The following is a 121,896-nucleotide window of genomic DNA, read 5'->3' as shown; positions in this document are numbered from 1 at the left end:
GAAGGAGCGGGAAGTGGAGGAGATGCGGTGGAGAGCATCGTCAACCACGTCTGAGGGGAAATTGCGGTCTTTGAAGAAGGAGGCCATCTGGGTTGTTCGGTATTGGAATTGGTCCTCCTGGGAGCAGATGCTGTGGAGGCGAAGGAAATTAGAATATGGGATGGTGTTTTTACAGGGGGCAGGATGGGAGGAGGTGTAATCTAGGTAGCTGTGGGAGTCGGTCGATTTATAGTAAATGTCCGTGTTGAGTCGGTCGCCCGAGATAGAAATGGAACGGTCTAGGAAGGGGAGAGAGGAGTCTGAGACGGTCCAGGTAAATTTGAGGTTGGGGTGGAAGGTTTTAGTAAAGTGGATGAACTGTTCAAACTCCTCATGGGAGCACGAGGTAGCGCTGATACGGTCATCGATGTAGTGGAGGAAAAGGTGGGGGTGGTGCCAGTGTAGCTGCGGAAGATGGACTGTTCCACATATCCGACGAAGAGGCAGGCATAGCTGGGGTCCATGCAGGTGCCCATGGCTACTCCTTTGGTTTGGAGGAAGTGGGAGGATTGGAAAGAGAGGTTGTTCAGAGTGAGGACCAGTTCAGTCAGTCAAAGGAGGGTGTCAGTGGAAGGGTGAAACTTTATTGCTGGAACAGCACAGCAGGTCAGGCAGCATCTAGGGAACAGAAGATTCGACGTTTCGGGCACATGCCCTTCTTCAGGAATGAGCCAAGATGCTGCCTGACCTGCTGTGCTGTTCCAGCAATAAAGTTTCAGCTTTGATCTCCAGCGTCTGCAGACCTCACTTTCTCCTGTCAGTGGAAGGGTACTGATTGGGTCAGTGGGAAAGGAAGAAGCGGAGGGCTTTGAGGCCTTCATGATGGGGGATGGATGTGTGTAGGGACTGATGTCCATGGTGAAGATAAGGTGTTGGGGGCCGTGGAAGTGAAAATCATGGAAGAGGTGGAGGGCGTGGGTGGTGTCCCAGACGTAGGTGGGGTGTTCTTGGACTAAGGAGGACAGGACCGTGTCGAGGTATGCAGAGGTGAGTTCAGTGGGGCAGGAGCAGGCTGAGACAATGGGTCGGCTGGGGCAGTCAGGTTTGTGAATTTTTGGCAGGAGGTAGAAACGGGCGGTGCGGGATGGTGGGACTATGAGGTTGGAGGTGGTGGATGGGAGATCCCCTGAGGTGATGAGGTTATGGATGGTCTGGGATGCAGTAAATGATGTGTATGGAGGTGCAGGTGAATTTGTGACGGATATGGAAGGATTGCAGTAAATGATGCGGAACGTTTCAGAGACTCACCTTAATCTCCTTCCACCTATCGCATTCCCAATGCCCCTTCCCCCAAGTCCCTCCTCTCTACTTTTTATCTTAGCCTGCTTGGCACACCTTCCTCATTCTTGAAGAAGGGCTTATGCCCGAAAAGTCGATTCTCCTGCTCCTTGGATGTTGCCTGACCTGCTGCGCTTTTCCAGCAACTAATTTAAAACTGACCTTATATCAATTGGTATTTGCAGGGGCGTTCCAAACTTTTCAAACTTTCTTTTGACCAGCTCTTATTTCCACCATCAGGTAGCTCTTTCTTTAGACGCTATTAGGTCAAGGACACTCTAGAACTGCAATTTTTGTTGCAAACTTTGGAATTTTAAGCCATTACAACCTTCAGTTGCACTTGTATTGATGAACTTCAATATTACCATATTCCAGAGATTTATTTCCATTCCTGCAGCCCTTGAAGATTGTCTTACAAGTTGCACTATGATAATGCTTTACCTCTAGGACAATTCCATATTCAAGTACAGGGATCGGGCAAGAGTGAAGTGTTTACTTCCCCAGCGTCTTAGGCTATGGCTTGACACTGGGAGATTTTCCTCTGCTGTTCTGACAATCCAACACAATTTGCTTGAATTAAATTGCTCTCCATCCAATTTTGAAAGTCTAAAATGACAAATGTTCAAAATTATGCTCTTTCTCATTGCTAGCATAACATTTAATAAATTAATAAAAATAAAGCAATAAATTTACTTAAGAAAACAATTTTTCCCACAGTAATGAATAACCACTTGTGTAATAGTTAAACTAAAGGAAGTAAAACAGGTTTTTTTTTTAACATTGCCGTTAAGAGACAGTGACAATCCATTTTTTATTTTCTCCCCAGAAAAAGAAGAAATGCAGAGTAAGACAGTTCAACTTCCCAGCTGTACATTTTGCAAATTGAAAAATATTTATTTTATAATGTATTACTAATTTCAAAGGTCTGTAACTCAAATTCATTAATTGCAGTTCCACTCCCTTGCACAATAATCATGAATTCCAAGTCTTTGCAGCATTTACAAACCTTCAGTTTCTTCCATCTGCATCTGCTGTTGTTTCCCAGTATCACCCTATTACATACCGATACAGTCACATACGTATTCTCACACCTAGAAGAGCTGAATCTGTTACTGGAAAAATTAGATTTGATCCAAACGAAGGCAAGTTGACTTGTATGAATGTATTTTATTTGAATAATGCAAACCATTTGCAGTTCCAAAACAAATTTTGAATTCCTTTCCAATAGGTCATAATGACTAAACAACTCTGCAGCCTCCAAGAAGAAAGAATCTAGACAACTGTTCAAGCAGTCTAGACTAACTCTCTCCAAACCTTAATAAAGCAACTAGTTAGCTTGGAATATACCTCTGTTCCAACACAGGTTCACTCAGGTGGCTGCTGAGTTTCCAGAATCAAAATTATGAAATGGTCTTTTTTTAAATGCTTAACCCAGGGGAGGCAATTAGGAATCTAATGATAACCATTGCTGATTGTTGGAAAAAACTCATCTGGTTCACTAATGTTCTTTCAGGAAGGAAACTGCCATCTTTACTGGTCTGACCTACATCTGACTCCAGACCTTCAGCAATGTGGTTGACTCTTAATTGCCCTCTGGGCATTTAAGGATGCGTAACAAATGCTGGCCTAGCCAGTGATGCCTTAATGCCATGAATGATTTTTTAAAAAAGAAATTCTGATTAGAACAGTACAGCACAGGAACAGGCTCTTTAACTCACCATGTCTATGTCAAACCATAATGCCTATGTATTGGCTTATCAAAATTTCCTGATATTATCTGAATTACTTAATTGCCATCTTATTCATTTCTATTCATGTGCCCAAAATGATGAGTCAGGGGTTTTGGTCTTTTTTTTTTCTCCATCACCAGTTCGATAATGTCATTAGTGACTTGCTTTTCCTTTCAAGACTGGCATTATTTTGCAGAAAATATAACATACTAATCATATTTCAAATGCTACAAATAAATGGTCAGTTGTGTTTTGCAAATAGCAAGTGCAACAATATGAAACTCTATAACCAAATAAGTATTGATTACAATGTAGTGACATTTTCACACCAGATTCAAATTGAAATGTAATTTTGTTTGAAATTTTGACATTTTATTTATGAAAGAAGTTTTAACATTTGTGACCATGCATTAAAAAAGAATGCATATCATACATAGAGATACTAATTTCCAATCAATTTACAGATTCGAAAATTTAAAGTGACTTATTGAATATGAAGTGTAAAGTGATTCATTCTGGTAAGAAGAAACTAGAAATGGTAATATAAAATAGAATGTACATTCTAAAGTCGGTACTGCTGCAGAGGGAGAGTAAATAGCACAGTTTTTTAAAAAGATGGCAGGGAAGGTTGAGGAAGTGCTTAATAAAATCACACGGATTCCAGGGCTTTATGAATTACAATGTAAAATACAAATGCAAGGAACTTGTGGCAAACCTGTATTTGGCTTTGACTGGTGTATTGCATCCAGGTCTGGACACCACACTTTATGAGTGATATACAGGTATAAGAGAGGGTGCAGAAAAAAATTCACAAAAGTGGTTCGAGGGGCTTAAACTGATGGTATTTTAGAGATGTTAAGGCCAGGATTACAAGGAGATTTGATAGAAATATTCTAAATCATGAGGTGTCTGGAAAGGGTAGACTGGAAGAAACGATTCTCCTTAATGAAGAGATCAAGAACCAGGAGGCACTGACTTAATTGGTAGAAGGTAAAATATTTTCTTTCAGTGAGTTTTTTGGATCCAAAATGCATTACTTGAGATTATTGTGGTGGAAGGTTCAATTATGGATCTCAAAAGTGAATTAGATGACTACTTGAGAGAGAAAAGATTGTAGGTCTACATTGAAAAAAAAGCAGGGGAGTGAGAATAGGTGAGTCATAGTTGGACAGCATAGATACAATTGGCTGAATGGCCTCCTCTGAGCCATAATTATTTCACGATTCTACAAAAAATATTCTGGATTACAAAAATTGTTGAGACTAAAGTTATTTGAGATTATCTGCTTAATCCACTGTCAATGTAAAGAAGTACATTTAATCTCAAAAGGCACAAACATGAATATTAATTTTAAAAAATTGAACATTAAATTGCAATAAATTTCAGTATAGTGTTTTTCCATCTACTTACTATCACTGAATATGGTGCTAATGTACAAGGACAATTACGACAATTAGTTATAATGAATCAACTAAATGTACACTATGTCTAAATAGATCAGTTTTTCATATTCATTTGATAAAAATAGTAAAAGGCTTCTCACTTAACACTTTCTATTGAAAAATAGGCACTATGCAAGCTGGCTTCGATCTGAAGGACAGAGTCTATTTAAGATGCAGAGCATCCATCTCATCTTTTTAATGACTATTAACTTACATAGAAACAGGAGAAGTAGACTATTCAGTTCATCAGTCACACTTGACAGTCAATATGATTATTGCTGATCCTTTATCTGAACAACATACTTGGTCTCTTCCCATATCCTTCATACTTCTAGTCTCCAGAAATCTATTTTTAAAATATATTTAGTAACCTCACCCCACAGCCTTCTGTGGTAAAGAACTCCATAGATTCATCACACTCTGGGTGAAGAAATGTCTCATCTCAGACCAAAATGGCCGATCCTGTATTGTGAGATCGAGATATTTTTCTGGATGCCTCCGCCACCAGGGAAACATCATCCCAGCATCCAGTTTGGCTACATCTGGGAGAAACTGAGGACTAAGTAAAAACAATGACTGCAGATGCTGGAAACCATAGTGTAGATTAGAGTGGTGCTGGAAAAGCACAGCAGTTCAGGCAGCATCCAAGGAGCAGTAAAATCGACATTTCGGGCAAAAGCATTTTTAAAATGACTTTTGCCCGAAACGTCGATTTTACTGCTCCTAGGATGCTGCCTGAACTGCTGCGCTTTTCCAGCACCACTCTAATCTAGAAAGTTAGGACTGCAGATCCTGGAGATCAGAGTCAAAAAGCGTGGTGCTGGAAAAGCACAGCAGGTCAGGCAGTACCCGAGGAGCAGGAGAAGCGATGCTTCGGGCATTTACCCTTCACAGGAATGTTTTCTGATACTTTCTGATCAACCTGTTCAGAGATGTTATTACACAACTCTGATGCTGGTGGGACTTGAACTCAGGCCTCTTGGCAATGATGCAGGGACACTACCACTGCACCCCTATCCAATTTATCAAGCAGTTTTCAAGTTAAAACCTAATTCATACTCTTTATCCAAAATGAAATCTGTGACATATTCATACTGGACTGAACTCTGGTTTGATTAGCCTGCAAACTGCTAAATAGAATCTATTAGATTCTTCTGTGAACTAAAGTATTTTTCATTTTGTCCCCTCCCTTTATTCATCCCTGTCTTTAGAGCTTTCAAGTTGGAAGGAAATCTGATACTGTCTTTTCAATTGACCATGTCTGATATACCTGTTTGTTTTAAAACAAAGTTTATGCTATCCCTAGCATTTTCCTCCTATGACTAATATTTTACTATGTTTAAACAAGCACCCTCCCATAGATAAATTATCCAAAGCATTACTGATATTTATAACAATGTTCTCAATCTGCAAATTCAAAACAAGTAAGTGCTTTGTTTTAGATTTCTTTTCTCTCTACTAAGAAACTTGCCCTTCAATTCTAGAAAGCACAATTAACAATTATACTTCAGGGACTAGTTGTCCTAATTTAAAGTGGTTAAGATCATTGGAGAGGTTTTACCTAATGAAGCAGTGATATGGTGATGCTCTAAAGACATAGGTTCAAATCAAACCATAGTCATAGGTGGAATTTAAATTCAATTAATTAAAATCTGGTGTAAAACTAGTCGAAATAATGGTGACCACAAAAGCACCAATAATTGTTGTAAAATCCTAACTGCTCCACTAATACCCTTTAGGAAAGGAACTCTGCTATCCCTACCAAGTCTGATTTACATGTGACTCCAGACACCAGCATAGTGGTCGACTTTTAGCTGCCCTCAAAAATAGTAGTTAAGGAGTAAGTTATCCAGTTCAAGGACATTTAAGGATGACCAACAAATGCTGGTCAAGTCAGCAATTCCCACACCCAATCAAATATATTAAAAGCCTGTTAGGTGTTGTTGCTAATGCAAGCAAAGTATTAACAAGGAATATTAATCCTCAACTGCACCTTTACAATGCCTCCATTAATCCTTCATCAGGGTCTGTTGCTGTCTCTTGGATTCCTGCTGAGCAGTGAACAGAACAAAATTAGTGAAACAAAGAGCAACTATAAACTCCCAGTATTGATGCAGTAAAGTGGAAAACATCCAAAAAGCAATTTAAAGAGATACACATTAATAAAAAAGACATGGGAGTTTACAAAGTCTAGATTATCGTGTTCTTCACAGAAAGATGATACTGCCCGATTAAACCAGTAAATTTGAGGCGTCTTTCTAAAACTTTAACCTCATACTAAAAAATAAGTCATTTTTTATTGTATTCTTCCAACAATGAGAATGGACACAGTATATTTAAACTTGGAGAATTTTATTGAAAAGTTTGTAGTGAACACAGATTGAAGCACCGCAAATTTATTCGTAACAAACTCACTATTGTAGGAAAATGTATATACTTTGAAAAATACAATCATTCTGCAGCAGTGTTAAGTAATACAAACTTTTGCAGTTATGCTGCATAAATCAGTGATAAATTGATGACATTTAAATCTATGTAACAATCCAGATTATGATCAGAGAAAGTATCCGATCTTATAATAATTCACTTATACGATACCCTATATCTGAGGTGAGCATCAGTTTGGTATTGACTCATTTCTGTCTTCAACTGATACAGCACGCTTAACAGCTTTAACTAAGACAGTTGTTTTTTACATAAACCTAAATTAGAAACTGCTCAGTGCTTGATAATGGGTGAAGATGCAGGGCTAGATGCATTAAAGTCAGTAAAATTCCCTTCTTTACAACAAAAAGTGAATCTTACCTCCATTTTCTCTTCTTAACACAACAGTTCTGTAGTTATAGTGTCTGAGGAATTAGCTTTCTCATTGTTCTTTCCAGCCATGAAAACTAGCCTGGGAATCAGTTGACGATGTTTTGTTGTTCATGCACCCTTGTATTTATAGTGGGCAAATCTTTAATTGTGATACATATGCTTAATTATTATTCCATTTCAAGCAACTGGGAGTTCTGCCCTCATCTGCTTATTAGTTAAGGCTTCCTCCAAATACCAGAGACTTGAACAATTCAAATGTGTCCCCTTTTTTTGTAAGGAATTATGGTGATATTTAAAGGCTATTGTACATTGTGCCATTTATTCTGTGCTTTCACGTTCAGGGAGTACTTCATTCCTCTCCATCATCCTCACTTGGATCTCGTAATCCATCACTCATTCTTATTTTTCCAATCATGTGCAGCAAGGCCTGTGCTTCAGGTTCCGAATCTAGTACACTCTTGGGCTGAGACTGAAAGTAAAAAGCACAACATTGTAGAATTTTAATTCAAGTGTAAGAGCTAACGGCCACTTTACTTTTGGTTAACATTTAGCCTCCTGTGTGTCTAGTATACATAGCTCGAACTTTCTTTATATTAGAGATCTTTATTTAAAATTAGAAGACAGTGCAACAGTTATCAGAGGAACATTGCAAGATTTTTATCTGCACGTGAGGCAGCTGAAACATGCATCAGCTTTCCCTTTGAAATGGTTTGAAGTGCTTTTAAATAAGCTATTACTCCAATACTAATGATGGGGTGTACTTGATACAACCCAATAACCCCTCTTCAATTAGCAACATTGGATAAATAAGCAGCCATGTTTCCCAATAAACCAAAACATTTAATTAAACTGAAATTACATCTTTGTCTTGTATTTTTCGCAGTGTTCTTTTTAAACAGAAAAATAATCTCAATTTACTTTCAATCAAAAAAATCAAAACTCATCACTATTCAGATAACTCTGCAGAATGTCCCGAGGTACATTTTGACGGCTGCTGCTATGTTTCGCTTATGTTGATTTAAAACTCGCAAGTCCATGTAGAGAGAAAAGGTATTCCCAACCTTACCCTGATGTGAAGTAATGACTACCAATTAGTGATAATTTAAGTAGTAAAGAATGAGATTATTATTAAATATTGGAAATATAAAGTGAGGGATGGTGATGGATGGAGTGCTGTAATAAGGGTATCTGCTAAGAAGAACCATGCAACTTGCCCCAAACCTTGCAAGTATGACTCAAACAAAACTACTCATACAGCACTGCAAACCAAAAGAGAATGTGTCTCCTAAGATTTTTTTAAAGGTGGAAGGTGGCATTTTTCTCAACTATCTCCAATATTTCTTCTCCAGAACGTTGATATTAGAAAAAAGTGAGTGACTTTAATCACTTTAATAACATGCTCTTCGATGCAAAGCGTGCAACACTGGTGACCCTACTTTTGCTGCATGTTCATCAAACTAACTATATCTAACCACATGGCATAATTGCTTACATGTTCAAGAAATATCAATTTGTAACTGGCTCATGCATCTGATCATTTATCAGCAAGACATCTGAAAACAAATGGTCAGATTTTCTTGCCAGCACATAAATAAAGACTAAATTCTTCATAAAATGAGAATGTGATACTTCAATCACTTATTTCATGACATTGGGTAAAACATCATAGATTTTCTACAAAGAAAACTTGCAGTGGCTCTCCTTAATAACTATTACAAACAGAACACTCAACTCCTACGTAGGTCAAAATCTCATTGTTTCATTTATTGTTGTATGGGTTCAAAACAGTTCTAAGAATGTGGTTAAAGATACACATGTTAAAATATCTGAACTGCTGTTCAGCTTCTGATCAGACTACACCAGAAGGACTACAGCAGTAGATGCACGGGATCACCACCAGTTCCAGGTTCTTCTCCCAGCCACATCCATCCTGACTTGGAATTATATCACCATTCCTTCATTGGTGCTGGGTCAAAATCCTGGAATTCCCTCCCTAACAACATTGCAGTGCACCATCATCAACATGGACTGCAACAGTTCAAAAAGTAACCTCATTACCACATTCTCCAGGACATTTAGGCATGGGCAATAAATGTTGGTCTAACCAGTGATGCCCTTGAATCATGAAAGAGTAAAAACACACATTAAAAGGCTCTACAAAGTAGTGAATGACTTCGTTAATACGTACATTACAAACTAATGACTCTTGATCAATGTACTTCCTGGTTCATAAAAAAAATCAGATGAAGTAGAAAGATTTAAGGGAGATTTCCAGCATGGAAGGAGACAGGTTTGCAATTCCATTTGCTGTTCCCTCAAGGAGATGTGGCATTTATTCTGAACAGGTGTTGCTATATAAAGGGATCGTAAAGTGACTGAAATAATGTCCACTAGAACACCAGCTGCCTGGCTTCAGTTGATCTTTTTGCTTTCCAGCTGAGTTAATCATTTTTAAAACTGCAAGTCCTGAAGAAATCAGTAATAATATTACTTGACACCAGACATTAATGTGTGGATTTCCTGTCTTAGAACAAGGGTTAGAACTCACCAGTTGATCATCAGGTGGATTCCCGACACTCCATACCTCCAAAGTGTCAATCACGAAATGTTCTTGGGCAGACAACTGTGGACTATTGTAAGTTGTACACTTGGGTTTTGCTTTGCTGTGTCCTTCGCCATAATTGCTATCAATCCACAATCCAAAGTAATAAAGCTGCCCTCCCATACCCTGTATAAGAAATCCAAAAAGTCAGTTTTACAATCATCACCTTTGCTTCACATTTATTATTTCAAGATGTATAGTTTCTAGTTAGTTATGATTTAAAGATGCCGGTGTTGGACTGAGGTGTACAAAGTTAAAAATCACACAACACCAGGTTATAGTCCAAACAGGTTTAATTGGAATCACTAGCTTTCGGAGCGCCGCTCCTTCATCAGGTGGAAGTATAAGATCGTAAGACTCAGAATTTATCGCAAAAGTTCACAGTGTGATGTAACTGAAATTATATATTGAAAAAAACCTGGATTGTTTGTTAAGCCTCTCATCTTTTAGAATTGTTAAAATTCACTTGAGAATGTAACTTTAAAAATGTTCTGCGATTTACTGATGAAAGAACTGAAACCAACATGGTCATTCTAAAAGATGAGAGACTTGAAATATCCAGGTCTTTTTCAATATATTTTTCAGTTACATCACACTGTAAACTTTTGCTATAAATTTTGTGTCTTACGATGTTACACTCCACAACCACCTGATGAAGGAGCAGCACTCCGAAAGCTAATGCTTCCAAATAAACCTGTTGGACTATAACCTGGTGTTGTGTGCTTTTTTAACCTTCAAGTTAGTTGGTAGCTTTTGTTTAGATTGTGTTTTAACTCACAAACAGTTCATTACATCCAATCTGCCACAGACGTGGACACTGACCACACATTTGAATTTGAGATACTGCATTTATATAGCAACTATCTCTCTGCTCAGATACTTTCCAATTTACTCCAAATAGGAATAGAGCTGTGTGGCAGGCATAACAAACAAAAACAGAAATTGCTGGAAAGACTAAGAAGGTCTGGCAGCATCTGTGGACAGAAAACAGAATTAATGTTTTGGGTCCAGTGACTCTTCCTCAGAACTCTTTCAGAAAAATAACTCATTGATATTTCCTTGGTATTTGGTCAGCGGTTCTATCGCCAATGCAAAATTTTATGGACATCAAACAAAGTTCCAATCCCTCAATGCATAGGTGTAACAGCTTACTCAGCAAACCTTTTACAACAAGAAAGTCCTAAATTCATTTAGTTGCATTTCTCACGACCTTAGGGCATCTTAAACTGCTTCACTGCCAATTAACTGATTAACCTTTAGCCACAATTGTAAGGTAGGCAATGTGACAGCCAATTTTCACATTACTGTATTGCTGGTTATGGGAACTTGCAATCAGATTGTAGTGTCATAAAATCCTACAGCACGGAGACAGGCCCTTTGACCCAAACTCCCTCCATTCTGATATTCCACTTCATCACCTCAGCATTTGTATCTTGTTTCTTTTTGCTGTCAGTAACAGCTGTTCCATATTCTGTTCTTTACACCTACTATTAAAACCTAGTCTGGATCAATGCCTTGTTTATTCACTATGACCATTAACACTGCCTTTGCCTTTTGTTCTGTGATACTTTTATTCTCTAACCTTGCCCTGATCTTTCCTTTTGGTCCACATGCTCCTAATCACGTCTCCATCTTATTCAATTCCAAAACAGTCATGCTGGACATGAAATATTATTTTATTCTGAAAATTGATGATATTTCTTTTAGAGCTGGACGATAGGACTAGCTGGGTAGCTCTTTCAGGAGCGGGTACAGGTACAAATTTCCCCCTCCTGTACTGTAGATTTCTATGAATCTATTAACATTGTTTCCCTCTCTACAGATGCTGAAAGACCAGCTGAGTTTCTTCAGCGTTGTGTTTTGATCTCAGATTTGCAACATCTGCCATGTTTTCATTTTGCCGTATGTTTAAGGTGAGGTTTGAGGAATAAGTGTTGGCTAGTTCAGCAGGAAACTTTATTTACTCTCCTTCAAATCATAGCTTACATCCACCACAAAGGACTAACAGGGCCTCAGTTTAGCAATTCATCTGAAAGGTGTCATTTCCAAACATGTAGCGATCACTCAGTATTTCCACAAAGCGTCAGCCTAAATTTTACCCTGGTTTTTGGATTAGGAATACAGCCTTTGGACTCAGAGGCTACCCCCAGAGCCAAAACTGACACAAACCTGGAAATTCAATTATACTTTAGAATTCAGCTTACAATAATAAGTTAATAACGAGAAACAGAAAATACCAGAGACACTAGACAAGCAAAGTACACATTGTCCAACATCACAGGAGTAAACCCTTTGTCAGGACAATGTTCTCAATCAAAACATTGCCTCATCCATTTCTTTCATATCAAGTGCAACAAACAGACTTTGACCCAGGTTTGCACCATACCAGGCAGGTTTTCCAATATAGTGAAAATTGCAAGAAACACAAATCCTACCCTCAGACAGGGCACTTCCCATTTCTGTGGGAGTGGGAATGGCTCAGAGTACACACACATTTCCCACAGGCAGATGGCTACTTAACAGATGAGTTGTCTCAATTTAAATCCTACTTTGTTAGCCCTGCTACATGGAACACAATGTGTATAGCAGTCAAGCTCAGGCAGATGGTCAGTGGTTATCCCTGCTGCCTCACAGGGATTTAGGTTCAATTCCAGCCTTGGGCAACTATCTGTGTGGAGTTTGCACATTCTCCCTGTGCCCTGTGTGGGTTTCCTCCCACAGTCCAAAGATGTGCAGGTTAGGTAAACTGGCTATGCTAAATTGCCCACTGTGTTCTTGAATATGTAGGTTAGGTTCCTTAGTCAGGGGTAAATATAGGGTGGGGAATGGATCTGGGTGGGTTGCTCTTCGGAGGGTCAGTGTGGACTTGTTGGGCTAAAGGGCCTGTTTCCACACAGTAGGGATTCTGTGATTCTAAGTCTATTTTCTATGTGTTTTTTCTGAGTTCTGAAGTAGCCTGGGATTATGGTCCCCAGCCACATTAGGATTGGAAGTAGAGTTCCTGTGCGGTAGGGATGCAGTTAGATTTACTGCAAGAGTGATATTCAGGGGTCCTTTAGTATGTTGGGGAGGGATTAAGTACCCTGAGTAATTGTTAACTGTTCAGATAATTACAGGTCGTTCTGCTATACAGCACATTTCGTTAACGCTAATTCCCTGTAATATGATTGACAAACTGGGGACACTGTTTCAAAAGTGCAAACTTTTAAACCATGCATTGGTTGTAACACAATTACATCGCCAACATTTTAAGCGCTGTATCTAAAGTTTGATTCTCTATAACACGGGATTGCACAACCCAACCATCACATTATAGAAGAACTACCTATTATTCCTTTTGCGCTCAAGCTCCTTGGAACTGGTAAAGCTGTAAAGAACCTGTCAAGAATTATCAAGACAAGTCAAGAGGTGTCAAAGCTGTTAAGAGCTTCAAAATGTGTTTTTATGAAAGGGAGTACTTTTGTGAACAGAGTATATTATGTAGTATAGAATTTTAGATGATATAGCCTTGTTTGTTACCCTGAACTTTGAGAGCTTGAATGGTAGATGAAAGGGGAATGGACGGTTCATGAAAGGAAGTACAATGTTGCTGTGGGGTTTGAGGGTCATGCTGAATGCATAGAGGGGCACAGGGTTACACAGGACCATGCAAATGGGTAGAAGGACATAGGAAGTATGAAAAGTTTCCAAGAGCCTTTGCATACATGACCCTTTGTTACAATGCCCTCTGTGTTGAAGAGGTGGAAGTAAAATTAGTTGACTAACAGCTGCCTGCTGTGAATCCATTTCTGGACCAATATATATCAAAAATATCAGAAAGGTGACGATGAGGATTGGATAGATTAGATATGGATTCCCTACAGTGTGAAAACAGGCCCTTCGGCCCAACAAGTCCACACCGACCCGCAACCCACCCCTGCCCCTAACACTACGGGCAATTTAGCATGGCCAATTTACCTAACCTGCCCATTTTTGGACTGTGGGAGGAAACCAGAGCACCCAGAGGAAACCCACGCAGACACAGGGAGAATGTGCAAACTCCACACAGTCAGTCACCTGAGGTGGGAATTGAACCAGGTCTCTGGCACTGTGAGGCAGTAGTGCTAACCATTGTGCCACCGTGCCACCCACAAAGATAGAATCCTTTTTTGAACATTTAAGCCTGGAAGAATATTGCTATAAATTTTCAGAATCTCTAAATTTGATTCTGAAGAATTTTGAGCAATGTGAAAGGGTTCTCAATTGCACATCATATTAAGGAACACAGTGAGTCAGCGCAGTATGTAACGATGCTGAAGGCATTTTCGTAGTCAATGGAGGTATTAAATTCGAAGAAAGAGAGATTTGTGCAATTACAAATAAAGATTATATATTAGTCTGAAATCAAATAAATTAGGAGATAATGCATAAAATAGATAGTTCCCTCACCATGGAGACGTCAGATGTTTCTGATGTAGTGTTTGAACAGGAAATATCAAGAAACCTAAGTGTGATGGAGTATTCTGAAATTAATGAGGTTCTGATGCATGCTACAGCACCAGTAGAAATGAGAATCACATTGTGTGAAATAAGGCATTTAGCAAAACAGACTGTTGCAGATTATATTCTTGAGTTAAAGAAACTCTCTCTTCACTATGGGTTTGACACAAACTTAGAAATTTACCATCAAGACAAGTTTGTAATCCGGCCAAGCTTGTCAAACAGCCAGGCCAAGTCATGGAAGGAGCTCAGTGATGAGGTGAGTTGCAGTAAGGGACAGTTTCAAATTACAAGCTACATTCCTGCAAATTGTTCCTCCCAGTGCACGGACGTCTGAGGTCCATGTGTGGTAGCAGCTTCTGGAAATGCAATTCAACGAACCCGCGTTTCAACCTGCAGTCATGCAACCTTGATTACAAGGGAGTTTTTGTTTTTTGCTTATCCAGCAGTGGAGGCTCCCTGAGATTCAGAGAGATCCACGTTAATAGTCCAAGAGTCAGAAATGTGGATGCTACGTTGCTATGGTAGCTACCAACCATCTAAATGCCTCCACTCCCAGTTGAAGTACTATGTACATGAGAAAGTCACTCAGAGGCAGATGGCATGCAGGAATAGGGGAAACAGTGGTGCTCCAGGTTGTATCAAAGATCCAAGTCAATGATACGCACCATTGAGGTCATGGTAGATCTAAGTCTACTTCAGGAGTCTGGAAATCCCCAAATATGCACACGGTAAATTCGGATAGAAAAAGTGATGGTCGCAAGCAAAGAGTGTTGTACTTCATCAGACAGCAACGAAACAGACCATGGGATTTGAGAGTGATAGGGTTGAAGATAAATTCCAGCAAACACAAATCTTGGGGACTCAACCTACTTGCAGCTTTAATACAGGTGTAGCCATATCTGTTATTTCAGAAGGAGAGTACATGGAGTTCCCTAAGTCACATTTCCGAGTGCAAAACTAGTGTGAAACTGAACAGATATTCTAATAATTATATTCTAAAGGTAGGTGAAGTTAATGTTAGAATGGAATATTATGAAATGTCCTATTGCTTGCTATTGGTGGTAGCAGCCGAGAACAAAGTCTCCCTGGTTGGAAGAACTTGACATATGAAAATGCAGTTAGACACCACAAGTTAAATACAGTAGGAATCAACCTGTCTGAGGAATTACTGAGACAGCAAAAAGTGGTCTTTGAACAAGAAGAACCATATGGTAAAATTAGACATCACAATGCTGAAAATCAAGAAACAGGACAATGTATAACCAATATTTTGCAAAGCTATGCCAGTGTTTTGTGCACAGTTAGAAGCAGTAAAGAGATGGTGCAAAGTTGTGAAGTGTGTCTCAAAGTGGGTCATGATCCAATCAAAGTTCCTTTCATTCCACAGCCAAACACAAGAAAACTGTGACAATGGCTACATGTTGAATTCTTTGAAGTGGAAAGGCAAAAAGAGTACCTTGTTTAGATTAACAGTTATATCAAGTCATTAAACATTGAGTCGAAACACTCTGGGCCAGAGAGTTCAGCGCTGGCTACAAGGTCATGCAGAAAAACTAGTGGCATGTGGAGAACTGGTTGATTGAAGTTGTTATGAAGTACTAGGTCCTATTTGCATATCTAGTGAAAATAGTGCTGTGGTATCTTTTACATCCACATGAGTCAGTGCCTCAGTTGAAGGTCTGAACCAAAATAAGCACTCCCCTTACTGGGGTAGGAACACAGATCCATGTGATGCAGAAGCATGTGTACTACCAGCTGATCCATCACTAACAAACACCCTTCTAAACTGTAAGGAAGAACAAAGATCAGATTTTCTCTCTGACTTTGCTTTTTAAAATTTACTGCAGAATTTATAAAAAATAATTTGTCAAATTGTTGAAATTTATTTTAATTTAAATTGCATCTTTGTTGACATGCTTCACTTCCAGTAGAATCTTTATTGATACTTAGACTGTGTCACAGACAGGAGATTCATTTGTAAATGGTCATTATTTACAGCCTTTGCAAACTTTACAATCGCTTCCACTGGCACACATGAGCACCTTCCCAGAAAAGCTGCTACATTGACTAAGCAATAAAAAAAGCTGAAAATGTGTTGCTGGAAAAGCGCAGCAGTTCAGGCAGCATACAGGGAATTGGAGAATCGACGTTTCGGGCATAAGCCCTTCTTCAGGATTCCTGAAGAAGGGCTTATGCCCGAAACGTCGATTCTCCTGTTCCCTGGATGCTGCCTGACCTGCTGCGCTTTTCCAGCAACACATTTTCAGCTCTGATCTCCAGCATCTGCAGACCTCACTTTCTCCTAAGCAATAAAAAACAATGACAGCAAAACTGGTTGCTGCCAAACGCGAGTTTAAGGCAAGCAGGACTTTAACTCCCAATTGTTTGGCCAAAACACCAGTCAGTGGTGCTGAGTGGAGTACCAAAGGGTTAGTGTTAGGAGCATTGAAATATGGCATGCAATTCTAATCGTAATATTTACAACAATATACACGAGCTGAGAAAATAACTCGAGTCCTGAGACTATAGAGATGAACTGTTTGGGAAGGCTGGAGAACTTTAGCCCAAGGCACAATAAGCTAAGAGGTGACCTCAAGGACATGAAAGTATTAAGTATCATTCTAAATTGCTTATCAAAAGACAAATGGTGTGATTGTCCCAGTTTTTTTTCCAAAGTGACAGTATATATAGGTGATAAGTAAGCATCACCCCTGCTGCAGGGAAATCTCATTGTTTTGCCACCAATCAGTTCATTAATTGAAGATCGGCAGCTTCTGGGTTCTAAGGACAATTGTTTGAAGCCTAATCCTCATGGAATCTAGCAGAGAAGGGTCTTTCTCTTTACTCTTCCTGCAAGGTTGAAGTCATGGGTGGATGGGGGAAAGAGAGGGTAGGTGTTACAGGCCACCCCTTTGTCTCCAGTTTGATGTAAGTGGAGGCCACAACATAGCCCTCTCCCCTTCCCTTTCCCCTTCCCTTTCCCCTGTTCTTCTCTCTTTCTTTTCTCCCCCACCAGCCAGCAGGCAACTCACACAGGCTTCCCAGTTGAGAAGCTAGCCAGTGCTAGCTTCAGTGGCAGATAATCAGGGAGTTGAGGCCTTAAGTGGCCATTAATTGACTTCATTGGTGAAGGGAATGAGTCAAGAAGATTGCCCGTGGACAGTCTCACTCAGAAACTGATTAGTCAGATGGTGACAGGGGAGTCAGTTTCTCGCAAGGATGAACTTACCGAATTATGTTCCCTTCTCACCCCCTCCAAAAAGCTCCCAGGCTAGTGATCACACAGCCAAGTTGAAATGGAGAACAGGCTTCAACAAGACACTGAGCTCAAAATACAGACAGCTCTATGCTCACACATTACTGAAAAGATTTTACACTGAAGGTTTACTCACCAGTCCATTTGGCATTGTCTGTTGGCCATGATTTAGATACATATAATGGTCATTGTAACCTGTACAAGTATAGATACCTAATCGTGGATTCAGTGTAAACAAAAAACATTTATTGTCCCCTGTGAAAAAAGTTACAAAAGAACAAAAAAGTATTATTTTATGTCCCAAAGAAGATAAATAACTTACTGGTATAGAAAACACATCGTATTTTCAGGTTAACCTATGGCTGATGGTTTGCTTTTGAAGTATACTCACTGGTGCCATGTAAGAAAAACACAGCTATTCTATACATCAAATTCTAAAAATAGCCAGTACATGAATGATGCAAATTGTTTTTATTAAAACAAAATTAAAATACAGAACTTCAAAAAGATACTTACCTCTGGCTTGTTACCTTAGTCACATGCCAATTCACACAGGATCAAGAAAGTTAGGGAATTGAGTACATGGGTCAAAGAGTAGTTTGGGAGCAAAGTGCTTCAATTCATGGGGCACTGGTACCAGTACTGGGGATAGAGGGGAGCTGTTCCATCAGAACAGATTCCACTTAAACTGGGTTGGGATTGATGTCCTAGTGAAATGTAGGACTTTTGGATTGGGTTTTAAATTAAAAGAGGATGAGGGCAGGTGGGATCAAGTGGAGATCTAGAAATCTAAGGAAAAAGGTTAAAGGAAATAGAATGGTTCAGCAATGTCGTTACAAACAACTAGAGTGAAAGTAAGAAGGAACAATCAATAATGTATCAGCGATTAAGGACCAAACAATAAAAACTAAAGTGAAAAACTACATTTTAAGGCTTGCAAAGCATTTGCAAAATGGACAGGTGAACTAGTGACGCAAGTAAAGGCATGATTCAGAGATGCCGGTGTTGGACTGGGGTGTACAAAGTTAAAAATCACACAACACCAGGTTATAGTCCAACAGATTTAATTGGAAGCACACTAGCTTTCAGAGCAACGCTCCTTCATCAGGTGAGGTGACATAATCACCTGATGAAGGAGCGTCGCTCCAAAAGCTAGTGTGCTTCCAATTAAACCTGTTGGACTATAACCTGGTGTTGTGTGATTTTTAACCAAGTAAACCGCCTCAGGCGACTGACTGTGTGGAGTTTGCACGTTCTCCCCGTGTCTGCGTGGGTTTCCTCCGGGTGCTCCGGTTTCCTCCCACAGTCCAAAGATGTGCAGGTTAGGTGAATTGGCCATGCTAAATTGCCCGTAGTGTTAGGTAAGGGGTAAATGTAGGGGTATGGGTGGGTTGCGCTTCGGCGGGGCGGTGTGGACTTGTTGGGCCGAAGGGCCTGTTTCCACACTGTAAGTAATCTAATCTAATCTAATCTAAAGGCAAGTGGTTTCGATCTAAGCGACATTACAGATATGGACTTGCATTTCAATTTGGGATCTGGATAATTATGAATCCTTACCCTACACTACATAAATATCACTCTTGTAAACCCATCTCCAAATGTAAATATCTAATTGGGCCAAAAGGTGACCCCCAACATCCAATCAGTGTGATCAAACATTACCAGGAGGCAGAACTGTCAGCACAATACAAGTAATAAAATCAATGGCAACCACTGCAGAGCGTATCGCTGCCTTGCAAAAAATTGCAGGCAGCAACTCACATGGACGGCAGACTTCAGTACACAAAAGAAAGCCAACTGAAAGCTAAAGTGCACAATTATGCGCACACGATACCCCAGCTCTCAAAAGGTTTTCAGCATCACACAAACAAAACTACCCAACTCCTGCCTGCATTGAACCCAATGGTGGCTGTGCACTTGTGCAGACTATTCTGATTTGGCAACTGACAAATTGAAAATAGCATTCTCACTTCCCCCCACAAGTCAGTTAACAAGCTCAAGGACTTAACAGGTCATTAGTTGGAAGTAGGTGGGTTCCCTATTTTTTTATCCCCATCCTCTTCACTGTGAAACATCAAATGTGCCCTGAGGGCAAAGTTCCAGAAATCCCCTTTATCAATACAACTTTTAATAGGGTGAGCAAGTCTTATGAAACAAAATAAGGGACAGCTTAATCGTGAGAGCAGAAGGGGAATTACATAGGTGTGAGGGGAGAGTTGGCTGACTCAGGTACATAATTTAGCAAGTATAATGATAATTAACAAGGTGATACATTTGAAGAAACAAATTAAAATGTTACACACATGAAACATCCATTAACAAAAAATCTAAACAAGAACTTCTTTAGCAAGTCACAGATAGATTAAAATAGTATTTGATCAAAAGACATATCTTATGTTGCAAAAATAAAAACAGTAAACCCAATGATTTGAAAAGTTTTAGAAACAAGTAAAGGGCAACCAAACTGTTTAGAGGAAATGGAAACAAATAGACAGAGAATAAACTTCCCAGAAATAGAAAAACAAATAGCATGAGCTTTTACAACAAGATAAAAAGTAGTGTAGCTAAAGGAAACATTTGGTTCCGAAGAGGTAGAGGAAGGAGAAAGAAATGTCAGAGACATGAAATCAATTTTGGGTTGTCTGTCTAGTCAAAGACATAAATTAAACACCAGAACTAGAGAGTAACCAAAGAGCTAAAGAGAGTGAGGATTTTAAGATAATTAAATCAGGTATGAAAAAGTCCTGCAGAAACTTAAGGGACTTTAAAATACAACAAATCTTTAGAATGTGATGGCTCAAGCAGTCCCACACTGTTGGTAATCCTACTGCAAATACTGGGACAAGATCAGAAGCTGCAGTTAAGTTCAGCATCAAAAAACAATCTGCTTTAGATAAATGTCATGTCATCAATGCTACGTTACCTTGGAACTGTGGTCTTGCATCCCAGCTGTGGGAAGCATACCCACCAAAGACGTAATTATCCGAATCCTTTACAATCAATAATGTCGGTCCTTTGTGTAGAGTCAGACTGCAAAAGCGAGTGAAACTTGCTCCATGGAACTGAGAGGAGAACAGTAGCTGCCATTTGTGTTGATGTTCTGAAGGTAGGTAGGCGTTGAGGAACATGATTGATGGAATGTCAAATACAGTAAACACCCCAGTATATTTTATACCTACACACTTTGGCAGCAGATGTTTTGTGCTAAAGACTTCACCTTGGGACTCTGAATTTGTAATACGAAGGCCCATTGCTACAAATATATGGAGAAAAGTAGAAATGAGAGAGACTGTGTACATCCAGTCCTTTAGTTCATGCTGTCCACATTCTTCATTCTGCAAATCATCTGCCACCAGATGTTGTCCATCTATCAATAAAGACGGGAAAAACAAACCAAAGCACTAGGTTCACTTTGCAGGTCTTACATTCTGGATATTACTAACAAACAAAAATAAAATTAATATCATGTCTGGCAAATGGCTATGCTCCCCACTAAGTGTTTCAACAGAGGCTTTCCTATTGCTATGAAAACTACTGAAACAATTCAAGCAAATGCTTCAGTGCAGTAATTAGGGACTGTAACTGTGCACAGAAAAATACATTACATACAGAGTAGGTCAAGTGGTATACAAAATCATGAACTGTTTTTGTGTGCTGATTGGTTAGGAAGTTTATTCTGATTAGTCGAGATACTGCATGTACAATGCACAGTTAAATGATGACTGACCATTAATTTTCAGCTTTGTTTATATTCCAAACCAGTCAGGATGAGTCTGATTGGTAAAGGCATTCACTAAATCTGACCAAAGAAAACTACAAAAGGTCCGAAGGATGAGCTGAATGCAATGGATGAAAAGGTATAACCGCGGATAATCAATGGTTACTATTTAAGAAATTAACACATGCGTTGCAGTGACTATACAATCTTTTCAGATAAAGTGGCAACATAGTTAACAAAAGACATTAAGAACAGTATTAGATTCAAAGATGAGACATATGAAATTGCTCGAAAAAGTAGCAAGCTTGATGACTGGGAGCAATTTAGAATTCAGCAAAGGAGATTGATTAAGGAGGGAATTGTGGGAGTAAACCTGCAAGAAACAGAAAAGCCTACTCTAAGAGCTTCTATAACGATGTAAAAAGAAAATGATTAATGAAGCCAAACATAGGACCTATACAATCTGAAACAGGAAAAAGGGAAAAATGGAGAACAAGGAAATGGACGAACAATTAAACAACTACTTTAAGACACACAAATTACTTGCTAGGTGTGCTAAAGAAGCATGAATTTTTGGGGAAGGAGAAATTGGAGGAATTAGTATCAGTTAAAAAAAAAAGTACAGGACAAGTTAATGGGATGAAAAGCTGATAAATCGCCAATGCCTGATAATCTACATGCCAGGGTAGTAAAGAAAGTAGCCATTGTAATAGTAGATGCATTAGTTATCATCTTCCAAAATTCAATAGGTCCTAGAAATTGGAGGGTGGAAAATATAATCCCACTTTTCGAAAAAGGAGGGAGAGAATAAAAACTGAGAAGATAGTCAAAAATTAGTACTTGGGAAAATGCTGGAATCTTACTATAGATATATAACAAAAGGACACTTAGAAACAATATGGATTTAGGAAAGGAAAATCTGGTCAACAAACCTACTGGAGTTTTATTTTATGACATAGATTAGATTAGATTACTTACAGAATGGAAACAGGCCCCTCAGCCCAACAAGTCCACACCGACCCTCCGAAGAGCAACCCACCCAGACCCATTCCCCTACATTTACCCCTTCACCTAACACGACAGGCAATTTAGCATGACCAATTCACCTAACCTGCACATCTTTCGACTGTGGGAGGAAATTAGAGCACCCGGAGGAAACCCATGCAGACACGGGGAGAATGTGCACATGCCACACAGACAGTTGCCCAAGGTGGGAATTGAACCCGGGTCTCTGGCACAGTGAGGCAGCAGTGCTAACCACTGTGCCACCGTGTCATACACTGATGTTAGGATATAGATGAGGAAAAACTAATGGATTGGTGTATTTGGATTTTCACCAGGGCTTTAATAAGGTCCCACACAGATGTTATTATGCAAAATCAAAGGACATGGCTTGGTGGTACTTTATTGACAGGGCCTTGAGAACTGGTTAGCAAGCGTGAAACAGAGAGCAGGAATAAATGAGTCTTTTCAGAGTGAAAAGCAGGATAGGGTAGACAACTGTGTTTGGTCCAAGCTATTCATAACATAGAAATTTGTTAGCAACATAAAACTAGATGGGAGTGTGAATGATGAAAAGGACCTAAAGAGGTTTCTGGGTGATTTAGACAAGTTGAGTGAGTGGGGAAAGACATGGCAGATGCAATACAATGTGGACAAATGTGAAGCAAAAATAGAATGGCAGATGTACTTAATATAGTCACAGGTGATAAATTGAGAATGGTTTATATACAAAAACAATCTGGATATCTTGGTAAACCAGTCATTGACAGAAAGCATGCAACCTGTTAGTTAGGCAAATTATATGCAAATTCATTGCAAAAAAGTTCAGATGCTAGATTACAGGGCCTTGGTGAGACCATACCTAGAGTATGGTGTGCAGGTTTCATCTCCTTATCCAAGAGAGGATACACTTGACAGAGAGGAAGTACTGCCAAGATTGCCCAGACTGATTCCTGGCTTGGCAGGTTAGTCATATGAGAGGGTCTGGGTTGACTAGGACTGCATTCACTGGAGTTTAGAAGGAGAATGGTTCACTTTTAAACAAATAAACTTTTGACAGGCTTGGAAATATTTAGTGATGATGTTTCCCCTAGTCAGGGAGAGTCCAGAATAAAAGATTTTGCCAGTCTGAAAATCCAGAGGAGAAGTTGTTAGCCAAACATTTTTGGTAGGGAAAGTGCTGGGGTCTTATTATAAATATATGACAAAAGGACACTTAGAGAATACCAAGAATGTTACACAGAGACACCATGGATTTCAGAGGGGAAAATCATGTCTGACAAACCTACCCTCTGTTTCACACCTGCAATTCCCTACCAAAGGCTTTATCAAAGCCTTTCTGAAAATCCAAATTAGCCATATGCATTAGTTATTTTCACACTAAAAGAAGAGAAATTTCCTCACTCAAAGAGTAATGAACCAATAGAATTTCTGCCACCGAATACAGTCACTGAATATATTTTAAAAAAGACATAAGATTTCTATAAGATAAATAGTATCAGTGGGCATAGGAAGAAAGCAGGACATAGCGTTGAGATAGAGGGTCAGCCATGATAATGTTGGGGTTCACAGTCGGCTTTGTGAGCTGAGTGCCCTACTCATGCTCCTACGAATCAGACGATGGCCGTCACCTTTTATGTTAAAATAGGCGCAATTCGTACACATGTTCTTTGCAAATAGTGTACTAATATAGGCAGCTTCCAGTGAATGTCAGCACAATTCTTACCACACTCAAGATACTTTAGCAGGTGCTGTCCAATTGCAGAATCACAATTTTGGACACTGCTTTAAATATAATAAGCATGTGTTAGTTGGTTAGGGTCAGCACCTTGCCATTTTACAGGCAGGTGAAGGAATATTTTGTTTTGATATAATTCACCAGTTTTTGGGTCATAAGGAACATATACTCAACATCACACCACTGCTGAAATTCACATACCACATTACTCATTTGTGTAACAGGTACAATGTCTTTTTATTTTAACGGCAACATCCAGATAGCAGTCAACACCATTTATGCTGCCATTGCACCTGCTCTCAAATTTCTCAAATTTTAATTTCTCATATTTTGCACAAACTCATGAAGGCCATAGCCATGACTTCCTGAAAAGTGCTCAGCTAAAAGCCATAAGAAATCTGAAAAATTGTGCCTATTCCTATCAGAATCCTATTTTACTATTTGTTCATGGGATATGGGCGTTACTGGCTAGACCAGCATTTACTGCCAATTCCTAAAAGACAGAGGGCTATTAAGAATCAAGCACATTGTTGTGGGTCTGGAGTCACAACTAGGCGAGACCAGGTAAGGATTGCAAATTTCCTTCCCTAAAAGGACATTAGTGGACCAGGTGGGTTTATACAATTGACAATTGTTTCGTGTTCACCATTAGGCCAGCTTTATAATCCATGTCCAATTCCAACAATCAGCATTCCCTTCTCATACAATATAAAATTACTGTCCCTCTTTATATTGGTATTCTTACAACTGTCCCGATGAAAGCAAGACAAAACACTTCAACAACATGTGTCTTTTTTCAGCAATCCTCAAGTACCATCGTATGAAACTAGGACATAGAGCATTTACTTGGATACAACAGGGTACAGGGATATGAGGATAAACCAGCAGACTTGGCACTAGGTAATAGAACTGGTGTAGGTGCAATGGGCTGAATGGCCTCTTTCTGTACCGTAATAAACCTGCGATCCTACCAAATGACTATATATTCACTTGCTTTTATAACAGATTGACAGCTTGAGGAGATTTAACTTTTCTGAATGATTTTATGAATGAGGATTTTCAGCATTATCTACACGTGAATGAGAGCACAGTAAGAACAGAAGTTGAATATTTTAATAAAATCTCTATTTTAAATAAGTGACTCCTGAGTGGCACATAGTTGGCACTGGGTAAGTGGCTGTGGAAAATACATAAGGACATGGAGGCTGTGTAGGTGTATTTTGCAGAAAGGACCTGACATACACCATTAAAACTTGGCCAGGGCCCCAGTAAACAGAAGCAGATATTCTAACTTTCCGGTCCAGCCACCCATCAGGCTCTGTTGCTACCTCAGGAGTTCCACCTGTGGCATAACACTGACTCCATCCCTTCCTTACCTAAATAAATATACCAGGCTCAGATTTATTTTAAAAAAGAGGCAGATTGGAAAGTTCCTCGACTAACAAAGGTGACCGTAGCCTCAAAAGAACATATGTGGCTCCCTGATTAGGGAGAGACAACTGGTGTGAGTTTAATCTGACGGTCACCACATCTCAGGTAAGGGGTGTGGTTGAGAAGGCAGGATCTTCATGGTGATCTTAGCCAATATGGGAACTGAACACATGCTGTCGGTGTGACCCTACATCACAAACCAGCCATCCTAAGCTAACCGAAAACAACTAAACCTTTCTGATTCTCCAAACTCCGAACCAGACAGCAGGCGGGAAAGAGGGATAATCAAATTGCGACATTTTACACATTTAACTGTATTCCTGTACTTTGGTACACATGACAATAAACTCTAATTCTAATTTTTAAATCTTGCATTTATGAGTTTACAGTGCATGGCAATGACGGCATAATGTTAATGCTTTGAGATCTTTTTAGCTATGATGATTTAATTAGGATTCTGGGCAATCCAAGATGGAGGACGGGAAAAATTTCTGGCTGTAACAGCTGCTCCTTTTTTGAGGTGATTTCCTTGAATTCCAGGAGCAGCAGTTACTGTTTTATATGATGTTGCATTGTTTTGGAACTTTGGGGGGAAAAAAAAGTCAAAACAACAGCAGTTTTAAAAGAACGAAGAACAGACAAAGGAAGCACATGGTGAGGTCAGTGCAAGAGTGAGAGAGAGGAGAGAGGAAAAGAGGAGAGAGAGAGAGAAAAAGAGAGGAGAGAGAGAAAAAGAGAGGAGAGAGAGAAAAAGAGAGGAGAGAGAGAAAAAGAGAGAAAGGGAGAAAGGGAGAAAGGGAGAAGAGCTGGTGTATGGGAGAAGGATTTACATTTTTGGATCATTGGAATCTCTTTTGTGGTAGAAGTGACCTGTACAAAGAGGTCGGATAGCACCTAAATTGGAAGGGGACTAATATACTGGCAGGGAAATTGGCTAGAGTGAACCTGCACAGTTACTGCCTTTGCTGTTTGAATTCATGTATCGCTGGACATCGGAGTGCGTCTGGGAAAATTAACAAACAGTGAAATTCACAACTGATCTTGGAGGAACTGTTGGGTGAAGTTCACAGCATAGAATCAAATAAGTTAATTGTTTTAAGTGGCCTACAGAAAGTCTGAAGTCATGAGTAGACTGGGTTCTTTCTTGATTATATGTTTTTTGAGATATGTCCCTTGATTAAACTTAAAATATAAGCCGTAACTATTAATCTTACCTGGGACAGTCTTTTGTAGAGGAATAAGACGCTGTTATTTTCTGGGTCTGTAGATTGTGAAGGAGCAAAAATGGTCTTTAAAAGAGTGGTATGTGTCAGATGTAGGAGTTTAAAGGGAGTTTAAGGGTTACTGCGGATTATATCTGCAATAAATTCTGTTTGTTGCAAATCTTATCAGATCGAATGGATCAGTTGGAGAGACAGTTAGAAGCAATGAGGAATTTGCAACAGCAACAGTATGTGATGGATGGCAGTTATAGGAAGGGGGTAAAGTCTGAGATACAGTCACATAAATGGGTTAACTCCAAGAAAGGTAAGATAGGTAGGCAGCTAATGTAGGAGGAGAAAGTGAGGTCTGCAGATGCTGGAGATCAGAGCTGAAAATGTGTTGCTGGAAAAGCGCAGCAGGTCAGGCAGCATCCAGGGAACAGGAGAATCGACGTTTCGGGCATAAGCCCTTCTTCAGGAATCCTGAAGAAGGGCTTATGCCCGAAACGTCAATTCTCCTGTTCCCTGGATGCTGCCTGACCTGCTGCGCTTTTCCAGCAACACATTTTCAGCTAATGTAGGAGCCTTCTGTGGCTATACCCATTTCAAACAAATATGCTATTTTGGAAAATGAATTCTCAGGGGAACAGAGCACAAACAGCCAAGTTTCTGGTATTGAGACTGGCTCTAATGCAACAAGGGGTATGTCAGGTTCCAAGAGATCAACTGTGTTAGGGTATTCTCTAGCCCGAGGTACAGACAGATGTTTCTGTGCCCAGCAGCGAAAAATCAGAATGGTGTGTTGCTTCCCTGGTACCAGGATCAAGGATGTCTCAGGGAGGGTGTAGAATATTCTCAAAGGGGAGAGAGGCCAGCAAGAGGTCATTGTCCACATCGGAACCAACGACATAGGAAGGGAAAAGGTTGAGATCCTGAAGGGTGATTACAGAGAGTTAGGCAGGAATTTAAAAAGGAGGTCCTTGAGAGTAGTAGTATCTGGAATACTCCCAGTGCTACAAGCTAGTGAGGGCAGGAATAGAAGGATAGAGCAGTTGAATGCATGATTGAGGAGCTGGTGTATGGGAGAAGGATTTACATTTTTGGATCTTTGGAATCTCTTTTGGGGTGGACGTGACCTGTACAAGGAGGTCGGATAGCACCTAAATTGGAAGGGGACTAATATACTGGCAGGGAAATTGGCTAGAGCTCCTTGGAAGGATTTAAACTAGTGAGGTGGGGGGGGGTGTGGATGAGGAAAGAGATCAATCTGAGACTGGTACAGTTGAGAACAGAAGCGAGTTAAACAGTCAGGGCAGGCAGGGACAAGGGAGGACTAATAAATTAAACTGCATTTATTTCAATGCAAGGGGCCTAACAGGGAAGGTAGATGAACTCAGGGCATGGTTAGGAACATGGGATTGGGATATCATAGCAATTACAGAAACGTGGCTCAGGGATGGGCAGGACTGGCAGCTTAATGTTCCAGGATACAAATGCTACATGAAGGACAGAAAGGGAGGCAAGAGAGGAGGGGGAGTGGTATTTTTGATAAGGGATAGCATTACAGCTGTGCTGAGGGAGGATATTCCCGGAAATACATCCAGGGAAGTTATTTGGATGGAACTGAGAAATAAGAAAGGGATGATCACCTTATTGGGATTGTATTGTAGACCCCCTAATAGTCAGAGGGAAATTGAGAAACAAACTTGTAAGGAGATTTCAGCTATTTGTAAGAATAATAGGGTGGTTATGGTAGGGGATTTTAACTTTCCAAACATAGGCTGGGACTATCATAGAGTTAAGGGTCTAGATGGAGAAGAATTTGTTAAGTGTGTACAAGACAATTTTCTGATTCAGTATGTGGATGTTCCTACTAGAGAAAGTGCAAAACTTGACTTACTCTTGGGAAATAAGGCAGGGCAGGTGACTGAGGTGTCAGTGGGGGAGCACTTTGGGGCTAGCGACCATAATTCTATTAGATTTAAAATAGTGATGGAAAAGGATAGACCAGATCTAAAAGTTGAAGTTCTAAATTGGAGAAAGGCCAATTTTGACGGTATTAGGCAAGAACTTTCAAAAGCTGATCGGGGGCAGATGTTCGCAGATAAATGGACGGCTGGAAAATGGAAAGACTTCAGAAATGAGATAACGAAAATCCAGAGAAAATATATTCCTGTTAAGGTGAAAGGAAAGGCTGTAAGTAGAGGGAATGCTGAATGACGAAAGAAATTGAGGGTTTGGTTACGAAAAAGAAGGAAGCATATGTCAGGTATAGACAGGATAGATGGAGTGAATCCTTAGAAGAATATAAAGGAAGTAGGAGTATACTTCAGAGGGAAATCAGGACGGCAAAAAGGGGAAATGAGATAGCTTGGCAAACAGAATTAGGGAGACTCCAAATAGGTTTTTACAAATACATTAAGGACAAAAGGGTAACTAGGGAGAGAATAGGGCCCCTCAAAGATCAGCAAGGCTGCCTTTGTGTGGAGCTGCAGAAAATGGGGGAGATACTAAATGAGTATTTTGCAAGGTTTGTGAAGGCTTGTAGCTCGGATTGACGTTTAGGGTGTTGGTTTGTTCGCTGAGCTGTAGGTTTGATATCCAGATGTTTCATTACCTGGCTAGGTAACATCATCAGTGGTGACCTCCAAGTGAAGCGAAGCTGTGGTCTCCTGCTTTCTATTTATATGTTTGTCTTGGATGGGGTTCCTGGGGTTTGTGGTGATGTCATTTCCTGTTCATTTTCTGAGGGACTGATAGATGGTATCTAGATCTACGTGTTTGTTTATGGCGTTGTGGTTGGAATGCCAGGCCTCTCGGAATTCTCTGACATGTCTTTGCTTAGTCTGTTCCAGGGTAGATGTGTTGTTCCAGTCGAAATGGTGGGGTTTTTTCCCTCAGTGTGTAGGGCTACGAGGGAGAGAGGGTCGTGTCTTTTTGTGGCTAGCTGGTGTTCGTGTATCCTGTTGGCTAATTTTCTTCCTGTTTGTCCTACATAGTGTTTGTGGCAGTCCTTGCATGGAATTTTGTAGATGACGTTGGTTTTGTCCATGGGTTGTACTGGGTTTTTTAAGTTTGTTAGTTTTTGTTTGAGAGTGTTGGTGGGTTTGTGTGCTACTAGGATTCCGAGGGGTCTTAGTAGTCTGGCTGTCATTTCTGAAACTTCTTTGATGTATGGTAAGGTGGTTAGGGTTTCTGGCTGTGTTTGGTCTGCTTGTCATGGTTTGTTCTTGAGGAATCTGCGGACTGTATTTTTTTGAGTATCCGTTCTTCTTGAATACGTTGTATAGGTGGTTCTCCTCTGTTTTCCGAAGTTAGTCTGTGCTGCAGTTTGAGGTGGCTCATTGGAATAGTGTTCTGATACAGCTTCGTTTGTGTGTGTTGGGATGGTTGCTGGTGTAGTTAAGTATTTGGTCAGCGTTTGTCGGTTTTCTGTATACGCAGGTTTGTAGTTCTCCGTTGTCCTTTCTTTCAACTGTGACATCCAGGAATGCGAGTTTGTTGTCGGTTTCTTCCTTCTTGGTGAACCTTATGCTTGTGAGGGTGTTGTTGATGATGTTAAATGTCTCTTCTATCTTGTTTTGATTTGTGATGACAAAGGTGTCATCTACGTAGCGGATCCAGATTTTTGGTTTGCTGGTTGGTAGGGCTGTTTGTTCTAGTCTTTGCATTACCGCTTCTGCTATGAATCCTGATAGCGGAGATCCCATGGGTGTGCCATTGGTTTGTTTGTAGATTATGTTGTTGAAGGTGATGTGGGTGGTGAGGCACAGGTCCACTTGCTTCATGATGTTTTCGTTGGTAATGTGATTGATGGTGGTTGGTGTGTGTGTGATGGTCTCTTCTAAAAGTGTGGTAAGTGTTTCCTTTGCCAGGTCAATGTTGATGGAGGTGAACAGTGCTGTTACGTCAAATGAAATCATTATTTCATCCTCCTCTATTTTGGTGTTTTTGATGATTTTTAGGAATTCCAGGGTGGAGTGGATGGAGTGCTGTGACTCTTCTACTAGGTATTTCGGTCTTGCGTGTAGTTCTTTGGGCAGTCTGTAAGTTGGTGTTCCGGGTAGTGAGACTATGGGTCTGAGGGGGGCTCCTGGTTTATGGATTTTTGGTAGTCCGTAGAATCGTGGGGTGTTGGTCCCGTCTGGTTTCATTTTTTGGAATTCCGTCTTGTTTAATTGTCCGGAATTATGTAATTTTCTTCGGAGATATGTAATTTTGTTTTCTAGTTGTGGGGTCGGGTCTAGCGCCACCTGTTGGTAGGTGTTGGTGTCTGCGAGTAGTGCATTGACTTTCTCGATGTAGTCCCTTCTGTTCAGGATGATGTGAGCCGACCCTTGTCTGCAGGTAATACAACAATGTTTTTGTCTTTGAGGTTTTCTAGGGCTTTCTTTTCTTGTGTGTACAGTTTGTTTCCTTCCCTTTTTCGGCTCAGAGTAGGTACATCTGTCTGTCTGATCGTTTGTTGTGTTTCTTCTGTGAGTTTGTTGTCCTTCAATGTGGTTTCTAATGCCGCTAGGAAATCATTCTTGTCAGCGTCTTGGTAAATGAAATTTAGTTCTTTTACTAGTACCGCTTTTTCTGTGTCTGATAGGGCTCAGTCTGATAAGTTCTTTATCCATGCCCCTGTGTTATCGGTTTTGTCTTTGTTGGGAGTTTGTCAAGTTTTTTCTTTTCTAACACACACAAACGAAGCTGTATCAGAGCCACCTCAAACTGCAGCACAGACGAACTTCGGAAAACAGAGAACCACCTATACAACGTATTCAAGAAGAACGGATACTCAAAAAATACAGTCCGCAGATTCCTCAAGCACAAACCACGACAAGCATACCCTCACAAGCATAAAGTTCACCAAGAAGGAAGAAACCGACAACAAACTCGCATTCCTGGATGTCACAGTTGAAAGAAAGGACAACGGAGAACTACAAACCTGCGTATACAGAAAACCGACAAACGCTGACCAAATACTTAACTACACCAGCAACCATCCCAACACACACAAACGAAGCTGTATCAGAACACTATTCCAATGAGCCACCTCAAACTGCAGCACAGACTAACTTCGGAAAACAGAGGAGAACCACCTATACAACGTATTCAAGAAGAACGGATACTCAAAAAAATACAGTCCGCAGATTCCTCAAGCACAAACCACGACAAGCATACCAAACACAGCCAGAAACCCTAACCACCTTACCATACATCAAAGAAGTTTCATAAATGACAGCCAGACTACTAAGACCCCTCGGAATCCTAGTAGCACACAAACCCACCAACACTCTCAAACAAAAACTAACAAACTTAAAAAACCCAGTACAACCCATGGACAAAACCAACATCGTCTACAAAATTCCATGCAAGGACTGCCACAAACACTGCGATGGACAAACAGGAAGAAAATTAGCCACCAGGATACATGAACACCAGCTAGCCACAAAAAGACATGACCCTCTCTCCCTCGTAGCCCTACACACTGAGGAAAAAAACCCCACCATTTCGACTGGGACAACACATCTATCCTGGGACAGGCTAAGCAAAGCCATGCCTGAGAATTCCTAGAGGCCTGGCATTCCAACCACAACGCCATAAACAAACACATAGATCTAGATGCCATCTATCAATCCCTCAGAAAACGAACAGGAAATGACATTACCACAAACCCCAGGAACCCCATCCAGGGCAAACATATAAATAGAAAGCAGGAGACAACAGCTTCGCTTCACTTGGAAGTCACCACTGATGAGTATGTTGCATCAGTATTTACTATGGAAAAGGATATGGAAGATATAGACTGTAGGGAAATGGATGGTGACATCTTGCAAAATGTCCATATTACAGAAGAGGAAGTGCTGGATGTCCTGAAGTGCATAAAGGTGGATAAATGCCTAAGACCTGATCAGGTGTACCCTAGACCTCTGTCGGAAGCTAGAGGAGTGATTGCTAGGCCTCTTGCTCAGATATTTGTATCATCGATAGTCACAGGTGAGGTGCCAGAAGACTGGAGGTTGGCTAATGTTGGTGCCACTGTTTAAGAAGGGTAGTAAGGACAAGCCAGGGAACTATAGACCAGTGAGCCTGACGTCGGTGGTAGGCAAGTTTTTGGAGGGAATCCTGAGGTACAGGAAGCACATGAATTTGGAAAGGCAAGGATTGATTTGGGATAGTCAACATGGCTTTGTGTGTGCAAAATCATGCCTCACAAACTTGATTGAGTTTTTTGAGGAAGTAACAAAGAGGATTGATGAGGGCAGAGCAGTAGATGTGATCTATATGGACTTCAGTAAGGGGTTCGACAAGGTTCCCCATGGGACACTGATTAGCAAGGTTAGATCTCATGGAATAAAGAGAGAATTAGCCATTTGGATACAGAACTGGCTCAAAGGTAGAAGACAGAGGATAGTGGTGGAGGGTTGTTTTTCAGACTGGAGGCCTGTGACCAGTGGAGTGCCACAAGGATCGGTACTGGGTCCTCTACTTTTTGTCATTTACATAAATGATTTGGATGCGAGCATAACAGGTACAGTTAGTAAGTTTGCAGATGACACCAAAATTGGAGGTGTAGTGGACACAAAGAGGGTTACCTCATATTACAACAGGATCTTGACCAGATTGGCCAATGGACTGAGAAGTGGCACATGGAGTTTAATTCAGATAAATGTGAGGTGCTGCATTTTGGGAAAGCAAATCTTAGCAGGACTTATACACTTAATGGTAAAGTCCGAGGGAGTGTTGCTGAACAAAGAGACCTTGGAGTGCAGGTTCATAGCTCCTTGAAAGTGGAGTCGCAGGTAGATAGGATAGTGAAGGTGGCATTTGGTATGCTTTCCTTTATTGGTCAGAGTATTGAGTACAGGAGTCGGGTGGTCATGTTGCAGCTGTACAGGACATTGGTTAGGCCACTGCTGGAATACTGCGTGCAATTCTGGTCTCCTTCCTATAGGAAAGATGTTATGAAACTTGAAACGGTTCAGAAAAGATTTATAAGGATGTTGCCAGGGTTGGAGGATTTGAGCTATAGGGAGAGGCTGAATAGGCTGGGATTGTTTTCCCTGGGGTGTCAGAGGCTGAGAGGTGACCTTATAGAGCATTACAAAATTATGAGGGGCATGGATAGGGTAAATAGGCAAAGTCTTTTCCCTGGTGTCGGGGAGTCCAGAACTAGAGGGCATAGGTTTAGGGTGAGAGGGGAAAAATACAAAAGAGACCTAAGGGGCAACCTTTTCACACAGAGGGTGGTACGGGTATGGAATGAGCTGCCAGAGGAAGTGGTAGAGGCTGGTACAATTGCAACATTTAAGAGGCTTTTGGATGGGTATATAAATAGGAAAGGTTTGGAGGGATGGGGTTGGGATATCTGGTCGGCATGGACGGGTTGGACTGAAGGGTCCGTTTCCATCCTGTACATCTCTATGACTCTATGTCACTGCGATCATATGTGGAATTGAGTTTTTAATTCCTGACAATTCAATTTTATTCCAGCTTTAAGCCGTTGTTAAAAACCGGCATTGATATAGAACATGTAATATTAGTACCTTTAGACTTCAACTGAGATATCAGAATATTCGTCAGACGTAATGTGCCTATAGAAGGATCTGAGGTTTTCTCCAAAGACCAACCTCGAAGCATGTCTTCAACTTGCAGCAATTGGATCACTGCTATAATCATATTCTTTGTGAACTACAAGGGATATAAAACAAACCACAGATGAAACAGAGCAATATCCAGCACAAAGTGTTTGGAACAAAATGGTACACAGTTAAATTGTTTAAAAAAAAATAGTTGCAGCAGTGTCAGGAATGGGAAGGGATAAAAAGCAAGACAAAAGGATGGTTAAATTTCCCAAACTTGATTGCACACCCTGACCCAAATAGGAAGCAACTGACATGGAAACACAGAACATAGAAGCTAGGAGCAGGAGAAGACTGTTTGGCCCTTTTGACACTGTCCCATTCTATATGATCATAGCTGAACCTCTATTTCAATGCCATATTCCTGCTTATGATTTGGTTCAATCAGATTGGTGTCTTGTCAAATAATCAGTCAACATTTCTTTGTAGATGAATAGTGACTATGTAATCAAGGTCTTGTGTTAACAAGATGTCCGAAACTACCCTCATGCACCCTGGCCTAGTGAGGGTGGCCATTGACAGGTCCAGGCAGTGACACGTATGGACAGCGTCTATCAGCCTGAATTCTTGCCAAGTGTCTTTGGAGAGGAAGCGTGGGCGATTCTCTGGTGTGCAGTTTGCACATTCTCCCTGTGTCTGCGTGGGTTTTCTCCCACAATCCAAAAATGTGCAGGTTAGGTGAATTGACCATGCTAAATTGCCCAAAGTGTTAGGTGAAGGGGTAAATGTAGGGGAGTGGGTCTGGGTGGGTTGCGTTTCGGCAGGTCAGTGTGGACTTGTTGGGCCGAAGGGCCTGCTTCCAAACTGTAAGTAATCTAATCTAATCATATGGGCTTTAGGTAAACAAGGACAATAGGAGTAAAATGGACACAAACAGTTTCTTAACTTGGTTAAAAATCACACAACACCAGGTTATAGTCCAACAGGTTTAATTGGAAGCACACTAGCTTTCGGAGTGACGCTCTTTCATCAAGTGATTGACAATTTTTAACTTTGTACACCCCAGTCCAACACTGGCATTTCCAAATCATTTCTTAACTTGGGCCTCCACAGTTTTCATATCGTTTCAGTGCCCACATTTTATTACAGTCAATGTTAACGCTTATAAGATCACCTTTCACTGGTTTAAACAAAAAGAGTTTGAAAAAATAGAAATGCTTCCAAAACTAGCTTTCTTAAACAAAAAGCTGAAGACGTCAGGGAAAAAGATTCTTAAAAAGGTGAAGCCTGAAAGAGCTAAGTCCAACTAATTACAACCTTGCTCGTCAAAATGCAAGAAGAACAATTATATAGAGCTTTGTGACCCAATCGAGGCTGATTCACTTTGACATGAGACAAAATAAATGATCTGAATTTTGGGTGTGAAACATGCTTTCAGGCATGAATGTGGCCAAATCTCACTTTTAAAATGGGGAATTATGGAACTGAATTTCAGGGAAATCCCTTGCACCCAAACAAACAGTGGACAAAATATATACTGAACAGGGATGATACCCCTGACGTATTTCAACTTTAAAAATGCAAATGACTTTACAGGATGAAGATTTGGAGGTTTCTATCCATATAAGAAGCTGAATGCTTTTATCTGCACCTGAAATCCCATTAAATCAAAATGCTCCACAATGAGGGAATGGGTGAGAGGGCACAGCATAAACAGAACATTTGCCTTTGTTGAAATTGAGGATATTATTAATATCTTTACCTCTTTTATTTCCCTTCCTTTTATATCACCATCAGCATCGTGGGAAATCATTCTCTGAATTATAAAAGCTTTTTCTTCAGCTGTGCCTCGCATGGCATAAGAAAGAAATAAGACAAACTGTTTCTTGCTTATAGCATTACTGAGGCCTTCTGTTCTTTTAATTGGGTCTACGCTTCTCATTGCATTGTAGAGTCGGATTGTCATGGGGCCCAGCACAGCTGGATGCACGTAAGCCTGAGGATAAATAAGACAACATCACTTGGCATTGTAAAACTATCTCCTAAGCTGATCCAACTCTATTTTTACATTTAGTCATCGGAGATGTGGGACAGCTTTCTAAAGACAGCCAGTAATTTTCACTCCATTCTTCCTAATTAAAATTTATAACAATTCTCAAAGCTAAGAGGCAAAATCACTCCGGTGCCTATAAAAAGCTGAAGAATGATTGCACCCATAGCAAATTCCCAATGTCACTTCCAATAATAATCTGCACTGCCAAGCTCAGGAAAAAGTTAAAAATCACACGACACCAGATTATAGTGGGGAGAAAGTAGCATAGAGTACAATGGGTGAGTGGGGGAGGGGATCAAGGTGATAGGTCAGGGAGGAGAGGGTGGAGTGGATAGGTGAAAAAGGAGTTAGGCAGGTAGGACAAGTCCGGACAAGTCATGGGGACAGTGCTGAGCTGCAAGTTTAGAACTAGGGTGAGGTGGGGGAAGGGGAAATGAGGAAACTGTTGAAGTCCACATTGATGCCCTGGGGTTGAAGTGTTCCGAGGTGGAAGATGAGGCGTTCTTCCTCCAGGCGTCTGGTGGTGAGGGAGCGGTGGTGAAAGAGGCCCAGGACCTCCATGTCCTCGGCAGAGTGGGAGGGGGAGTTGAAATGTTGGGCCACAGGGCGGTGTGGTTGATTGGTGCGGGTGTCTCGGAGATGTTCCCTTGAGAACCTGAGCATTTCAGGTCCTGGACCATCCCAGATTAAAATAAAACAAATGCAATAAATCCTGAAAGCTGAGGTGAGACAGAACTATGTTGTTTAATTCGCAGACGTCAAGTTTAGCCAGGGAAGCCAAGCATACTTGTCATGCTTAGTTATCCTGATGCCCTAATAAAACTGTGAGGGCTACTCCCTTCAATTGCTTTTACTCAATTTACTCAAGTGCATACAAACAATCAACAGCTGTCAGAACTGTGGCCATAAACTCACTTCAGTGTTTTATTACTATTTAAGAAAAGGTGGTGAGGAAAAGAAAGGGAACTACACACTGATGAGCCTGACCTCGGTGGTGGGCAAGTTGTTGGAGAATATCAGGAGGGACAGGATGTACATGTATTTGGAAAGGCAAGGACTGATTAGGGATAGTCAACATGGCTTTGTGCGTGGTAAATCATGTCTCAAAAACTTGATTGAGTTTTTTGAAGAAGTAACAAAGAGGATAGGTTGGGGGGGGGGGGGGGGGAGATATAAAATAGACGTAAGGGGCAACATTTTCACTCAAAGGGTGGTACGTGAATGGAATGAGCTGCCAGAGGAAGTGGATAGGTATATGAATAGGAAGGCAAAAGTGAGGACTGCAGTTGCTGGAGATGAGAGTCAAGATTAGAGTGTTGCTGTAAAAGCTCAGCAGGTATCCTGATGAAGAGTTCCTGCCCGAAAGGTCGATTTTTCTGCTTCACAGATGCTGCCTCATATGAAAAAGAAGGGATGGAGGGATATGGGCCAGGTGCTGGCAGGTGGGACTAGATTGGGTTGGGATACCTGGTCAGCATGGATGGGTTGGACTGAAGGGTCTCTTTCCGTGCTGTACATCTCTATGACAGATGAGTGCAGAGCAGTAGATGTGATCTATATGGACTTCAGTAAGTCATTTGACAAGGTTCCCTATGGGAGACTGGTTAGCAAGGTTAGATCTCATGAAAAACAGGGAGAACTAGCCATTTGGATACACAACTGGCTCGCAGGTAGATGATGGAGGGTAGTTGTGGAAGGTTGCTTTTCAGACTGGAGCCCTATGACCAGTGGAGTGCTACAAGGATCAGTACTGGGTCCACTGCTTTTCATCATTCATATAGTTGGATGTGAACATAGAAGGTATGGTTACTAAGTTTGCAGATGACATCAAATTTGGAGGTGTAGTGGACAGTGAAGAAGATTACCTCAGATGGGCCAATGGGCTGAGGGTGGCAGACAGAGTTTAATTTACATAAATGTAAGGTGGGGAAACAAATCAGAACAGGACTTATACACTTAATGGTAAGGTCCTAGGGAGTGTTGCTAAACAAAGAGAGCTTGGAGTGCAGGTTCATAGCTCCTTGAGAGTAGAGTCGCAGGCAGATAGGATAGTGAAGAAGGCGTTTGGTATGCTTTCCTTTATTGGTCAGAGTATTGAATACAGGAGTTGGGAGGTCATGTTGCAGCTGTACAGGACATTGGTTAGGCCACTTTTGGAATATTGCATGCAATTCTGGTCTCCTTACTATTGAAGGGATGTTGTGAAACTTGAAAGGGTTCAGAACAGATTCATAAGGATGTTGGAGGATTTGAGCTATGGGGAGAAGTTCTAAATTGGAGAAAGGCCCATTTTGACGGTATTAGGCAAGAACTTTCAAATGCTGACTGGGGGCAAATGTTCGTAGGTAAAGGGACGGGGCTGGAACATGGGAAGCCTTCAGAAACGAGATGACAAGATATTCCTGTTAGGGTGAAAGGAAAGTCTCATAGGTATAGGAAATGCTGGATGACTAAAGTAATTGAGGGTTTGGTTAAGAAAACGAAGGAAGCATATGCCAGTATAGACAGGATAGATCGAGTGAATCCTTAGAAGAGTATATTACTACTGCCTTTATACTCAAGAGATAAACCAGGAGGCCAAAAAGGGGACATAGATAGCTTTGGCAAATAGAATTAAGGGGAATCCAAAAGGGTTTTTACAAATACATTAAGGACAAAAGCGTAACTAGGGAGAGAATAGGACCCTTCAAAGCTCAGCAAGGTAGCCTTTGCATGGAGCCGCAGGAGATGGGTGAAGATACTAAACGAGTATTTTGCATCAGTATTTACTGTGGAAAAGGATATGCAAGATATACAATGTAGGGAAATAGATATTGACACCTTGCAAAATGTTCATATTACAGAGGAGGAAGTGCTGGATGTCTTGAAATGCATAAAGGTGGATAAATCCCCATGACCTGGTCAGGTGTACCCTAGAACTCTGTGGGAAGCTAGAGAAGTGATTGCTGGGCCTCTTACTGAGATATTTGTATCATCAATAGTCACAGGTGAGGTGCCGGAAGACTGGAGGTTGGCTAACGTGGTGCCACTGGTTAAGAAAGGTAGTAAGGACAAGCCAGGGAACTATAGACCAGTGAGCCTGACGTCGGTGGTCAACAAGTTGTTGGAGGGAATCCTGAGGGACAGGATGTACATGTATTTGGAAAGGCAAGGATTGATTAGGGATAGTCACATGCCTTTGTGCGTGAGAAATCATGTCTCACAAACTTGATTAGTTCTTTGAAGAAGTAACAAAGAGGATTGATGAGGGCAGAGCGGTAGATGTGATCTATATGGATTTCATTAAGGCGTTTGATAAGGTTTCCCATGGGAGACTGGTTAGCAAAGTTAGATCTCACGGAATACAGGGAGAACTAGCCATTTGGATACAGAACTAGCTCAAAGGTAGAAGATGGAGGGAAGTGGTGGAGGGTTGTTTTTCAGACTGGAGGCCTATGACCAGTGGAGTGCCACAAGGATCGGTGCTGGGTCCACTACTTTTCATCATTTATATCAATGATTTGGATGTGAGCATAAGAAGTATAGTTTGTAAGTTTGCAGATGACGCCAAAATTGGAGATATAGTGGACAGTGAAGAAGGTTACCTCAAATTACAGTGGCATCTTGATCAGATGGGCCAATGGGCTGAGAAGTGGCAGATGGAGTTTAATTTAGATAAATGTGAGGTGCTGCATTTTGGGAAAGCAAATCTTAGCAGGACGTATAGACTTAATGGTAAGGTCCTAGGGAGTACTGCTGAACAAAGAGACCTTGGAGTGCAGGTTCATAGCTCCTTGAAAGTGGAGTTCTAGGCAGATAGGAAAGGATAGTGAAGAAGGCATTTGGTATGCTTTCCTTTATTGGTCAGAATATTGAGTAGTGGAGTTGGGAGGTCATGTTGTGACTGTACAGGACATTGATTAGGCCAATTTTGGAATACTACATGCAATTCTGGTCTCCTTCCTATCAGAAGGATGTTGTGAAACTTGAAAGGGTTGAAAAAAAGATTTACAAGGATGTTGCCGGGGTTGGAGGATTTGAGCTACAGGGAGAGGTTGAATAGGCTGGGGCTATTTTCCCAGAGGCATCAGAGGCTGAGGGGTGACCATATAGGAGGTTTATAAAATCATGAGGGGCATGGATAGGATAAATAGACGAAGTCTTTTCTGTAGGATGGGGGAGTCCAGAAGTAGAGGGCATAGGTTTAGGTTGAGAGGGGAAAGATATATAAAAAAAAGACCTAAGGGGCAACGGTTTCACTCATAGGGTGGTAAGCGTATGAAATGAGCTGCTAGAGGATGTGGTGGAGGCTGGTACAATTGCAACATTTAAAAGGTATCTGGACGGGTATATGAATAGGAAGGTTTTGGAGGGATATGGGCCAGCTGCTGGCAGGTGGGACTAGATTAGGTTGGAATATTTGATCAGCATGGAAGGGTCCATTTCCGTGCTATATATCTCTATGACCCTATGAGAGGCTGAATAGGCTCAGTCTGTTTTCCCTGGAGCGTCGGAGGCTAAGGGGTGACCTTATAGGGGTTTATAAAATCATGGAGGGCCATGGATAGGATAAATAGACAAAGTTGTTTCCCTGCAGTGGGGAAGTCCAGAAGTAGATGACATAGGTTTCGGGTCAGAGGGGAAAGATATAAAAGGGATCTAAGGGGCAACATTTTCACACAGAGGGTGGTACGTGTATGGAATGAGCTGCCAGAGGAAGTGGTGGAGGCTGGTACAATTGCAACATTTAAAAGGCATCTGGATGGCTATATGAATAGGAAGGGATTAGAGGACTATAGGCCAAGTGCTGGCGGATGGGACTAGATTAGGTTAGGATATCTGATTGGCGTGGTTGAGTTGGACTAAAGGGTCTGTTTCTGTGCAGTACGCCACTGACTCTAAAATGTTATCTTGCAGCTAACAATAACAATACTGATAAGTGTCAGAGCATTTCTTCAGTTTAGGTGTTTGACCATAAAAACATGAAGCTCACAGTCTTGTACGTGTCCTTTGTTCTGTCTACAAAAACTTGCCCCTATCAAACTTTGAAGTGCCATTTTATCTGCTGCCGTTTTAGAAAGAGGAATGTAACAACTTTAGAACAGTAAAAAGTCATGAAGATGACATTTGTTCAATCACAAATGGTGTTGATTATTTACTCCAACAAATTGTTGATTCAAGGGGAAGTCAGCTATATTGTTCAAGGAGAAAGTTCAAAACCACCACTAAGTACGAGTGGTGGTGCATACTGACAAAACCACACCACAATAACTGATCGTCCAAAGCTAAATATCTACATTTCCCTTTCCTCACAGGTTAAAGCAGTTGCATTTCTCTTGTCAAGGTGAAGGATCCAAACAGAATATTTGTGCCATTCTAGTTTCAGAATTCAAATCACAGATCCAGTCAACATTGAAAATCCTTCTCAAGTCAATATGGATTTCTTCATCACATGCCTCATCATTAGCGGAATTCTCAGCCTGTGCAAATAGCCCAGAGAAGTAGCTTCCTTGTACAAATTATGATCAGACGTTAAGCCAACCAGAAAGCAAAGTCAAAAATGTATCACTTTCCCCAAAATCAATTTGCAGCATCAACATATGCTACATCAAAGAGACATATTTCTGTAGTAAAAGTGCGAGCTCCCTTTCAAAATATTTATTTGGAACAAAATATCAGAATGGATGACAGAAAGCAAGCAGTGGCAAAACAATTTACAAAACAATTTGATACACCTTGCAATTTTAGATTGTATTTCCAATCATACTTAATTTGAAGTTTCACATGGAAATCATGGGTACTTTTTAGGATAAACCTTTTCCACTTCCAGTTTCTGTGTTCAATACTTACCTTTAACATGGCCAGAGTAACTTGCTTCTGAGTAGCTTTTCCACCTTTTGCACTGCGCGTTGAGCCAGACATCGAGCCAAAAATCTTATCCAGAATAATGCGTTCTTCAGCAGAAAATGGGCATCGGCAGATTCTGTTCAAACCATGACTCTCTCCATTTCCCATCTTCTCCTGTAGATAACGGCAGGGCCCCTCAAACCTATAATAATATTTGAAAAATGAGGAAGCACCAGAATATCAAGAAAGCAACTTTTTAACTCAACTTTCAATCCATTAGACATCCCTGTTCATTGGTGGATATTTTAAAATGAGAAAACGACAGGTGCAGTAGAGAGATTACCTGATTTCAAAACTTTGCAAAGCATCGAAAAGGATATTGATACAGTAGCTAAATACAGATGAGAAAATATTAATGACAGAAAAGCCAGCATTCAGCTTTTCACATCTGAGACTTCAGATAACTGCAAGACAATCCCACCTATTTTTGTAGGGACAAAAATACACTTCTTCCTTATATTTTTATTTGTCATGGAGGACCAACGAAATCACCTACAGCCTTTCATATACAGTTTTAAATAGAAAACACCAGAATGAATGACAAGCCCGAATTGTTCTCGTACTTTCACATTCTCAAGATGTCAGAAAGTGCTTCAGTGTTAGTGTTGTTTGATGGGAAAACAATGCAGTTCTTTACTGCACAAGAATGTCCTGACAAATGGCAATATGTTACCGATTACAGCGCAATTAATTTCTGGCATTGAATACTTGAGGGTTTAACGTCGACCAGGACAGAAGAAATAGCACTGCCCATTTACAAAAAGAAAAGTTGTGGTATCTTTTACAGTTACCTAGAAAAGCAGGCTAGGTTAACAGCACATCAAAAAAAAACATCTAAGAATGCAGCACTTCCTCTGTACTTCACCATAAGTATATCCAGGTTTATAAACTAAGAGAAATTGAATGCACCACCATCTCATATAGAGATGATGTTAACTGCCACTGATTGATCTCAGAGATAAAATTTAGTTAAGGTTCAATCTATCCAAAGCTATAGGAAAGATATTGCAGGATGGCATAGTGGCTCAATGGTTAGCACTGCTGCCTCATTCCAATCTCAGGCGACTGGCTGTGACGTTCTCCCTGTGTCTGCGTGGATTTCCTCTGGGTGCTCCAAAGATGTACAGGTTAGGTAGACTGGCTATGTTAAATTTTCCCTAGTGTCTCGGGATGTGCAAACTAGGTGGATAAACATCCTAAATGCAGGGATAGGGTAGAAGGCTAGGTCTGGGTAAGATGCTCTTCAAAGGGTCAGTGTGGAATCAATGGGCTGAATGACCTGCTTCCACATTGTAAGAGTCCTTTGATTCTATGTTCAGGTTATTAGAAGATATTGATACTAAATGCCAAATTTTAGTCATTTAATCCATTGAAGTAGTCTTGTTATAATATACAAAGGAGAAAGTAAGGACTGCAGATGCTGGAGATCAGAGCATAAAAATGTGTTGCTGGAAAAGTGCAGCAGGTCAGGCAGCATCAAAGGAACAGGAGAATCGACGTTTCTGGCATAAGCCCTTCTTCAGGAAAACGTCGATTCTCCTGTTCCTTTGATGCTGCCTGACCTGCTGCGCTTTTCCAGCAACACATTTTTAAGCTTGTTATAACAAATGACTATTTTACAACTGCTATTTCTTCCCCGATTCCTTAAACAGAGTAGGATACAATTTTAAAAAACCAAAGAACTGCGGATGCTGGAAATCAGAAACAAAAACAGAAACTGGTGGAGAAACTCAGCAGGTCTGACAGCATCTAAGGAGAGAAAGCAGAGTTAACACTTTGGGTCCATCCTCAGAATGAATTGTAGCTAGGAAAAGATTGGCATATATTCTAAACATATGGTGGGTGGGAGGGGTTTTGGGTGGGAGTGAGGGACATGGAAGAGATAGATGAAGGTGGAGCCCAGACAGAGAGAGAGAAAAAATACAGCTGGGCAGACAAAGGAATGGGTGAAAGTTAGCCTCGGAGAATCAATAACTGCTAAATGTGGACCATTAGTGGTTGACAACGGGTTGTTTGTGGCAGCAGCCTATGCAATGACAAGGCCTGGAGTGTGGGGGGGTTGGGATAAGGACATAGGAGATGGTGCTCAAGAGCTAAAATTTTTGAACTTGATATTATTGCAGAGGATGTAGAGATCCCAAGCAGAAAATGAGATGCTGTTCATGCAGCTCGTGCTGCGCTCTGCTGTTGCATTGTAGTAAGCCCAAGACAGAGATGTTGGCGAGGGAACATGGTGGTGTTTTGAAGTAGCAGGCAACTGGAAGCTCAGTGTCATTTTTGCAGACAGAACGTAGGTGTTCTGCAAAGCGATCACCCAGTCTGTGCTTCATATTGTGAGTAGCAAATGCAGTAGAACAGATTGAGTCAAGTGCAGTTAATCACTGCTTCACCTGGAAGGTGTGTCTGGGGCTTGGATAGTGAGAAGGGAGGAAGTAAACATGCAGGTGTTACACCTTCTTTCATTGCATGGGAAGATGCCATGGGGGTGTGGGGTGGTGTTGACAGTGGAGTAGGAATGGACCAAAGTGTCCTGGAGGGAATGGTCCTTATGTAAGGCTGATGTGGGAGGGTGTCTGCCATAGGTGTCTGCTAGTGGCACCTCTCTGGAGGTGGTGGAAATGGTGGTTATTGTTTCTTTGAATGTTGATGCTGGGGGGATGGTAGGTGAGGACAAAGGAGATCCTGTTGCTGTTGTGGGAGGGATGAGATGGGGTGAAGGCTCAACTGTAGTAGATGGGTTGGAAACAGATGAAGGCCCTGCCAACCATGGTGGTGGGAAATCTCAGTTTAGGAAGAAGATGGACATTTCAGAGGCCCACTTGTCAAAGTTGGCATTATTGGAACAGATGCAATGGCGATGGAAAACCGGGGGATTGGAATAGAGTCTTTATAGGAAGCAGGGTGCCAGAATATACAGTCAAGGTAACTATGGGAGTTGGTGGGTTTATAGTGGATATTGGTGGCCAGCCTATCTCCTTTTGTAGAATACAATTAATCTGGGCTAATAATGTATTTAATTTTAAGGAGGACAGTGTCTCTACTACCTCCCTTGTCATTATGGTAATTTTATCTAATATTTCCCACTAACGAGAAAGCCTGCAACACCCCTTTTCTTTGTAAAGACAGAACAAAGTATTCATAAAGGATCCTGCCCATATTTTCTGTGTACAAGTAACCATGTATATCTGTTCACTCATATCTTTCCTTATTCATCCACTGGTGCTAATATTCCAGGTAAACACCTTTGGATTACTATAATTTTCCTCATCAATATTATTCCAATACCCCTCTTTGCTTCTCTAATTTCCTTTCTTATTTCACCCCTGTACTTTCCATGCTGTAAACTTCCTAAATTAAGATTATTGCAAGTTCCATTTTTCCATTCTTTAACTTGACCAATATGCTTCTGGATAACTAGGGAGCTTAGTACTTTCTCTTTGTGGAGATGTATTTACATTGTATCTGCAAGATCTCATTTTTGAAGACTTCCTACTTATTTGCTAGTGACTTTCCTTCAAGTAGATGTAACGTGTCCACATTTGCCAGAATATCCATCAGGTTTATAAAGTTTGCATTTCCCTATTTAGAGCTTTTATATTTGTTCCAACATTCAGTCTTTCCATAAGAATGTTAATTCTCTTTGTATTATGATCACCATCTCCAAAATGGTTATCCACAGCTATGTCACCAACCTGCACAGCTTTATTTCTTTCCTAAGGCTAAACCAGATAGGATGCTCTCGATGGTGCATCTATAAAAATTGGTAAGAGTTCTTGTGGACATGTCAAATTTCTTTAGCTTCCAGAGGAAGCAGAGACGTTGAGCTTTCTTGACATGGATGGACCAGAACAAATTGTTGGTGACCATCACTCCCAGGAACTGGATGGCCTCGACCATCTCCACCTTGGCACCACTGATGCAGACAGGGGAATGCCCTCCACTCTGCATCCTGAGGTTAATGACCAGCTCCTTTCTTTTACTGATGTTGAGATTGTTGTTTTTACACCTTGTTGCTAAGCACTCAATCTCTTTCCTGTACTCTGTCTCATCATTGTTTGAGATCAGACTTAAAACGATGGTGCTATCAGCAAACTTCTCAATGGAGTTGGGGTGCAATTTAGGTCATGAGTGTATAAGGAATATAGTAGGGCCTGAGAATGCAGCCTTGCAGGATGTTGGTGTTGAAGATTATGATGGAGGAAAATAAGAATAGGTGACAACATTTCCAACACCATAATTCCATATGATCCCCTCATTACAAGATTCCCTACCACTACTGCTTTTACATTCTCCTTCTTTCCCCTATATTTCCCTCCCCCATGCAGCTAAGTCATCCATGAAACTGACTTGACTGAATTCTGTAGAGAAACCACCGCACTCATCAGTATCCAAAATGGAATACTGATTAGCGAGCAAAACAGGCTCAGGGAATTCCTGCAATACCAACCTGGTTTTCTTAGGATGGGCAGGCCTCTGTACTTCTGTATGCTTCTCAAGTCCAGTGTGACCACCTCCATAAATGTGCTTCCACGTAATCCTCTGCACAACAATGACTAAAATGTCTGCTCAAATTCCAAAACCTGGAGCTCAGGTTTGTGCAGCCAGTGACACTGCCTGTGGACACGTACACCTCGGATGCATGGTGTGACCATGACTTCACACACAGGGCAGGAAGTGCACTCCACTTGGCTGAGCTGACCTGGGATCTTACCACTTTCTTAAAAAACTTTTCGTTACAATTAAAATAGTAGGAAACCTACCAGTATTCACTAATAAGTTCTCATCCTGTACAGGAGCCTGAAAATGCAAATCGTAACACCTCCTCCACCCCTCATTGAATTTCCTTCTAGCCTTTACACTCTAGACAACCAAAGTAACACTCAGTGCACACAAGGTAGCATTGAGGGAATCCTCTATTTATTCTTCATGGAAACAATGGACAAGCTTCAAAACAACCTGATTAAGCAAGCCATAAATTAACTAGTCCCAGTTTCTCTCGATTCTTGTAAACCCCATGTTTCACTCAATGTTAATAACTGCTAAATTAAGGGAACTTCAGATGAAACTGAACCCCTAAGACTCTCAGAATCACCAACTCCTGAGGACGGCATGGGGCAAGCACAGCAGCCAAAACTATGCAGTCAGCCCACCACCAAATTGCGGTGGGGGCGGGAGAGGGGGTTGTGGATGGGAGTGGGGGTTAGATGTCTCTCAGTCAAAGGCAATCCATGCTGAATGTACACCAGGCAAGTGGAACAGGCCACTGACAGACAACTTTCACCCTTGCTGCTGAAATCCCCCAGCACCATCCCCCACCACACTCACCCTGCAAAATCTCCTTAAGTTACTTAAAGATGGCTTGCAGGGGGTAATCCCTGTTTCTGCAATCCTATTTGTGACCAACTCTGCACAAGAGTGGCCAGACTCTGATTGGTCAACAACTCTCAGCAAACGAGTCTTCCACCTCTGGGGACCTTATGGCAGGTTTAAACTCACCAGTGGCCTTGGCAGGCCTTATTGGCTTACTGCTCAGTAAGCCAATCTCAAAACACGGCCACCACTGGTCTCTTGCCAACTCCCCGGCCTGCATGCAAGGCCCTGATGCTTCAAAAGGACTCTGTCCCATTGTCTGTACTCGGCTAGCTGATTAGCATTCACTTCTGTGCTTTCCTTCTCTCTGTTAAATCTTCCACCTCAAAGAAACAACCTTGAAATCCATAATCTCTTCAAACTACTATCCCAACTCTGGGGGGGCTGAGAGATGAATGGGAGGGTGTTTTGGCTGGGTGGGGAGGGGGGTGAGGGTCAGGGGAAGGTGGATGAGAATGTGATAGGCAGATAAAAGGTGGGTGGTGATGGTGACAGGTTAGACTGGGGGCTGGAGCAGATAGGTGGGAAGGAAGATGGATAAACAGGAAGGGATTGGGGTTGGGGGTGGGGTGGGGGGGGGGGGCGAAGGTAGCTGGGAATGTGATAGGTAGATAAAGATGGGGGATGATGATAAATCTTTACAAGCTCTATTGTTCAGACTCTTACCAAATCTCTTGACATACTATTTCTCTCTGCTCTCTAACAAAAATTGACGCTAGCTAAGTAATCACTTCAAAGTTTTAAAATTCCCATTCTTATTTTATAGCCCTCCATGATCTCACTGCTCTCCAATTCAAATTTCCACCATGAAGAGAATTCCTTTTATCTTCCTCCACAATCAGAAGGTGGTGAATCAGTTACCTTCTCTCAAGTTGTGGGGGTTGTGTCAAAGAATTATTCAATTTCTTTCACTAATTCACGGGATGAGGGCACTGCTGGCAAGGCCAGAATTTATTATCTCTCCCTAATTGCCCAGAGGACAGTTAAGAGTGAACCACATTGTGGTGGGTCTGGAGTCACATGTAGCCAGATCACGTAAGGATAACTTCCCTAAAAAGAACATCATGGTCATCATTAGACTTTTAATTTCAGAATTTTCAATTCAATTCAAACTCCACCATCAGTTTTAGCAGAATTTGAACCAGAGTTCCCAGAACATTACCTGGGTCTCTGGATTAATTGTCAAGTGACAATACCACTAGACCACCACCTTCCTCAACTTCAATGAATTATTCAAAACTTGGATAGACTTTTGAATTAAGGGTTATGGCAGAACAGGCAGAAAAGGGGAGTTGAGACCACAACCAGATCAGCCACCATCGTACTGAATGGCGGAGCTGGCTCAAGCAGCCAAATGGCTCGCTCTTGTCCCTGAGTCTTATATCTGTGCTCCTCTAATTCCGGCCCCCAGTTTTAAATTGCATTATTGGTGGATGTGCCATCAGCTGTCTAAGCCCTAAGCTTTGGAACTATCTCCTTAAATCCCTCCATTTTTCACTGTTTTTCCTTTATGACACTCCTTTAAATCTACCTCTTGCCTTGTCACTTCACTCCTCGGAGATGTTGTGGCACATTTTGCTTTGTTAAAGCTCTCTCACTCAAATTATTCCTGTCATTATAAAAAGGTATTGATTTTAACTGTTTAGTTTAGCCAAACTGATCCACTAAAGGACAGTGACAGCACAGCTAACAGATCCAAAATTAAAAAAAAAGTAAACTTATTAAAAGTATACAGAGACATACATGGCTAAATTGCATTCCTTTCCACCACGTTGACTACTTCATATTTGTTAATGAATAAAGCAATGCAATGACATAAATATTTCTAATCTTAACAACTGGCAAAACATTTTCCATGCAAGACGCAAACTGAAAGATTAAGCTGCTTTATTTACTACAACAACAGAAGTCATTCAGAATCAGGAAATATTCCTTTACCAAAAAAAAATTCCACCATAAAATGCTTACGAACAGATGAAAAATCGAACCAATTAAATCTCCAATTTAAGAAAGGAAGGTTGGTCGTCATCTTCAGATTTCATTGCACATCCCTCTCAGCTCCTGATTCTCAGTTTTCTTATATTTCACTCCACTGTGGATCTGGCTGCAAATCAGATTTTCCAATCTCCCTTTAGTCACTACAGTGCTAGGTTATTCTTTTCTAGTCTCTGTTCCCTTCATTGGTAGTCCTCTGCGGATTCCTTCAGGTCATAATTGTTAGATGGTGGAACACTATGTTGTCATGGTAACCTCAAAGCTCAGCATTGCCCACATTCTGAACATTAAAAAAAGGCTTATGTTCAGTCTTTCTGAAAAAGCTAAAATGAGCATGAAATGTGGGAAAGATAGCGAAAATTTGCAGGTGGAAATGGATGTCTAAATTGAAGCATTAATCCAACTGTTTTCCTCAGTTTCCCCACTATCTGATGCCAGAATGCAGACCCTGATGGACTGCTTATTGTTGCTGGAGATTTCAACCATGCGAATCTCATGTTTCTGCTCCCTAAGTTCCATCAGCATATGGATTTTGAGACAAGAGGGGAGAACATGCTGGATCTGGTTTACACAAATATCCCAACGCATACAGGGCAGAGCCCCAGCCATACTCAGACTACATCTCTGTTTTGCTAATCCCAGCATACAAACCGCTCGTCAGATGTGCCAAACCGGTTCAGAAGCAGGTGTAAACCTGGCCGGCAGGAGCCATTTCTGCCCTTCAAGAGGATTTTGAGCGCACAGACCAGTGTGTGTTCAGGGAGGTGGCAACCGATGGCAATTCCATCAATTTAGACGAATACACGGCATCGGGGATTTGTTACTTTAGCAAGTGTATTGACGACGTCACTTCATCCAAGATCATCATTTCTTGCCCCAACCTGAAGCCGTGGATGACCACAAAGGTGTGTGCGCTGCTGAGGACATGTGATTCTGCCTTCAGAGCCGATGGCAAGGCGGCCCTAACAACAGTGAGGGCCAACGTGAGCCAGGACATCAAAGAGGCAAAGCATGCACACGCATAGACAATACACAGCCATTTTCAGAACAGCGGCGATACGCAGAGCATGTGGAAGAGCATCCAGGCCATTACCCATCACAGAACAGCATTGCCTGCTTGTGCTGGTGGTGCCTCCCCCCAAATGAAATGAACAACCTTTATGCACAGCTTGAGGCATGAAATGACGTGGCAGCGAGGAAGTCCAGCACACCCTCCCAATGACCAGGTACTGTGTCTAACCAAGACCAACATGTGAAAAACCCTGTGCAGAGTCAACCCACGTAAGGCTGCTGGACCAGATAATATCGCTGGCAGAGTGCTCAGAAGATGCTCTGACATACTGCTGGATGTTCTCACGAACATCTTCAACATCTCCCTGAGTTCCACCATAGTTCCAATGTGCTTCAAGACCACTGCAATGGTCCCTGTGTTGAAGTCTTCAGTATCTTGTCTCAATGACTACTGCCCCATTGTGCTAACACCCATCATTATGAAGTGCTTCAAGAGGCTCGTGATAAGGCATATTAAGACCCTGCTGCCCCCCTCAGTGAACACCCTGCAGTTCACATAACATCCCAACCACTCAATAGATGATGCCATTTCCACCACCCTCCATCCACCCTCACCCACCTGGAGAAGAAGTACACCTAGGTCAGATTACTGTTCATAGACTTCAGTTCTGCATTTAACACTATCATCCCTCAGCTCCTGATTGGAAAGCTGAGTATGCTGGGCCTAATTACCTCCCTTAATAATTGGATCCTGGACTTCCAGACTGGGAGACCGCAGTCAGTCCAGATTGGGAACAGCATCTCCAACACCATCACACTGAGCTTGGAGCCCCCCCAGTGGTGTGTGCGGAGTCCACTGCTGTTCACCACGCTGACACACGACTGTGCAGCAATGCACAGGCTGACTCACATCATCAAGTTCACTGATGACATAACTGTTGTGGGTCTCAACAGCAGGAACGACAAGTCAGCATACAGAGAGGAGGTGCAGTGGCTAATGGACTGGTGCAGAATGAACAACCTATCTCTGAATGTGGACAAAATGAAAGAGATGGTTGTTGAATTCGGGAGGGCATGGAGCAAGCACTCCCCACTGGATATCGACAGGTCCCCCGTGGAGACCTTGAAGAGCACCAATTTTCTGGACGTACATTGGTGGAGAATCTCACCTGGTACTTCAACACCAGCTCCATAGGCAAGAAAGCCCAGCAGCTTCTCTACGTTCTGCACGGGCTGAGGAAAATCCATCTCCCACCCCCCATCCTCATCACATTCTGCAGAGGGCTCACTGAGAGTACCCTGAGCTGCTGCATCACTGCCTGGTTCAGGAATTGCACCGTCTCGGATAGTAAGACCCTACAACGGATAGTAAGGATAGCTGAGAGGATCATCAATAGACAATAGGTGCAGGAGTAGGCCATTCTGTCCTTCGAGCCTGCACCACCATTCAATATGATCATGGCTGATCATCCTTAATCAGTATCCTGTTCCTGCCTTATCTCCATAACCCTTGATTCCACAATCCTTGAGAGGTCTATCCAACTCTTTCTTAAATGAATCCAGAGCCTGGGCCTCCACTGCCCTCTGGAGCAGAGCATTCCACAGAGCCACCACTCTCTGAGTGAAGACGTTTCTCCTCATCTCTGTTCTAAATGGTCTACCAGAGTGTCCTCTGGTTCGGCACTCACCCATCAATGGAAACATGTTTCCTGCCTCAAGAGTGTCCAATTCTTTAATAATCTTATATGTCTCAATTAGATCCCCTCTCAGCCTTCTAAACTCAAGGGTATATAAGCCCAGTCGCTCTAGTCTTTCAGCGTAAGGTAGTCCCGCCATTCCAGGAATTGACCTCGTGAACCTATGCTGCACTCCCTCAATAGCCAGAATGTCTTTCCTCAAATTTGGAGATCAGAACTGCACACAATACTCCAGGTGTGGTCTCACCAGGGTCCTGTACAGCTGCAGAAGAACTTCTTTGCTTCTATGCTCAATCCCTCTTGTTATGAAGGTCAGCATGCTATTAGCCTTCTTCACTACCTGCTGTACCTGCATGCTTACCTTCATTGACTGGTGTACAAGGACACCCAGATCTCTTTGTACTGCCCTTTTACCTAAATGGATTCCATTTAGGTAGTAATCTGCCTTCCTGTTCTTGCCACCAAAGTGGATAACCATACATTTATCCACATTAAACTGCATCTGCCATGCATCTGACCACTCACCTAAACCTGTCCAGGTCACCCTGTAATCTCCTAATATCCTCCTCACATTTCACCCTGCCACCCAGCTTAGTATCATTTGCTAATGTTATTACTAATACCATCGTCTATATCATTAATATATATTGTAAAAAGCTGCGGTCCCAGTACTGATCCCTGCGGTACCCCACTGGTCACTGCCTGCCATTCCGAAATGGAGCAGTTTATCACTACTCTTTGTTTCCTGTCAGCCGACCAACTTTCAATCCAAGTTAGTACTTTGCCCCCAATACCATGCACCCTAATTTTGCTCACTAACATCGGGGTCTCTCTTCCCTCCATTACAGACATGGTAACTACACGCTGCATCCAAAAGGCTCAGAGAACTGTGGAAGAGCCCACACACCCCTGACTTTTCTCCTTCCTTCCATCTGGTAGCATTCGGGGTCTCACAGCCAGACTGTGCAACAGTTTCTTCCTCCAAGTTATCAGGCTCCTCAACATTGTATGATCAGACTCTCTTCCATCTGAAATTCGTTACACGACTCCTATTGCTGCTAGAACACTGTCTATTAATTATCATTCCCTTATTACACTGTGATGTGTGAGTTTTGCACTTCTATGCACTTTATGCCATCCTGTGTACGATAAAACATTTTGTACTGTCCATGTAGCACCTTGGTTCTGGAGGAACATGGTCACGTTTTTACTGTATCAGTTGTATATGGTAGAAAATGACAAATAAAAGCTACTCTCTCTCTCTAATACAGCTAAAATCAATATTTCCCACTTTTACAACAGCAAGAAAGATACTATAGTCTGTATCCATAACAAAGCTCATTATGCAAAAGCTTGTCATAGCTAAAAAGGAATAATCCAACGTGTCCAACTATTGCTGTCATCAGGCGACACTCAATACGTCAGCAAAGTGATGGAAGGCGTCAACAATAGCGATATAAAGCTCCAACCAGCTCACCAATGTTATTTGGTTTACCAGGGCCACTTAGCTCCAGGTGCCATGACGGACTTGGTCTAAACATGGGGAAGAGAGCTGGATTCGAGAGGTGAGGAAAGTGTTTACTGCATTCGTCACCAAGGTGGCATTTCACCAAGTGTGGAATCAAGGAGCCCTAGAAAAATCAAAGCCAACAGAATCAGAGGGAAAGCCCTTCAGCTGGTTGGAATCATACCGAGCACAAAGCAAAGCGGTTGTGGGGTGGCTCGACGTGCAGTGGTAGTGTCCCAACTCAGGGCAAGGAGGCCTTGGTTGAAGCTACACCTGTTTCAGAAATGTGTAATAAAATCGCTGAACAGGTTGGTTTGAAAATAACTATTGCTCTGCTGCCAAATGTCCAGGTTCCCTACTTCTGGTTCAGAAGGCTTGAGTTCAAGACCCACTTGCTCCAGAAGGGCAAATCTCTGAATGGGTTGGCTGGAAAATATCAGGAAAGCGGTTGAAATACAATAATTTTAACCCCCTTACTGCTGGAGTTCTTCAGGATAGTGTCCTAGGCCCAAGCATTTTCAGGTGGTTCAATAATCAGCACTTTATCATAAAGTCAGAAGTTGGGATGTTCACTGATGGTTGAAATATTCAGCGCTATTTACCAACCAGTCCTTACCTGGATATCATTCAGGGTCATGCAAGGAAGTGGCAAGTTATAACCAAACAAGTGCCACACAATGGTTCTCTTAATAAGTGAAGTAGATTCTAACCATAGCATTCATATTAATTGGTATTTCCATCAGTGGATCTCCCACTGCTAATATCCTGGTGAAATTCACTTGACCAGCCACATAAATTCAGTTGATGCAAGAACAGATTAAAGGCTGGAAATTCTGTAAATGTAAGTTACCTCCTATCTCTCAAAAATCTGGTTACCATCTTAAGGCACGATTCAGATTGACTTTGAATCTTTTTCACTTGCCTTGATGAATTCATCTCCAAAAACATTCAAGAAACATTGAGACCATCTACTTGGTAACTCATCCCCCACCTTGAATGCCAACTCCTTCACCACTGGTTCACTGTGGCAACACTGTGTATCAGATAAAGAATGCATTGCTACGAGTCATCCAACCCTTCTGCAACAGCACTTTCTAAACCCATAGCCTCTCCCATCTAGAGCAGCAGGCACTTAAAAACATCAAATGAAAGATCCTCACCAAGTTATACACCATTATGACTTGGAACTACATTAACATTCTTTCCATAAGACCATAACACACTGGACCAGACATTAGGCTATTCAGCCCATCAAGTCTGCTCTGGCATTCAATCATAGCTGATAACCCAATTCTCCTGCTTTCTCTCTATGACCCTTGATCCCTTTGACAATCAAGAATCTATTTATCTCTGTCTTAAATATACTCAAGTTAAAAATCACAACACCAGATTATAGTTGAACAGATTTATTTGCAAGTACTAGCTTTCAGAGTGCTGCTCCTTCATCAGGTAACTAGTGGGGCAGGATCTTAAGACACAGAATTTAATGCAAAAAATCACAGTGTCATGCAATTAAAATGATACATTGAATAAACCTAGATTGCTGTTAAGTCTTTCATCTTACCGAATGGGTTGCAGGTTTCAGTTCATTAATGTGTAAATCCCAGAACTCCTTTAGTCATGTTTTCGAGATAACTTAAGGTTTTATCTAAAAAAGCGACACCTCAGCTCAGACAATTATTAAAGATGTGAGGTTAGAATCTGTCTATATCTCAATCTTGAGTCAAATTTGTTCTATTTCCAAACTAGGAATTTACAAAATGTTATATGGATTGACTACCTGCATTAACTGGCTTCAGGTTGTGTGCTTTTTGAGCAAAAATAGAATGTATCTGCAAATACAATTCTGCAAATTCAAATTCACCCATCAACTTATGTGTGTGGTTTGTACGTGAGAGGGAGAGAGTATTAGTATGTGGATGAGTGCGTGTGATAGAGTGTGTGTTTGTATGTGTGCGTGCTTGGTAGAGTATGTGCATGAGTGTCACAGAGTATAAGCCTGTAAGAGGGTGTGTGCATGGGTGTGAGTGTGGGCAGTGTATATATGTGTGTCTGGGAGACAGCATGTCTATGAGACATGTCTCACGCAGCATGTCTGCGTGAGTTTGTCAGTATATAAAAGTGTGTGTGTGTATGTGTGCGTGTGAGAGAATGTGTAGTGCAATGGAGTCACCTGTAGTGTGAATTAACCCAAGCTCCTGGTTGAGGCCATCCTCATGGGTATCAAACTTGGATATCAGCCTCTGCTTGGCCACTCTGCGTTATTGCATATCCTGATGGCTGCCTTGGAGGATGATCACCTGAAGACTTGGCCAATGTTGTCTATCTCATTGCTGCAGGCAACGATGCCCCGAGGCATGGTACATTGTTGAGACCAAGCAGACACTACGACAATGGATGGATGGATGGACACCGTGCGACAATCGCCAGACAGGGATGTTCCCTCCCAATCGGGGAACACTTTAGTGGTCAGGGACTTTCGGCCTCGCATCTTTGGGTGACCATTCTCCAATGCGGACTTTGGGATACGCAACAATGCAGAGAGGCCGAGCAAAGGTACCCATGAGAGTGGCCTTAGGTTCATGTCACACTACATTATCAAGCTAGCACCATGCCTCTGACATCATGGGCCGTTACTTAGTAGCCTCCTGTGTGACAGCTTGTCAAAGGCCTTCTCGAAGTCCAGGTAGATAACATCCATTGATTCTCCTTGGTCTAACCTGCTTGTTACTACCTCAAAGGATTCTAGCAGATTTGTCAGACATGACCTCCCCTTGCTGAAACCATGCGGACTTTGCCCTATTTTACCATACACTTCCAAGTAATCAGAAATTTCATCCTTCACAATGGATTCCAGGATCTTACCCACAACCGAGGTTAGGCTAATCGGTCTGTAATTTTCCATTTTTCACCTTACTCCCTTTCTCAACAGGTGTGACACATTAGCGATTTTCCAGTCCTCTGGGAACCTCCCTGATTCTAGTGACTCCTGAAAGATCACCACTAATGGCTCCACTACCTCTTCAGCTGTCTTCCTTAGAACTCTGGGGTGTAATTAATCTGGTCCAAGTGACTTATCCACGATCAGGCCTTTCTGCCAGACAGCCAATCTTCTACCCATGCTAGTTCCTTGTCACTAACACTATGGGCCCTTATCTTACCCAGCAGATTTCACTGGCCATGGGTCAAAATCATGTAACTCCCTTGTAAATGACATTGTGGGTGTACCTACACCACACTGACTGTCGTGGTTCAAGGCAACAGTTCTCCACCATCTTTTCAAAGGGCAATTATGAATGGGTGTTAATTGTTGAATTTACTAGTTATTTGCATCCTACTAACAAATAGAAAAGATGTTGCTGAATAATATACTTGAGCTGCAACATTAATGTACCTGTGCTGTCCAAAATGTTGACTGACCTGTTTGCTGCTTTGTTGTTCATTTGGTGAAACAATCGATTACCTGCTTTTGCTGAAAATGTGTTGCTGGAAAAGCGCAGCAGGTCAGGCAGCATCCAAGGAACAGGAGAATCGACGTTTCGAGCATAAGCCCTTCCTGCTTTTCCATTGATATCAACATTCGATTATGTTTTAAATAGTTCAGTACAGATATAGACAGTGTGGTTAAAAAGGTGTTTGGCACACTTGCCTTCATTGTTCAGTCCATTGAGTATAGGAGTTGGGAAGCCATGTTGAATTTGTACAGGACATTAGTGAGGCCTATTCTGGTGTACAGTTCTAGTTCGGGTTGCCCAATTTTAGAAAGGATCTTATTAAAACTGGAAAGGGTTCGGAAGAGATTTACCAGGATGTCATCAGGTACAGAAGGTTTGAGTTATAAAGAAAGGCTGGGACTTTTTTTACACTGGCGCATAAGAGATTGAGAGGTGACCTTATAGAGATTTATAAAATGCACATTATAAATATGGTTAATGATAGGTGCCCTTTCCTTAGATGGAAGATTTCAAGATGAGGTGGCACATTTTTAAGGTGAGAGGAAAGAGATTTAAAAGACACAAAGGGATTTTTTTTTTTACACAGAGGTGGTTTGCATGTGGAATGAACTTCCTGAGGAAGTGGTGGATGTGGGCACAATTACAACATTTAAAAGACATTTGGATAAGTACATGAATAGGAAACATTTAGATGGATGTGGGATAGGAGCAGGCAAGTGGGACTAGTTTAGTTTGAAATTATGTTCAGCACGGACTGGTTGGACCAAAGGGTCTGTTTCCATGCTGTATGATTCTATATTCAATTAGATAATTCAGTAGTTGAAAATAAAATTCTTTTTAAGGGCTCTAAATACTTTCACATCTGTATTGATGTGAAGTCTCCCTCTTGCCCAACAATGGGCAGGGAATGGCAGTAAAAATAATGATCTTGGTAACACTTTTAATGTAAATCCAACAGCAGCTTTCACCAGTTGAACAGTTAAACATGCAAGTCAGGGCATTGTTGTCTGAGACATCTTGCTCCACAGAATAATGATGTCCTGCAGTCCATTGATTCAATGTTGTTCCCACTGCAAGTTCACTTTTACCACACAACTTCCCTGACACTAAAATACATTATTACCTCAGATTTTAAATATCATTGAAAACTGAATAAAACCAGCCTGAAAAACAAGTTTGCCTCTCAACTTCATCTTAATCCAAATTCTGTCTTGCTCTTTTGTATTGTTTTTTGTACCCAATTTGATATCCTAAATTACTCATCCCAGTTATCATTATCTGCTGCATGTTCTAAATGTGAGATTTATGTCTTAATTATTTATGACAGCATGTCCTGAAATAGGATATGGTGCAAAATTGGACTTAAACCTTCTCAGAAAGAGACAGTTGTAATAAGAATAAAGGTCCATGCTGAAGCTGAGAGAAACTCAAGTATCAGTTTTCACACCTCAACATAAAGAGACAGCTGGTCTTGCTGGAAACAGATCAGCAGTCTTTGTTGGCCAAAGAGACATATGGCATGTGGACCAAAAGCAGGTATATGGTGTTAAGCTGCAGATCAGCTATGATTTCATTGAATAGTGGAACATTCGCAAGGAGCTGAATGGTCTACTCCTGCTCCTAGACATGAAGAGGGAGACAAGAAGACACTGGGTGATTTGCCAAATGAGGGACATGGCTGCATTGTGTTATGCCAAGCAGAATGATCCCTTTGTGACGATGCTACTCCTTTAACAAAGTTATATAGTCCTGGTTTTCTTTTCAGACAGGTCTTAAAGCAGCGATTCCAAAAAGTCTGGCTTTTGATGGATTTTCAGGCTAATTTGATTATAGCTAACAGATACTGGATCAAGCAAAAGGCTTTATATGATGAAAAGGGGACTGGCCAGTTCTTTCAGCTCAGCTTTTCTCTGGTTTGGTTTGGTCTGACTATTCACTGAAAACAGTCAGGCAGTTGTAAAAGCTGCTGGACTCAAAGAAGCAGGTCCATGCTGATCCTCCCCTCTCTCTGACTTCTTGCATGTAAGAACCTGTGTTTGATTTTACCTTTTGTGCCAAGGAGTGTTTATGGGGATTGTTACAAGTATTTCAGACAGCATCATTAAGTTGGGATATTTTGCTGGATTTTCAGATAGTTAGGTTATTCTACATCCTGTTCCCTTTTGTTTGTGTTTTATTCAGTAATCTTGTAAATAAATTCTGTTTTGTTTAAAAGTGAGTGGTTGGCCAGCTGCATCACTCCTAGTATATCCATTTACACCTGCTTAAGGCAACTAGAAAAGTTAGGGTCTCGGCTACTTTCTTGAAGTGTTGTGACGGGGTCTGACTTGGTTCATAGCAAGTTAAAGTGATGGGACCTGTTGAAATTTAAAGACCAAGGAGTTGCTAGAATGTGCCTTGCTACTGGGAGTCAATTCAATTATCTATAGGAGCTTGAGTAACAAGACTTTTAAAATGATACCAGGAGAGCATGATTTAAAGTCTAAACATGCTGAGAGATTTTTAGTCTTTTTAATTAGTTTATAGGGGAAGCATGTTTAGTTTAGTGCATTAATTGCTTATAAGTAATATTCAATGTTGTCTTTAGTTTGTTTCTTACAGTAAACATCTTAAATGTGAAATCTTTATCTTTTCATCAGTAGCTGGGGCTGAAGAAGGGTCACTGGACCTGAAATGTTCACTCTGCTTTCTCTGCACAGATGCTGGCAGACCTGCTGAGTTTTTCCAGCAATTTCTGTTTTTGTTAATGATTGCTAAGATCCAATTTAGTAACAGGCAGAGGTTTGCAGGTAGCAAACTAGAACAGGAAATTAAGAAAAGAAATCAGATCCCCAAGCTAGAATTGTAGTATCTTGCTTATCAGTATAGACATGAAGCACAGAAACAAGGCGCTTGATGAGATCAAGCGATAATATTTACACAGAAAAAAATGGGATCAGAAGTTCAGCTCAGTCATCAGATAGGACACTTAGGTTACAAACCGCCTGGTGTCTCAGGCAGTTGCCAGTCAGCAATGTAAGTTCACATGCCTTTCCGAGAACAACAGTCTGAGACAAAAGACTACAACATAGCAATCGCCAATGAGTACCACTTTACCTGTATGCAATTTGCAAACAAGTAATTATCAGGACACTGAAATAACAATCACGCACATTTTAGTACAGGGAGGCAGAACACGAATAAAAGTGATGAGATTGCTGAGGGAATTTAATCAGAGTTTTTTTTGAAAAGAATAGAATTTACAGATTGTCAATGGTGTTTGTTTTATTGTGGTAGATCAAACATAACGCAATTAAATTACAATTAGACTATTTGAACCCCTCTAGAGGAGTAAAATGTCTTCTGGGGAGAGCTATGGGAGTGGCTCTAAGTAAATTCCCCTCCACAGAACCAGCACACACACACAAAACAGGCTGAATGATCATAGCACAGGATAAAGCCAGTCTATGATTCTGAGTGGGATTGACATTATGGTGGCTTCTCTTTATCAGACATTTTTTGATTAGATTACTTACAGTGTGGAAACAGGCCCTTCGGCCAACAAGTCCACACCAACCTGCCAAAGCACAACCCACCCAGACCCATTCCCCTACACTTACCCCTTCACCTAACACTATGGGCAATTTAGCATGGCCAATTCACCTAACCTGCACATTTTTGGAGTGTGGGAGGAAACCGGAGCATCCAGAGAAAACCCACGCAGAGACGGGGAGAATGTGCAAACTCCACACAGTCAGTCGCCTGAGGTGGGAATTGAACCCGGGTCTCTGGCACTGTGAGGCAGCAGTGCTAACCACTGTGCCACCATGCTGCCCAAGTTGGTACTAGGTAGGTGCTGGCAGATGGCTGCACATATGCCTTTCCTTCCACTTCTGCCAACATCTCCCTTTTATATTATTGGTTATATTTGCAGACCTTTTCCCCACTTCATTCCAGTATCTCTCTTCCCCCTTCACCTATCTGCAATTTTTCACTTTTATCTTTAAGTTCTGAAGGGTTTATGTATTTCTTGTCCTCAACACATTTCCATGACTATACCTCTCCATCCTTTATATCAAGCAAAGTCTTTGATTAAGTTGTTTCCAGTCCATTCAGAGCCTTTCTGTAGGTCTCCTTCCCTTCCTTCTATTTTTGCAACTCTTCCAAAATGGATTCATATCATCCTGATCTTCAGTTCTAATAAGAATAGACCACACTAGGATCTGCATTTTCTCTCCACAGACGTTAAGGGACCTACATATGTCCAGAATTTCCCAGCTTTTGTGTCAGATTTGCAAAGCTTTAAAAGTACATTTTTAATAGAATAGCTGACCCTTCCAGAACTGTCATATTATTAATCCTTCCATGGGTAAAATAAAGTTGACAACAAGTGTCTATTTGGCAAATAATTTCAATATATACACAGAAGTGGTGCATTTTGGAAGAAAGATCGATGAGGCCGCATATTCATTAGAAAGTAAGACTCAAAAAGGCTAATGGAAGCAAAGACATCTATGGATTCACATTCATAAATTGTTATCAGTAGAAACACAACTTAACAAGGCCATAAAATCCAAACTCGTGCCTATATTCCATTTCCAACAGAATAGACTTAGATAAAAACAGGAAAGTTACATTAAACTTATATCAAACATCGATTACACCACATTCACAGTAAGCTCAAAGTCTTATACTGCAAAAAGTAAGGCCATGGAAAAGAAGCAAAAGAAGAGTTCCAAGGATAATATCAGAATTGAGAAGCTATAACTGTCAGGAGAAACTGAAATGATAAGGAAGCTTCTGTCAATAAATAGCTTGATCTAATAAGGCTGTAAAATTATGAAGAGGTTTAATGGGGAAAAGGAGGTCTTGTTTCAATGTGGGGGAATCCAAAACAAGTGAATATAAATAAAACAAATTCAATTATAAATTCAAGAGAAACTTTTTAAAGAACAGTTAGAATGCAGACGTGATAACAGATGGTTGAGTCAAAAAACATAATTAAAGAGAAAAGAGTAGGGAGGGAGGAGTGGTGCTGCATGGAGTACTACTACCCACATTGACCAGATGGGGATGAATATACAGAACCTGTTTACCATATAAAGTGAGAGCTACTGAACCATACAGGTTTCAATCAGTCCAAGTTTACGCTCACAAAAAGTCAGAGCTCTGCAAGCCATTGTATCAAACTTATTTTCTTAATTATTACCTCCAAAACTTTCCTGCCAGCCAAATCTTTGGCCCAATTACATTTTCTGGCATATAGTTGTATCTAATGGATAGAATAATAACTAGCACAAGGTTGCAGGTCAATTATCTCAACCACAGAACAACGCTCCAAGTGTTCCTCAGGGCAATGAGATAGTAGTCCCCAAATATCTTCAGATGCTTAATTAAGAATCTTTCCTCTGTCACAAGGTCAGAAGTGGGATGTCTGCTAATCATTGCACAATGATCAGTACAATTCACAATGCTTCAGATAAAGAAATGCCATGTACGTACAAACAGCAAAATCTGCACAATATTCAAGTTGATTTAATTGGGACGTTCCACACATGGCAACAACATCTCCAGTTACAGTCTAACTACTTCCCATTGATGGAATTACCAATGAATGGTTCGATTTGGAATCCTCTACCCAACAGACCGGTAGAAGCAGACTGAACAGGAGCTTGCAAAATGAAATTGCTAAGTATATAAAGGAGGGAGACCATTGCAGGAAGTAGGAAAGAGCAGAGGAGTGGGTTAAGATCAATTGTTCTTCAAAAGAGCCAGTGAAGCCTACGAGGCCTCCCATACTTCAAATATTTCGATCCTGGAGTCACACTTATCATCAGTTTAAATGGATGGTCTACACAATACTTCAGCTACAAGAGAGTGTGTCAGAAGCTGGGAACTCTCTGACTAATAACCCACCTTCTGAACTCCAAATCCTGTCCCCAATTTCCAAAGTAAAACTATCTCCTGGCCCAGTGCTGTTCCATTCAGGACACTGTAGGTTGCTTGACTGACATCTTCTACAACCTCCAGCACTGAGAAGGGCAAGGGCAACAGGCTCAAGAGAACTACATCAGCTGCAAGTCATAAGACCTTATGACTATAAGATATATGAGCAGAATTAGACCATCCAGCCCATCAAGTCTCCTCCACCATTCTATCATGGCTCGTATGTTTCTCAACCTCATTCTCCGGTCTTCTCCTCATAACCCTTAATTCCATTACCAATCAAAAACCTCTATCTTAAGCAGACTCAATGACCTTGCTTCCACAGCCTTCTGCAGCAATGAGTTCCACAGATTAACCACCCTCTGGCTGAAGAAATTCTTCCTCATCTCAGTTCTAAAGGGTTATCCCTTTACTGCTAGGCTGTACCTTCAGTCCCAGTCTCTCCTACTTATGGTAGCATCTTTTCCATGTCCACTCTATACGGACCTCTCAATATTCTGTAAGTTTCAACGAGATTCCCCATCATTCATCTAAACTCTATCGAGTCCTCAGCTGCTCCTCATAGGATAAACTCTCAATCCCCAAGATCATTCTTGTAAACCTCCTCTGGTCCCTCACCTACACCAGCACATCCTTCTTTAAAAGGGCCCAAAACAGCTCACTATATTCCAAATGAAGTCTGACCAGAGCTTTATAACATCTCAGCCAAGCCCCACCATCATGTTGTGGAAAAAGCTTCATTGTCGCTGGATCAAAATGTTGGTACTTCCTACCTCGCAGTGTTGTGGCATCATGTCTTACAGACTGCAGTCATTCTACAAGGCTACTGCCCATTAGCTTTGCAAACACAACTAATGATGGACAACAAATCCTGCCTTGCAGGTGACAACATTCATGAAAGAAACTTGGTTAGTCTACCACCTTTACTGCAAAAAGGATCTCAAGGTATTATCTGACAAGATTGGACACTGAGTCACATCAAAACCTATGAAAAGTGATACATTTTAAGAAACGTCTTAAAGGAAAGGCAGATGGAGAAACAGAGAGGTTTAATAATGGATTTCCAAAGTCTAAAGTCCAGACAATTGGCAACCCAGAAGGAAAGGATCAAAAAGGGTGGCGCTTGAAAAGCACAGCAGGTCTGGCAGCAGCCGAGGAACAGGAGAATCGAAGTTTTGGGCATAAGCCCTTCATCAGGAACGGAGTGGGGCGGGGGGGGGGAGCTAAGAGATAAATAGGAGGGTGAAGATGGGGTTGGGGGAAAGGTAGCTGGGAAGGCGATAGGTGGATTTAGGTGAGGGATAATTGTGATAGGTCGGAGAGGAGTGTAGAACAGGTAGTGGGAAGGAAGATGGACAAGTGAGACAGGTCAAGAGAGCAGTGACAAGTTGAAAGGTTGAATCTAAGATGAGGTGGGGGAAGGGGAGATTTGGAAACTAGTGATGCTGTGTGGTTGAAGGGTCCCAAGGTGAAAGATGAGGCGTTCTTCCTCCAGTCATCAGGTGGCTTGAATTTGGTCGTGAAGGAGGCCTAGGACTTGCATGTCCTTGATGGAGTGGGAGTGGGAGTTGAAGTGGTCAGCCACAGGGCGATGGGGGTTGTTTGGTCCATGTGTTCCAGAGAAATTCCCTGAAACCCCCTATGAGTTGGAATCCTGTCTCCCCAGTGTAGAGGAGGCCATATCGAGAGCAAGGGACACATCAACCCAGAGGGAAAGACGATTAGAAAAAGAAGTAGGAATAGAAGTAAATAATAATATTTGAAAATGAATGTGTCTGGTTGTACTGGAGCCTTGTTTTGAGGTATACAAAACAGGTCAAACCTGTATGCATCACTCACCAGTTTTACTGGTTTTCTCTTCTGGTATGGGCAGCCCAATGGTAATCAGGAATGTCTAAGAGCCAAACACTGTAGCAACACCAATGACAATAGGGCACAAAGGAGGTCAAAGAGATTAAAGGTAAAATCACCAATGTCCTCTGGGACTACAAGGCTCCTCTCTCATCAGGGTCACCACTAGAAATACAGTCTTTTTTAGGAACCTCAGCTGATGCAGGAATTGTCCCCAAATCATTGGCATCACACTGCATCTGCAAACCAAGTGGCAAGCCTATGCAGGAATCAAAATCTCCAAATGGGGAAACATTTACAATTGGGATGTGACTGGATCTAAAGCCAACATAGGACACACGGGTGACCAGACTTGGTGCAAGTGAGACCATGAGCTGCAGAGTTTTAGGTTTGGATTAGACAAGGAGTGAAGCCTGGATATTACTGAGTATAAACCAGCATACAGTATTATGGAAATTTGATAAGAGGTGACGTTTGACTGAAAATGCAAGGCAGTTTTTAACACTTCCCGCACAGGATATGCATTCCTTAAAGACGTCTGGGTCTGCTGAAAGAGTACTTACAACGCTAGTGCTTTGAGCTGAACGACGTATCTGTGGTCAATCAGTAGGAGCTGGAGGGAAAGTGTCAGTTTCTGAACGAACCATCCTGACACAAGACGCAGTATTACTGCTGGACACAGAGATCGCCTGTCTGCATTGTTTACCGAAGGACTACCAAATCTAAAAATGCAGCGGAAGGTGAAGAGACTGACAGCAACAAGAGCCAATCTAAAACTCAGAAAGCGACATTTATTTTGTGGTTGTGGCCAGCAGCAGTTCAGGAGGCGGGTAGTTCCGTTCAGCTGCTGTCCTTGCCCAAGGCTGTAGTGTGAGGAGGTTAAAGATTGAGTAATATTATCCTTGTTACAACAGGCAATAGCTCATCAAACCAGGAACTATCAGAATTTCACCAAGATAACTGTGTCGTGTTTACTGATCTAATCACTAGGACAGTTTCCACGGGATGTTGTTCTCTGATCTGTGTCTGCACAAAAGATGTGGTGGTGCCGATTTTGGACTGGGTTGGACAAAATTAAAAATTACACAACACCAGCTTATAGTCAAACAGATTTATTTGTAAGTACAAGTTTGCGGAGTGCTGCTCCTTCATCAGGATGTAAGTGGGGCAAGATCCGAATTTATAGTAAAAGATCAAAGTGTCATAAAACTGATGCTATGTATTGAACAAACCTAGATTGCTGTTAAGTCTTTAATCACTTTAATCAATTGCAGGTTTCGATTCATTGTATAAATGCCAGAATTTTTTTCAAGTCACATTCCCGAGATAACTTAAGGTTTTATTAAAAACTATTTACATCTCAGCTGCAACAACACATTAAAGGTTTGAAGTTAGAGTCTGTATTCCAACCTTGAGTCAGACTGGTTCTGTTTTGAAAGTAGGAATTGATAAAATGTCACAAGGACGGACCGCCTACAGCTTGTGAGCTTTTTGAACAAAATAGAATGTATCAGCAAATGCAAATTCACCCATAGATTTATATGTGTGTGTGTGCACGTGTGAGAGATCGTGAGTGTGTGTGTTGGGGGGGAGAGAGTGTGTGTGTGTGTGTAGATTAGATTAGATTACTTACAGTGTGGAAACAGGCCCTTCGGCCCAACAAGTCCACACCGCCCCGCCGAAGCGCAAGCCATCCATACCCCTAACCTAACACTACGGGCAATTTAGCATGGCCAATTCACCTGACCTGCACATCTTTAGACTGTGGGAGGAAACCGGAGCACCCGGAGGAAACCCACGCAGACACAGGGAGAACGTGCAAACTCCACACAGTTAGTCGCCTGAGGCGGGAATTGAACCCAGCTCTCTGGCGCTGTGAGGCAGCAGTGCTAACCACTGTGCCACCGTGCCGCCCTCAAAATTAAAATTACATAACACCAGGTTATAGTCCAACTGATTTATTTGTAAGTACAAGTTTGCGGTATGTATGTATGTGCACTTTATAGAGTGTGTGTATGTATGTGTGCTTTATAGAGTGTGTGTAGCAGAGTATATTGCCTGTGAAACAGTGTGAGTGTGTGTTGGGGGGAAGAGAGAGTGTGTGTGTGTGTGTGGGACAGAGTGTGTGCCTGTGAGAGGGTATGTGTGTGTGAATGAGAGAGAGTCTGTATGAATGTGATCGAGTGTAAGAGTGTGTGTGTATGAGTGATTGTGTGAGTGTATAGTGTAGTGTAGCATGAACCCAAGATCCCGGCTGAGGCCGTCCTCATGGGTACTTGGCTATCAGTCTCTGTTCGGCGACTCTGCATTGTTGCATATCTCAAAGTCCACCTTGGAGGATGGTCACCTGAAGATCTGAGGTCAAATATCTTTGACTGCCAAAGTGTTCCCCAACTTGGAGGAAACATCCCTGTCTGGCGATTTGTGCGCAGCATCTGTTCATGCACTGTCATAGTATCTGCTTGGTCGTGCCAATATACCATGCCTCAGAGCGTCCTTCCCTTCAGCGTATAAGATAGTCAACATTGGCCAGGTCACATGACTATTTGCTGTGCATGTGGTGGATGGTGTCCCCACATGTAGTGGTATTATCCATGTCAACACTCTGACACGTCTTGCAGTGGTTGCCATGACAGGGTCGTACGGTGTTGTGTGCAAAAGAGTCAGTGCAGTCTTCAACTCGATACCTGCTGTGGAGCAATGCATAAGAGTGGAGCATTTAACCCACATATACCCAAACGCTTATTATAACTGGAAAGCTTAATACTACCAGAAAGCATATTGTTGAAGAGGGGAGACAGTGAAGCAATAGCATGTGCATGCTGCCATTTCTAGCATATGGATAGAAGGTGCTCTCAACCTATAACCGTGCATGCAATTCAGCCCAGCTAGCTCAGTCAGTGGAGTCTGAGACTGTTCATTTCAGGGCTGGGATTATGGGCTCCAAACTGGGTGAATTGATTCATTCTCAGGTTCTTATGGCACAGTGGTAGTGTCTTTACCTCTAAGTCATGAAGTTAGAAGGTCAAGGTTCAAGTCCCACCTGCTCCAGAGGTGTGTTGTAGAATATCCTTAACACTGTACCTGAGAAGAACTTTTCCAACCGACAGTTTGTGGTGCTATAGTTCACTCCAAATAATGGATTACTCCCTTTTTGTTTTTCAGTTATATCCACACAGCCTCAATTAAGGAATCTTCTAATATATCAACACTCCTTATTGCAGTAATTGAACCCTCGCTCAATGTTGCAACACTTGTTCTTTTACACATCCTCCAGGTTCTTGCTTGAAGACTCTGTATCTTGGAATATTGAGCTGCCAGTCCTGCCTTTCCCTCAACCATGTCTCCATGACAACAATATTATTATATCCATTAATCAGGGCCCTCAACTCATCTGCCATACTTGCAAAACTCTTTGCTTTAAAATATATGCTATCTCCCTTGTGTCTTTAATTGTGTATATGTGCTTTGCTGGAAATGTGTTGCTGGAAAAGTGCAGCAGGTCAGGCAGCATCCAGGGAACAGGAGAATCGACGTTTTGGGCATAAGCCCTTCTTCAGGAATGAGGAAAGTTTGTCCAGCAGGCTAAGATAAAAGGTAGGGAGGAGGGACTTGGGGGAGGGGCGTCGGAAATGTGATAGGTGGAAAGAGGTCAAGGTGAGGGTGATAGGTCAGACTGGGGTGGGGGTGGAGAGGTCGGGAAGAAGAGTGCAGGTTAGGAAGGCGGTGCTGAATTTGATGGATTTGACTGAGACAGGGTGGGGGGAGGGGAAATGAGGAAACTGGTGAAATCCGAGTTCATCCCTTGTGGTTGGAGGGTTCCTAGTCGGAAGATGAGGCGTTCTTCCTCCAACCGTCGTTTTGTTGTGGTCTGACGATGGAGGAGTCCAAAGACCTGCATATCCTTGGTGGAGTGGGAGGGGGAATTGAAATGTTGAGCTACAGGGTGGTTGGGTTGGTTGGTCCGGGTGTCCCAGAGGTGTTCTCTGAAACACTCCGCAAGTAGCCGGCCTGTCTCCCCAATATAGAGGAGGCCACATCGGGTGCAGAGGATGCAATAGATGATATGTGTGGAGGTGCAGGTGAATCTGTGGCGGATATGGAAGTTTCCTTTGGGGCCTTGGAGGGAGGTGAGGGGGGAGGTGTGGGCGCAAGTCTTGCACCTCCTGCGGTTGCAGGGGAAGGTGCCGGGAGTGGAGGTTGGGTTGGTGGGGGGTGTGGATCTGACGAGGGAGTCACGGAGGGAGTGGTCTTTACGGAATGCTGATAGGGGAGGGGAGGGAAATATATCCTTGGTGGTGGGGTCCGTTTGGAGGTAGCGGAAATGACGGCGGATGATGCGCTATACATGGAGATTGGTGGGGTGGTAGGTGAGGACCAGTGGGGTTCTGTCCTGGTGGCGGTTGGAGGGGCGGGGTTCAAGGGCGGAGGAGCGGGAAGTGGAAGAGATGCGGTGGAGGGCATCGTCGACCACGTTGAGGGGGAAATTGCCTTCCACAATGACTTCATTTTTTTTCTATGTCTGCCTGTGGAGTACCTTGTATCACATCTCCACTCTGTATCCCAAGCCCATGCCAAATTAGTTTAAATGTCTGCAAATAGCACTACCAACTTACTCCTCAAGGATCCCATTACAATTCAGATACAATTCATTGCACTAGTACAAGTCCACCTTACCCAGAAAAGGACTCTGAGATCCAGGGTTTAAAGCCCTCACTCCTACACCAACTCTTCAGCCATATATTCATCTATTTATCTATCTATACCTATAGCAATGGCACAGGGAGAAATCTAAGGTAAGAACCTTTGGGGCCCTGCTTTTAAATCTGCTTCCTATCTGCCTAAATTCTTGTTGCTAGTCCTCTTTCTACCTCCGTCCTTGGTACTAACATGAACCATGACCTCTGACATCTTGCCATTCCCCTTTCGGAATCTCCTGCAGCTGTTCAAAGATATCCTGTGCCTTGCTCCAGGGTAGCAAGACACCATCTTGGAGTCATGTCTGTGACCACAGAAATACTGTCTGCACCCCCAAGTAACCATTCCTCTCACTGTTTTCCAATACAAGAAAAACTGATTAGAATCACAGAGGTGTACAGTATGGAAACAGGCCCTTCAGCCCAAATTGCGCATGCTGCCCAGTTTTCACAAATAACTTAGTCACATTTGCTTGCATTTGGTCCATATCCCTCCATACCTATCCCATCCATGTACCTGTCTAAATATTTCTTAAATGATGAAATTGTACTCACTTCCATCACTACCTCTGGCAGCCCATTTTATGAGGTGTGCACTGGGGGGGGGGGGGGGGGGGGAGGCTGAAAACCTGCTTACCTCCCCTCCTCTGACTGCTGGTCATCTATTCTTTCTTTGATTTCTCCTCCTTAAGCTGGATGGTGTCAAGCTTCTTGTATGTTATTACAGCTAAACCCATCCTGGCAAGAGGACCGTGTTCATTTACATTCCTGATCTGTGCCTTATAAAGTGTTTGAGGAGTCATGGGATAAGATACTTGGTGCAAGATTCAAATCCTCTGACCTGCCCTTGTGGTCACAGTGTTTACATGAGTAAGTCAAGTTCGCTTTCTGGACAATGGTATTCCCCACACACATTGCAGGATTCAGTGATGGTAATTACCTTGAATGTGAGTGGGCAACAGATTAGATTCTCTCTTGTTGGATTTGATCATTGCCTGGCACTTAACTTGTAGCCCTCTGTCTACCTGGCACTTGTGAATGGTCTGTGGGCATTAGTGTCAAGCTTAAGGAGGAGAAATCAAAGAAAGAATAGATGACCAGCAGTCAGAGGAGGGGATGGCCAGCAGTTGTTGGCCATCCGTTGACTAGCCTAGAACTTAGGGGATTGCTAGGGCCATTTCAGAGGACATTTAAGAGTTAACCATTTTGTGAGTCTGGAGATACATGTAGGTAAAACCAGGTAAGTACAGCACACTTGCTTCACTAATGACATTAATTAACCAGATGAGCTTTTACAACAATCATCATTGGTTACATTGTCACCATCAGACTAGCTTTTAACTCCAGACTTCTTTAAAATTCAAATTTCACCATTTGTTTTGGTGGGATTTGAACCCCTGTTCCTGTAGCATTAAACTAGGCCTCTGGATTGCTGGTCTAAGACTTGCCTCCTGTCAGCCCAAATCTGGATATTGGACAGGTCTTGCAGCATTTGGATGTGTATTGTTTCAGTAATTTAAGGAATTGTGAATGATGCTGAACATTGTGCAGTCACCAACCAACATCCTCACTTCTGACCTTATGATGGAAAAAAGGTCAAAACCTCTACTTAATATCAATTGATAAAGCTGACAGATCCTTTCCTAAGAAAGCAGTCTTCGATTTGGTGCCATTTTCTTTGCATTGAACCTCTGGGATTAAGCATTTTGGGCATTTTTTTTACTTTTCCAATGAAACTGCAAGTTATTATTTCTCTATTAATATCCTGAAAAGCCATATACATTACCAAGACAAAGTCTTGACTTGCCATCTGATCTCTGCCACTGATAGTCTGTAACTGAATAATGCCAGATTAAATCAGTGACATAAGTTCTGAACTGGTCAGCCCAGAGACAAATTTCCCATCTCATTTCTCTCTCAGTGGAATTTTTTTTTAAAGCCAAGACAAATGAGAAATCTAAAAGGCAAGTTTTACCACACCCAACCAAGCAAATACCAAGACATATAGCCAAGCTAACTGTCCTCAGTCTGGCACTGAAATCCATACAATGCATTGCTCAATTGTGTATCGGGCAGAATTCCAGTATCAGTGTGTTGTTAGGAATGTTTGCTATACCTCCCAGTGATTTGTTGATCGAACCAAACAGCATGTTCTTTTAGTTGCTCATAATGTGGTTCATTTAAGTTTACTAAAAGCAGCATATTTGCGTACGCAATGAACTGTTCTCTTCAATGAAAGAAATATACTCAAGTTTAGTATTTATAATGAATCACCCTGTAGTTCTCAGCCACGTTCACCATGGCAGCACTTTGGACAATCAGAGTAGACTGAAAGTAGTTCTGAAGCAGGGCCACTGGACCTGAAACATTACCTCTACTTTCTGTCTACAGGTGCTGCCAGACCTGCTGAGTGATTCCAGAACTTTCTGTTTCTGTTTCTCATTTCCAGTATCCACAGTTCTTTCAGTGTTTTTCCAACTAATCAGTATCTTTTTTGTCTATAGTAATGTTGTGATTGTTTGAAATGTGGCATTCTTGCATTTGTCCTGATCAGTGCTTGTCTAAATCCTCTGACCTGCTCTTGTGGTCACAGTGTTTACATGAGTAAGTCAAGTTCACTTTCTGGACAATAGTATTCCCCATACACTTGACATTGCAGGATTCAGTGATGGTAATTACCTTGAATGTGAGTGGGCAACAGATTAGATTCTCTCTTGTTGGATTTGATCATTGCCTGGCACTTAACTTGTAGCCCTCTGTCTACCTGGCACTTGTGAATGGTCTGTGGGCATAAGTGTCAAGGCCAGCAGTTGTTAGCCATCCTTTGACTAGCTTGACAAGATGATAAGCTTCAGCATCATGTCTCTCTTTCTGACAATATTCAAATTCTGTACCATCAAGTGGCTGTTTGTATCATTGTTTGATCTTTACTACAAAGTTTTCTTTGGCAAACTAATGATAAACAGAGTGGGCTCACAGAAAGACCTTACAGATCCGAAAACCCAACAGATTAGCCCAACTTAATAATGCTGTTTCCAATACTTGCAACAATTCCCATAAACACCCCATTGGCACAAAAGTTAAAATGAAACACAGGTCCTTACGGGAGAGAAGTTAGAGAGAGAGTACCAGCCTGGACCTGCTTCATTGGGTCCAGCAGTGTCTTCAACTCTTCTGCTAAACCAAACCAAACCAGAGAAAAGCTGAGCTAGGAGCACTAGCAACGCCCCTTTCATTGTACAAGTGTTTTTTTCAAAAACTTGAAACTTTATGCCTGAGGCAGTATCTATTAGCTGTAACCAAATTGGCCCCAAACCCTTCAGCTTAGACTTTTCAGAGTCGGTGTCTCTTGGAAAAAAAAACCAAGGACAACATAACCTTGTAAAAGGAGCAGCTTCATCTTTTGTTCTGACAACAGGTTTAACAATTAATTCACTGAGAAATGGAATGTGTGATCTTTGAAATGTACCTATCAGTGGAAACTTGAGAGAATGAGATCAATAATTTAAATCAATACTGATGATCTAGCAGTATATGAACTAAGTAATTACCAATGTGTACTTTGCAGATCAGTTAGAAGTGTTTACACAGAAACTGTTAAGGAAAGGCTGAAAGCTTTCTATCAATGTTTTGAGTGCTTTGCTCACAAACACTATTATTTTATGTTTTATTCCACATCAGCAAGGCACAGTGCACTCTTATTGGAACGGGTTAAATTGCTATAATTAGGTGACGGTTTAGAGTCATAGAGATGTATAGCACAGAAACAGACCTTCGGTCCAACTTATCCATGCTGACCAGATATCCCAACCCAATCTAGTCCCAACTGCCAGCACTTGGCCCCTATCCCTCTAAACCCTTTCTATTCATATACCCATCAGTTGCAATGTTGCAATTGTACTAGCGTCCACCACTTCCTCTGGCAGCTCATTCCATACACGCACCACCCTCTTTGTGAAAAAGTTGCCCCTTAGGTCTCTTTTATATCTTTCCCCTGTCACCCTAAACCTATGCCCTCTACTTCTGGACTCCCCCACCCCAGGGAAGACCCTTTGCCTATTTACCCTATCCATTGTCCCTCATGATTTTATAAACCTCTATAAGGTCACCCTTGAGCCTCCGATGCCCCAATGAAAACAGCCCTAGCCTAGTCAACCTTTCCCTATAGCTCAAATTCTCCAAACCTGGCAACAGCCTTTTAAATCTTTTCTGAACCCTTTCAAATTTCATAACATCTTTCCAATAGGAAGGAGATCAGAATTACATGCAATATTCCAAACGTCGCCTAACTTAATGCATTAAAAGTTCATGTAGAAAATCCTGGACATCTACCACGGTGACAATTGTGAGCAGTCTTGTCATTGTTTACAAACCCAAAAATGAGCAATATATGAGGAAGCAATAATGCTCTCTCTGCCGACATCGACATATATACAGGGAATGATGATGAACAAGATTTTGGATTGAGGATTTAAACTGAATACAGCAGTTGAATGCAGTTTTAAACCAGATTCCTGTGCACTGCGTTTATGATTTAATTTGAATCTTTAAGCAGACACTGGCCTTTCCCAAGGTGAGGAATGAAAACTTAGAGGGATATCCAATCCTGGTTAGTTTAAAATGCAGAGCTGATTCAAGTATTCCACTGCGTAATCATGTTGGCATAATGCCGACAACAGATTCTCTTTTTTCTCTGGAGAGCTGTATGTCTATAGGGGCAGAGGAGAATACAGAGGATGGTGGTGGTAGTAGGTTAATAGGGAAATTAAGGTGACTATAAAAGTAAGGAAATTGGGAAGATGAGATGGAATTTTACTGGGGATGTGAGTTTCTCAATATTTGACAGTAACTTTGGTTGACGATTGACAGAAACCTCAGAAATGTCAAAAACAGACCAATTTGAACTTGGGTTTTTTGGGGAAGAAGTATTGAATCTCCAAAGTATAATGTTTACATTGGAGATAACAACAACTTGTGCCAACTTGTAACATAATAAATTGAGATTGTACATGGGAGTATTATAAAGCCTGACAATAAATCACATAAAGGAGATTTTAGGATAGGTGGCCAAATGCTTGGTCTAAGACCTAGGTTTTAAGGGTGTCTTAAGGGAGGAAACAGAGATCAAGAGTCAGAGATGTTGTTGTGAGCCCAAGCAGAACAGTGTAGCCGGCTTCCAGTTCATGGAAGATAGACTGTGGGAAACCAAGGGAAGCTTTTGGCAAAAGTTGGAGAGTGTCATGGATAGACCTGGAAATAACAGCTTAAGAATAGCATAGAATAGAATAAGGTTTATTGTCACGTATACACGTGTTACAAAAGAACAGGAGTACCGAGAAATGTGTACAAGGTTGCCAAGGTACGGTGTCATTATAGATACAAAGTAGCTAGGTACAAATCTTAGGTACAAAGAAAAGAGAAAATAAGGAAAAAAAGTTACATTATATTATTATTACATAAACATCACATATACACTGCGGCTATAAGAGCAGGTTAGAGGCTAGGAATACTGCAGCAGTAACTCATCTCCTGACTATCCAAAGCTTGTCCACCATCTACAAAACACAAGTCAATAGCATGATGGAATACTCCCCATTCGCTTGGATGGGTGTAGCTCCAACAGCACTCAAGAAGCTTGATAACATTCACAACAAACTGCCCTCTTGATTGGTACTACAACCATAAGCATCCACTCCCTCCACCACTGACGCTCAGTAGCAGCAGTGTGTTCATTCTACAAGATGCATTGCAGAAATTCATGAAAGATCCTTAGACAGCACCTTTCAAACTCATGACCACTTCCATCTAGAAGGACAAAAGTACTAGACACATGGGAATACCACCACCTTCAAATTCCCCTCCAAGTCACTCACCATCCTGACTTGGAAGTACATTATAATTCCTTCAGTGTCACTAGGTCAAAATCCTGGAATTTCCACCCTAAGGGCATTGAGGGTCAATCTACAGTACGCGGATTGCAACCGTTCAAGAAGGCAGTTCACCACCCCTTCTCAAGTGCAATTTGGGACAGGCAATAAATACTGGCCAGCCAGCGATGCCCACATCCCATGAGTAAATTTAAAAAACCCTTTAAAATCACAGCCATGAATGGAACAGTTCTTTTTTTTACTCCTGCATTCATAGCTTCCTGTTGATTAAGTTGAGAAGCATTGTCGAAATGAAGTTGAAGAGGTTGGCCGTATTGGCTGTACCTCAGGCTAGGCTACAATATTGCTCCTGATCGCCACCTAGTGTTAAGTGTAATTTCATGAAAGATATGTGAGAATGACCAAGAAGGAAACAGCATAAATTGGAATCAAAGCAGGAGTGTTCCATTGATTTTTAAATCTTAGATTCAGTTGGGTGACACAGTTAATCAGAAAGAAGAACAGCATGTTGTTAATCTTATCAAACATTACATCAACCTTTCCCCTGCCAAACCCAACAACTACAACTACTATCTCAAGGATATCCATCAAAGCTGATCCTGTTTAAGCAGCTGTGCCGTACTTATTTCTATCACACTGTTAGGACAACATACTTATTTTCAGTGATTTTATTTTCTAAGCACATGGGGGTTTGACAAGACCGAAGTCCATTTGTTTGTCCTCTGCCAACCTGATGGTCACATGAGTCAATGATAATCGGGTTGTTGACGAGTCAAGGCAATCAATCTTTACCAACCATTCCAATGGCTTTTGTGCTGTTTTGCTGGAAGGACCACTTCTCAAAGGTATTGGTGATTACAGACCTCCATGTACGTTGGAGACGTTTCTTTCACATTAAGCGCTAATTTTTAAAAAAATCCTTACTCTTGAACAAGGAGGAGCTTGTCAGATATCTACCACCAGCCTTGGTAACTGTGGGTTTAGCCTGTAATTACCCTGGCACACTCATCCCTTTTCCAAGTCTGCTTCTTTTCAGGGTAAGAGAGACAGCCCAGAGTTTGTTACACATCTCGCAACCTCACTGTGCTCCCACATCTCAGCTCGCACCAAGCTTGCCTCTAGCTGTCAAATATTTATGTATAATTTCAGTTTGTCATACCAGCTGAAGTTGTCCTCATTTATCCTGCTTTCTTATTATTTTGAAATTAAGAACCATGTCCCTAACTCCAACCCTTTTCCCAAAAGCTCAATATAATTGAGACTTTGTTTTGCTTGTTCCTTGTACTGTTTATAAGATTTAAATGGAAGTGTGACATCAGCTGATACTGTGAGTTGATATACCTCACCTTCTACTTCATACCTTGCTGCCACCCTTTAACATGAAGTTACTCAATAAAAAATGTATTTAAACTTGAAAATTGAAATGTTAAAAATACAGAGCAGATTCATCCACAGCTATAAAGAGGGATAAGAGACTAATATACAGTCCCAATCAGAAGAGTGTGTACTTATGGTGAAAATTATATATCAAAAATAGCTACTGTTGGGTAATTATTTTTAAGGCATAAGAGAGAGGATTGATGAAGCGAATGTAGTGGGTTGTCTATATGGATTTTATGTAAATATTTGACAAAGTACCACTTTAAAGCTGGGTTAAAATAAAAGAGATTCATAGAATAGGAAGGTCAGCATCACCTTAGATTTTAAAAACTGACTGAAGGATTAAAAACAATGAGTCAAAGGAACTGATTATAATAAGTGTTGTGCCCCAAAGGCCAATGTTATGACCCTGCTTTTATTTTGTCTTTTCATTTGTGCATATAATATGAGAATTCAGAGTAATTTGCTGATGACACCAAAATTAGAGGTGTGGCAAAATATGTAAACAATACCAATTGACTGCAACAAAACATAGATGGGTTAGTATAGAATGGGCAGGCAAGTGGTAGAGCTGAAAATATGTTGCTGGAAAAGCGCAGCAGGTCAGGCAGCATCCAAGGAGCAGGAGAATCGACGTTTCGGGCATGAGCCCTTCTTCAGGAATGAGGAAAGTGTGTCCAGCAGGCTAAGATAAAAGGTAGGGAGGAGGGACTTGGGGGAGGGGGATTGGAAATGCGATAGGTGGAAGGAGGTTAAGGTGAGGGTGATAGGCCGGAGTGGGGGTGGGGGCGGAGAGGTCAGGGAGAAGATTGCAGGTTAGGAAGGTGGTGCTGAGTTCGAGGGTTGGGACTGAGACATGGTGGGAGGAGGGGAAATGAGGAAACTGGAGAAATCTGAGTTCATCTGAAGACAGGCCGCCTACTTGCGGAACGTTTCAGAGAACACCTCTGGGACACCCGGACCAACCAACCCAACCACCCCGTGGCTCAACACTTCAACTCCCCCTCCCACTCCACCAAGGACATGCAGATCCTTGGACTCCTCCATCGCCAGACCATAGCAACACGATGGCTGGAAGAAGAGTGCCTCATCTTCTGCCTAGGAACACTCCAACCACAAGGGATGAACTCAGATTTCTCCAGTTTCCTCATTTCCCTTCCCCCCACCTTGTCTCAGTCCCAACCCTTGAACTCAGCACCACCTTCCTAACCTGCAATCTTCTTCCTGACCTCTCCGCCCCTACCCCCACTCTGGCCTATCACCCTCACCTTAACCTCCTTCCACCTATCGCATTTCTAACGCCCCTCCCCCAAGTCCCTCCTCCCTACCTTTTATCTTAGCCTGCTGGACACACTTTCCTCATTCTTGAAGAAGGGCTCATGCCCGAAACGTCAATTCTCCTGCTCCTTGGATGCTGCCTGACCTGCTGCGCTTTTCCAGCAACACATTTTCAGCTCTGATCTCCAGCATCTACTGTCCTCACTTTCTCCAGGCAAGTGGTAGAGGCAACTTAATACAGAGGAAGTCAGAAGTCACACAACACCAGGTTATAGTCCAACAGGCTTATTTAAAATCTCAAGCTTTCAGAGCACTGCTTCTTCATTCGGTGAGGAAGCAGTGCTATGAAAGCTCGTGATTTCAAGTAAACCTGTTGGACTATAATCTGGTGTTGTATGACTTCTGACTTTGTCCACCCCATTCCAGCACCAGCACCTCCAATGATAATAGAGAAGTCAGTGGTGATACATTTTGGTAGAAGGGATTAGGTGAGGAAATATAGATTAAATGGGACAGTTCTAAAGAGTGTTCAAGGTCAAAGGGACCAGAAGGCTTATCTATATGGATCATTGAAGTTGACTGGATATGATGAGAGGGCAGTTAGCAAGACATGTGACACCTTTGGCCTCATGAACAGAAATAATAAATGAAAAGTAAAAAGGATGCTGAACTGTTATAAAGGTCTAGTTAGGTCACCACTAGAGCATTGTGTCCATCTCTTGCCACCATATTTTGGAAGGTTATCAGGTTCCTTGGGAGTATGTCAATGAGATTTACCCAAAATGGTTTCAGGGATTTTAGTTATAAGGCTAGTTTGACAAATCTGGGCTTGTTTTCTTTAGAAAAAAAAAAGGTTGGTGGGATAACTATTTGGCAGAAGCATACACAAATATTTCAGACTCAGATAAGATAAACAAAGCAAAGTTGGCTGAAGGAACAAGTGCTAGAAGACAGAGAGTTAAGGCTAAGAGATACAGAGGAATATGAAAAAGAAATTTTTTACATGCACAGTGATAACTACCTGGAAGCTGCTACAATTATAATGGAAGCAGAGATGATCATTTTGAAAGGAAATTGGTTAAGCATTTGCAGGGCTGCATAGGTATAGCTGGAAACAGACTAACTGGATAATTCTACTGAGGGCTGGCATGGACTCAATAGACAGAATAGCCTACTAGTGTACTTTAAAGACTATATGACGTTAGCCTCTAAGGAAACATAAATCTGTCTTTTCTTTCTTCAGGTGGTGAGCTTTGTGATTATTTTAAAATTACAGCATTCAGGCCTTTTTCCTTTTAATGGTTTTGGTGAAGGTAATGTAATATTTCTATTTGCAATTAAATAGACTATGTATATTGAGAAATTTATTGTTTAGTACATAAATATTATTGACAATTATCTACAAGTACTTTTATTGTGTTAATGTACATTGTCAAAAGTTTCATTGTTTACTATTTTTATCCAGCAGGTGGCAGTAGTCAATTGATTTCCAATGTTAATGTAGTGAAATCTGCAAGGCACTGTCCAATTGCCATAATGCAGCGCTCAAATTGGATAATGCCTAAAATGGGCATTAGGAACTTTGTGCAGCCTGTTAATATATTGATAATAGTGTCCAGTACAATGTGAAAAATGTTGCTATACCTTCAGCAGCAGGCCCAATTTTGTTCAAATCCAACTTAACCGAAAGCCAGACTGCATCTCTTAAGAGCTAAAATATGTGTTGCTGGAACAGCGCAGCAGGTCAGGCAGCATCCAGGGAACAGGAGAATCGACATTTTGGGCATAAGCCCTTCTTCAGGAATGATTCCTGAAGAAGGGCTTATACCTGAAACGTCGATTCTCCTGTTCCCTGGATGCTGCCTGACGTGCTGCGCTGTTCCAGCAACACATTTTCAGCTCTGATCTCCAGCATCTGCAGACCTCACTTTCTCCTGCATCTCTTAAGAGATAAGTTTGGTTTCAGCAGGGATTAGCAAGAACATGCAGCATCCAAGGATCAGCGAAATCGACGTTTCGGGCAAAAGCCCTTCATCAGGAATAAAGGCAGAGAGCCTGAAGCGTGGAGAGATAAGCTAGAGGAGGCTGGGGGTGGGGAGAAAGTAGCATAGAGTACAATAGGTCAGTGGGGGAGGGGAGGAAGGTGATAGGTCAGGGCACCTTCATCCCCTCCCCCACTCACCTATTGTACTCTATGCTACTTTCTCCCCACCCCCACCCTCCTCTAGCTTATCTCTCCACGCTTCAGGCTCTCTGCCTTTATTCCTGATGAAGGGCTTTTGCCAGAAACGTCGATTTCGCTGCTCCTTGGATGCTGCCTGAACTGCTGTGCTCTTCCAGCACCACTAATCCAGAATCTGGTTTCCAGCATCTGCAGTCATTGTTTTTACCTCATTAGCAAGAACATGTCAGAAGGATGCATCAAGTTGGATAGCCTGGACGCAGGAGCTGCTAAGGCAGAGAGAGTTTCACTTCTCAATAGGTACAAACAGGCCCTTCAGCAGATATTGAGAAGATAATGGAATCAGGAAGCCGATAGAGTCAGTGTGCCACTCTAACACCAAGGCCCGGGGCTACAATATCCAAATAATTGCATATAAGTGATCATTATATGTCTTAATGAGGCCTCTTGCACCCAAATTTCATCTTTGAACTGGAGTAGTCAAAGAAGCTCCCTTTCTCTTCAAGTGCTAATTGAGAAATCTACAGCCGGGTTCTCTATCAAACAGAGAGAGTGTAGTGCTGGAAAAGCACAGCAGGTTAGGCAGCATCTGAGAAGCAGAAGAATCAACATTTCGGATCATGCTCCTGATGAAGGGCTTTTGCCTGAAACGTCGATTCTCCTGCTCCTCGGATGCTGCCTGACCTGTTGTGCTTTTCCAGCACCACACTTGACTCTGATCTCACTATCTGCTGTCCTCAGTTTCTCCTTCTCTATCAATGTTTACTGGTCAATGTACACACTGGGATTCCTACAATTCCACTTGCTGATAGATTGGCCTCATCAGCAATCTTATAAATAGGTCCCTAGCCATTGGCACATCATGGAAGCTTGATGTTGAAATTAGGTGTATCAAAGCCAACCTGTGGGATTTTACCTACCCTGATCAGATCACTTCTCACTACATAGCGCACAAACACATGAATGAATCCATAGGCCTTTCCCAATGGTACTATGCAAGAGTAAGGTAAGTCAAACATTTAAGCAATAGGTGAAGCTAAGCATATCATGCTGCTACTGTGCAATAGCTACACAAATTTTTTTATGTTTCGATTAGGATGCTGCCATTATGTCAAAATGACTTTCTGCTGATCACACCAATGGGTAATGTGTTATATGAATTTCAGTGCAGGTTTGATGTGCGGTATGTAGGCTGTTTGTCACATAGATTGGCAGATTGTATCAAACAGCATGTCCCTTTGGCTATTCATAACATGGTTTAGTACTGCACAACCAGCATGTGTTCTCAATACTCTAAAGACAGCATCCAGCATTTCATGGGATGGGTCAGTATGTGCTAAATAATCCCAATTGTGTCAAGAATTATGCTGACATCTAAGTTAAAATTATCAGTCGGACTTGCAGTGTGGCACATCTGCATGTATTGCAAAGCTACTTATATTAACACACATAGCTCTGTTCTTTGCAGGTAGAAGGACCATGTACACATGCAGTGCCTGTTTCGACTGATCAAAGTATGCAGAGTCAGTCTGATTGTTTTTCATTTATGCTTGGCAATTAACTGTAACTCATCATCTAACTGATGCATTTACATTGCAATGCCCTTTAACAATTAGATTCCAAACAATCGGCATGCTCTTCTCATATAGTATAACATGTTGTTCCCCTCTGTATTCATATCTTTGCAAATTGCCCTGATGAAGCAAGACAAAAAGCTTTGACAAAATGTGTCCTTTTTCACCAGCACTCAAATTGAAGCTCATTGCAATGCCAGTTAGGACTGTGCTAGGTTATGGTTGTGAACAGGTGTAAACAACCTGGCACGGTCACACAACAGGCCCACGATTTGTGGCACGGCAAGTTACTAAGACTGCCAAAAACAACATCCTGATGGAGTGGTAGTGTCTCCTTGAAACTGGATCTGCTGTCCTCTTTCAGCATGGCAGCATTCAAACTCTCACCTGTCCTTAGCAGTGCCTTTCATGGAGTCTACCCTGCTGCTGCTCTTGCTGAAGTGCTACAGTCTGAAGCCAGCTCTTCAATGCCTAGGGCAGGCCAAGGCTCTCCTGCAAAGCCATATATAGTTATCTGCCCACCCCCAGTGAGAGGCAAGACATCCATTCTGCATCACCTTCACATTCCTCTGGAATCACACTATATTGGACACTAGGCAAGCAAAGGCACTGGCAAGACCAGTACCAAGGGCATACACGAGTCAGCCATTGAGATTTTATGAATGTTGGATGACTTTACATACAAGATGATCAGAGAATTAGATAGGATGGACAGTGAGATTCTTTTTCCTAGGATGATGATGCTTGGATGAGAGATCATAGCAGCAAATTGAGGTCTGATAGATTTAAGGCAGATGTCAGAGGCCGGTTCTTTAGTCAGAGAGTGGTAAGGGTGTGGAATGCCCTGCCTGCATTGTAGTGAACTCAGCCATATTAGGGGCATTTAAGCAATCCTTTGATAAGCATATGGATGATGATGGGACAGTGTAGGGGGATGGGCTTAGATTAGTTCACAGGTCGGTACAACATCGAGGGCTGAAAGGTCTGTTCTGTGCTGTATTGATCAATGTTCTATGTTCTATGACTTACGGCATGAAGTTAAAGAATGCTGGTTTTGTTAATAACTTTTATTTCAGGAATGTGGCAGAAGGGCATTTTGGTGCATAACTGTGCGATTATAAGGTGGGAAACTATTGGAACACATGGACCTAGAGTTGTATTCATGGAACTGCTCATAAATGAGATGTCCATTGACATCCTGTCCAGAGTATGGATGTGCCAGCTACCTCCTCTTACTCCTGCTTTCCTCCTCCTCTTCTTCCTCTTTCTAAGGCGATTACCAAATTGACAAGTGAAAAGGGTTTGAATGTGCCCTCATGATTGCCATATTTTGGAGAATACACAATGGATTAGGGCTGTCTGTGCCAACAAGTACTGGAAGGCATCTCCAAGCCTGTTGAGAAAGCAGACTCGTTCATCACCCCAATGGTCTATTTAGTGCCATTTTCCTTTGCTGCATTAGGTGGATGATGGCCACATGTTCTGAGGGTGGGGAGTGGTGGTGGTGGTGGGGGAGTGGGGGTGCGCGGGGGGAGGCGGTGGAGGTGGGAAGTATCACTGACCAGCTGATAGCCCTCATCACTGAGTAACTACCTTTTAGTTTGACTGGAAGGTTGCTGGACTGGTGCAAGGTGAATACATCACTACTGCTGCCACAATAGGGGGCATTCAGTTGCATTATCTATTGAGTATGGACTCAAACCAATTGCACAGTTGTAGAGTGGTTTTGATTTTAGTACGTGGCAGTATTAGGAGGTGGTACCTTCAAATACAGGCAGCAGTGATTGATGGAGATCTGCACCACTGCCAAGATTAAAGCCCACAATCTTGGCAAAGCCGGGAACATGTTCCTACCTGCTTCTCTCAATCCAGGCATTCCAAAGGTCCTGTCTCCTGGCATACAGCACTTCTGCCATCGCACTATCGCAACAATGGATAGTAAACTGGAGAATGTCATCTCAGTTGCTTGCTGCAGCCTGGAAGAGTCACGATATGTAGAAGTTGAAGGCTCCAGTTACCTTCACTTTCATGAATCACTGGCTCTGATTAAAGGCTTCAGGTCTGGCTGCAAGAACATGTAAACATACAAATCAGGAGTAGGAATGGACCACTTTGGCCCAGGAGACTGGAGCTCCACTCATTAAGATCACAATTGGTCTGATAGCTCCCCTCCTCAAGCAAGGGAGTCCGTATCTCATCAGTAACCCAGTGCTGCTCTTTGTCCCAGAAAAATTTAGTGAGCTTTCTCTAATTGTTTGAGCTAAACTCTGGGGGAGGGACCAAAGTGACCAACCAATAAGACAGCATGGCGGCAATTAGCTGGTTTATTAGATTAGATTCCTCTACAGTGCAGAAACAGGCCTTTCGGCCCAACAAATCCACACTAACCCTCCAAAGAGTAACCCATCCAGATGTAATTCCCTCTGACTAATGCACCTAACACTAAGGGCAATTCGGTATGGCCAATTCACCTGACCTGCGCATCTCTTTGGACTGTGGGAGGAAACAGGAGCACCCGGAGGAAATCCACACAGACACAGACAGAATGTGCAAACTCCACACAGATAGTTGCCCAAGGCTGGAATCAAATCCGGGTCCCTGGTGCTGTGAGGAGCAGTGCTAACCACTGAGCCACCGTGCTGCCCCGTTATGACCAACACTTGAACCCTATAAGAGAGAGCAGTCATTTACAAACTTCTAGACTTACCCATTTTCAGAGAAATTGTTTTATGTGAAGCAAAGATGCAACTATTTAGTCTAAGGGACAGCTCTTTATTACTTGGTGGCTGGATTCATTTGGTTTCTCAATGAGGTTTATTGGAAGCTGCCTATTCAGCACATTGAACAAAGGATGAGGTGCTCTGTAATATTATTGTTCACAGCTTTCCAAGGCAGGATAATTTACCCTGCTGTTTTCAATTAGAAATCCTGGAACCCTGTGAAATATATCATATTGTCCAAAACAAGCATAGCACAAAAAGTCACAAATGAATTAAAGTGATTCAGAGTACAGGCGTTGTCCTAATATAAAAGGATGGGAGAAATTACATGCAGTCGTTGGCAAAGAACCATACTGATTCCTATTGCTGTATTTTTCCTAACTTTTCTGAATAGTCGAGATGGCAATTGTTCTCACAAAAATTAAACATCTCAGTAAAAGTAAAGGCATATGAGTCATGAAGTGACAAAAGGTCATTGACTTTTTTTGGCAAGATGAGCCACATGCAATTTGTGTCACTAAACTAATAGCTGCTGTACATAAAGCAGATTCTTTGAGTGTTTGCTGTTACCTTAAGGATGAAATAATCTCTGCAGTCTGAATCTGACTGGGCCATGTATTGTTTTATTATTTCACAAAATTGCGGTCACATTAGATAGGAAAAGAAAACTAAACTTAAGGAATTTGTAGCAACCAGTCTGCCTTACAGTTTTCATTTCTTTTCTCTCCTCACTCCATTAATTTTCTGCTGGTACTCCACCCTCTCCTAAAGACCTGAGAAAGCATAGCTTCAGTAGCAGTGGTTGCCTCACTTCTGACAATTATTCACAAGCATGCATAAACATCGCTTTTGCTAAAAACAGGATCAGAGCTGGGGTGTAATTTCTTCTCGCTGGGAAGACATACAGTTCCAATAGAGCCATTGCTGGCGAAGAGTTAACAGAAGAGTCCCTTGTTAATCTTTCCCTTTCCGGACCAAGGCATGTTGAGGCTAATTGTTTCGCAGTGACTGAGATCATCGAATTCAACAAATCAAACTTGATCCTGTCCTCGTTTTCATGGTCAAGCTAACCATGGCTTTAACAAAGTGAAACACTGGGGAGCTGATTTATTTTATTTCATTAATAAACTGTATTTCAATTAACTTTTTAAAATCCCTTTGTCATGTGCTATTTACAACTTCTTACTGTTATTACATCTTTGACAAGATTGCTTGCTATTAGTCTGGGATATTATCATGTTAAGTTGCTGATCCTTTTGAACCTGCTGCTCAGCCACTCCCAGTGGGAAACACTTTAAACAGGACCTGTGGTCGATTAAAAGGCAAAATATTCTTGTTATTGGAAATTTCTTTGGATTGGCAGCTGCTTGGCTTTTTTCCAGGTTTTCACCAGGTCCAGGAATAACAGGAAATAGCTATGCAACTGTTAAGATCGTTGTGATTTATTGGTGTTGTATGTGAAGTGTGATATCCTGACTATGATGTCTGCAGTGTGCTGTCTAGAATGGGACAGCTACCCTTGAAAATGTTCATAGTTTATCCCACTGATGAGGTTTGATAAATCTGAAATATTAACTTAAAGGAAAATTTGCGATACGCGGAAGTTGAACTCAAATGTAAATAAATCTTTACAATTACTGAAGGAGACATGGAAAAATCAAATCAATATGCAGAAGGTGACAGTGGGAACCTGCATTATAATAATTAAAGAGTTGATAGAACTCATCCCTGTATTTCATCAAGACATTCCTGATGTTCAAGATAAAGGGTCACATCCTGAATAAAGGTTCAGCATTTGGGAATCCGAGCCAGGTCCATAACAATGTCATCATCACAACTTAGAATTTTAAGTGGATTTGTTCTTCAGAATGATTGAATATTTGAATATTCTCATATGTAAATATTCATGCATTGCTTTCATATTTCTTTGAATTACCTGTTAGCCTAATGTGGCCAGCTAAAATTAACTCAGTCTGTCCCTTGATATCAGTTGGCAAATTTAAATGGTGTCAATGGAAAATGGTCATACAGATCTGGCAAATAATCTACCATGACAACAATACAAATGTTGCAAGTGGAAAACAAATTCCATCAGCAACAAAATTGGCTGCCGAATCCCACAGCAGCGCTAATTATCACAGGTCAACATCTGCACAAGTTGCAAATCAAATCCTTGGTTAAATAAAGATGAAGGGACAATATCCAATGATTAACTTATCTGTTTCTCCCGCTAGATAATAACCACTACTGAGTTCTTTTGCTCCATTCATAGGATGTTAGCACCACTTGGCAAAGCCAATATTTGTTGCCCATCCCTAATTGACCATGCGAATGTGGTGTTGAGTCATCTCATCTCATGTGATGTAGGGACACTCACACTGCTGTATTGATGGACTTCCAGGATTTGCATCCAACAACAGCAGAGGAACAAAACTAAAAATCACTGGCAGAACATTCCTCTTAGTGAGGCATGGGCAAGAAAGGTAGAAAATTAATGATAAAAAATGAGCCTTGACTGTGGGATTTATTTTTTGTAACTATCCCAGCAAGGCTTAAATGATAATGTCAGAATCTCGCCGTTAAGTACCAGCCACCTTAGTTCAATGCATTTGCATCTCGTTAAAATCCTGTGTCTCCTTATTTATGACTTGGAGGTGCTGGTGTTGGACTGGAGTTTACTGAGTTAAAAAACACACAACACCAGGTTATAGTCCAAAAGGTTTATTTGGAAGCACTAGCTTTCGGAGCACTGCTCCTTCAGTAGGTGGTTGAGCAGTGCTCCGAAAGCTAGTGCTTCCAAATAAACCTGTTGGTCTATAACATGGTGTTGTGTGATTTTTAACTTTCTCCTTATTTATATTCACTTCCAATTAATTTCTCTTTTCCCATGAAATGTGGTGGCACAAATTCCCCAATATACCAATCAGAGCAGGCACCTGGCAGCCGCAGTTCACTACATGCTTGTCCCAGACACCAACTGACTGCGTCTTCACAACAACATCCCTGCACGCTCCATAGACTCATTCTCCTCAACACTTCATCCACTGAGAGGAGCATACATACTTTAAGTGAGTGGGTAAAGGTCTGGCAGATAGAGTACAATGTTAATAAATGTGAAGTCATTCATTTTCGCTGGAATAACAGGAAAAAGGACAATGCTCAAAACATCAACTCTCCTGCTCCTCAGATACTGCCTGACCGGCTGTGCTTTTCCAGCACCACATTGTCCAATTCTGATCTCCAGCATCTACAGTCCTCATTATCTCCTTGTAAAGAATTGCAGCATGCTGTGTGCAAAGGGACCTGGGTGTCCAAATCATAGAAGGTTGGTCTGCTGGTGCAGCAGGTAATTAAGAAGGCAAATGAAACATTGTCCTTCATTGCTAAAGGGATTGAGTTTAAAAGCAGGGAGGTTATGTTGCAGCTGTAAAGGGTGCTGGTGAGGCCTGGAGTACTGTGTGTAGTTTTGGTCCCCCTTTTTGAAAAAGGATGACCTGGCAATAGAAGGAGTGCAGAGCAGGTTCACTATGTTGATTCTGGTGTTGAGGGGGTTGCCTTATGAGGGGAGACTGAGTAGATTGGGGTTATATTCATTTGAATTCAGAAGAATGGGGGGGAAATCATATAGAAACAAATAAAATTATGAAGGGAATCGATAGGATAGAAGTAGAGAGAATGTTTCCACTGGTGGGTGAAACTAGGACAAGAGGGCACAGCATCAACATTAAAAGAAGAAAATTTAGCTCTGAATTGAGAAGCAACATCTTCACCCAGAGAATTGTGAATCTGTGGAATTCCCTGAACAGTGAAGTAGTTGAGGCTTCCTCATTGAACGTTTTTAAAGCTAAGATAGATTAAGTTTTTGAACAGTAAAGGAATTACAGGTTATGGTGAGAGGGCGGGTGAGTGGAGCTGAGTCCACGAAAATATCAGCCGTGATCTTATTAAACGGCAGAGTTTAGGGATACTTATGACTTGCAGGCATCTGCCAAGTCATAGGGACATGCGGATATCACATGCACCTGCACAGGATGCACCCATTAGCTCGTAGCTTGCTCTCTTTGTACACAAGGTCCTTCATGCTTAGTTAGAATCTGTCAGTCTCTGGGGCTTGTGTTGCTGTTCAGCACAGTGGAAGACGAGGGTGGTTTGTCACAATGGGGAGTACTGAACATTCAAGGGGATGGGCGTATCTCAGTGCAGCACTATGTTAAAATAATTTCACATTTGCAGAGTATGCCAGCAAGTCACATAGCAACCATATTGCATATGCTTCAAGCAAATTGACCACTTGGGAAAATCCAAGATACTTGGTTGAGTAGAGGGGTACAATGGACAATCAAAGAGGGTGCTACCACAGTCAGTCAAGTGACTCGCCCGATTTCAGTCAAAGAAGAGGCCACAGTCGGTCAGGTGTTTGGTACAATCAGATTACAGGAATCCGTGTCCTTGCAGTCCGGGGACTGGGCCATTGTCAGTTCTTCTGATCAAATGTAACCAGTCCAGAGATTACAAGTAGGTCTGTCATGCCTCTGGGCAAACATTAGTCTTAGGAGTGGACCAGTATCTCCCACAACGAGACAATGGGAGGAATTGTGAATGATGGAAGTGGTTGGAGGCAGTTAGTGCTAATGCATAAGCAGAAGAGGTAGCAACGTGTCCCCAGTGTATGAGTAGGAGGTGTAAAAAACAGGAAGAGTTCCGAGTTTGGGTGGATGAAGTGAGTAAGAACCATTGAGTGGACGTGATGCATGCAAGAGTGATAGTTCATGAACCTGGGTGAGAAGCCTGTGCAGTGGCACTATTATAATTAGATGTGGCCCTGTCGGTGTGAGGTAACAAAGAGAAGAGATTGGTGCGCTTGCAGTGCAGTGAAGTTCATTGGCCTTGCTTCTACACTGCTGGCCATCCTAGCTGACTGACTTGGGCTGCTATTTCAGACCCTGCTGGCTTGGTATGGTGGCACGGCTTCCTATGTTGTCTACAGGAGAAAAGACAGTCCTTTCATCCACCACCCCTTTTTTTTATTCGTTTGTGGGACTTGGGTGTTGCTGGTTGGCCAGCATTGACAGCCCATCCCTATTTGCCCTTGAGAAAGTGATGGTGAGCTGCCTTCTTGAATCCTGCAGTCTACTTGCTGTGGGTTGACCCACAATGCCAGTAGAGAGGGAATTCCAGGAATTTGACGCAATGACTGTGAAGGAACGGCCCAAGTCAGGGTGGTGAGTGGCTTGGAGGGGAACTTGAAGATGGTGGTATTCCCAAATACCTGCTGCCCTCTTCCTTCCAGATGGATGTGGTCATGGGTTTGGAAGGTGCTGTCTGAGGATCTTTGGTGAATTTCTGCAGTGCATCTTGTAGATAGTACACACTACTACTACCAAGCACCAGTGGCGGAGGGTTTGAATGTTCGTAGATGTGGTGCCAATCAAACAGGTTGCTTTTTCTTGGATGGTAGGCAATAGTGAGGACTGCAGATGCTGGAAACCAGAGTTTAGATCAGAGTGGTGCTGTAAAAGCACAGCAGGTCAGGCAGCGTCCAAGAAGGAAAATCGACGATTTTCCTGCTCCTCAGATGCTGCCTGACCTGCTGTGCTTTTCCAGCACCACTCTTTTCTTGGATGGCATCAAGCTTCTTGAGTGTTGTTGGAGCTGAACCCATCCAGGCAAATGAAAAGTATTCCATCACACTCCTGAGTTGTGCCTTGTAGATGGTGGATAGACTTTGGGGTGTCAGGAAGTGAGTTACTCGTCACAGTAATCCTAGTCGCTGACCTGCTCTTGTAGCCACAATGTTTATGTGGTGAGTCCATTTGAGTTTCTGGTCAATGGTAACCCCAAGGATTTTGACAGTGGGAGATTCAGTGATGGCAACACTGTTGAATGTCAAGGAGCAGTGGTTAGAGTGTCTCTTATTGGTGATGATCATTGTCTGGCAATTGTATGGTGCAAATGTTACTTGCCACTTGTAGGCCCAAGCCTGGATATTTTCCAATTCTTGTTGTATTTGAGCACGGACTGCTTCAGTGTCTGAGGATTCGCGAATGGTGCTGAACACTGCGATCATCAACGAATATCCCCAGTTTTAACCTTATGACAGAGGGAAGGTCATTGATGAAGCAGCTGAAGATTGTTGGGCCTAGGACACTACCCTGAGGGACTGACCCTCCACAGCCACAACCAATCTTCCTTTGTGCCAGGTATGAGTCTAATCAGCAGAATGCTTGCCCCCTGATGCCCATTAACTCCAGTTTGTCAGGGCTCCTTGATGTCATACTTGGTCAAATGCGGCCTTGATGTCAAGGGCTGTCACTCTCACCTCACCCCTGGAATTCATGTCTTTTGTCCATGTTTGAACCAAGGGTGAATTGAGTTCAGGAGCTGAGTGACCCTGGCAAAACGCAAACTGGGCATCACTGAGCAGGTTGTTGCTGAGCAGGTGCTGCTTGATAGTGCTGTTGGTGACCCCTTGACTCCTTTCATCACTTTACTGATGATGGAGAGTAGATTGATTGGGTGGTAATTGGCCGGGTTGCATTTGTTCTGCCTTTTGTGTACAAGACATACCTGGGGCAATTTTCAACATTGTTGGGTAGATGCCAGTGTTGTAACTGTACTGGAAGAGCTTGGCCAGGGGAGCAGCAAGTTCTGGAGCACACGTCTTCAGTACGATTGCCGGAGTGTTATCAGGGTCCATTGCCTTTGCAGTATCCAGTGCCTCCTACTGTTTCTTGATATCACATGGAGTGTATCAAATTGGCTGGAGACTGGTATCTGTGATCCTGGGGACCATTGGAGGAGCCCGAGATGGATCATCCACTTGGCACTTCTGACTGAAGATTGTTGCGAATGCATCAGCCTTATCTTTTGGAATGATGTGCTGGGTTCCTCCATTGTTGAGGATAGAGATATTTAGATTAGATTACTTACAGTGTGGAAACAGGCCCTTCAGCCCAACAAGTCCACACTGACACTCTGAAGAGCAACCCACCCAGACTCATTCCCCTACATTTACCCCTTCACCTAACACTATGGGCAATTCAACTTGGCCAATTCACCTAACCTGTACATTTTTGGGCTGTGGGAGGAAACCGGACACCCGGAGGAAACTCACGCAGACATGGGGAGAATGTGCAAACTCCACACAGACAGTTGCCTGAGGCAGGAATTGAACCCGGGTCTCTGGCACTGTGAGGCAACAGTGCTAACCACTATGCCACCGTGCCACCAAAGTCTATCCACCATCTAGAAGGCACAAGTCAGGAGTGTGATGGAATACTCATCACTTACCTCCTCCAGTGAGTTGTTTAATTGTCTACCACCATTCATAACTGGATGTGGAAGGAAGGCAGAGCTTAGATCTGATCTGTTGGTTGTGGGACCGCTTAGCGCTCTCTATCACTTGCTGTTTATGCCATTTAGCACGCAAGTAATCCTGTTTGGCAGCTTCACCAGGTTGACACCTCATTTTTAGTTATGCCTGGTGCTGCTCCTGGCATGCCCTCCCACACTCTCCAATGAACATGGTGATGGTAATGGTTGAGTGGGATATATGCCAGGCCATGAGATTGCAGATTGTGCTTGAGCACAGATCTGTTGCTGATGATGGCCCACAGTGCCTCATGGATGCCTAGTCTTGATTTGCACCAAGACGTCCAGCTCCCTGCCGATGGAACAAGGAGTGACCGTACCTTCCCTCTCCATCATAATGGTTGAGCACTACACGCTGTGAGGAAGTTCCTAGCTTGTAGTGTGTGAAGTGATATGCAGCTGGGTTTTAAGTCTGGCAGCAGCACCACAAGGCCCTAGCTGAGGTAAACACTCCTGCCTCTCTAGTCAAGTGACTCCTGGAGGAAGGTACTCAAGAGCCCACTTGAACTCAACAAGGTGAAAAAGTGGAAAGCTGCATGAAAAAGAAATTGCTCCAAGGTGTAGTGGATCAGGAGCCATAAATCACATACAAAACACTTCAACTAAAAAGGGCAAAACTTCCGTCACATTATGGCCACCTAGAGGAGGCGGTGCCTTAGTGATAATGTCACTGGACTAGTATTCCAGAATTCTAGGCCAATGTTCTGTGGAGATTGGTTTGAATCCCTTTTTGGCAGCTGGTAAAATTTGAATTTAATAGAAATCTGGAATAAAAACGTGGTGGCCGTGTAACCATTGTCAATTGTCATAAAAACACATTTGGTTCACTAATGTCTTATAAGGAAAGAAATCTGCCATCCTTGCCTGGCTTGGCCTATATGTGACTCTCCAGACCCCCAGCAATGTGATTGACTTTTCACTGCCTTCTAGGCAATAGGGAGGGGCAATAAATGGTCATCTAGTCAGTGACAACCACATCCTCTTGCACAATTATTTTTTAAAAAATCCATAAGGCTACTCAGCTCTGAACATCAGCCAAGAGGAAACAGGAAATGTTCGCTCAATCATTAACCCAAGCAAATTATGTTTCCCATCAGTTTTTGAAAGCGACAGGGGTTAAATTCTCACTAAAATGAATTTGACTCAGTACACACTCTAATAAAATGTACCTAACTAAGACTAATTATGATAAGGAATATCTGACTACTGTAAATCAGACAAAATGTAAAGGAGAAGAAACAAACTTGAGACTAGCAAAAAACTGATTACCACCTGACTTTAATTTTTTTCTTGACCGAGGCTGGTATCCTATCACTAGGTCACCCTTTATTTACATGTAGGAAGTCCTTGACACTAACTCAGCTCCCTCTGAGCCAGCTCTCAGAGTGATCAGGATCTCTGACACTCCTGTTTATTTTTTTTTCCTCTTTTTTTTCTGTGGTAGTGTTTCGTTTTTCCCTGCACCCATGGTGTGTGTGTGCAGGTGTGAGACACAGTGAGAGACACAAGGTGCACGAATCTTTATTCAATTTCCACCACCAGGAAGAAAAGAAACACCCAAGTGGCCAGCGACAAGCAGTGTCCTTCACATCAAAGGGCAATACCACCTGACTTTATTGTGCAGCTCCATTGCACTTTTCACAAGTGCTGCATGTTAACTTACCCTGGTGGTAATTTCCATTATCCAATTTGATTTGATTAAGACTACTCTACTTTAATGAGTGGGGACAAATGATGTGATCTGTGCAAATGGGGTCAGACTGCAGAGGTGGTGGTAAACGATGGAGCATGCAAAATAAAAGAAATGAGAGATTGTAACTTAATGAGGTGGAGCTTCATATAATGATTACTCAGCACAGCAGATATCATCAAAACAAGAGTGGTTACAAAGAACCATCATCGGTTATAAGCTGTCATGATTAAAGTGTTCAAAAGTGCACAGGGCAGCAGAACAGTGTTAGAATAGACAAGTGTGAATTGGTAAGGGTAGCTGGAATTGAATCACAATAGAAAAAGCAAAATTGTGATTTTTAAAAATCATTTACTCCTCAGATGTAGGCACCACCAGTAAGGCCAGTATCTATTGCGCATTTGCAGTTACCCTTGTAGGAGCAGTGGTTAAGCACCTTTTTGAACCGCTGCCGTCTATTTCATGAAAACATTCACACAATACCATTACAGAGGGAATTCACTTTCCTGACCCTCCTGCCTCCCACTACCAGCTGTTCTCCTCTTCTGATAGTTAATGTCTTGTATTAGATATTGAGGTATTAGTTGGATAATTCTAATCTTACATCATCATAAGGAGTGGCACAGCATCACATGATTTAGTGTTATAAGTCACAAAGCACAGAAATAGACCCTTTGGTCCAACCAGTCCATGCTGACCATAATCTTAAACTAAAGTAGTCCCACCTGCCTGTGCTTGGCCCATATCCCTCCAAACATTGTATTACAACACAGGGTAAACCCTCCTGCTTAATTTAAAACCAGCAACACAGAAAAGATTTATCCCGTACAGTAATCTGTAAAAATTCAAGTGGCCACAAACTAAGTAAAAATTAACAACTTTATTTCTTAAAGTATAACGAAGAATAATTAACTAACCACTATTTACAATTTCTGTCTCTAACCTATCTTTTACCTTACCTTCTATAACACTAGTCAAAAAAACTCCCAATTAAGGTTGACAAAACAACACTTCTCAGAACCTGGCAGCTTTAGGTTCTTGTCTTCGGGTCTTCTTTTCTCCTTGTTAGGAATTTCTGCGTCACAGTTTACTGATCAAAAAGGTACTTTTAAGAGAGATTTTTTTCCAAGCAGTCTGTTACATGCTAGGACTTGGCAGTTCTCCTCTCAACTGTTCAATTTTCCCTGGTCTTATACCCCCAAAGCATCAGATTGTGTCATTGTCTCTTAAGATTATCAATATACTCAATTCAAATTGGATTGGAGTTTGATATTTTTTGCAGTATAGTTTAAACTGATTGGCCGAATTTGAATTTGTGTTTCTTTTTGTTTCATAGCAAGTCAGTGAGTGCTGTTTGTTCTTAATCAAATGTTACTTTGTAAATTCTCCAACACTCGGTGTACTTGCCAAGTCCTTCACTCTCTTAAAAGTACACCCACATCTTCATAACAATTTCTTATTCATGAACGTATCCAAATGTCACTTAAGTGTCCTAACTGTACCCACATCCACCACCTCCTCTGGAAGTTCATTTCACACATGAATCTTTCTCTGTGTAGAAATATTGCCCCTCGTGTCTTTTTTAAATCTTTCTCCTCTCACGTCAAAAGCATGCCCCCTTGTCTAGAAATCTCCCACCCAGAGGAAAAGACATCTGCTATTCACCCAATCGATACCTCTCATGATTTTATTAACCTCTGTAAGGTCATCCCTAAACCTCCCGTGCTTGAGCGAAAAAAGTCCAGCCTCTTCTTATAACTCAAATCCTCCATTCCTAGCAACATCCTGGTCGATACTTTCTGAATCCTCTCCAGCCTAATAATATCCTTTCCATAACAGGATGACCAAAACTGGTCACAATACTCGAGAAGAGGCTTCACCAACATCCTGTACAACCTCAACATGATGTCCCAACTCAGATACTCAAAGGTCTGTGCAATGAAGACAAGCATGCTAAACACCTTCTTTGTCACCTGTCTATGCATGATCCAAACTTCAAAGATTTATATACCTGAACCCCTAGGTCTCTTTGTTCTACAGCACTATCCAAGGCCTTATCTTTAATTGTGTAAGTCCTGCCCTTGTTTGGTTTACCAAAATGCAATACCTCGCAGTTATCCAAGTTAAATTCCACCTGCCAGTCCTCAGCCCATTGACCCAAATTGTTCAAGGTCTCTTTGTAACCTTAGATATCCTTCTTCACTGTCTACTATACACAAACTTTGGTATGATCTGCCAACTTACTAACCAGGCTTTCTATGCTCTCATCTAAATCATTTGTATCAATGAGAAACAAAACGTAGACACAGTACTAATTCCCATGGAACACTGCTGGCCTCCATTCTGATAAACAACCTTCCACTCTCCGTCTCCTGCCATTATGTGGAGGTTCTGGTGTTGGACTTGGGTGGATAAAGTTAAAAATCACATGACACCAATCTAGGTTTGTTAAATACATTGCATCAGTGTATGACACTATGATCTTTTGCTATACATTCTGTGTCCTATGATCCTATTCCACTAGATACCTGACAAAGGAGCAATGGTCCAAAAGCTAGTACTTCCAAATAAACCTGTTGGACTATAACCTGGTGTTGTGTGATTTTTAACTCCTGCCATTAAGTCAATTTTGTATTTAATTGGCAAGCTCACCTTGATTCCCATGTGATCTACCTTTACTAATGTCTAATGTCTACCATGTGGAATCTTATCAAGAGCATTACTAAATTCCAAATAAACAATGTCTACTACTCTGCCTCATCAATCTTCTTGGTGACTTTATCAAAAAGCTCAATCAAATTTGCGAGACATGATTTCCCTTGCACAAAACCATGTTGACCATTCCTACCATTTCTTGTCTCTCCATATGCATTTAAATCCTATCTTTCACAATCACCACCAACAACATATCCACTACCAAAGTCAGACTCACAGGATTATAGTTCCCAGGATTGTCCTCACATCCCTTCTGCAAAAAAGGCACAACTTCAGCTACTTTCCAGTCATATCGCACATTATACATATCTGAAAAAAGCACCACAAATTCTTCCCTAACTCCCACTGCGTTCTGGGATACACTAGACAAGTCCCAAGATTTATCCACCTTTATAATTCCTAAGACCTCCAGACTTCGTCTTCTGTAATGTGGACTGTTTTCAAAATATCAATATTTTATTTCCCTGAGTTCTCTAACCTCCATTTCTTTCTCCACAGTAAAAACTGACGCAAAATATTCATTTTATATCTCTCCCATTTCCTGAGGTTCAACACAAAGATGGCTTCTTTGATCTTTAAGGGGCTCAACTCCCTCTTTTGTTGTTGTCTTGTTCTTAATAGATTTGTAAAATCTTTTTGGATTATCCTTAACCTTGTCTCCCAAGGCTATCTCATATCCCCTCTTTGCTCTCCTGATCTCCCTCTTAAGAGTGCCCCTACACTTTTTATAATGTTCGAAAGATTCATTTGAATCCAGTTATCTCCATCTAATATATGATTATTGTTTTATCCTTGATTACAGGCACAATATCCTTATTCATCAATTGTTCCCTAATCTTCCCAGCCTTAACTTTCACTCTAACAGGAACATAATGGCTCTGATATCTTATTATCACACTTTTGAAAGACTTCCACTTATCAGACAATTCTTTACCTGCGAACAGTCTGCTTCAATCAACTTTTGAAAGTTCTTATTTCGTACCATTAAAATTTGCTTTATGCAAACTAAAAACTTTAACTTCTATGGAAGGTTTACACTTTTTCATAACTATTTCAAAGCTAATAGAATTATGATCACTAGACACAAAGTGTACCCTATTATCACTTCAGTCACTTGCCCTTCCTTGTTACCCAAGCGAAGGTCAAATTCACACAGCTTCGTGGATGATGTAAACCAAAGTCGTAAGGTGTGTTCCAATAAAGCTCCTGATATGTGTACCCCACCAGACTAATAAACTATTCTATATAAGCCTAACAATACCATGATTATAATGGCTCCCTTCCTTTCACCCCCTTCTTATTCCCTTGTCCATAACATGGGCTCAGGAAAGGGGCAACTGGCAGAGAGCAGCAAATATTTCCAAGAAAGGGAAGCAGTGGGTGGGAACATTCAAGAGAGGGAAGTGAGTGGGAGGAACAGAAGAGGGAAGTGGTGAGCAGAAATGATTGGGAAAGTCACAACAGTCAGCAAATGAAACGATTGTTTCTTTATGAGCAAAGACTGATCACATGCAGTTACCGTGTTCAAATGGAGGCAGCATTGTGCAAGGAACTTGCTTGACTTACAAACCAAGTTATAATGGGAGAAAGTGAGGACTGCAGATGCTGGAGATCAGAGCTGAAAAATGTGTTGCTGGAAAAGCGCAGCAGGTCAGGCAGTATCCAAGGAGCAGGAGAATCGACGTTTCGGGCATGAGCCTTGAAGAAGGGCTCATGCCCGAAACGTCGATTCTCCTGCTCCTTGGATGCTGTCTGACCTCTGCACTTTTCCAGCAAACCAAGTTATAATGACAACCTATTGTTAGTATGCACTTTAAATGGACTAATTATCCATGATTCACAAGAATGGCAGAATAGGCTATTGCTGTTCCTATGCTCCTATGAATTGTGACTTGGTTGTGAATCTTTCTTTTATAGAATATCAAGATGTCCTGCTGCAGATGATTTCAATCTTTAGATTGATCAGAACTGAACATTAAAAAAAAACTTCTCCTCAAGCTGCAGAGGAGAATATTAATGTCATTCTTTTCAGACAAATTTTCAATTGAGACCCAATGTGGGAAGAAAATGATTCCTTAAGCTTGCTGGAAACTAATTATTAAAAGGAATTAGGACATGCAAGCTAAGCTGACCGCAGCACTTAGCTCCTCTTCATAACTGTCAATGGGTTCAAGTCCCAGGGCACCCTATGATTCAAACCCTTCTGCTTTTCCTAATATGTCAGCTGTGAACAAAAAACAACAGGTTGTTGATAGCACTTGGCCACATTACAAGGAAGTGAGGTGTTTTCACAGGATGGAAGAAAATGGTGGGGGGTCAGCTGACCCTTTTTAAACATGGCTCTCAATTGGACAGTCACAGATTGTTGTTGATGGCTCAGATCATAGCAAAAAATGGTCGCCGAGTCATTAGGGATGATGAATGTGTTTTTTTTTGCAGGGATGGGCAGCATTAATTTGGAGGCAAAACCATACATGTAATAGTGAGGTAAGAGAAAAGCAGACATCTGTACAGTTTATTGTAGTTAGGTAAATGGAGAGAGGAATTAGCCCTTAACGCCATTTTGGGCTCAGATGATATTTATACATGTTAATGAGGGGTTACCACTTGTGTTGAGGCCTGTGTCAGTTTCCAACCATTTGCTTTGGCCAAATCGACAACTGCCAAAAACAGGTAAACTAATTTCTACATTAAAATGGACCCTGTTATGATATAATGATTCATGTTAAAGTAGACTAGCAATCAAGCTTTTCTTTAAATGTTTTAACAGCAAGTTTGTTTCAAGGTATCACTGAGGATTCTTTGGCGATAATGAAATGAAGTTATTAACAGGAAATTACACATATGGCATATAGGGCTATGGGCCATGAAATGGGATTAGGTTGTTGTTTTTGACCAACATGGACATAGAGTCATAGAGATGTACAGCATGGAAACAGACCCTTTGGTCCAACCCGTCCATGCCAACCAGATATCCCAATCCAATCTAGTCCCACCTGGCAGCACCCGGCCCATATCCCTCCAAACCCTTCCTATTCATATCCCCATCCAAATGTCTCTTAAATGTTGCAATTGTACCAGCCTCCACCACATCCTCTGGCAGCTCATTCCATACACGTACCACCCTCTGCATGAAAAAGAGACCCTTTAGGTCTCTTTTATATCTTTTCCCTCTCACCCTAAACCTATGCCCTCTAGTTCTGGACTCCCCGACCCCAGGGAAAAGACTTTGTCTATTTATCCTATCCATGCCCCTCATAATTTTGTAAACCTCTATAAGGTCACCCCTCAGCCTCCGATACTCCAGGGAAAACAGCCCCAGCCTGTTCAGCCTCTCCCTGGGGCTCAAATCCTCCAACCCTGGCAACATCCTTGTAAATCTTTTCTGAACCCTTTCAAGTTTCACAACATCTTTCCGATAGGAAGGAGACTAGAATTGCACGCAATATTCCAACAGTGGCCTAACCAATGTCCTGTACAGCCGCAACATGACCTCCCAACTCCTGTACTCACTAAAGAAAAGCATACCAAACGCCTTCTTCACTATCATATCTACCTGCGACTTTTTCTGTGCTGTGGATCTTTAACAAGATTAAATCAGTTACAGATAAGACAAAAGAATACATAGAAGAAGGTTCCGATAAGTCACCATGGAATACTAGGTGAGGCCTTTCTGGAGTACTGTGTCCAGTTCTGATCACCCTGCCATAGGAAGGCTATTATTAAGCAAGAAAGGGTTCAGGAGAGATTTACCAGGATGTTGCCGATTGTAGAAAGTTTGAGTTATTAAAAACTGCTAGATAGGCTGGGATATTTTCCGCTGTAAGGTAAGAGGTGACCTTATAGAGGAATACCAATGGGGCCCATTACTTAGAATCCCTACAGTGTGGAAATAGGGCCTTTGACCCAACAAGTCCACACTAACCATCTGAAGAGTAACCTACCTGGATCCATTCCCCCACCCTATATTTACCCCTGACTAATGCACCTAACCTACACATCCCTGAACATCATGGGCAATTTAGCATGACCAATTTACCTAACATGCACATCTTTGGATTGTGGAAGGAAACCAGAGCACCTGAAGTTCACCCACACAGACACAGGAGGATTGTGCAAACTCCACACAGAAAGTTGCCCGAGGCTTAAATCAAATCCAGGTCCCTGGCGCTGTGAGGCAGCAGTGCTAACCACTGAGCCACTGTGCCAACCCTGCTGAGTTCCTAATCGCTGAAGCAAAGAGATGAATAGTTGTAGTAATTTGTGTAGTTGAAAAGGAGATTTCTTTTGTAAAGGTAGGTTCCTCCATTATTGTTGAGTTCTGTGTTGTTGGCACTTTGGTACCTGGCTTTCCATGAACAGAACAATACTCAGCTCTGTTGGAGTCACTTAGCTCAATTGGCTCGACCCCTGGTCTATGATGCAGAGTTGATAGCAACAGTGTGGGTTCAATTTCTGCACCAGCTGAGATTAACACAAAGGCCTTATCTTCTCCACCTTGCCTTGTCCCTGACGCATGGTGACCCTCAGGTTAAACCACCACCAATCATCCTTCTTTAATGAAAAAAACATCTCTCTGGGGCTACTGCAACTTTACTTTATCCTTGTTTAGGTTTGTATACCTTTTTATCTTTGTGTTCCCTTGCTCAAAACGTTGTTCTGAATGTGGTCTGTCAAATACTTCTCAGAGTTCTGAACCCCAAAGTGACTGTATTGTCAGTTTTATACAGTTTCAAAGTGTCTGTTCCAGATTGTAAATCATCCTTCCAGCTATGAGGACTGCTTAGTCCAGGTATTGCTGACTTCTAGCTCAGACAACCAACTTTTCAAATACTGTAGTTATATCTAAGAATGGCTCCCACTTTGATATCTGTTGAGGTTGGAAGCTTTGCATCTTAGAAGGAGCTGTTGTTCTACCTGTAATATGCATTTTAAACATTTTAAACGTTCTGTGAGATGGAGCGAGTGCAGTTCAGCAAGCTTTAAAAGTCCACTAAAACAGACATGGCCTGCTCTGGCCTGTATCTTGAAGACACCATTTTAAAATGTAATTTCCAATCTACAGATGTTTGAAAGCAGAAATGTCCTTTAAACACGCATCAATGCCAGCATGGTGACAATCACAGATCCCCTGAGTTCAGTGGGAATGTCCGCTACTTCAGCATCCATCTGGGCTGCAAAGGAAGCCGAGAAATCAGCTGCCAGACACTGTGTCACAGATAGTCCATGAGTGCCCTCAAATGGTTGTCCACCCATTCCACACTGCCAAGGACAGGCACCAAACTCTGTGCCTTATTAGAGTTTGCTGCCTCCATGCTGCTTGATAGTGCCAACAAATGCTCGGCATGATGGGTACACCAAGCCTCTCTGTGTGGGCTCATCAACTTTTTACCATGGGCTGTCCCATTGAAATTCTCATCTCATTTTGCCTGCTGCAGAAATGATCTGCAACCTTACTGTCTTGGAAACTAGGATATAAACCATTCAAACCCCATGGCCTGAAAGAATGTCACTGGTCATGAGTAGATTTCAATGAGCTTGTACAGGACATTGATGAGGCTCTTCTGGAGTACAGTGTCCAGTTCCAATTGCCTGTCATAGGAATGATGTTAAGCTAGAAATAGTTCAGAAGAGATTTACCAGGGTGTTGCTGGGTCTGGAAGGTTTGAGTTCTTAAGAAAGGCTGGATAGGCTGAAACATTTTTCACTGGAGTGTATGAGATTGAGAGCAGACCTTATGGTGGTTTATAAAACCATGAGAGGATAGATAAGCTTAAAGGTAGGTGTCTTTTCCTTAAGATGAGGGATTTCAAGACTAGTGGTCATATTTTGGGTGAGAAAGACTTTTTTTTTATACAGAAGTTGGTTTGTGTGTGCAGTCAACTTCCTGAGGAAGTGGTGGATATGGGAACAGTTACAAAGACATTGAGGTAAGTATATGAATAGGAAAGGTTTGGAGGGGTATGGGCCTGGAGCAGATAGGTGGGACTAGTTTATTTTGGGACCAAACAGAAATTGCTGGAAAAGTTTAGCAGGTCTGGCAACATCGTGAAGAGAAATCAGAGTTAACGTTTCAGGTCATGTGACCCTTCCTCAGAACTGATGGTAGCTAGGAAAATGTTGGTTTATAAGCAGAAGATAAGGTGAAGAGAGGGGGTAAGGAATAAATGATAGGTGGGGATAAAGCCCAAAGAAAGAGAAAAATAGTTGCACATCAAAGGATTAGATTACTTACAGTGTGGAAACAGGCCCTTCAGCCCAACTAGTCCACACCGACGCTCTGAATAGCAACCCACCCAGACCCATTCCCTATATTTACCCCTTCACCTAACACTACGGGCAATTTAACATGGCCAATTCACCTAACCTGCACATTCTTGGATTGTGGGAGGAAACCGGAGCACCCGGAGGAAACCACGCAGACACAGGGAGAATGTGCAAACTCCACACAGACAGTTGCCTGAGGCAGGGAATGAACCCAGGTCTCTGGCATTGTGAGGCAACAGTGCTAACCACTGTGCCACCGTGCCGCCTACAAGGGGTAGATAATGATCTCTCTACGACGATGAGCAGTTATTAATGGGGACTGTTAGTGGCTAATAATGGGTTGTGAGTAATAGCAGACTGTGTGATAACAAGGCCTGGAGTGTGGGGTTTGGGGTGAGGACAAGGGAGAGCTCAAGCCCCAAAGTTATTGAACATGATATGGAGTCCAAAAGGCTGCAGGGTTCCCAAGTGGAAAATGAGGCTTTGTTCTTCCAGCTTGCGCTGAGCTTCAATATTGAGTTCAACGCCATTAGAGTTTGAGCTTTCCCAAGTCCTCATCCCAACCCCGACACACCAAGCCTTGTTATCACATAGTCTGCTAGTATATACAATCCATGGTTAGCCAATAACAGTCCCTACTAAAAGCTATTGACTCTTCTAGCCAGATCATTATCCACTCCTTTGTCTGAACAACTGTACTCTCTCTTTCAGCTCTATCCCCTCCTATTGTTTACTTTTTACATCCTCTCCCACCCTATCTTCTGCATATAAACCTACATTTTCCTAGCTACCATCAGTTCTGAGGAAGGGTCACCCGACCTGAAACGTTAACTCTCCACAGATGCCGCCAGACCTGCTGAACTTTCATAGCAATTTCTGTTTTTGATTCTGATTTACAGCATCCTTTGGTTTTTAATTACTTTAGTTTGGGATTATGTTTGGCATGGACTGGTTGGACTGAAAGGTCTGTTTCTTGTGCTGCATGACTCTATGACTATGTCCAGGTGCTTCCTCTGAAGTATATACAGTGTCAGTATCTGAGCTCGTGGCTGTAAGTACCAGTCAATTGATGTGCTTCTTTATCTTGTTCTTATCCCTTTATTGTCAGCCCACAGTAACCGGGCAGGTTGCAATTCTTCAGGATCCGAAAACATTAATGCAGGTGGAAAGGGTGAGAGTGAGGGAAAGGATTGTTGTAGATGGAAAGCCAGGGGTGCATGGTCACACAATGTGCAGTTTGATTTGACAGATCTGTGATATCTTAGTGCTTTTCTACTTTTTAAAATTGATAAACTCATCAGACTTCGTTGAGATAGATTAACTTGCTGTTCTCATCTTTCTTTTATGCTGTTTTAAATTTTAGCATTCATTGCTATCTGGATAGCTCATTCCAATATGAGATCTTCTTTTGATTGGAACAAGTCCGAAAGAAATAGATCAGAAATTCCAACAACTTTTCTGTCTCAACTTAATTCTTGTAACTTTGACCAAAGGTGAAGATCATTCATAAAGTTGTCAGCAGCTTCTCCTGGAAGCTGTATTTTTTGGTACCAATGTTGCTCTCTCTGATTTGCAATTAGTACTCAACATAAAATTGTCAAATGCTCTTACAATATTGCAGAAGCGATCTGTCTCTTCTCTTGTATCCTGTTGTTTTAAAACATGATCTTTTTACTTGGAGAATAAAGAAATGCATTTATCTGTTCTTCTCTGGGCTTTTCCTATAATCTTGAAGCCATTCTATATTTCATCAACTGTTTCTTCCATTTGGTCTAATTTATTTCCTACTCTTGAGTATTTGTGATTTAAAAGGTGTAATACTTTCTTTCATTGTCATTGTTTTTACCTGCTGCCAATTCTCTTATTTAAGTGATTTACTTGAAAGTTGATGCATTTTAAACTATTTTTCAGTTTTATTCAGCATTTGTTCATGGGAAGTGGCGTCACTGACTAGGCCAACATTTAACGTCCATCCTTAACTGTCAAGAACAAAAGTCAACCACAGTGCTGTGGGTTTGGAATCACATGTAGTCCAGACCAGCAAAGGATGACAGATTTCCTTCCTTAAAGAACATTAGATTAAAAGCTGCTGAAAAGGCTTTGTGACCATGTAAAGTCTTTCCATAGCAACAAGAGAAAAAAAAATTGAATCACAAACATGAGAAAAAAATGATCGTTATTGAACACCTGAAGTAAGTTGAATCCCTTAGAGGTACGGTGAAAATTCTTACATCCTGGGAAAAATTCTAGGCTGAGAAGCTGAAGCCCTAAGTTGATACTTTATACAAAAGAACATTGTGAGAGTTGTTTACAATTATCAGGAAACTGAAAATAGGAATCTTTCATTTCAGTTAATCAAAGTTGAAATACTACTAAATGTTTCAGAATTATCCTCCTATTTCTATTGAAACTAATTGATTTTAGGTATTTAGTGATCATTGAAATGTTTTAAAATGAAGAAATACTGATTTTTAAAAATGTTTCTTCCAACATGGGGGAAAGATTGTAATTTTGTGCCACTCTCCATTTCTTCTTCATGGACATTGATACAAGTAAGAAAACAGAAATGAACAATCTTCATTACAACAAAGATCTTCTTGATAATAGACCTTTATTAACAATTGAAGAAAATGGGATCCAAGATGGCGGCGACCCAGCAAGTCTGAGTCTATAGTGCTCTTCCCAAGACTTGGGTAAAGTGGGTCACCCACCCCCACCACACTCACCAAATCATTCATAATAGCTGTTTAATTTAATTAGTTGCTTAGTATTACATTTAAACAGTCTAATATTTAGTAAAAATGACCAAAGGGAAGGGAGCCCGCAGCTCTCAGCAAGCAGGAACCCCTCCCCCACCTTCTCCAGCTGCAGCAGAGGCGTCCACAGCCGCCCCGGGGGACTTACCTACAGTGACAAGCCTTGTGGAGATGATCTCCTAGCTGGATACGAAGATCGACGCTTTTATCGAGGAGTCCCGAAATCGATGGGACTCACTCTCGGCCGCGCTGCAGAAGCACGACCAAGACATTAAAGAAATCGAGCGCCGAGTCGGAGGAGCGGAGATAAAGGCTGCGACCTCCGAAACTACAGCACAATCAGCCGTGGATCAGGTCCGGACTCTCGAACAGCGAGTCCAGACCTTAGAGAATTACAATGACGACCTCGATAATCGAGGTCGCCGAAAAAATATTCGTTTGCTGGGCCTTCCCGAACGGGAAGAGGAAGACCAGCTTACAGCATTCCTCCAGCAGTGGCTGCCACAGCTTTTAAATCTGGAAGCTGGATCAGGCCAGGTAAAGGTAGAATGGGCCTACCGGGTCGCAATACGCGGCCCGGCTCGAACCAGCGCCCACGCCCGGTCCTGTTCCGGCTGCAGAGCTATAGGGAGAGGCAGATACTCGTAGAAGCCTCTACAAATCTCGGAAAAGACCCCCAAGCTATGATCTATAAAGGATCCAAGATCATGTTATTCCAGGACTTTTCCCCAGCTCTGGTCCGAAAGAGGAAGGCATTCGACGAGGCGAAGAAGCGTTTAAGGGACTTAAATATTCAGTACTCCTTACGCTACCCAGCGATGCTACGTTTTAACCATGAAGGATCCGTGTATAACTTCGGATCGCCAGAAAAGGCTAAGGAATTCTTGGACTCTCTTAGATAAACTGTAAGACAATGGATGTTGGTTTGCCTTTCCCCCCGCTTTGGTTTATATCCCCCCCTTTTTTTTCTTTTCGTACCTTACTGTTTAATATTATTATGGGGGGTGGGAGGAGGGATTTGATTTTCTTCCCCCCCCCCCCTTGGGGTTGTTTTCTTTTATTATTTTATGTATATATGAGGGATGTAGGTATGTGTGTGTGTATGTGTATATGTACGTATGTGAATGTATGTATAATATATATATATAAAAAGCTGGGGGGTTTGGTTAATGTTGGTGGGGGCAGGTGGTTACCTTATTCAATTTTACCTCTGCCTTTAGGAGCAGGGTTGTTTCTCCCTTGTTATTTTGTATTAGTATATTTAATTATTATTTGTTGAGGTTGTAATTTTATAGTTATATGTTTATATATGGTATTAACATTACCAAATATATCCAGGTGTTGGTATGGGTGGGGGTAGGGTGCTCACTGTTAACTCTAGCTTTGTATTATATTTGAATTCTCCTCATTTTATTGAGGAGCGCCTGGGTCAAGGGTGGGGCATTGGTTGGGAGAGGATATGATGGACTTTTGGAGAGGAAGTGACACCCCCTGGGAACAAGGGGAAAAATCTCCACTTAGGTACGTTTTTTTTTATTTAGAAATAGTTGTATTGTTGTGAGTGTATTAGAGAGGCTTTATTTTTGTAAATTTTATATGCTCTACGCTCGGGATGTTCTGGATAGGGTTCCCCCTCCCAAGGGGTCTCGGATTTGCCCAGATGATTATGGTTGATCAGTCGGTTAAGTGGTGCACCTGGAATGTCAAGGGGAGTAATTCGCCAGTCAAAAGGAAGAAAATATTATCAAATTTTAAGAAGGAAAGAGTTGATATAGCTCTCCTACAGGAGACACACCTGTCGGATAAAGAACACTTGAAATTACGACAGGGTGGATTTGGTCAGGCCTTTTTTTCTTCTTTTAGCTCAAAAAGCAGGGGAATTGTTATTTTTGTTCGGAAGAATTTCCCTTTCAAAATCCTAAAGCAGATAAAAGACGGATCTGGACGATATATTTTGATTAAAGCCCTCATAAATGGAGAGGAATATGGGATTTTAAATTTGTACTGCCCCCCGGCACACCCCTTTAAATTTATAACGGAAGCCTTTTCAAAATTGATGGCTTTTGGTGCCCGTCATACAATTATAGGAGGAGACTTTAATTGTATTATGGATCCGGAAATAGATAGGATTCCCAAGAGTACTGCAGGAGTATCTCCCAGATCTAGACAATTGATGGATCTGAACAAAGAATTAGGATTAGTAGATGTATGGAGATGTCTTCATCCACAGGGCAGAGATTTTTCTTTCTACTCCAATCACATAAATATCATACCAGAATTGATTTGTTTTTTGCCCCCTCGATTTTTTTAAATTCCATATCATCCTGTAAAATAGGTAGTGTAGCAATTTCCGACCACGCTGCTGTATATATGGAAACTAAGGCGAGGAACAATGGGACATCCCCTCGGCATTGGCGTATGGACCCCTTCATAATGAAAGATAGTAAATTTGTAAAGTACTTCTCTCAAGAATTTAAAACGTTTTTAGAAATTAATTCAGGTACAGCTAGCAACCCATCAATGATGTGGGAGACCATCAAAGCTTACACGCGAGGCTTGATCATCTCCTACTCAGCGACCCAGAAGAAATTGAAGGGAGAACAACAGCGTCTGCTTGAAGCTCGCTTAAAAGCAGCTGAAACAGCATACACTGATAGACCTTCTATTATTAAATTGCAAAGGATTACGGCTCTTAGGACAGCTCTAAACACTACGCTTACTCAAACGGCTAAGAGGGAAATATTATTTGCAAAACAAAGGTTATATGAATATGGCGACAAACCAGGTAGATACTTAGCATTTCTCGCAAAGAAAAAAAAGGCCCCTCAGACGATTACGTCTATCAAGGAAAGTACGGGTATTTTGACTCATGATCATAAAAAGATTAATGCGATCTTTAGAGAATTTTATTCTGAGTTATATAAATCGCAGGATTGTGAAGATAGGACGAGGAGGATGCAGTCATTTTTAAAAAATTTGACCTTTCCAGGCCTAACTCCGGAATAGGTATTGGTCCTAAATGCTCCTCTAACAGTCCAAGAAATAATTGATGCAATTAGGCAACTTCAGAGTGGTAAGGCACCGGGCCCAGATGGTTTTCAAGCTGAATTCTATAAAGAATTTACAAAAATATTGGTTGGTCCACTTATGGACATGTATAACTATGCATATAGTCAGGGCTGTCTCCTGCCTTCGTTGAAAGAGGCAAATATCTCTCCTATCCTTAAAAAAGGAAAGGATCCAGAAGATTGTACATCATACAGACCAATATCCTTGCTAAATGTAGATTTTAAAATCCTTTCTAAAACGTTAGCACTGAGACTAGAAAGGGTACTGCCACATATTATAAAGGAGGATCAGACGGGGTTTATTAAGGGCCGTAGATCATCCAATAATATTAGAAGGGTTTTGAATATGATTCAAGCCTGTCATCAGGGAAAGATACCAGGAGTAGTAGTTTCATTAGACGCGGAAAAGGCATTTGATAGGGTTGAATGGTCATATTTGTTTTACACATTGGAAAGGTTTGGCGTTGGACAGGTGTTTACCAAATGGGTCTCAACATTGTATAGTGATCCCAAAGCAGTTGTGGTTACCAATGGATTACATTCGGATAGCTTCAGTGTGGGTAGGGGCTGCCGTCAGGGAGGTCCCCTCTCGCCATTGTTATTTACGCTAATAATTGAACCACTAGCAGAAGCTATACGAGCTGATCCTAATATAACAGCCCCGAGGATTGGTACAGGTAAACATAAAATTACCCTTTATGCAGATGATGTTCTTCTATTCCTCAGTAATCCTCTGATGTCCGTGCCTCGCCTAATCCAAGTCATTAATACATTTAGTGCATTCTCAGGCTATAAAATTAATTTTTCAAAATCGGAGGCTATGCCAATGGGTGGCCTTGCTATGACACCCCACTTAGTGGACGGATCCCTTTTTCCCTTTCGTTGGTCCCTGGAGGGCTTCTTATATTTAGGCATTTTTATTACTCCAGTATTTGGTCAGTTGTATAAGCCTAATTTTGTGCATTTACTGGAAAGGATAAGGTAGGACCTCCAGCGATGGGGAGACCTTCCAATTTCCTGGTTGGGTAGAATAGCACTAATCAAAATGAATGTCCTGCCCCGTCTCCTATATCCTATGAGAATGCTTCCGGTGATGCTGCCGAGGACGGCTCTACGTAAATTATATGGCTGGCTGAGTTCCTTTATCTGGAATCATAGACAGCCCCTTATTAAGCTGAAGAAGCTACAGCTTCCACAGACAAGGGGAGGATTGGACTTCCCAGACTTTAGGAAATATCGGTTAAGTTCCCTATTAAGTTACATAGCTGATTGGGTCTTGTCTGATCCATAATCAATCTGGTTGGACATCGAGGCCTCTCAAGTAAAATACCCACTTATTAACCTTTTATTTTCAGACAAGAGGAAAATCATTACAGATTGCTGTAAAAACCCTATAATACTAAACACAATTAAGGCTTAGAATATAATGCGGCAAAATGAGGGCAACTCACATAAAACATCCCCCTATGCACCGATAGTGGGAGCATGGGGATTCCAACTGGGGTTTAGAGATGCCACTTTTAAACTCTGGAGATCTAGGGGTATCTCATGTTTAGGGGATCTATTTAAAGATGGGGTCCTGATGTCTTTTGAACAGATGCGTCGGAAATTCGGATTACCTAATGGAGACCTCTTTCGATACTTCCAAATTCGAGATTATATACAGAAGAAGACTACGTTATTAGATAGTCTTTATAAATCAGATAGAGAATGTAGTGTCCTACGACCAGTGGGGGTATCTTCTATCAGTACTATTTATCATTTACTACATGATGAAGTATCGGGAGATATGGATAATCTGCTTAAAACATGGGATCAGGATTTGGGACTAGAAATCTCTATAGAAACGTGGAATGATATTTGGGAAAACGCTAGAAGAATTACTATCTGTAACAGAACCCAGGCTATCCAGCTGAAGATACTTCATAGGGCCCATATAGCACCGGTTCGACTGGCAAAATTTAAGGCAGGAGCATTTCCAATGCAAAATAGAGGTGGGCACGCTTGTACATTGCCTATGGACCTGTCATAAGATCCGTAGATATTGGACTAAAGTAGCAAGTACCCTGACAGAAATTTTAGGAACGTAAATTAAAGTGGACCCTGTATCTCTCCTTTTGGGCTTTTTGAACTTTCCCTCCCTGGACATGTACGGGAAGAGACTATTTTCTATTCTTTCTTTCTGTGCAAGGAAAAATATTTTGGTGAACTGGGTGGCTGAGGGCCCCCCTGGACTTTCAAATTGGCACAGATTAATTATGGAATGTATTCCCCTTGACTTCCTTACAAATATGGTGCACCGAAAGACCGAATTATTTTATAAAATATGGCAGCCCTTCCTGAATTACATAAATACAGATATTTCGGCTATCCTAACAAGGGCTTTTATTTAATTGAGATTACAAACCTGGCTGGTCCGGGGCCCCTTAGGAGAGGAATCCCGCACGAATACGGGTTTTATTACATCTGATGTTAATACATTCCGAGCATGTAAGAGACTTAAATATACACTCTGGTTAGTTGTAGGTTAGATTAGTAGATAGTTGAGTTTTGTTTTTTTTTCGTTATTTTGTTTTTCTTTTCTCTTGTTAAATGTTGGCTATTGTATATTTGATTTAATTGTATATCAATGTTTATATTTGAGAGTTTTGTTTATTTTTGTAAACTTGTAAAAATGTTAAATTTCTAATAAAAATATCTATAAAAAAACAATTCAAGAAAATAATAGCAATATTTAAAGAGAAACTTGCTAAATATTCAATATTCATGGTTTTACTATTCATGCATGTACTATTTCTGGTTGTTTTAAGCTTCCAGAGACAGGGTTATTTCTGAGATCAGTACTTCTGCTTTTTAAACTGCTACCTACTGCCTTTTCAGAAGCTGACTGACTCAGTGTATTTTTCAGCTGTTGAGTATTTTAAAATATAATCACAATTTTCTGACTGGATTATTTTCCTCTTTCTTCTCTTTGGATATCTGTGGCTTTTGTATAACTGAAGATTTTCTTCAGTCTGTTCCTCCCGCTACTGCTATTTTATATTATAGTGGTGTGTCTACCTGAATCACTGCCACCACTACTTTTGGTTGGTATCAGTCTAAATTGATGGGGTGTGGCTGCTCATAGAAAGTCTTCAGCAGAAGATGGGCTCAATCTTGTTATATAGTCAAGGTTTATGACATTGCACTGGGGTCACTTTAGCTCAGTTGGTTTGGGAAGCAATGTGATGTTGGCAGCATGGGTTCAATTCTTGCATTGACTGAGGTTACCATGAAGGACTCTCCATCTCAACGTCCCGCCTTAGCTGAGGTTAAATCACCACCAGTCGTCTCTCTCTAATGAGAGAGCAGTCTGATGGTCTGGTAAGACTACGGTGACTTGACTTGATTACATTGTAGTCAATAACTAGTTACATTACATCTAAGATACATGATGGCCACTTGTGAGACTTTGGGTTTATCAACGGAGTAAATTTACGTTATTGTTTGCTATGTGGACTTAGTACTAGAACAACCAATATACAAGACTTGAACATACATTAGCAAAAACTGGATAGGACTTCCAAGGAATAGTCAATTTTATCCTGATGGGTGGAGCTTATCTCATGATGTTAGTCCTATCAAGTACTAATTGCCTTCCATGAAATCTGGCATGGTGAATGCCTTTAGAGTAGGCATTTTAATCTTTATAATTTTTAATTTTGATGAGCTGATGGTAGCACTGTGGTAAGATCACCAGACATTCGGAAATCCAAGCTAGTGTTCTTGGTTGTGGGTTCAAATCCAATCATAGTAGCTGGTGAAACTTTAAATTTAAATTCATCAATCTGGATTGATCTCAGTAATGGTAACCAAGACAATTGTCATTGTTTGTTGCAAAAAAAAATCTAATTCACTTGTGTTCTTCAGAGAAGAAACTCTGTCATCCCTACCTGGTGTGACCTTATCTTTGACACCAGACCCACAACAATAGGCTGGTCTCAGGGGCAGTCAGGGATTGGCGACAAATGCTGACTTTGTCAGTGACACTGACAATCTTTCGCAAGATTAAGGAAAAATAAATTATTTGGGATTCTTTATGAAGAAATATTTGCCAAACTAGTTTTTAAGCTGTATGCAACAAAAAGCTGCGCAGTAATGTGAATCAAACTCACATAGTTCATGACTTTGCAAAGACATCTTTGCACATCTTGTGGCGTGACCTCAGCATGCAAATATGATACGCACTGTTCCTCCATCATTGCTCAGTGGCAGAATTTTAGGCTCAGATCATTGAGCATGAAGGAAACTACGTCGAAGGTGACTTTTGCTCTTGATAGATAGTGCATATTTCAGGTGCTATCAATTATACTTATATTTGAAGCCACTGGGGGGGGCTGCTACTCAGTGAGTAACTGCTGGATCCATCTGTGCTGATCAGCTCTCCTTTCAGTATTGGCAAGTGAGGCAATAGCAAAGCCTTATAAGGAAATAAAAGTGTAAGCGCAAACCATAGATCTCCCTCTGTTCCCTCTTAAATTTTCCCTGCCTTTTGTCCTCAAGTTGTATTCAGATCCCTCTTTTTCTGTACACTGCATTTAGTAATCTCCTCCAAAACCTTATTAAATTCCAACATGCTTGTGAAGTGCCTGGGACATTTTCCTCAATGTAAAGTATCATGTAAATAAGAGGAGGGTTAGAGGTAACTATGACAGTTAGGCTATCCAGCTATGTAAGTTTAAGTATCCCAGCAATCACAGTATTAGCAAAATGCCCCTATCAGAAATATACATCAACTGGAAGACACTTCAATATTGTCTGCTGGTGTCAGAGCTCTGATGAATGTACACATGGGGCTATGGTAGCAGGCTTCCATCTTATAAGATTTACTTTTCTACTTTTAGGGCTGTTTCCCTAATTTATAAACACAGTACTTCTATCTAAAGATCTCATGTTGGGGCTAGTCATTAAAGCTGAACCTCTTTTCATTATTATTATTACTCACTACCACCTTCTCAAGGGCAGTTAGGGATGGGCAATAAATATTGGCTCTATCATCAAAGCCCATCACCCGACAAACAAAAACGAAAACACTATGGGAAAAACAAGAGAAATGGCAAGGATATTTTTCAAAGTGGTACACATCTACTATAGTTCTCATAGAGATATAGTGCAGATGACCCCTAGAATGAATGAGGGGACATTCTTAGCCTGGCAAGTAAAAAAAAAATCAAAATAACTTAGATCATTAAATGTCAACCCGCTAATATTTTCCCTTAATTTTTACTCATCCTGCTCCAGTCATCAGTGATTAATCACTCCATCAGCTTGCACGAGTACACTTTCAGTGATGTAGAACATAAGGCCACAGTCCACATGCTTATTTTGAGGTCAAAGCATATCATTTCAGTGGCACTATTGCATATCCTTTCTTTATTAGAATGTGCATACATTAAGAATGCCAATAAAACAAACAATTTAAAAGGCTGCCTTTGAGAAATAGTTAAAATTCAGATGACACCAGGTTATAGTCCAACGGGTTTATTTGAAAGTGTAAGCTTTTGGAGTGCTGCTCCTTCGTCAGGTAACAGTGCTCCGAAAGTTGTACTTCCAAATTAACCTGTTGGACTAGAAACTGGTGTCATGTGATTTTTAACTTTGTCCATCCCAGTCCAATACCAGCACTTCCACATCATGTCTTCGAGAAATAGCTGGGAGAACCTGCAAGCTGCTTAAAAGAACCTTTTAATTAGGTCCGTCCTTCACTTCGCAAATGCCTCAGTTTATCCAACACTACAAGAGAGTACAGAGACAGCACTAACAATAGTGACATCATATTGCGTGCCAACGTGCCGCCCAAGATGATAGGATGTGGGTTTACACTGCCATACACCACAGATTCAGTTAAGTTCTTGACTGTGCATTCAACAAAGCTATTCAGAGAAAATTAGCTGACTCCCCAGAAAAATGAGGTAGGAAATCAGATGGGTAGCCTGGGATTACCCTTGTGAGGTACATTGAACTGAAAGCTAGCTATCCAACCTTCCTTGCAAAAGGTACCTATTAAGAATTGTGCGCTAAAAGTGGAGAAAAGATAATGAACATGTATAATGATTTTCCCCAATAGAATCAAAGTATTGGTACCATATCTGAACCACAGATTGTCAAAAGATATGCGTTCCTTCACTCATTTGTTCATAACTAAGGTTCAAAAAAAGGATGCAAAGACAAGACTTTGAAGGGTTAAGTGATGCTCAATTGAACTGTTATAAGATTATAGGAGAAAGTGAGGTCTGCAGATGCTGGAGATCAGAGCTGAAAATGTATTGCTGGAAAAGCGCAGCAGGTCAGGCAGCATCCAAGAAACAGGAGAATCGACGTTTCGGGCATAAGCCCTTCTTCAGGATTCCTGAAGAAGGGCTTATGCCCGAAACGTCGATTCTCCTGTTCCTTGGATGCTGCCTGACCTGCTGCACTTTTCCAGCAACACATTTTCAGCTCTGTTATAAGATTATAGTAAATATCAGCAGCTAGAGTCCAGGTTGTTCCTTATTTTGTATACAATTTTGCAGGAACTTTGGATATTGGTTTTGAAATGGATTCACACCTTTTAAATTAAAAGTATTTTAATAGATTCCTTTTGCTATAGTTCAGAATTTTGAAGAAGGCTTATCAAACAAGTTTTTCAAACTCAGTGGTGACATGCTGTTAACTGTCTGTTGTGTCACAGTTGGTGGCAACTCATTAAATTCTGCCATTATTCAGGACTAATAGAGATTCTACTCATTCTCAACTAGCAGCTGGTTCCACAGACAGCATATCATGCAGGCCGTTGTCCATCCTCTTTGTTTAAGCCATTATGGTAAATCGCTCAGACAGTCACAGTACCACTATCTGAGCTGGAGGCTGAGAGTGTGATATTGAACAAAGATGCATCTCTGTAAATCATTGTCTTCCTGGCCACTTCCTGCACATATTGGCTATCTGTGAAGAAAAAGGGATAAATGGTCAGGCTGTAGTGAGGGGAAGGAGAGAATGTAAAGAATGTATCCTTACACAATTTGAAATTGCAAAGTAGAAATGATTGTAGGACTAAAACACAAGAGGTCGTTTAGAAGTGAGGACATTATCACCTTCAACCGATTCATTCCTGCCAGTAGGTACAGCCTTAGCCATCATAATTCTAGTGTGTCTCCTGTGTGGGAGGTAGAATGTCTCTTTCCCAATTCTGATAGTGCCAGCTGTCTATGATTGTGTGTTTGCTTGACCCACTAGAGGGAGAGGGGAGTGTTGGTGAGAGAGGTACTTTTTGTTTGGGTGATGTGTCATGATCAAATTGCTGGCAGCATGTGGAAGGAGTGAAGTGTGAGGCTTGCAACAGTTCAAAGTATTTGAGGCTTAGCTGAAGCAGATGGTTATTGGATAGAAAAAGGCCTGATTAATAGAGAGTGTTGGCGGCGAGTGATGAAGCTAAACTGAGCATTGAGGAAGGCAAATTATTCAATTGCCTTTGTACTGGATAATGTTAATAATTGAGGCATTCTGTATCCAATCCATTCAACCTCTGAGGAAATGTTTCACAAAGCATAGAGATCCTCAAAGTTCAATTCCTGAGCCTTGACAACTTGATACAACTGGGTTGTGTTGTCACTAAGCTTATGGAACTTGCAATACCTTTAAAGCTGATTCCACAATCCTAAAAACTCAGAGTATGACAGAATTGTTCTAACTGCACAATAAAACCAACACTGAATGCCGAGACTACAGGTTTTGTTTCTCCATGTTTGCTGTCCATCCTGCACCGTTATTGTTGAATGTGAAGTGTTTGAAGGACAATTGATAAATTCACAACCAGCAAGTTTTAACTTACCTGTAAGTTCCTAAATGATAGGGCTGCTGACTCTGGCTAGATGCACTCCTGAATGTTTTGTCACATGTTCTGCTATCTCCAGTTGCCTTGCCACATCCCCAACATGCCTATTTGTGCTGACCCAACATCTTGCCAACTGCTGTTTATCATAGCTACTGTTTATCACAGACTGTAGGACTCCTGAATCAGGGTAAAAAGCAGGTGGTGAATCTGCACTTAGCAGCAGCAGAAGTGATTCGACAAATTTACCACAAGCATCACTCAACTGGTCACATAGGGGCGCATCAACCAATAAAGGTAGTGGGTTAGGTAAAATTTTTAGGATCTTTAATTATGCAAACTGGTTGCTTGAGTCTCAGAGTCAGGCAGCTGATTCCCATTCAAGGCCAAAGCTTTGGAAAATGCTGCTGGCAGCCATCCAGATTTCTTTCTTTGCTATTTTACCAGCAACCACCACCTTTCCCTCCACTTCACCACCTGCTAACTGAGTAACTGAGGTTGGTAAGGTTCATTTCACATCCCCAATGCATTTTATACCTGATAATCAAGCAACAACCTATTTTCACTGTTTTCAATAACTGTAGAAAAATGTTTTAACACTTTATCAAAGTGCTCCTACGATCTTTGTTTTTCTCCCCAGATGTTCACAACAGTCCCCTGGAAATCATTCTTTAATTGATGAAACTTCCAGGATTCTTCTGGAGTGTCAACTACCCTGGGGGAAGTTGAATTCCACTCTTCAAGGTTGAGTTACTTTGCAATTTCAGCTGAAGTTTGAAAATAAGCCTCACCAGTTTGGAGTAACGTTATCACAGTATCAACAGTGACTCTGGTTAGTAGCACCTCCAGGACCTGAGCGCAAAAGTCAAGGTTGACACTCAAGTACAACATTGAGGGAGTGCTACATTGTTGTAACCACTGTCTTTAGGATGAGACACTCAGCTGAGGCCCTGTCAAATGAGGGTAAAAGATACCATCGCAATTTTTCAAAGATCACAACGTTTAAAAGACATTCAGATAAGTACATAAATAGGAAGGTTTAGAGGGATATGAGCCAGGAGCAGACAGATGGGACTGGTTTAGTTTGCTATTACATTCGGCATGGACTGGTTGGACCGGAGGGTCTGTTTCTGTGCTAAATGACTCAATGACTCCATGAGCAGATGCCCTGGTCAATGTTTATCCCTAAATCAAAATCAGAGAAATAGATTTTAAATAAATTATTATTATTTTTCATTCACACGATGTGGGTGCTGCTGGCTAGGCAGCATTTATTGTCTATCCCTGATTGCCCTCAGGGCAGTTAAATTTAACCACAGTGCTGTGGTTCTGGAGTGACATGTAGCCAGACCAGGTAAGGACAGCATTTCCTTCCCTTAGGTATAGTAGTGAACCAGATGGGTTTTTTTTCCAGACAATCATCAGCAATTTCATGGTCATCATTAAACTCTTAACTCCAGATTTGTTATTGAACTCAATTTCCACTATCTGGCACGGTGGGCTTTGAACCCAGTCCTGAGAACATTGGATGGGTTATTGAATTGATGGTCTAGTGATAATACCACAAAGCCATTAACTGATTGTTACTGCATTGCTTTTGGTGGGAGTTCGCTCTGTGCGTCTTAGATACCATTTCTCCTATATTGCAAATACACTTCAAAAAGACTTTGTTGGCTGTGTGCTTGAGAAGTTCTTCCATCAGGATAGGCGCTATATCAATGTAAGTCTTTCTCCTTTCAAGTGTTCATACACTCAAAACTCCAATCTTTCATGATCAGTTCCCTTACTCCTTTAGTACACTTGGCCTCTGCAGTTCCTCTCTACTACTGTACTCTGCAAATGTATCAAAGGCCTACCTTACATAACTTAGGTTAGATTCACTACAGTGTGGAAACAGGCCCTTCAGCCCAACCAGTCCACACTGACCCTCCGAAGAGTAACCCACCCAGACCCATTTCCTTCTGACTAATACACTTAACACTATGGGCAATTTAGCATGGCCAATTCACCTGAGCTGCACATCTTTGGATTGTGGGAGGAAACCGGAGCACCCAGAGGAAACCCACGCAGACACAGGGAGAATGTGCAAACTCCACACAGACAGTTGCCTGAGGCTGGAATCAAACCTTGGACCTTGGTGCTGTGAGGCAGCAGTGCTAAACACTGAGCCACCGTGCCACCCCACTTCATTTCTTACCTCCAGAGTTTGAAGTTTTCAAGGTTGGGGTGTCTCTTTTAATGAAAAAACTCCAATTTAACAACAATCAAGTTTTTGTGCCATTGATCAACTCTGTTGCATTGCATTGCTCAGGCAAGAATGTAACAAGAAATACAAGTAAAAGTTACAAAACAGCTTGGTGTGATGTGTTCATTTTTGCAGTAAATGGTAAGTGAGACCGTGTGGTATTTTGCACATGTTGTTTGACAAAAGGTTTGGTAAGAGTCTAAGCTTCGTCTGTCGAAGCTATTGTATTACGCTTTAGCTGAATTTTGTACTCTGAACTTGCCTGGAACAAAAATGACTTTTACCTTATTAGGAATAAAGATTTCAACTAATGTCTTGTGGCAAACAATTGAAATGAGACAGGTCTCTGCTTCATTCATCTCCGCTTCAGCAGTCTGTGGTTAGTTCTGCAGCGTCTCCAGATTTCACTGGTATCCACCTACCTGCCCGACAAGTCCTTTGGACTAACTACCATATATGGCAAAGTCAAATCAGCTTCCAGCTTATCAGGCACTTGCAAACATCACATATCTGAAAGTAACTGAGTATGAGGAAGTGTTCAGTTTTGCAACCAGCCTTTTTAGCAGACTCATTGCAGATAATGAAGAGCAGAGTGTTCATTGTGAAAGCATTCTTTGTGATATCTGTGCAATAGAAATTGCAGCTAAATGTGTTTGAGCTGTAGAAAATAAGTTACAAGGGGAGTTCTTTCACTTTCTTATGATGTAGTTCTCCAATATATATGTAACTAGGTCACTCAGCCACAATCTCATTCACCAGATCTGGATTCATATTTTTTAATCATCTTAAACAATTCTTTTTGTATAAGTTCAAAGCTCATTCATAAGCAACTTCATTCAGGCAAACCAGTTATTTTCTTTGACAAAGGTCAGTTAGACTCAAAACGTCAGCTCTTTTCTCTCCTTACAGATGTTGCCAGACCTGCTGAGATTTTCCAGCATTTTCTCTTTTGGTTTCAGATTCCAGCATCCGCAGTCATTTGCTTTTATCCAGTTATTTTCTTTATAAAAGACCATAAGACCATAAGACATAGGAGTGGAAGTAAGGCCATTTGGCCCATCGAGTCCACTCCGCCATTCAATCATTCATTTTTCTTACCATGGATCTCCTCCTGAGTTTGGTTTTGAAGGGGTAATATATTCAAATGATCACTATTTAGTGAGTCACACTAATTTCACAGTTTAATTTCTTTCATAGAAATATAATTATTAACACCAGAGGTCTGAAGACAGAGTGCTTCAAAATATTTCCAACAAATTTAAGAGTGAAACTAATCCTTGCACAGATTGGTATAAGTGCTTTGCTCAATGTATGTTTTCTGGCTGAAAAACCATGCAACATAGATCAATCTCAGCTACAAAACCTTCAGAAGAAACAACATAAATTCAATGATATTTCCTTATGTAACAAGCCAACACCAAAACTATTGAAATGAATTTGGTGAGTCTGTTATGTGTCAAACAAAATGCCCATTTCTGATTCATGATTATATTCCTTTTTATTGTCATTAATAACCACAATTCTGTATTCAGCTAATGTCAATTTTCAACAGATGTGCAAAGCCGGGAGATAGGTACAGTCTATAACACCCAGGACAAAGCTTCATTTAAATCCAGCAGGAATACTGGTTATCCATAATGCTGTAACAGTAAGACACCATATCTGTATAAACTAGTTACCAGTGACTTGGAAATCAGCAATATATTCATAGATGCTATGGTTAGTCTGGCTATGATCCGATAGAATAAATGATAAAGAGAACGAGGAGCTGGAGTAGGTTATTCAGGCCTTCGAGCCTGCTCTCCCATTCAATATGATCATGGCTGATCATCCAATTCAGTACTCTGTTCCCGCTTTATCCACACACCCTTTGATCCCTCAAGCACTAAGAACCACATTGAATTCTTTCTTGAAGAAGATATTAATCTCCTTGGCTGGTAAGCCTTCATTTTTGTGTTGTGTGGATATTTTCCTGAATTAACCCATTTGAGAGAGATCATTATATACCTCTGGAACAGGTGGGATTTGAAACTGACCTCCTTTGTGTCGAAGTAGGGATAGTCTTGCGAGCCACAAGAGCACTACACCTTTAGCCTGCCAGCACTGAAGAAGGGACAGAGAAGAGGTCCTCAAGATGGAGGTCACCTCTCTCCAGCTCTGAAATAAAAAATCAAATCAGCAGCCAGGCTAACATGGTGGAAGAGAAGCTTTTCTACAATGTTGCCTGCAGCAGACATACTGGCAGGGCCTGGCTGGGGCACTGCAAGCCATTTCTGTACCAACCCACCCTTGTTCTCGCCAGTGATAAATGACCGAGGGGCAGGATGGTGCCAGGAGGCCTCCATGCTAGGCAGCAGCACAAACTTACGCCCTTGCCTAGCTTTGTGTCCTTTGCATTAATTCAAAAAATCCAGATACGTATCTCTAAGATGAGCCAATGGTTTGAGGAGTGGCAGATGGAGTTTAATTCAGATAAATGCAAGATGCTGCATTTTGGGAAAGCAAATCTTAGCAAGACTTATATACGTAATGGTGTACAAAGTTAAAAGTCACAAAACACCAGGTTATAGTCCAACAAGTTTATTTGGAAGCTCTAGCTTTCGGAGCGCTGTTCCTTCATCAGGTGGTTGTGGAGAGTAACGCTCTGAAAGCTAGTGCTTCCAAATAAACCCGTTGGATTATAACCTGGTGTTGTGTGATTTTTAACTTTGTACACCACAGTCCAACACCGGCATCTCCAAATCATGACACTTAATGGTAAGGTTTAGATTAGATTAGATTACTTACAGTGTGGAAACAGGCCCTTCGGCCCAACAAGTCCACACCGACCCGCCGAAGCGCAACCCACCCATACCCCTACATTTACCCCTTTAATCTAACACTACGGGCAATTTAGCATGGCCAATTCACCTGACCCGCACATTTTTTTTGGATTGTGGGAGGAAACCGGAGCACCCGGAGGAAACCCACGCAGACACGGGGAGAACGTGCAAACTCCACACAGTCAGTCGCCTGAGTCGGGAATTGAACCCGGGTCTCTGGCGCTGTGAGGCAAAATTCTAGGGAGTGTTGCTGAACAATGAGACTTGGAGTGCAGATTCATAGCTCCTTGAAAGTAGAGTTGCAGGTAGATAGGATAGTGAAGAAGGTGTTTGGTA

The 121,896-nt window shown here is 41.7% G+C and overlaps 1 protein-coding gene across 2 annotated transcripts; it reads right to left on the bottom strand.

Moving 5' to 3' along the window:
- Positions 1-6,824: 6,824 nt before the first annotated feature.
- On the bottom strand, positions 6,825-65,935 carry meak7 (MTOR associated protein, eak-7 homolog). 2 transcript variants are annotated; one of them, XM_043706643.2, is made up of 9 exons: positions 65,622-65,748; positions 53,798-53,951; positions 42,191-42,389; positions 36,071-36,304; positions 34,273-34,417; positions 20,570-21,013; positions 17,783-17,901; positions 9,855-10,034; positions 6,825-7,775 (listed from the first exon to the last, which is right to left on the bottom strand). In XM_043706643.2, the coding sequence occupies exons 3-9, from the start codon at positions 42,353-42,355 to the stop codon at positions 7,656-7,658; spliced, it is 1,407 nt and encodes a 468-aa protein (XP_043562578.1). In that variant the 5' UTR covers positions 42,356-42,389; positions 53,798-53,951; positions 65,622-65,748; the 3' UTR covers positions 6,825-7,655. The 2 variants fall into 2 exon arrangements, with proteins under 2 accessions (XP_043562578.1, XP_043562581.1); XM_043706646.2 differs by lacking the exon at positions 53,798-53,951 and having other exon boundaries at positions 65,622-65,935.
- Positions 65,936-121,896: the final 55,961 nt, after the last annotated feature.

This window comes from Chiloscyllium plagiosum, unplaced genomic scaffold, assembly GCF_037043375.1.
Source record: "Chiloscyllium plagiosum isolate Xiang-an unplaced genomic scaffold, Cpla_swu_hap1 HiC_scaffold_17, whole genome shotgun sequence".
Classification (NCBI taxonomy): domain Eukaryota; kingdom Metazoa; phylum Chordata; class Chondrichthyes; order Orectolobiformes; family Hemiscylliidae; genus Chiloscyllium; species Chiloscyllium plagiosum.
This window is presented reverse-complemented; position numbering and strand designations above follow the sequence as displayed.

What these genes read in the sequence shown, in the direction of transcription:
- meak7 (XM_043706646.2), bottom strand. Translation starts at nt 42,355, where the DNA reads ATGGGAAATGGAGAGAGTCATGGTTTGAACAGAATCTGCCGATGCCCA. An exon ending in TGCAAGACCACAGTTCCAAG is followed by an intron (nt 17,902 to 20,569) that starts GTAACGTAGCAT and finishes CTTTTTTCACAG; the next exon opens with GGGACAATAAATGTTTTTTG. An exon ending in ATCCACCTGATGATCAACTG is followed by an intron (nt 7,776 to 9,854) that starts GTGAGTTCTAAC and finishes TTTTACTTTCAG; the next exon opens with TCTCAGCCCAAGAGTGTACT.